Here is a 130,011-nt window from a genome sequence, read left to right as displayed (position 1 = left end):
ACCGTGTCAGACCTACAGTCTCCCAACCGCACATACTGAGGTCTATCTGTCAAGTAGTCCACTATCCAATCCACCATGTGAGAGTCTACTCCCATCTCCGTTAGTTTGTGCCTTAAGATCTTGGGCTGGATGGTGTTAAAGGCACTAGAGAAGTCAAGGAATGTAATCCTCACAGCACAACTGACCCCCTCTAGGTGAGAATCAATACTCATGCCACACAGATGGAGTCGATATTCATGCTACACAGACGGAATATAGGTGTTGCTCCTCCACCCTGAGGTTGGCCTCAAGTGGAGGCCATGCAACAACATGTTAGAAAGGCAATGGGAATGTAGAGGAGCCTGCATTGGCAGCACTGAGTACAGGTTCTCGGAGAAGTGTTGACTCACCTGGAAAGAGTGTTTGGGGGCCTGAATAGGGGTGAGGGAGGAGGTGAATGGGCAGGTGAAGCAGGGATAAGTGGCAGGAGGGAGATTAGTGGGGAGGGATGAATGGACAAGGAAATCATGGAGGGAGCGATCCCTGCGGAAGTGGGGTGGGGTGGGGTGGGAGAGGAGGTAAAGATGTGTTTGGATCCCTTTGGAGATGGCAGATGTTTGATGGCAGTGGATGGGAGTTCTCCAGAGCTGCTGAGGTCAGTGATGGCGTCAGAGATATCAGTGATGGTCTTGAGAGGGGTCCCCTTCTAGGGGTAGATAAGAGAAGATGTCGAAGAGTTGCAGTTTGGCCTCAGTAAGGTAGAGCTTGATCCACCACCTCCAGCTGCACCCCCTTTGTCTGCGGGTTCGATGGTAAGATTGGGTTTGGTTTAGAGAGAGTGGAGGGCTATGCATTTAGAGGAGGTAAAGTCTGAGGAGGCATAAGGAATGCTGAAGCTGAGCCAGTTGATGTCCTGTAGTCAATTAGAGAAGAAATGTTTGTTTATTTTTTCACTGAAGGAATTTCAACTTTCTTTTGATGGGATATGACAACCCCTTTACAACATCCAGTGCTTTCTTTGTAACAATGTTTAGCATGAGTGATGAGACACCACAGGACAGTCTCATGCTTTTGGAGTCGTGGCTGGAATCCTAAAAGTATAATGTCTGTAATTATCGTTTCCATGATGCTGAGGTGTGTTCATACCTTCAGCAGAAACAAATGTGTCGTAAACCATAAGCTGATTTTTAAAAAAATGTGCCTACAGCATCGATGTACAGCATATTGTGATCCTTGAGCCTGGAAATAAATGACCAAACTAGATTATTTCTCCAGTTTTGGTATAGATTTTAAATATTAAAATTTGGAAGAATTAAATGAAGTAGACTCAGCGTAAATTTGTTCAGTTTTCCTTTGTGACTTTATCTGCTTCCCTTGATTCGGCTGCGTAGGTTTGGTCTCAGGTTCCCACAGTGAATATGTGCAAGCTCATTGGATAACAAGGTTGCACAAGTCTCATCTGTTGAATATTTGCATTTTATTATTATCCATTCAACCCCAGCTGGAACCTTGCTATATAAATACTTCAGTCTTCATTTTGCAAGGATTTTGAAGCTCAGAATTCTGAGTTGGTGCTTGTTATGTTCTGGCTTCTCCTTCAGCTCTGATGTCAGAAGACCAGGTGCACACATTATATGAAGTCTTATTTTGTGACTGGCACTGACATTTCTGCCCTTATGAACTCCTCTTTGCTTTTCCTTCCCCCTCATTTTCACTCGATGAATGGTAGCTTTTCACCATCATGGGAACATTGCAAGGAAGACAACGTTCAACTCCCTGTCGACATTTTGGGACAAAAATGTTCTTATTGCAGGTACCACCTATATTGATGAATTTTCTTTACTGAGGAAATTTTTATCTACTGCTGTTATTATTCACAAAGTTACTTATTTTGCTTTGGCTCTGTACGTCAAATACACATGCATTTGCATTCACCCATAAATCCAATTTGGGCAAAAGATAGTGCTGAGATTTGCACTCAACTCCATAAGTTTTATTGTGCGGCAACTGAGCTATCTCAGCCAGCAGTCAATTTAATAGAGTTTAACTGTCACCAGAAGGGTCTGCTGATTTTCAAAACTCTTGCTATTAGACCTTAGAAAGAAAGCAAGAATGATAGTTATAAGAACACTGCAATGGAATAATGTCCATCATTACATACATCACAGTTGATGGAAATAATGCAAAAGTCTTTCTTGAAATATTCAGAGGTGAGAGCTGGAAAGCAGATCCATTTCTGGATTTCATTCTCTTTCACTTTCTATTTTTAAAGCCCTACCCTGTTCCCTGATGTTGATTACTATAGTGTGCCCATCAGAGATAGTCTCTTAAGTCTCTCAAGAGTGGGACTCAAAATCTGACAAACAGATGAATCTGGCAAGTCATCACCACCTTATCTGAGTTAGTAGTAAATTCACAGATCTGAGAATGTTCAAAATCTGTCCATAAATTTCTTGCCATGAACCAATAAATGTGTTTGTGCTACATACGGAGCTTGACACATTGTAATTGTAGGATACAAAACTAAGGATGAGATCAAGTAAATGTGTTTGTCTGATTCGAATATCAAAAAAAATACAAGGCAATATTACATATTTCTGAAACTGATAAAATGAATCACTTAGAAGACCCAGGAGTACTTTATCACAAGGTATTTTCAGTTATTCTGATCTGCTAATGACTTTTGCTATTGAATAGTCTCACCATTTCCCAACCAGAAATTACCTGCATTGGCTGTTACAGAGCGAATTCAGGAGAGCTGTACAGCTGCACTACAGACGGTTACAGTTGTAAACAGAGAGTGAAGGGCATCATCTCTACAAGCATCAGGTAGAAGGTCTCCAGATTTGAGCATTTGTCAGACCTGTGTAGCATCTTGCTTTGCCCTTAAATTCAGTTGGTGCATTTCTGACACCTCCCTCCCCTTTCTCAATCTCTCTGTCTCCATTTCTGGGGACAAACTGTTGACTAATATCTTTTATAAACCTACCACTTTCAAAGGCTATCTTACCTATAGATCCTCCAACGCTGTCTCCTGTAAAAATGCTAATCCCTTTTCTCAATTCCTTCGTCTCCGCCACGTCTGTTCCCAGGATGAGGTTTTCCTATCCAGGACATCAAAGCTGTCCACCTCCTTCAAAGAAAGGTGTTTCCCGTCCTCCACCATTGATGCTGCCCTCATCTGCATCTCCTCTATTTCCCAGACATCCACCCTCACCCATCTTCCCACTGCCTTAACAGTGACAGAGTTCCTCTTGTCCTTACCTACCACCCCATGAGCCTCCACACCTAGCACATCATTCTCCACAACTTCCAGCATCTCCAAAGATGTAAGCACAACTTTACCTCCCTTCCACTCTCCACTTACTGCAGGGATAGCTCCCTTCATGATTCCCTCGTCCATTTGTCTGTCCCCACTAATCTCCCACCCAGCACTTAACCCTGCAAGCAGCCAAAATGCTACACCTGCCCATTCACCGCCTCCCTCACCTCCATTCAGGGCCCAAAGAAGTCCTTCCAGGTGAGGCAACACTTCACATGTCAATCTGCTTGGATCACCTATCTGGTGCTCCCATTGCAACCTCCTCTACATTGATGAGAAGCGTGGCATGAATATCTATTTCTCCTTCCAGTATAATAAGTTCCCTCCCCCTCTCCTCACCACATACCTCTTCTCACCTGTCTATCATCTCCCCATGGTGCCCCTCCTCCTTCCCTATCCCCTATGGTGCATTCTGTTCTATCAGATTCCTTCCTCTCCAGCTCTTTACCTTTTCCACCTGCCTGGATTCACCTATCTCTTTCTAGCTATCCTCCTTCCACTCCCCTCCCCAACTTTTCATTCTGACATCTTCCCCCTTCCTTTCCAATCCTGAAACAGGGTCTTGGCCCAAATCATTGAGTGCTTGTTCATTTCCATGGATGCTGCCTGAGCTGTTGAGTTACTCCAGCATTTTGTGTGTGTTGCTACTGTTTATATAGCATCTGATGCAAAGACCTTTAGACATTCATTGCCATTTGTGTTGCAAGATGTAGTGCATGTGGGATGGTGGAAAAGGCGAGAGGCAGGTGAAGCTGAGGCCAACAGAAAGATATGACAACTTCATATGAATAACTGTATTTGGGTGTTGCTGGCAGATGGACTTGGAATGTTCTACCCACTTTATTTACATGCCCTTCTTTTATCCGTGTCTCTGGTTGACCTAACACCTGACCTACCCAAGCACCACCTACAATATTGTGGTGGCAAACAGCAGTTTCCATATGTTGGTCAATTGGCAGCCTCCTTTGATTCAGAGGTTTCTGGGTTCAACTTCCATTTCAGATCAGGTTGAAAATATCAAATCATTTAAACATATCCCTAATAATTTTTGTTCTTTGAATCATATGTGATTGCTCCAATTTATGTTTAACATTTAATTTTTTTAAGAAGGATTCCATTTTCTTGTTTGTGGGATTCTTTAGCTCAGCCAGTTTGATGACTTCACATCTGCAAGATGACAAGTATCCACTGGAATCAGAAAAAGGCAAGTTCCCATCACACAGATTGTTAGATTATTGTGTGAGTTTTTTACTGTGTTAGCAGGAAACATCATCACTTCAAATACTCTGAACTTAAACCAGTCCTGGCAATGATAGAGCAGTTCCAGAGGTTTTCAGAGCAGTGGTCTGATGCAACTATAGGCAGGGTGGTAAGGTTGTCAAGACTTTGCCAGCTTTCCGCAGCTGGTGGATGTGGCAGACTGACCTCTACCTTGCTGAAGCCAGGTGGCAACTCTCAGACACCACCTCATACCTACTCCTTGGAAAGGACCCCACTCCGGGCCATCTGAAAACTGTCTCCAACACCATCACTGACCTCATCAACTCTGGAGAACTCCCATCCCCTGCAACCAAACTCATAGTTTCTTTACTTGCTTTCACCTCCTACCCAAGATCCACAAACTGGACTGTACGGGTAGGCCCATGTCTCTGCCTGCTCCTGCCCCGCTGAACTTGTGTCGTCATAATTTGACTCCATTCCATCCCCCTTGGTTCAGTCCCTTCACACCTACATCCACAACACTTCTCATGGTCTCAATCTCCTCATTAACTTTAAATTCCCAGGCCCTGGCCATCTCATTTTCACCATGGATGTCCAGTCCCTATACACTTCAATCTCACATCAAAACGTCCTTAAAACTTTCTGCTTCTTTCTCAATGAAAGAACCAACCAGTTCCCTTCCACCACCACCTTGCCCTGTTTGGCAGAACTGGTCCTCACCATCAGCAATCTCTCCTTCAGCTCCTCCCAAGTCTTCCAGACTTGAGGGGTAGTCATGGACACCTGCACAGTCCTCAGCTATGCCTGCCTTTTCGTTGGCTACATGGGACAGACCATGTTCCAAGCTTTCCCCAGTGATGCTCCCCAAATCTCCTCTGCTACACTGATGACTACATTGGTGCTGCTTCACGCACCCATGTTGAGTCTCTCAATTTCATCAACTTTGCCTCCAAGTTCCACCCTGCCCTTGAATTCACTTGATCGATTTTTAACAACTTCCTCCCCTTTGATGATCTTTCCTCTTCCTCCACCTTTGGAGACAAACTGTTTGCTGTTTATTCTTTTCCATAGATGCTGCCTGACCTGCTGAGTTCCTCCAGCATGTTGTGTGTGTTGCTTTGGACTTGCAGCATCTGCAGAATTATTTGTGTTTATGGTAGATGTCTTTATCGCAATTTAATAATTTGCTCTCAGTCCCAATCCCTCCCTTCCTTTCTCCACCTTGTCTACATAGTTGAAATGTTTAATTCACACAGAAAAAGTCAGAGCTGAATATGCAGCAATTTCAATCATTTTGAGGTCTTCCAACATCCACCATTTTTTTTAGAATAAACTTGTGTTTCTTGCATGCAAAGTAAAGCAACAGTATCATTTAAAATGATGTAAATGTGATAGTACATAAGTATGAATGTATCTCTGTATTTATAAGTATGTATCTGCATATCACACTGAAGAAACCAGTCACAGATAGGGTACTCGCTTCGCAGAATACCCACACTCAATCAACTCTCTGTTGCATGCCTCTGTAATTCTGAATCCCACTCCACATCTGACCTGTCTATCTATGGCCTCCCCCACTGCCGTTATGAAGCCTAACATAAACAAGAAAACAATATCTTATTTTCTCTCGAGGTACTTCACACCCCTCTAGAATGAACGTTGAATTTTCCAGCTTCAAGTAAACTCAACTCTCATCACTTCCCCTTTTTTTGTTAATGGTCAGTACTCATGCTTTTTATCACATGATTGCCTTAACCCACCTCCAAGTGTAAATTCATTTTTCCTCCTACACCTCCCCCCCCCCCCCCACCCGGCACCTTCTTCTGATCATCCCTCCCTTTCATGGCTCCACCGATCTGCCTCTTTCTATATGCTGGCTATCTTCCCCCCAGTCTACATACTCAGGGTTTCAGCTTGAAACATTCACTGTCTCTTTGCCTCTACAGATGCTGCTTCACTTGTTGACCTGGCCTCGAAGTTTGTTTTTCTTTTGCTCCAGATTCCAGCATCTGCTGTCTTTTGTGTCTCCAAACAGACTTTTGTCTTAACACCCCACTCCTCTGTACAGTGCTGCTTGGAAAGCCATTCTCCTTCCAATCTCTGCCCAGTTCTCGTTGCCTCAAATCATTAACTGCTTTCTCTTTCTGCGTATGTTGCGTGACTGGTTGAGTTCTTACAGCGTTTCTGTTTTTGCTTCAGATTCTAGCAGCTGCAGTTTTATTTGTTTGCTGGAGGTATGGATTCCTTCAGAATGTTTTAAGTTTAAGGATGTAGAGTGGGTGGCCAGCACCCTTTCCCCAGGGCAGCAATGGCTAAAATGAGAGGACATAATTTAAGGCAATTAGAGGAGGGATGTCAGAGGGAAGTTTTTTTTGCACAGAGGTGGTAGGTGTGTAGAACACACTGCCAATGGGAGTGGTGGAGGCAGATACATTAGGAATATTTAAAAGACTTTTAGGTAGCTACATGGATGGAAGAAAAATTGAGGGCTATGTAGAAGAGAAGCATTTTGGTGTAGGTTTAAATGGTTGGCACAATATTCTGGGCTGTAGGGTACTGTAGTGTTCTATGTTCTGTTTCTTGAACTGAGTCAAGTTTGAAGCAGGTTTGGTTTAGCATATTTACTCAGACAGCATGCTTTCCAATTGGCTCAAAGGATGAGAATTATTGTCCTGAGTGTTGTAACAAAAAGTTTGCTGTTGGGTGATTAGACAAAGAACTGAACATTGTTGCAGCCATCAATCTGCTTCACACTTTAAATTGACATGAACTCTAAAATACCCTTTTCTCTGACTTGCCCTTCCAGTTTTTTTTCTGCAGCTGTGTTGAAATTTCAAAGTCTTCTGTCAATCAACTCTACTAACGTCAGGGGTACCTGGAGTCTAACACACTTGTTCAGCTACCATCCTATACCAATTCACAGTATGACACAGATTATTCCCTAGTATCTCAACAGGTAAAAGCATGTTTTGTTAATTTTGCTTGGTGCAGGAATTGTCCTTTTAAAATCTCCTGCCCCGGTTTATGAGAATAGAGAATTGTTACCGATCTGAGATTCTTTGTTTAAATTTAGCAATTCAGTTGCTGAATGATTTGTCCTTTTACCATACAGCAGTGTGTAACTATAGAATTGGACAAATTAAATATTTTTATAATTTCTGGCTTTCTGGTTTCATCCATTTTTATGTGTCTTTCAAGCCTGTATCTCTTATTCTGTTCAGATCCGTAACAATTCTCCAGGAAACCAGCCGAAACTCATTACATTTTGCAAAGAAGAATCCCTCCTCCCCTCCCACTCCTCTCCCTTTCTCCTTCGGTAAGTAGAAAAAACCATAAAGCTGTTCAAATACAGACACGTTCCAACAATGTAACAGCTGTTTGAAATGGACATGTGAAAGAATGCTTCGTGTATTAATGAATGCAGAAACTGGATCATTAATTTGCAGCTTTATGACAGAACATTAATTTGCAGATTTATGGGAGGATATGATCCTGACAGCAAGTAAACCTTCCTCTCTCCATAGGATACATATGTACACACACATAGGCACACGCCATCCCAGGGATCAATCAGGCGAACCTTTGCTGCACTCCCTCCATCACGATATATCCTCACTTAGGTAAGGAGGACAGAACTGTACACAGTTTACCATGAGACGTCCAACAGGGCCCTTTGTGAATTACATTTGGTATCTTGCACTCAAAATCCTTTTGGTCAATGTATCATCGCCGTTCTTTTGCTTGTTGAATCTGCATGTCAACTTTCTTTGATGTGTCCATAAAACAATTTCTGGACATAAACACTTCTCAATATCACACCATTTAAAAATATATCATCCTTTTTTAATGAAAGTGCATGGCTTCTCAGGTTTCCACATTGTATTCCATTTGGCCAGTTCTCCTCCATTCACCTGAGCCTTTCTTCCATATCGACAAGCTTTTGTGCTATTTTGCTGTCTTTCTGCTTATTCCATACATTGAGGGGCCCTCTGCACAACATGGGAATTCTCTGCAAGCTGCTCAACACCTTCCACCATTCACACAGCATGCTTAAACTAACGGAGTTATTTATCTGTGACCTACTCCTTCCATGCGTGTTTTAGCAGTGACACCATTATCTGATCTTCATCAATAACTTCACAAGCTAAGGTGAGGCAAAGACTGAATCACCTATAACCTCTCCCTCCCTCTCCCCCCCCCCCCCCCGGAACCTCTGCCTGCTCTCTCTTTCCGCACCCCCTGTCTCAATCTATCTCTCTTTCTCTGACTCAATCTCTCCACCCCCCCTCCAGTAGTTATTAGTAGGTATAAGATCAGAGTTTTCCTCCTCCTAGGTGGGCTGCCATCCAAGGCGGACGAGCCCCAGCTGCCCAAAGCAACTTGTTTTGATGCGCCAGTGGTCCACCTTTGCCCCTTCTCTTGTCAGTAGAAACAGTTCCACCGGGCCAAGTAGCTAAGCCACATGTGAAGGTCGAGAGTTGGACTTGGTTGTCAGAGGCTGTTAGAGATGGACGCCAGTTGAGGCACATTATAGGTAGTGGGAGCTTATCCCCTCTACCACCCCCAGCTATGACAACCTTAGGAACCAGCAGTTATTATATACCAGAAAAGTGCAATTGTTTAGTATGTTATCCCACAAAAATAATCATGGTTATAATGAAAATCACTGGTATCATTCAGCAGCTGAGGTGGCATCTATTGAATGAGCATACATTCTGGAGTTGCAGTTTTTAGCTTTTCTAGTACTGACTGAAAAGCATTACTAAATGTTTAAACAGCAAAGAAAACTACAAATATGACTATAGCCTAAGGAATGAAATGTATTCTGCTCAGCCTGCGTGTTGGGACATTCTTTGCCCTGTGCTCACATGAGATGCAGCTTGCTGGCATCTCCTACTGTGCTGAGTTTGATTGACCGAAAGTTGTGGGAAGGATATCTGCTGTAGATCAAAAATTTTGGAAAATGACACAGAAGGTTTCCTAGGAACATTTAATTGTATTATTTTGAAAAATATATGTATCCTTCAATTGTTTTGAATTCCTTTACTTTAGAAAAGCAAGTTTTCCAAGAAGCAGTTGAAAAATATTTGTGTGATTTGTTTCAGTTGTGGGTTTTATTGGCAATTTGTATTCTCTTTTATGTTTCCTCATAACAATTTGGTACATTTTTCTCATGGAAGACTGATTTCAGATTTATTGTTTTAGGTAATGAGTAAAATGTCAGTCCTGAGCTTGGTGCCAGAAAAGTTGAGTCCAAACTGTGACAATTAAGAAGGATTTTAAAGAAATGGAAGAAATGAGAAAAGAGAATAGCAATATCCCCGGTCCACTCATCCCTCCCCACTGATCGCCTTTCCAGCACTTTCCCCTGTAAGCAGGTCAAGGGTTACACCTACCCCTACACCTTCTCCCTCACCACCATTCAGGGCCCCAAACAAATCCTTCCAGTTGAGGCAACATTTCACCTGCAAGACCATTAGAGTCATCTGCTATATTCAGTGATCCTGGTACAGCCTCCTCTATATTACTAGGACCCAATGTAGATTGGGAATTGCTTTGTCAAGCACCTTTGTTTCATCCGCCACTGGAGGTGGAATTTCCCGTTGGCAATCCATTTCAATATGACTTGCCATTTCCATTCTGACATGCCAATCCATAGCCTCCTCCATTGCCACCATGAGGCTATGCTGAAGTTGAACACCTCATATTCTGTATGGGTAGCCTCCAACCTGATGGCATGAATATCAAATTCTATAACCTCTGATAATTTTCCCTCCTCCCACTTCTCTCTTCTTCCATTTCCCCATTCTAGTTCTCTTCTCACCCTTTCTCTTCTCCTCACCCGTCCATCTCCAACCTCTGGCTCCTCCTCCTTACCTTTCTCCCATAGGCCGCAGTACTCTCCTATTAGATTCCTTCTTCAGCTCTTCCACCTATCAGCTCCCAGCTTCTCATTTCACCCTTCTCCCCCCACCTGGTTTCACCCTTTGGCTGCCAGCTTGTGCACCTTCCTTTCCCCCACCTTCTTATCCTGGCCTCTTCCCACTCCCTTTCCAGTCCTGATGAAGGGTCTCAGCCCAAAACGTTGATTGTTTGTTCCTCTCCATGGATATGGATGCTGCCTGACCTGCTGAGTTCCTCCAGCATTTTGTGTGGCTCAAGGTTTGCAGCATCTGCAGGATCTCCTGTTAATAAGAACTGGAAGTTGTTTGTTCGTTGGTGTTCCTATTTTTTCCTTTAATTTTCTTGAGATTTGCACATTATCCTGGTCTGCTGGTTGAGTGGTTTCCTGTGTCCCTGTGAATACTGACACTGGGAGATGCAGTAAGAGTTCTCAAGGACTTGTGGTTTGAGTGTAACAGGGAACTGCGAATGCTAAGTATTGTTGACAGTAGAACTGCACCTGGAGCAACAATTGCAATAAATTAGAGTGGAGCACGACGTGTGATTTCAAGTCTCACCTGCAAGGATAGTTTGGGTCTTTGGACAATGGTGTGAGAAGAAAGTGAATGTGTAGTTTTTAGCTGCTACGATTGCATGGAAAAGCGCCAGAAGGCGGCAGCTGCAACTCTCATTCAGTCCATGATAAACACTGATTAATTGCTGATGGCTGACCTTCGTGCACATAGCCACTGAAAGCCAAGTAGAACAGGCAAAAATTATCACATTAATTTTAAAAAGGATCGTGTCTATTTTCATACACATTGAAGCTTTCCTGAGAATCTGTAGGTCAAAATCCAATTGCAATGCTAGTCAGCTGTCACTTTAAACTTTGAGTATCTGTCCTTTTAACAGTGATTTGCAGGTTTCAAGCTCCATGTTTGTTGGCCATCAGCGGGAAGCTTTGTGTTAGTTGAGTAGCGGGAGAGCTGTTCTCTTTTGTGTCTCGACACTCCCTGCTGAACATTACAGGATACATGGCAGAAAATGGAGAAAGATCATTATAATGTACACCAACTGCAAGATGTTGTAACAGATATGGAAGAAGCCTGATGGAATATTCCAACATGTGCCACTCCAGGAAAGGAACTGGAGTCATGCTCAAGGTATTGTACAATTAATATGGGCCTTTCTAAGATCTTCTGCATATGCTTCACAATTGAACACACAGCTATATAAATCACAGCATAATTAAATTTTCAAATTTAAAGCAGCACTGTAGTACAGCCTAACTTTATGACACAATAATTTAATGATGATTATGATGGATTATAGCTTGGGCTTGATGCTTACTTTAGTGCACTCCTTAAAATTACAGAAATTAAAATATACTTTCCTGCTTACATAATATGGAGCCACCTAATAAAATGGAACAATGGCACAAGACACTAAATTGTAAGGAATCCCTTCCCACCGTGGTAAACTTTCCTAAAATAGCAAGGAGGTGATAAGCACCATTGGAATCACAATGCTCCACGCACTTAATATACTTCGATGAGTTACGCTCATTTCCACACAAACATAAGCAAAAATACAACAGTATTCGGTCATTTCATATGTACCGCATTGGAAGTGACTTAAGAACCCAACATGTTAACATCATTAACTTTAATTGAAAAGTTCAATCAATGATGTTGGAATCTCATAATTAGAATATTAAAATGTGTTTTGGCTAGCTGGCAGAAAACGGAAGTTGGAATAAAGGGTGATCAGTTGGGACAGCAGGATGCTACAAGGATCAGTGCTGGGGCCTCATTTATTTACAATCTATAAGATAGGTAGGATATATAATAGGTAGGAAAGTCTTTTCAAGGAGGATACAAAGACACTGATGGAATATTACAAAGAAAATGCAGGAAACCCTCAGCAGATGTGGCAAAAGATACGGAGTTAACCTTCCAGATCCTTCAACAGAACCAAGGAAGATAGAAAATATGCTGGATGTGGAAGATTTGGTTTGCAAAGGAAATGCCTTTGATAAAAGGATGGCAGGGTTACCTTGGGACCGAGGTGTAAATGAGGTCCTTTAAGTCTATGTGTTAATGGGGGTAGTTTAAGAGTGGGAGTCTGAATGAAGGGAAATAACAGTTATACAATGAGAGAAATTAGAAAGTGAGATCACAGCAGTGGAACATTAAAGTGCTGAAATGCAGATCATCAGGACGTGCTCAGCACAGATCAGGCTGTGTTAATGGGGATACAACTAAGCCAGAATCACAGTAGTTGTTAAAGAGAATTGGAGCACTTGGAACTGAGGTCAATATACTAACGTGGATTGGTTAATGGACTGAAAACAGTGGGGTAAGTAGTTCATTTTCAAGAGGCCATATCATGGTTCTGATGAGTGAACCAAGTGTGATACATCCACATCTGCTGATGATACAAAAGTAAGTTACAGTGTATGTTGTGAGAAGGGTTCTAATAGGCATCAGAAGTGTGCAGAGAGGCATGTGAATGGGGGAAGTTAGGATAAATGAAATATAATGTTGACTATTGAGAGATCATTCAGTTTTGCAAAAGAAATAACAAAGTAGAAGGGTCCTTATATGGTGAAAGATCAAAATATCGTTGGTGTTGACATCATCAAAAGTTGTTATATGTGTGCAGCAAGTAATTAGGAAGGGAAACAGGTATGTTCACCTTCGTTGTAAGAAAATTTGTGTTCAGTGATGAAGGTGTAATTATATTGGTCTGGTTGGTGCTGGGTCTGAAATATTTTGTACAAGGCTTTTCTTTCTACTTGAGGAAGTTCTATACTTTCGTTAGATGGTGTGCAACAAAAGTTCATCAAACTGATTCCCGAGATTAAGAAATGGAGATAGTCCAATGAGGAAAGATTAAGTATACTGGATCCATACTGTGTGGAGTTTAGAAGGAGAGATCTCATTAAAACATTCAAAGTTCACACAGGCCTTGACAGGGCAGATGATAGATGGTATTTCGCCTGGCTGAATGTCCAGAAACTGGGGATACAGTCTCAGAATAAGTGATTGGCCATTCAGGACAAAAAAAAGGAGAATGTTTTCCACCCAGAGAGTACGAAGTATTTCAAATTCTCTGTCATGAGGGTTGTGAAGGCTCATTTGCTGAATATTTTCAGATAATTGAGGTGTGCTGAGATAAAAGTCTATCTTATTGAACGTTGGAACTGCCTCAAAAGGCTGAAAGTCCTTCTTTCATTTCCTATGGTTTGACATTATATCAATGCCATGGTATGTGACTAACTTCTCATTCAACACAGATCAATGTTTTAAAATGCAGCTGAGTAAATTGGTGTAATCCTTTTATAAGTTCAGAAGTTCATTGTTTTGTACTTTTTAAAAACCGTAGCTAAAATATTTCATGAGGCTCATCTGCTTTAACATTAATTTTACATGATTATTAAATTCATGAGTTAAGCTGACATGCAGTCTGGGGTTGTAAGCCCCTCGATCTACATTCGAGTTGAACCTGTATCGCTGGTTCAGTGACTGGAATTTGCATCTCCAGCTGCTCAGATGAGACATTGACTTCATTCTCAGAAGGATTCAGGGTGGTATTGAAATAGCAGTCTCATGATGGACAGAAGGACCATGAGATGATGATGTAATCACTTCAAAAAAACATTCTTTTGACCCTCTTGACGGTAAAACGATGGAGGACTTAGCCTTTCAGTGTTTTAGTTATTAAGACATTTTCTTGTCCTCTGCTAAGTGTTCCAGGGGATACTAAGATTTATCCTTTATCCTTTCCAGTGGCCTTTTCCTAATCTGCAAACTTTAATTTTGTTCCTACCTGGGCCTGGGAGTATGGTTGGCAAGACTGGCATCTATTACCCAGCATTAGTTATCCAGAAAAGATGCTGGAGGATGCCTCGAAACTGTTTAATTGAGCAGTTCCTTCCTTGGCTACTTAAGGACAACCATATAACGAAATCCAAAGAGAACTGCAAATGTAAAAAAAATATATCTAAGATTCTTCATCGATTTGTGCCATTAGAGCTGTTTCTTTTCCCACAGATACAGCCTGGCCTGATGACTATATCCAGTGTTTTCTGTTTAAGAGTTAACCATATTGACATAGGACGATAATCACGTCTAGACCAAACCGGGCAAAGACAGCAAATTTCCTTATCTAAGTGACATTAGTTTTTAATCAGTTGACCAGCTCAACAACCACTTTATAGTCTTTTCAATTACACTCAGTGATCATCGTGTGTATGTTCATGGTATTTTGCTGCTGTAGCCCATCCACTTCAAGGTTTGACATGTAGAGTGTTCAGAGATTCCCTTCATACACCACTGTTGTAATGTGTGGTTATTTGAGTTACTGTCACCATCCTCCTCTGACCACTGTCATTAATGAGGCATTTTTGCCCATAGAACTGCCGCTCACTGGATGTGTTTTTGATTTTTTGCACCAGTCTCTAGAGATTTGTTCATCAATATCCCAGGAGATCAGCAGTTTCTGGGATATCCAGACCATAAGACATAGGAGCAGAATTAGGTCAACTGGCCCATTGAGTCTGCTCCGCCATTCAATCATGGCTGATCCTTTTTTATTCCCTCCTCAACCCCAGTTCCCGGCCTTCTCCTCGGAATCTTTTGTGCAATGTCCAATCAAGAACCTATCAATCTCTGGCTTAAATATACCCAATGACCTGGCTTCCATAGCTGCATGTGGCAACAAATTCCACAAATTCACCACCCTTTGGTTAAAGAAATTTCTTTGCATCTCTATTTTGAAAGGGGCCCCTCTATCCTGAGGCTGTGCCCTTTTGTACTAGACTCCCCCACCATGGGAAACATCCTTTCCACATCTAACCTGTCTTGGCCTTTCAACATTCGAAAGGTTTCGATAAGATCCCCCCTCATCCTTCTGAATTCCAGTGAGTACAGACCCAGAGCCATCAAACATTCTTCGTATTATAACCCTTTCATTCCCGGAATCATCCTTGTGAACCTCGTCTAGACCCTCTCCAATGCCAGTGCATGTTTTCCAAGATGAGGGGCCAAAAACTGTTCACAATACTCAAGGTGAGGCCTCACCAGTGCCTTATAAAGCCTCAGCATCACATCCTTGCTCTTGTATTCTAGACCTCTTGAAATGAATGCTATCACAACATTTGCCCTCCACCAGCAAGTTAACCTTTAGAGTGTTCTGCACAAGGCCTCCCAAGTCCCTTTGCCTCTCAGAGTTTTGGAATTTTCTACTACCAAAGTGCATGACCATCTATTTTCCAACTTTGTATTTCATTTGCCACTTACCTGCCCATTCACCTAATCTGTCTATATCCTTCTGCATCCCACCTGTTTCCTCAACACTACCTGCTACTCCACCAATCTTCATATCAAACTTGGCAACAAAGCCATCTATTCCATCATCTAAATCATTTATATATAAAAAGTGGTCCCAACACTGACCCCTGTGGAGCACCACTAGTCACTGGCAATCAACCAGAAAAGGATCCTTTTATTCCCACTTGCTTCCTCCTAACAATCAGCCAATGCACAAACCATTTTGTAACTTTCCGGTAATACCACGGGCTCTTAACCTGGTAAGCAGCCTTGTGTGTGGCACCTTGTCAAAGGCCTTCTGAAAGTCCAAATATACAACTTCCACTGCATCCCCTTTATCTATTCTACTTGTAATCTCCTCAAAGAATTCCAACAGGTTTGACAAGTAAGATTTTCCCTGAAGGAAACCATGCTGACTTTGTACTACCTTGTCCTGTGTCACCAAGAACTCCATCACCTCATCCTTAACAATTGACTCTAACATCTTCCCATTCACTGAGGTCAGGCTAACTGGTCTATAATTTCCTTTCTGCTACCTTCCTCCTTTTTTAAAGAGTGGAGTGACATTTGCAATTTTCCAGTCCTCTGGCACCATGCCAGACTCCAATTTTTTTGAAAGTTCATTTCTAATGCCACCACAATCTCTAACGCTACCTCTTTCAGAAACCTAGGGTGCAGTTCATCTGGTCCAGGTGACTTACGTACCTTTAGGTCTTTGAACTTTTTTAGCTTCTCTCTTGTAACAGTAACTGCATCCACTTCTCTTCCTTCTCACACTACAACATCAGGCATACCGCCATTGTCTTCTGCATCGTCTAGCACCAGCTATCATTACATGCTCAAAGTCAACTAGATCACATTTCTTCCTCATTCTGCTATTTGGTCTGAATAACAACTGAACGTATTGACCATGTCTGCATGATTTTATGTATTGGGTCGCTGCCACATGATTGGCTGATTAGATGTTTGCATTAAAGAGGTGTATAGGTATACCTAATGAAATGGCCACTGAGTGTATGTCTTTATTTGATTTTGAGATTTCCTTTGAAATTTCAATATAATTAATGGATGAGCATGGTAAAAGGTCATTGCAAATGGAGGCCAAAAGTGAGGGAGTTTAGATTTTGAAAATCTTGAAAGGTTTTTCTACATACTAGCAACACAAGGTTTGGGAGGCAGAGTGGAAACAATACTAGAAAATAAAAAGGGGCAGCCTTTCCTGTGATGGTGACAATAGGGGTAGTGAGGTTAATGAAAGTACTGGAGTGACAAGTCCAAGGCCTGTCTTTGAATAAGGAGGCATTGAAATCAGGAAAGAGCAGGGTAAGTTAGAATAGAACTTGCAATCAACTAAGATAAGGAACTATTCGGATGCAGAGGGAGGAAACTGGTGATGGTATCTCAATTAGAAAAAGTTTATGATATGTGGTGGCTGATAGAGAATCAGGATGTTTATCAAGATGCAAGAGGAGTGAAGCAAGATGAGATGCTTGAAAGGAGAAGAAAGTGTTAGAGCGGTAGACGGTGATATCGGGCGTAATATTCCACATGGCATTCTTCATGGAAGGTAGGGTCAGTTGATGAGGCTTTTTTTTAGTGAAAAGGTGTCAGAAATGAACACTGCACTTCAAAACAATTAATTGCATGAAATATTTTAATGTGATACTGTAAAAAGATGAGCTTTAAAATTATCCACACTTTGAATGTGGAGAAGCTTCCAAGTTTGGCCAAGGAAAAAGGAACCAACAGAGATTGCCAATCACATGGTCTCAATCTGATCCGGGTATCCCAAATATTAAGATGCTAGAAATCTGAAATAAGAACAGAAAATGCTGGAAATGCTTAGCATATCTGTTAACTTTCCAGGTCAATGGCATTTCCACAGAACTGAACGATGAGAGACTGCTGTCTTGAAATACTGACATTTTCTTCAAACAAGCCGTATCTATTTAATATGTTTTCCAGTGTCAGTAATATAGTTTACATGAATTTAGAAAGATCACATTTGGTGGGCACTTCACACATACATGCATTATACATGTACAAGCAAATGCATGTGTCCTTAATACCTCTATGGATTAAGAGGGTGGATTTCCAACCGTAACCCTGCTGACCCCTTCCCCGGTTTGATTTCAAGTTAATCATAACTTTTCAGTATAAATCTGAAACTAAACCAAGAAAGGAGCACTTTGGTTGTAGAATGAGAATCCTCGTATGAATTAAATGATTTCATAACTTTGAAAACCAATGTGTACACTTTCTATGAGTCATGCTATCACTAAGCAAGTTCTACATGCAATCTGTGTCTGATGAGAAATCTTCACATTCCTTGGTTATTTCAGTCAGGGCTAACAATTGCTCCTCTTTTCAAAGATACACAAGAGGAAATTGCTCCACAAACTCGTGTTTTCATAGTTGCTCTACAGGTATGTCTGTAGAGGACCAGTATATACTGTATTTGTGGCACATGATGAACATGGGATCATGAATAATATGGCAACAGTTGAATAGAAAGGTAAGCAGGCAAGAGTTAATAGGACATGAAGGTTTGAAAGGCCGTCTGGCTGCAGAGTGAAGTGGTCCTGTCACACAGCACTTTCTCCCCCTCTCTGTTCAGTCTGGGTTTTATTTAGTAGCAGGCATGTTGTCCCTGCAGTGAATTAGATCAGAAGCATTAGCTTGCAGAATATATGCCAATGAGCTAATGATTCTGACACATTGACAATACCAGCCTAACAGAAAAGTACCCACACAGCAAATCCTGTTTTTATATCTCATTATTTTAATGGCGAAATGTTTGTCAGAAAGAAACGACTTATTTTCTGTCGATCCAGTCTACAGTATCAGGAGTTATCCAGGTCCAGTCCTCAGGGCTTCAGACAACTAACAAAACACATCTTATTTCTGCTCCAATAGTTCCCTGTTATGCCTTTCAGATACAGGAAAAGTAGTGAAAGCATAAACCAGTTGAATGTGGCAGTGTCGTCTGCCATTCATTGCTTATGAAGGGCCACGTGACATGACTTCATTTTCGAGCAAAACTAAAGAGTACCTGCAAAAATGGGAACAACAATTTTAAAAAGTTACAAAAAGGTACATCACACTTGCAAATTCATAAAAATGTCAAATAGAGAAAGATCCGCTATGAAAATATATACTTAGAAGGGCTTTGAAAAAGAGGAAATTGTTGAAATTGCTTTGTTGAAGAGCAAAAATTAGGGTTACATATCACCAAAAGTGTTGCTGGTTAAACAATCTGCTCTGGGTTAGCAGAACACTTGAGTCTCCCTTGGTTGGTCTATATGTGGTACTGAACTATAACATCATTAAAAATAAATGTGTAAAGTTAAACCTGCCAGTCATTAATAGAAGTGCATCTTTTCTTCAAGATATCCAAAAGGAACCTATCACAATGTTACCAGAAAAAATTAAACTGGTTAGATGAGTTTTGCATTTTACTCTAAGGGTTCCAGTTTGGAGTGCCCTATCTTCAATAGGAGGCTGCCCACGGCTCTGGTCATGTTAGGAAAAAACCACGGTGTTCTCTCCTATCTATGACTAGACAGATCTTCGTCAAAACTCCTGAAAGATGTTGTGTGATTCCCCCACCACCCTCCCAGCCCCGAAGTCCCATCCGTTTAAGCGATGGAGGCTGGTTTTAGTTAGCATTAGCTTGCCTCAATGGATGCTAACTCACAGAATTGGGCGCAGTGGAGGTTAACTGAGACAGGAAGCTATGTAGTTAACACCGACTGGTCACCATAATGAGATGCAGCATGTGTTTTTTTGAATCCTGCACCAGGTCAAGTGAGTGTGGATTAAATGTGTGTTGCATTTCCATGGTACATTTTCCACTTTTCTTCAGTTTGGTCCCTAAGTGTTAGAATGTTAAAAAGATGCAAGATGTTGTTCCAATAATTTTTACTGGAAAAATGTAGATTTCTGTAAGTAAGCGCCCTTGTAGAAGTTTGTATGAACTGAGAGTTCAACAGTATTCTCACTAACAGAGACTATCATATAAAACTAGAGTATAGTGTTGCTAATTTGTTCAAATATTTAAAACCAGCCAAGAAGAGTTATACACACAAAATGCCGAAGGAGCTCAGCAGATTAGGCAGCATCTATGGAAACGAATAAGCAGTCAACGTTTTGGGCCGAGACCCTGCATCAAGACTGGAAAGGAAGGGAGGTGGGTGGAGACGATGCCAGAATAAAAAGGTGGGCGGAGGAGAATGAGGACAAGCTAGAAAGTGGTAGGTGAAGCCAGGTAGATTGCGGAGCTGGGGGGGTGGAAATGAAATGAGAACCTGGGAGGTGTTAGTTGGAAAAGGCAGATGACTGGAAAAGAAGGAATCTGCTAGGAGAGGAGAGTGGATCATAGGAGAATTGGAAGGATGAAGGGCTCCAGGGAGAGGTGACAGGAGGTGAGAAGAAGAGGTGAAAAGCTGGAGTGGGGAATTGAAGAAAACGGAAGGGGGGAGGGGAATGACCAGAAATCGATGTTCATGCCATCAGGTTGTGTTTTGTCCTGAACCCAACATATTTCAGTGTCTTTGCAGCATCTGTTTCAAAAGGGTATCTGTTGTCATAAGGACCGCAGCTTGAGACCTTCAAACAATTGACCGATATTCCATAAAAGTACTTGTAATTCCACCAGTATCTTATGCTTTGGGGTTTTTTTTTGCCAGAGGATGGATGCAAGAGGGTGTGCAAACAGCACCAATGTGGTCAGTAAGGATCTACTAAATGTTCCTAAAATACAAGTAGGATTATCTTTCCTTTTCCAAATTATATTAAAGTAATCGTGATTGTCAACTGAAAGGATGCAGTAAGGGAAATTAAAATAAATTTCAAGATTATGTTGAAATCATGATGAGTAACCACATTGGTATTCTGACACAGAGTCTGACAATCCCAATTAACATTTAGGTTCAATATTACATGGACATCCCTCTCCCATTGTAAGTGCACCACTAGTGTTATGGGTCATTTGAGGTCTTTTTGGATGTAAATAGAGAGATTTGTTCCTTCTTCCTTGTTAAAATATATGTAATCTAGCAATTGAAATGTATTTTGGATGTAAATGGTTATTGGATATATTCTGGACATTAATATTTAAGTGTTATTGATTCTTCTTGCTCATCCCCTTGTTATGAGTGATGGACAGACCTGATGGAAATGGGGTGCATAGTTAACCATTGCCCCCCCCCCCCCCGAGAACCACGAACTATTACTGTTGCTATGCTGCTCATGAGAGAGAGAGATAAAGCCCAGACAAGAACATCTGCTACAGATAAGAGGGGGAGAGAGACTGCTGATTTACTGTATTTTGACTCTTCCTGGATTATTTACCTTCCACTACAAGGACTTTACTTTGCTCATTAACATTCCTCAGGAGATAGCAGAAGTGGCCTGATTTGATGGACACGGTCATTCAGAGATGATGGATAGCTGAGACCCCGTGAGTGGGGATAAAAGACAGGTCTGGAGAGACATCCTTCAGACACACCAGTGGACACTGATTGAATGTTGGGAACCCACAGAAAGGTGGGGGCTTCGGAGACCGAACCAGGAGATCGGTCAGTAAAGCTCACAGTGTTACAGCAGGGCCGGTGGGGACTTGTGTGTGTGTCCACTCATGCCAGAGTGACGAGTCCACCACAGAAGAACGGTCTAGCTGAAGACCAGAGGGGTCATAACTGAATGACCACAACGATATGACGGATTAAGAAAGCCACAAAAAGGTTTGCCTGCCGCAGCTGTTGCATCTCTCTCTCTCTCTCTCTCTCCAACGATTTCAACACAACAACCATAACTACCTCAGCATTTATGAACTGAACTCTATACTTTCCTATGACAATTCATTTACCCCTAGACATCGATAGAGCTTGTTTATTATTGCTTATTATTATTCCTACACTTTTAGGTTTATTACTGCTAACTTGTTTTATATGTATATTTGTATTTTTGATATTGTATTGTGTAGTTTACTAATAAACACCTTTAGTTTTGGTACCACCAGACTCCAACAGATTCTTCTTTCTCTGCTGGTCTGACACCCAGTTACGGGGTACATAACACCCTGAAAAGTATTTGAGTCAGAACAGTTCAAACCTTGGAGGTTTCTCTGTCTAAGTCAACCTCCTCTCCATTGACTGAATCAGGATAAACTCAAGGGAAGTCTCTGAAGAGAAGAGAATGAGTACACATTGGCCAAGTATTTAGAAATTCATAATAATTGCATAGTATGCAGAGGAGTGAGCTAGATATGGATTTATGTTAAAGATTAATCTTAAGTTAAACTGATATCTATCTCTTTTTTCATGTTCTGTTCAAACATAGTTTGTTTCAACTTTCTGATCTTAACCAATACATTTAACAAATATGAAATATGACACATTCTCATTTTGTCTGAGTCTGAGCTTCAGCCTGATTTAATGCTTTAGGCTGTGTATCTAAGGATGGGTGTGTTAGCTGTGTCTGTTCTGATTTGAATGTTGTACTGGCGATAATTGTCAATAATTGACAAGAAGCAGAGAAGTAAAGCTTTCATTATTAAAAGGAGTGGTATAGGATGATATTGTAAAGGAAGTGCTTATGTGTGGATGTGAAGTTGTTCAATCATTTTGAATCAGCATTACTCCAGCCAACTGAACTGTGTATTCCAATCTTTTTCTTCCATTGATCATGGGGTATGCTGCGATAGGACTGTTTGGATGTTGACAACACTTCCAAATAGTTAATACACAGGCACTAATTGCACAAAGATTGAGTGGATCACACAGGACTGGGTGGATTTCAGTTATGGCCATCGGACTGTTGTTGGTGATGGCAAATAAGCAAGGAGGACAATGTGCTAAAATCACAATGGAAGGCACAGATTAAAGGGTCTGTTATGTTGACGTTGATGTTTCGATCACCTGACTGAAAGGTAGCACCAGCTTTGTACCCCACTTGTATGGGCTCATTGCAAAATCATGTTAGAAGCTGTCTTTTTATCTGGCATTGGATGACACTGAAGTGAATTGTTCTGCTACTGAAGTCAGGAACAGGTTACAAACTGCAGTATGAAAGAAAGTTTCAAAATAGAGGAAATCGTGTAAACGGAGGACAGTTATTTTGAAAATCAAGGTTGCCCAATCCTAACACTTGGTTTTCATGAAATTATTCCAATGTGGAAACATTAAGGGAAGAAACTGTTGGCAAATCTTTCATGATGACAATTGTGCGTCACCTAATTTTCATCCCTCGAGCCTTCTATTATGTGTAGAAGGGAGCATTGCTGCAGGGTAGTTGATTTCCCAGAGGGATGTGTTCAATTAACAGCTTTAATCTGACATCCAAACTCCTTTGAGCAGTTTCTCAGCCAGGGTTGTGACATTTTCATTGCTCCGTGTACTTGGGTGGACAAACCAATGGGTTCTATCCTACTGCCTCCATGGTGCAAGCCTTCCCCTGGGCAGACCCGGAAGCCCATCTTCCAGCCTGAGCAGAGGCAAGGCAGTAGAAGAAACTCCGACAATTACCTTGACAGAGGGAAGGAAATGTATCTCATCAAAATTAAAAATTCTCCGTATAATATATATTTTGAAAAGATATGCAGAACTGTTTGCCCCAATGATGGATCTCAGTTGACAGGTACACAAAGTGACACATCTTTCACTGCAGATATAAAAAGCAAACAGCTACTGGAAGTCTCAAAGCATAACATTTAACTTAATGCACAAGTATACAAAGCTACATATAGACCAACCAAATTGCATTACTGATATTTAGTAAAATATAATATTATATTGCAAAATCCAACAGGGCACAATTTCAGTCAAAATCACCATTTCTAGTATGCCCCATTCTGCAAATGCAAGATGACACAAGACAACTGGAGAAGAAATACAAATCAAATTAAGTACCAATGTATTGTTCCGGGTCATAACATTTCCTTAACCATAAACACATTACTTTTTTATTAATATTTATTGTCAGCCATACCTGTAGCATTTTATGTCCCTTTGTCCCAGCATTCAGGAACTTCCTTTCAAAATAAATTAATATTTTTAAAGAGTATTCAAAACAATGAATAGCTTGATGTAAATTTTAGAATTTAAACTGTTTATGTATCCCTCTGTATCATTCTAGTCACACTTTCTGTTAAACTATCAATGTATAAGCAGATTAGTGTCTGAGAAACATTTGGAGAAATATCCAAATTAATGCATTATAAGTCAGGAACGAATCTAACAGGTTTACATTTTTAAAAAATTACAATATTACTACCTGTTAGTGCTTAGATTTGTTCATTCTAGAACATAAATAAACTTTTTTTTAAACTATCCAAATAGTTCCAGTGAGACTGGACAAGATACGCATTTAGTCAGTTTCAAACAACATAACAGATGGGTCTTCCCATCCTTCTCCTCTACTCTGGATCTCTGCCATCACATCTGGGGTGATACAGCGAAGTCATTTCCAGTCCTTAAAAGCACTGAACACGATGATTCCTTTAGTGCCCACTTTGTACCTCAGGCTGTTCTTGTTTTGTGTGTGGAGAAATATTGTTGATGTTTTCTCACAGTGTGAGGATAGTGTTATGACTGAGCAGAGTTTCTTGTGGAGATTGTGAAAGTGAGGTGATATAGTCAAGCACATGGCATTCTGGGAGTTGTAGCTGGTTTACTCACGACTTGCCACACCGAATTCAATAATAATACTGCCCATAAGAATGGACTTGCACTGGCACCAGGTATATCAAATTGCAACCAACTCTTGTTTTATTATAGAAACGTAGCCAAGTGACTTGCAACATGTTTCAAGCAAAGAGTGGGTTTTTGGAAGTAGATGTGCAAATTGATGCTGCAGTGAGTTGATTTTCAATGCCACTCCATTTTTTTTTTTGTTGGCTCCTTGTTTCTGCCTTCTCATTTTGCTTTTGTTGTGATCCTCCACCCCGAGTTTTAGAGTGTCTGTTTTCCTGTTGGGGTAGCTGTCTCACTTACAGGTGAAGACTTCAGTCCTCTCGCTGCACGTGTTGCACTTAACGAAGCAGCACCAGTGGAACTTGCAGTTGCATTGCCACACTTTGGTATACTGGTGGGTGTTGTAACCTCGGCCGCAGCACATCAGATCACAGCCATCCGCGTGATGGGAGGTGCGATTACATAACCGTCCCTGGGTGCCCACGCTCCCTGTTGTACTGTCCTCCTCACAGTAGTTTGGTGATCGCTCTATATAAACTAGATCTGTGTCCATTGGCTTTCGATAGGTCCTGGGCTTCTTGATTTTAAGAAAGGTGGGCTGGCGTAACCTGCTGGCCCTTACTGCTTCGACATGAACAGCCTCACCGTACTTTTCTTTCAAGACATATCCGATTTCTCGGAATTTGGGAAGAGTTGTCCAACATGTCTTGGTTGTACATGAGCCAGAGACACCATGACACTTGCATTCCAACTTCATTCTTTCTTCCAGAATCTATTAGTCAAAGAATAACAACTATTAGGGATGAATTCATTGCATTTTGTCCCTGTTCAAAGACATAACCTTGGTTTTGGGCTCTTTCAGATTGAAGCTAATTTGGAGGGATTGCAAATGGGTAACTATTCTTCACTGAAGAGGAAACACCTGTATCATATTGTTTGCTTTTAGTGTTATAGAAAAGTGACACATCTGTCAAAATAAGTGAGAACAATAAGTGGGGACTTGGGAGTGAGTCATAACTTGAAGTAGCAATTAAGAGGAAGACAGTATTGCAAGGTAGGAGCAATTTGAAAAGTGAGCTTCGTTGGGAGTGAGTTTTATTTCAGCCAATAAAAAGCAGGGACGTGTAAGCAGAGTGGACATTGTTGGAATGGCTAGTGTTGGAGACAGTCAGTGTAGGAGTGGAGAGCTTTAGTTCAATAAGCTTGGGTGAGGACAGGCGGAGGCTCTAAGTAAGTTTCTATTAAGTTTTTTTCCCCCTCTTTGTCTTTTAGTTAGTGTGCTGAGAATGGGTCCAGGGTTAGTGGTATGTTCTTTGTGTGAGATGTGGGAACTCTGGGAGACCTCCAGTCCCCTTGAGAACTACATCTGCATGAAGTACAGGTCCTTCAGAGAAAATGTCAAGGAACTAGGGGGCTGCAGCTCGATGAAGAGGTGGTAGACAGAAGCTACCAAGAGATAGTCATCCTAAAGTTGCAGGAAGCAGATACCTGGGCAACTGTCAGGAGAGGGAAAGGGAATGGGCAGCCAGTGTAGAGTACCCCTATGGCCATTCCCCTCAATAATAAGTATACTGCTTTGGATACCGTTGGTGGGGTGGGAGTAACCTGCCAGGGAGAAGCTTGCAACAACTGGGTTTCTGGTACTGTATCTGTCTCTGTGGTTCAGAAGGGAAGGAGGGAGAAGAGGACTGCAGTATTGACAGGTGATTCCATTGTTAGGGGAGCAGACAGAAGATTTAGTAAACGTGAAAAAGACACCTGCATGGTATTTTGTCTTCCAGGTGCCAGGGTCAGGAATGTCTCGGATCAGATCCACAGCATTTTAAAGGGGTAGTGTGAGCAGCCAGAGGTTGTGGTACACATTGGTATCAATGACATAGGTAGGGAAAGGGAAGAGGTCCTGAAGAGAGAATACAGGGAGAAAGCTGAGGGTAGTAATCTCTAGACTGCTGCCTTTCCACACGCCTGTCGGCGTAAGAATAGGATGATTTAGCAGATGAATGTGTGGCTGAGGAATTGGGACGGGGGCAGGGTTTCAGATTTCTAGATCATTGGGATCTCTTCTGGAGAAGATCTGACCTGTAGAAAAAGGATGGGTTACAACCTCAACCCAAGTGGGACTAATATCCATAGAGGAAGGTTTGCTACAGCTGTTGAAGTGTTTAAACTAATTTGCCAGGGGTGTGGGAAGCAGACTGATAGAGCTGAGGATGGGGCAGTTCAAAGATTAATTTATTATCAAAGTATACAACTCTAATGTTCTTCATTTCTCCTGGTAGGTATGAAACTAAGAAAGAAAAGAAAGGCAGCTTCATCACCGACACCCCCCCCCCCAAAACATGAATAAAAATAGAACAGGCACATCAACCCCAAATCCCCCCTCCCGCACAAAAATAACAAACGAAACAGATCGGGCACATCAACCCCCAAATCCATCTTCCTGCACAAAAAAAAGATGAACAAAAGGGATCAGGCACATCAACCTCCAAATCCCCTCCCCCCACAAAAAAACAAGACGATCAGGTGAAAAAACACAGAATATAAAAGTTATAAGACTGAAAAATAGAGTCTATAGTCCAATATGCAAGTGGATGCAGTATGTAGTGAGACTGTGAGGAAGGACAGGCAGATGATAGGGTAAAATTACAGTCAGTGTGGGGTAAATTTAGGTGTAACATGGGGGCAAAATTGAATTAAGGTGTATTTCAATGCACACAGAATACAGAATAAGGTAGATGATCTTGTAGCTCTGTTAGAGATTGGCAGGTATGACCTTGTGAGCATTACTTCATTGGGGCTGAAAGAAAATCATAGTTGGGTGCTGAACATTGAAGGATACACATTGTATCAAATGGACAGGCAAGCAGGCAAATGGGATGGGGAGCTCTGTTGGTAAAAAACTGTAATGAAATCCTTTGAAAGAGGTGACATAAGATCAGAAGATGTAGAATCCTTGAGAAACTGCAAGGGTAAAAAAAAAACAAATCCCAATGGGAGTTATAAACAGGCCTCCAAACAGTAGACAAGATGTGGGATGCAAATTACAATGGGAGGTAGAAAAGGCATGTAAAAAGGGCAATGTTATGATAATATCGGAATCAGTAATAGGGATTTGATTATGCAGGTAGATTGTGAAAATTGAGTGGATGCCAAGAGAAGGAATTTGTAGAATACCCACAAGATGGTTTTTAGAGCAGCTTATGATTGGGCCCACTAGGGGAAAAGCAATTCTGAATTGAGTGTTGTGTAATAAACCAGATTTGATTAGTAAGCTTAAGGTAAAGGAACCCTTAGGAGATAGTGATCATAATATGATAGAATTCACCCTGCAATTTGAGAGGAGAAGATAAAGACAGATGTATCAGTTTTACAGTGGAATAAAGGGAATTTTAGAAGCATGGGAGAAGAGCTGGCTGAAGTTGATTGGAAGGGTGTACTAGCAGGGATGACGGCAGAACAGGAACGGCTGGAGTTTCTGCGGGCAATTTGGAAGGTGAAAGGTAGATACATCACAATCAAGAACTATTCTAAAGGGAGGATGAGGCAACTGTGGCTGACAAGGGAAGTCAAAAGAGCATAAAATGAAAAGAAGGGCATACAATAAATACAAGAGACTTTACGGATGCTGTAGATCCAGAGCAACACACACAAAATGCTGGAGGAAATCAGCAGGTCAGACAGCATCTATGGAAATGACAAAGGTTCTGAGCTTGAAGTGCTGACTGTTTATTTATTTCCATTTAATCTGTGTGTGTTGATAGGGCATATAATATAGCAAAAATTAGTGGGAAGTTTTTAAAAACCAACAGAAAGCAGCAAAAAAAAAAGGGATAAGGAGAGAAAAAGATGAAATATGAAGCTGATCTAGCTGATACAACAAAAGAGGATACCGAATGTTTTTGTTAGATCTAAAAGGAGTGAAAGAGAGACAAGAGTGGTTATCGGACAACTGGAAAATGAAGCTGGAGAGGTAGTAATGGGGGACAAAGAAATGTCGGAGGAACTTATGAAGTATTTATGGCCAGTCTTCACTGTGAAAAACACTAGCATTATGCAGGAAATTTGAGAGTGTCGGGGTTAGAAGTGAATGTAGTTGCTATTACTAAGAAGAAGGTGCCTGGAAAACTGAAAGGTCTGAAGATAGACAAGTCACCTGGACCACATAGACTCCACCCCAGGGTCTGATAGAGGTAGCTGAAGAGATTGTGGAGGCATTAGTAATGATCTTTCAAGAATCACTAGAGTCTAGAATGGTTTTGGAAGATTGGAAAATTGCAAATGTCACTCCATTCTTTAAGAAGGGAGGGAGGCAGAAGAAAGGAAATTATAGACCTGTTAGCCTGACTTCAGTGGTTGGGAAGATGTTGGAGTCCATTATTAAGGATAAAGGTATTAGGATATTTGGAGGCACATAACAAACTTGGCCAAAGTCAGCATGGGAAAATCTTGCCTGAAAAATCAGTTGCAATTGTTTGAAGAAATAACAGGCAGGATAGACAAAGGAGAGTCAGTGGATGTTGTTTACTTTGATTTTCAGAAGGCCTTTGACAAGGTACCGCATATGAAGCTGCTTAACTAGCATAGAATCCATGGTATTACAGTTAGATACTAGCATAGATCTATGTGCTGGTGGTGTAGTGGCATCTCCACCTGAACTTCAGGGTGAGACGTCCCAGGTTCGAATCCCACTGGCTCCTTGCACAAGTTCCACCCATACTGGGTTGAGCATCAAGCTAGAATATAAGAGCAAGGACGTAGTGCTGGGGCTTTATGAGGCATTAATCAGACACAGTTAGACTATTGTGATCCCTTATCCAAGATGAGATGTGCTGGCACCAGAGAGGGTCCAGAGGAGGTTCATGAGAATGATTCCAGAAATGAAAGGGTTTACATATGAGAAGCATTTGATGGCTCTGGGCCTGAACTCACTGGAGTTTAGGAAAATGAGGGAGGATTTCATTGAAACCTATTGAAAGGCCTGGATAGAGTGGACGTGGAGAGGATGCTTTTTTTCTATGGTGGGGGAATCTAGAACCAGAAGACACAGCCTCAGAATAGCGGGATGTTCATTCAAAACAAAGATGGTATCTTTAGCCAGAGGGTAGTGAATCTGTGGAATTCACTGCCACAGAAGGCTGTGGAGGCTAACCCATTAAGGCATTAAAGGTTACATGGATGACAATAGAATGGGATTGAAAGGGATAATAAATCAGCCACAGTTGAATGACAGAGCAGACTCGATTGGCAGTATGGCTTGATTCTGCTCCTATGTTATATGGTCTTACGGTCTTACAATTAGGTATAATTTTTTTGTAAACACTGTTTTATAAACTTAGTTTATTCCAACAAAGAGTTCTATATGTTTTTCCAAAAAAGGTAAAAGAAGAATATCTGAACAGTTTTACTTTGGACCCTGAAACTGTCCTTTTATTTCAGATTCTGACAATTCTGAATCTTCCATTATTATTTATTATCAGCTAGTTGTATGTTGAAGCCATATTAATTCTAATGCCAATTCCAATCACGGCACTAGCTGAGAGTACATTTTTTTTTTTTCTACTTGTTCTCAATTCCTTTGACATGACACAGCAATGTTGTGCTTTATTTTTATCCCTCTCTCCAACCCCGTTCTGCTTTGCTCTACTCTTTACATGCTCATATGATCTGATAAACTATACAGTGAATATAAAAATAATTCATGTACTTTGGGGAAAAAAAAAGTCATTTCAAATGTCCTTGGAAGTCTTCAGCTCTTTATGTTGTGGTACTTGTGCACTAGATTTGACTAGATTTACATTCTGGGGAAACAGTGCTGGTACACCTGTTGCTAAATTACATCCATCGATCCCTCAACAGTGCCAAGGATCTTTGAAGAAACTGAATAGGAGATCCTGCCCATGGGACCCCAACTTCAGAATCGGAATCCAGTTTAACATCACCAGCATACATCATGAAATGTGTTGACTTTATGGCAGCAGTACAATGAAATACATGATAAATAAATATAGAGGAAAAAACTGAGTTACATTAAGTATATATATACATGTCTATAAATAGTTCAGTTAAAATAAGTAGTGCAAAAAATAACAGAAATAAAAAAGGATTGAGGTAATGTTCATGTGTTCAATGTCCATTTAGAAATTGGATGGTAGAGAGGTAGAAGCTGTTCCAGAATCAATTCAAATTTACCCATATGTTAGTGAGGTGTCTTCAAAATTAATTTACATGTTTTGATATGTTTCCAAAAGATATGTTACAGTCATATATCAATGTGTTATTTGAGATTCAGCTTTTAATCTTTGAATTAATGGGTTTAAGCTCCTGCTACCAGAACTATATGGTGAACATGCTTGAGCATCAAAATATAAAATAAACAAACTCCCTAAATCATCATCTGATGAATTGTGTGATGCTGACACTAATCCTTCAAAATACAGGTACTGTATGTTTGACATACTTTACGGTCAACAAGAATTTTGTTAAGGATTTCATAAATGCACATTGAGATCACAGTAAGGGCTAGTAAACTGACTAATGTATGGAGTTAAATGTTTTAATCAGAGCAGCCTCCTTTGTCTCATGCCCTAAGATGGGCCTTTAATACAATTCTGCTGATAGTCAGAATGTAACTTTCTATTCCTTTTCTTCTGTTGTCGGTATGGAATGTAAGATGCAGAGGAATGTGAGGGTTTTTTTTCTGTTGACTGTATGGAATGCAAGATGCATCCTGAGGAATGTGAACGTTTTATTCCTGCTCTCTCTGTTCATATAATTCCATGTAACAATCAGTTCTTCAATCCACTTGTTTCTTTGCCAGGAACGAAGAACCCCTGCCTAGCCAAACAGGCATCCTATCACTTGAATAAGAAGCTCATTATGGTACCTATCAGTTATACAGCAAGCAGCCAAACAGAATGAATCCCACCCCAAATAAATACAATGGTTGTGTACCCACTGTAAAATTATACATGACCACTCTGTAATGGGTGTGTAAAAGCTCTATATTTAGCACTGTAAGTACTAAGTGGGATTATTCATACTTGAGTACACTTTGCTGACATGGCAAAGTTTAAACAAACATCTGTGCTTCAGTCAATTGTAATTATAAAATTATGTCACAGAACATTTCTCCTGTAACCAGTATTGATATTTGGAAAGTTTGATTTTGAAAGGTTAAATGGTTTGGCTCCTTGCTCTGACATGTATTGCATTCAGGCCAGAATTAACTTTATAAAATGACCCTTAATACATACTCACCAACCAGCTGACAACAGCATGATCAGCCAAACCAAAATTGTACAAGCCAAATTCTTTTCAATGGTACTAAACTCATCCCAATTTCTACTTCTGTGGCTATTGGTGAGCATAGCCACAGCCACAGTACAGGCTGCCAGGCAGTGACAGGTCTGCAGGCTTCTGTCTGAGTTCATGCAACTTTGTATGAAGTATTTTCGGACCAGCACGCCTTCTACTGAAGTTCTGTTTTTGCACGAGTCTCTTCTGCGCATGTGTAAGATTTACATATTCCTCTTTCTTCTGCACCCCACTGTGGTTTTTCCATTTTTATTTCCCTCACACACACAACAGTGAGATTTGCCCCTCTCTACAGGCATTAACCAGGGCCTAATCTATGTCTGCACCGCACACTCTGCACAGGCAGAAAGCTCTAGTTATATTGCTGATAACTGTTGAAGCTAGGCTGAAACCTGAATGGCAGCTTGGTTAAGTGGCAGCATTCACGCCTCAGTGTTCAGAGGAGTGTGCATTCAAGCTCAGTCCCTACCCTGGGCAGCTGATCCACTGTGGCCGAGTTCTCTCCAGGTTTCCATATGTCAGTGAGGAGTCCTCAGAATTACTTTACCATGCTTTGATATGTTTTTAAAAGATATGATACAGTCATATATCAATGCGTTATTGGAGATTCAGCTTTTAATCTTTTGAGTTCACAGGTTTAAAATCCTGCTACCACAACTATATGGTGAACAGGCGTGAGCATCAAAATGAATTCAGCTTAGGCAGCTTGCCCGCACGTCACAAGCAAGTCTGTCAAATGACAACTGCATAATTAAATTTCCAGGCGATTATGTGCTGCTGGTGAAGGTTGAGGGACAGATATTTGCTCCACAATGGGAAGAGTTCTGCTAGTTAAACATCATGTGACCTTTTATAATGAGCTCAGCAGGCAGCGCCCCATAAAACTGCCAATCTCGTTTTATTTCTGACAATCCGCAACCATCAGCTTTGTAACTTGAGAAATAAAAAATCAAAATACTGTAGATACTGGAAATCTGAAATTAAAGCATAAAATGCAGGATATATGTAGGATATCAGAAGACACCTACGGAGTGAAATTGAACTTATGAAAAATAATCAACCTGAAAATTTAACTATTTCTCTCTCCACAGATTCTGCCAGACCTGCAATCTCTCCAGTATTTACTCACTTAATTTGTGATCTCTTCACCCCCAATGGTTGATGTCTCTTAAAAAATAAAAAATTCTTAGTTCTGCTGTTTCCTTTCAGTGGAAAATACAGTAACTTACTTAGATGTGTTGGGAGTTGACTGTTCCCTTCTGAATTGTACATAAGTTGCATAAATTGAATTGGCTCCAGGTGTTCTGTGTTCCTCATCTTGAAATATTTAACTTTTTAATATTTTATATCTGCCATTGTCAGGCAAGTGGTCAAATCCAACATAGATTCAAACTCCCATTTCTCAAGTACTGTGCAAAAGTTTTGGGCACATACTAAGACTCTTGCACAGTATTGTAGTAATTTTATGCCTTGCATTGTACTGATGCTGCAAAAAAAACCAAACTTCATGACACTTGAGAGTGATGATAAACCTGATTCTGATATGGGTGGGAATGGGGTAGGGAGTCGTGATTGGGAAAAGGGTGAGAGGGGAGCGAACAGGAAGCACTAGAGAGACATTCTGTAATGATCAATAAACCAATTGTTTGGGAATCAAATGACATTTCCTGGTGTCTCATAGCTGGGTGTGTCTGTCTGCACCAGCCCCAACCTCTCCATCCCCCACACCTGACACTCCTCCCGCAGCAACCCACCCACGCCATTCCAAATATCCTTTGCTTCCGCCAGATTTACGAACTCACTCTCTGCTCCATGTTGATAAATACAGTACTGTACAAAGGTCTTAGACACATATATATAGCTAGGGTGCCTAAGACTTTTGCACAGTACTGTATTTATCAACATGGAGCGGAGAGTGAGTTTGTACAATATTGTACACATGATATAAACTAAGCAAAACTCGTCCAGGTGTTCTTAAATACAGCAAAAACAAGAAGCTGGAGGAACTTAGCAGGGCAGGCAGTGTCTGTGGAGGAACATGGACAGTCAATGCTTCAGGTCAAGACCCTTAACCTGGAGGCAGAACTCACAGTACAGGAGCTGTGGAGAGGGATATCCTCGTCTCTGCAAGGAAAAGGTCAGTACATCAAGACACAGACACCATCCATGCCAGTGGGTTTGATGGTGAGTTTGGGATTGGTGCAGTGCGTGGTGAGCTACAAATTCAGAGGGGGCGTGGTTGGAGTGGAGAAGACAAGACAGTTAATGTCATGTTGGCAGATGGAAACAAAAAGGTCAAGAGGCAAAAGGACAGAAGGAGGTGTCCACTTGGAATATAGTGTTCAGTCTGGTCACCCCAGTATAGGAAGGATGTGGAAGTTTTAGAGACGGTACAGAGGAGATTCACCAGGATGCTACCTGGACTGGAGAGTATGTCTTATGAGAATAAGGTGAGCAAGCGCAGGCTTTTCTCTCTGGAGTGAAGGAGCATGAGAGGTGACTTGATAGCAGTGTACAAGATGATAAGGGGCATAGATCAAGTGGACAGCGCACGATATTTTCCCAGGGCAGAAGTGGCTAATTACTTTTAAGGTGATTTGGAGAAAAGTATAGGAGGGATGTCAGAGGTAAAATTTTTAGAACATAGAATAGTACAGCACAGTACAGGCCCTTTGGCCCGCAAAGTTGTGCTGACTCTAAAACCCTGCCTCCCATATAACCCCCCACCTTAAATTCCTCCATATACCATTTACACAGAGAATGGTGTGTGCATGGAACACCCTGCCAGGGGTGCTGATAGAGGCAGATAGATTAGGGACATTTAAGAGACTCTTAGACAGGCATTTGGATGAAGGAAAAATTGAGGGCTAAGTGGGAGGGAAGGGTTAGATTGATCTTGGAGTAAGCTGAAAGGTCAATGCTACTTCTTGGACCGAGGGGCCTGTATTATGTCGTAATGTTCAGCACCTGTTGTCTCTTGTGTCCTGAAGTTCTCAAGTGTCATTCTGACCTCAACATTTCTATAGATGTGAATGAAGTTCAGCTGCTTCACCAAAGCAAAGTTTAAAGATGACTGTGATATCGGGTTTAAAGTTGTTACACAAGGTTAAAAGGGCTTTGAAATTTACTTATCCCATAAGAAATTAGAGTGCTTAAGATAAACAGACTGAAAAGAGAAGATTGCAAACCCAATGACAAGTACAAAATACACACACACACAAAATAGTATATTTATGTTCATCACACAGATTAACATTGAAGGCCCCCCCTTCTGTTCCTGATGTATAGTTACCTTTCTCCCCGCCTCATTGTTATGCAGATTCATCAGCCTTCTGGCATTTTTTTTGATCTCCCTTGCATCCACAAATTTCCTTGAGAACTCGATTCCATATTTGATGTCTGCAGAGCAGCCTCCCCATTTCCAGCCCTCTTCCTGGTTGTAGTAGCCCTGTTTCTCCCGGTCACAGCCACAGTTGCTCAGGTTCCCTTGACTGCAGGCAGCAGTCACTGCATGAGCCACGCCAGCCGCGGTGATGGCGTAAGTGAATGCCGCTTCTCGGCTACCTGCAGGCACAGAAGGGCAACCAGTGTGTTAACATGTACATACAAGATTTTTTCCAAACAAACCTATTTCTTGAAAATCTTTTACAGCCTCAGTGAAACAGTGCTTAAATCACAAATAATCAATTAAGCATAGAATGACAATTGTGTTCTCAGAGAGCCATTCACTGAATTCATGAAGTAGACCACCTAAAATCTGTGTGTGTGTGTGTGTGTCTCTCCCTCTCTCTCCCTCCCTCCCTCCTCCCCCTCCCTCTCCTCTCTCTCTCCCCCTCCCCTCTCTCTCTCCCCCTCTCTCTCTCTCCCTCCTCCCCCTCTCTCCCTCTCTCTCCTCCCCCTCTCTCCCTCCCCTCTCTCTCTCCCCCTCCCCTCTCTCTCTCCCCTCCCCTCTCTCTCTCTCCCCCCTCTCTCCCTCCCTCCCTCCCCTCTCTCTCTCCCCCTCCCCTCTCTCTCTCCCCCTCTCTCTCCCTCCTCCCCCTCTCTCCCTCTCTCTCTCTCTCTTACACCCTCATCATCAGATATCAAGAAAAAAAAACTTTTGATCATCTATTTATTTAAATGGAAACAGACAGGTAGTATGAACAATTGAGGTTCAGATAATTAACTTATTTTATAATAGCTGTATAAATATGTTAGGAAAAAGATAGATAAATAGCAAGAAAAAGGATCTAGTGCATTCCCGACATATATGACAAATGAACTTCTTTTGGGCTTCCTGCTCTCCCACCTTGTTTACAATTGAATTCCAGTTCTTCCTTAGAGTAAGACCTTCATCTTTGTTAAAATTCTTTTCCTGTAGTTTTATTTCAATGGCTTTCTTTACCAGATGATTCCAAAATCCTTTGGCACAGCACAGTAGTTTTGTGCCATCAAAGTCAATCCCGTGGCCACTGCGAATGCAGTGTACTGCTACAGCTGATCTCTCTGGGTAACCCAAATGGATACACCTGTTGTGCTCCTTGATGCGGGTTTCCACCGTGCGTCCCGTCTCACCGATATACGCTCTAATTAAGAACTGGAATTTGATTGTAAACAAGGTGGGAGAGTGTAAACCTGACTGGACGAGGACTAACCAATCAGGAGGGATAGACTATGGGGGTATAAATACCACTGGACTAGACATGTCCAGGCATCATCCCTGATGAAGATGGCAGAGTTTGTCATCAAAACGTCTGTTATAATTGATACCTGTACCTAGCTGGAAGCCCGAGAAGAGTTTATTCAAAATAGCAAGAAATTCTAGAATAAATATACATCAAGGTCTGTTGGGATGAGATCACAGAGGGTTATGTTTAATGGCAGAATGATTTTGTTCTGTTTCTAAGCCAAAGATGGAGATATTGGTTCATTTGATCAAGTAGCTAAATCTTAAAGAGGGGAGGTTGGTAAATAGGTGGGGTACTGAGGGAACTTCAGAGGTTGGGATTTAACATGGAAAATTCCAAAATATTTGTATTTACAACTCTTTGATCATGACTGATAATGTCAGTCATGTTTAGGTGGCCTCTCCTGGTTGGCAGTCCACTGTTAATGATCAGAGCGGAAAAGTGCAGGTGCTGAATGGGGCATATCCGTGGGAAGAGGAATGAAGTTGATGTTTTGTGTCATACTGGGAAAAGGTGAGAAACAGATTGTGTTTTAAGTTGCATGTGGTGAAGAGCTAGGGAGGGTGCAGGGAACATCCCCAAGATGCTGGACATTACAGGTAACAATTGCCTTAAAAACTGAACAGTTGGTGATTAAAAAGAAAATTGTTTGAAAAAATATAATCACTTGTGGAAGGAGAGAGACAGTGTTGTTACCTGAACTGTTAAACTCATTATTAAGTCCAAATGGTTGAAATACAGTGCTGCTAGAAAGTTTGTGAACCCTGTCGAATTTTCTTTATTTCTGCATAAATATGACCTAAAATGTGTTCAGATCTTCAGATAAGTCTGAAAACTAGGTAAAGATAACCCAAATTAAGTACGTAATACAAAAACATTATACTTGTTCATTGACTTATTAAGAAAAATTATCCCATATTATGTGTATTTGCTGGAAAAAATATGACAACCTTTGCTTTCAGTAACTGGTGTGACTCCTTTAAGCAGTAAGAACTTCAACCAAACATTTCCGGTAACTGTTGATCAGTCCAGCACATTGGCTTGGAGGAATTTTAGGCCATTCCTACTTACAAAACTGCTTCAACTCTGGAATGTTGGTGGACTTCTTTGCATGAACTGCTTGCGTCAGGTCCTTCCACAACATTTCTATAGGATTAAGGTCAGGACTTTGACTTGGCCATTCCAAAACATGAATTTTCTTATTTTTAAACCATTTACTCTTGTCTTTTGGATCATTGTCTTGTTGCATTATCCAGCTTCTATTAAGCTTTAAGTGATGGACTGCTACCCTGACATTCTCCTGTAAAACATCTTGATACGATTTTGGATTCATTGTTCCCTCAACGATTGCAAGCTGTCCAGGCCCTGAGGCAGCCAGGCAGCCCCAAACCATGATGCTCCTTCCACCTTGCTTCACAGTTTGCATGAGGCTTTGCTGTTCGTGTTCAGTGCCCTTTTCCCTCCAAACACAGCAATGTGCATTTCTGCCAAAAAGGTCAACTTTTGTCTCATCTGCCCTCAGATTGTTGTCCCAGAAGTGTTGTAGAACATCTAGGAGGTCTTTTGCAAACCTGAGACATGCAGCAAGGTTTTGTTTGGAGAGCAGTGCTTTCCTCCTTGGTGTCCTTCCATGAACACCGTTCTTGTTCAGTGTTTTCTTATAGTGGACATGTGAACAGAGACCACAGCAAGTTCTAGAGATTTTTGCTGTTCTTTTACACCTCCTACAGCATTGCACTTTGTGCTCTTGGTGTGATCTTTCTAGGACGTCTACTCCGAGGGAGAGTAGCAACAGTACTGAATTTCCTCCATATGTAAACAATTTCTCTTACTGTGGACTGATGAGCACTCAGGTCTTTAGAAATGCTTTTGTAGACTTTTCCAGCTTCATGCAACTCTGCAATTCTTCTTCTAGGGTCCTCTATGTTGTTTTGATCGAGGCATGGCGCACATAAACAGATCTTTCTTGAGACGAGCAGGCTCTGTCAGTAACCTTGTGTGCCTTTCTTATCGGGCAGGGCACCTCTACAACCCAACTCTACAACCAATCTCATCTCATTGATCGGAACACCTGACTCCAAATAGCTTTTGTAGAAGGCATTACCCCAGAGGTTCACATACTTTTTCCAACAAATACATGTAATATTGGATCATTTTTCTCAATAAATAAATGAACAAGTACAATGTTTTTGTGCTATTTATTTAACTGGGTTCTCTTTAACTAGTTTAAGGACAGCCATAAAGATCTGATCACATTTAAGTTCATATTTATGCAGAAATAGAGAAAATGCTACAGGGTTAACAAACTTTCTAGCACCGCTGTAGATGAGAGGTATGTTGGATATTGCTGAAACAATGGACAAGGTCGAAAACCGAAGTCAGATTGGCAGGGGAACAGAGAATGAAAGTGAATGGTGACTGGAAGCTCAGAGTCACCCTCCTCCACTTTGACAGTTTCTAGTTTTCTGATCTCAAGTACCTCTTCACTACAGATATCTAAACCCTCTATACCTTTCTACCTCAGGATAGGTGAACTATAGGCCTACTGACTCCCACAGCCATGTCAGTCATTCCTCTTCCCACTCTAATTCCTAAAGGAATTCCACTCTGTTCTCCCAGTTTCTCTGCCTTTCTGCTCTGATGACTTTCTACAGTTTATAACATTTCTTTCTTTTTGCTTAACTGGTTTTCCTTCCACCAGAATTGTATAGGCTCTGAGAAGTTCTCCGCCAATTTACATGGCTCGACTTGGGCACAGAGAGCACAAAACTAGACTTGCAGAAGATGATCCTGACTGTATCTTCACCTAGGGGCACCAATTCAAGAAAAGCTTTCAATATGTCTGAGTTACACAAGGTCTGAATAAAAGGAGAATTCTCACAAGAACAGACAAATACCAGCTATGAGATAATGTTTACTATCCCGCTGATATCCAGACTTCATTGTGAGAATACTAATTACATTCAACTGTTGGGGAATCCTGGCCAGGCTGCAGAAAAGGCTAGTCATCATAAAACATGCCCACATTTTTATGTTTGTACAAAAAAAATCCTCCTCTTTGTGCAGATAATTCTAGCATGGCATCAAATATCCTGAATTCACAATTTCAAATCATCAGGAAAACATCAGATTTCCGCTTGGATTTAAATGTTGTCTCCAGCAGTTTAGCAGATTTAAGCTTGTAAAAAAGTGCCCATCTTGCTCCATCACATCCACCAAAGCCAGTTCAAAAAAACTATCATTATAAATAGTGAAATGAGTCAGGAGCATCTTTCTTTAACAATAAAGAAAGTAGGCAACAAAAACGTAAATGCTAGAAACATTCAGTAGGCCCCAGAGTACCAATGGAAGAGCAAATGGAACTTCCTAGTACTGGCACCTCATCTTGTGAAAATGCCCTTTACTATTTCGTCCATAATTATTTGTCACAGCTGCTGAGTATTTTTAGCATTTTCAGTTTTGGATTTACACCACTGCAGTTCTTTTCCATTTTGTAAATAAAATGGGAATCTATTCATTAATAGGCCAATTATTCTGGTTGTGCTTTCACTTCATGAAGGATGTTGAAATTATCAATGGTGAATTTGTAAAAGATCCCAGAGTTTTAGTCGAGTTACATTCAAAATGTCAAACAACTGCACAGCAACAATCAACCATGTCAATGACGTGGGTTCATTTCAGGAATTTCATGGTCAGACTGTACTGACCAAACTGTAACCAGGCCACGTGCAGAAAACTTTGTTCATCTCTAGTCTGGTGGGTAAATTAATGGAAAGTATTCTTAGAGATGGTATATATAATTATCTGGATAGACAGGGTCTGATTAGGAGCAGTCAACATGGATTTGTGCGTGGAAGGTCATGTTTGACAAATCTTATTGAATTTTTTGAAGAGGTTACTAGGAAAGTTGACGAGGGTAAAGCAGTGGATGTTGTCTATATGGACTTCAGTAAGGCCTTTGACAAGGTTCCACACGGAAGGTTAGTTAGGACGGTTCAATTGTTTTGGTATTAATATTGAAATAGTGAAATGGATTCAACAGTGGCTGGATAGGAGATGCCAGAGAGTAGTGATGGACAACCGTTTGTCAGGTTGGAGGCCGGTGACTAGTGGTGTGCCTCAGGGATCTGTACTGGGTCCAATGTTGTTTGTTATATACATTAATGATCTGGATGATGGGGTGGTAAATTGGATTAGTAAGTATGCAGATGATAGGTGGTGTGGATAATGAAGTAGGTTTTCAAAGCTTGCAAAGAGATTTAGGCCAGTTAGAAGAGTGGGCTGAAAGATGGCAGATGGAGTTTAATGCTGATAAGTGTGAGGTGCTACATTTTGGTAGGAATAATCAAAATAGGACATACATGGTAAATGGTAGGGCATTGAGGAATGCAGTAGAACAGAGTGATGGTGCATAGTTCCCTGAAGGTGGAATCTCATGTGGATAGGGTGGTGAAGAAAGCTTTTGGTATGCTGGCCTTTATGAATCAGAGCATTCATAAAGTATAGGAGTTGCAATGTAATGTTAAAATTGTACAAGGCATTGGTGAGGCCAAATTTGCGGTATTGTGTACAGTTCTGGTCACCAAATTATAGGAAAGATGTCAACAAAGTAGAGAGAGTACAGAGAAGATTTACTAGAATGTTACCTGGGATTCAGCACCTAAGTTACAGAGAAAGGTTGAACAAGTTAGGACTTTATTCTTTGGAGCGAAGAAGGTTGAAGGGGGACTTGATAGAGGTATTTAAAATTATGAGGGGGATAGAGTTGACGTGGACAGGCTTTTTCCCATTGAGAGTAGGGGAGATTCAAACAAGACGACATGTGTTGAGAGTTAGTGGGCAAAAGCTTAAGGGTAACACGAGGAGGAATTTCTTTACTCAGAGAGTGGTAGCTGTGTGGAACAAGCTTCCAGTAGAAGTGGTAGAGGCAGGTTTTGTCATTAAAAAAAAATTGGATAGGTATATGGACAGGAAAGGAATGGAGAGTTATGGGCTGAGTGCAGGTCGGTGGGACTAGGTGAGAGTAAGCGTTCGGCACGGACTAGAAGGGCTGAGATGGCCTGTTTCCCTGCTGTAATTGTTATATGTTATATGGTTTATAGCAAATATTCAAGTAGAAGAGTTGGTTCACGAGGCTGCTCTGTGGTTTTAAAGATCAATTTATGAGGAATGACAGATAAAATATGGCCTTTCAGTCCAGAGAAAATGTTCCTACAGGATGATTATATGGGGATATATGTGGTAGTTTCTGGAATGGAAAAGATAAGTCTGGCAATGTTATTTTAAAGTAAATCATTAGAGGAAATCGAGGAACTATAAGTTCAAATCAATAACAGTATATTTAAAGCAGATATTAGTTAGGATGTTCTTTCACACAAGTGATTAAGGATTGAAAAATATCCTCTGATATAATGGTAAAGATGAATCTCTGAAATTATTTGAATGATTGGTGTAAAACACTGGTACTTAGGACTGATTGAGTGATTGATAATAGCCTATTTGCCTTTTCTTGTCATGATCAATCTTTTCTCATTATCAGTATTTTTGAATATGGCTTCAAAAGACAAGGTCCACTGCCTTCAGTAGACAAATTCCTTGTAGAATGCACTTGTCTCACTCAATTGAAGGACCAATAGTTTAAGGACATTGATGCAGGAAATCAATTAGCAAAACACTCCTTCAGAGACAACAGCTAGTCAGATGTAGCCCACTGGTTTTGATCTTTCAATGTTTAGTTGTAGAGACTTTCTCCTCATACGGGCCAGTGGTCTGAATCACTAACTCTGCTTATCTCTCTCGAGATGCTGTCTGACCTTCTAAAAAATTTCAGCCTTTTCTTTTTTATTCTGTTTATTCAGCATTGGGCACTGGAAAAACAACCAGCCAATATTCTCTGTCCTTTCTTTAATGCCACAACACTCCACTGTTTCTTGGTGATGAGAGCAAGGAATTGGAGTAAAAGTGTGTTGAATCAAATCAGAAGTTTGATAGCCACTTCTTCCGTTTTACTGGGCTTCTGAACAAATGCTAAGAAGGGTCAGGAATACACATTTTAATATGTATGCCCATGAGTAATCATTGTTCCTTTACTGCTGTCGGCCCTTTTATTTCATGTGACTAATGGCTGGCTAGTGTTGCAACAGGGTTTGGGGGCAAAGGTTCCGGTATGAGACTGAAAGAAAGAAAGCAACTGTAAGAATGCCAGCTGGCTCTGTACGCTGTTTCACAGTGAGCTATGTGATTCAATTGAGAGGGTACACAATGGAACAAATAAAGTGCCTGAGCCACTGGATTTCCAGGCAGGTTATCGGTCTAGGGAATGTACACTGCTATCTTGCTTAATACTCAAGATGAATCTTTGGGGAAAAAATTATGAATGGAATTAGCATTGAACAGCATGATGAAATGTCTTTTAAAATATATATATATATATAAAATGTGTGTTTGGACTAGAGACTAAACAGGGTATCAGCGCAGAGAGCAGAAAGAAGAGTTTGCAATGTACTCTGAATTAGCTACCACAGACCAACTAGAGTAGGTGCAAGCAAAGCTGTTATTGCCTCTCATTTGGTTACAAGTGGAGAGAGGTTGTATCATTCTGCAATGATCTCAACTGGGACTTTAGAGATGATTTTAGATGCATGACAAGCTTAGTCCATTCATAGAAATGAAACAGTTGAACTACTGGTTTTTCACTTGCCACCCAGACCAGCGAGGATCGTTTAATTAGATTGTTAGCAGGCAATTGCAATTTTGAAGATCTGTAGCATTCAGACATTAAATTATTTAGTGGAATTCTGGAGCCATGTGACAGAGTTAACTCTAGAAGACATTTAAAGATCCAAAGCCAAGCTACAACACTGGTCGGCCGACAGAAAGAAGAATGTGTGGTGAAGCACAAGACAAAAGACAGAAGAGGAAAAGAAAGGCCAAGGTTGTTTAGACATTGCACGTAGCAGAGACAGTAATATGAATAACTCAGTAAGAATGTCATACAACTGGAAAAGAGTCTATGAAATATGGACTGAACAATCATTTGTACAAACAGTACACAGAGAAGAGAATAACAAAACTCTATGTATCAGGTGAGCTATGCAAGGATAGACTAGCTCAACTAGGTAATGTGGTGCCAATCCAAATCGATTCTGTGGAAGGAGCATCCATTAGATATATCTACACCAATGGCATGTCAGTTCATTTCTGGAGCTGTGCATAATGTCCCCTTTATCCAAGATACTGCATTAAAATGCTGTTCATGTGCAAAAGAACTGTGCTGAGGGAGGATGTCTGAGGGTGATGAACCCATAGCTTTAGAGAGATACACCACATGGAATCAGGTTCTGACTGGTCTAGTAGGAATACATTGACCAGTTTTTGGGACCTGTGCATTGATGGTAAAACCACTGGTCTTCCTTTTAAAAAGGAGATGGCGAGCTGCTTTCCTGAACAGCTGCAGTCCACATCATCAGGCCATTGCTGGAAACGCCAGCATTTGTTCTCATTGCCCTATAGTTCTACGCTGAGAAGCAGTTAAGAATTGACCACATTCATGGATCAAGTGGATAACAATGATAGAGTACTTTCCTGAAGGACATTCGTAAACCAGATACAGCCGAATGGATGGATAAAGGAACTGCATGCTATCATGGAGATCACTTCAGCCACTCAACTAACAGATGCATCTCTAGATGTTTTTGAAGAATCAGAGAAAGCAGAAGGCAAATACCATATACACCCTGACTAGACTCAGCAAGTAGTCCACCCACCAAATTGTGTTCTAGAGGCTCTATAAAGAATGTAAAGCCAAGTTGAAGAAATTAACTAAGAGACGGTATCCCCAGAAGATACGCCTATCCTTTGGTATCTAGCTTGGTGTATGGCAAGCTAAGATTTGATGATTTGATGTCTTTAGCTAAGAGCTATAGGCATCAAGAGATGTTAACAAAGAACAGATGAGGACCTGATAGAAGATGCTTTGTTAAGACTAACTCAGGCAAAAACACTTGCTCTGCATAGGTTCTGGCACACAGAACCTAGTGATAGTTCATTTCTACATACATTTCAAAAGATACCATGGAGAAGAGTACTATCTAGAGTCAGCACAGAATCAAAGGAATTTCAGTAAACTGTACTTGAAGGTCTCAGTGGGTAAAGGCCTTAGCAGGTGACATCAGTTTTCAGAGCAGTAACAGTGACAATGCAAAGATAGGTCACGAATGGAAGCTGAAAACCCTGATGAGCTGATGTGGCTAGAGATGAAGAAAGGTTGGGTGAAAGAAAGTTGCAGTTCATGGGTCATCAGAAATGATCAAGCCAAAGTCAAGTCAATGAGAGGGATATACACCCCAAAGGAAGTGACAGCATTATTACGTTTTCTGGAATTTATCAGCTAATATTTACAAGTCTCTGCCCAGCAAAGTGAGATGCCAGAGCATCTCAGAGAACTGACCAAAAAGGATGTTGTTTAGTGTACCCATTCTAAAATGTTAAATGCTTTCTCTTTCTATGGATGCACGTGGGTGACTTAAGTTCTTCCAGCATTTCTGTTTTTATTTAGGATGTAGAAAAGTGTTACTTCGAGACCCTCAAGCCAATGGCCAAATGGACCAAAGGCACAGTGATAGCAGAACCTGAGTTGTTGCAAGCTTTGCTGATAAAAAAGGATCTGATAATGCAAAAAATGAGAGGGTCTTGGAGATGTGATCTTGCAGAAAGGCCAGGTCAATAGCACATCCATGCACAGACAGACTCATATTACACACAAAAAGAAGCTATTTCCTTTGATCTTTAGAATGGTGAGAGGATGCAGTCATACAACTTATTTGGTATTGTCCAGGTAAAATCATAGGTGTAGCCAACTATCTTAGCTGAACCTATCTCAAAGGCAAGAAACACAGACGATACAGAGCTTGGGACAGTCAATGTGATGAGTCTAGTTCTATTCATTCTAGCCACTGCTAGAAAGAAATGAGGGTGCTGCCAGGTATGATGACACCTAGAAATGGGTGATTTAGACACACTGAACAGAGATGAAGTGTGAGGTTGAACCTGTTCTGAGAGCATACATCCAAGTGAGTGAAGATCTTGGTAATTGAAGGCAACCTGATTTTCAGGGGTAAAAGATAATTCACCCCAGGTTATACTGCAAGAACATAATGCAAAGTTTTTGCTCCCGCATTTGGTAGTGAATGGTTGCGATGGGTTAAAAGGTACTGCTTATCCTATGGGTTTGCTGCAACAGTTGTCTAAAGTGACTCTTTTTACCCTGTGAGCCAGGTTACCAGATTGAACTGGACATTTTGTTCTTGCTTCCCTAATCTGATATCAGAAACTCTAGGGTTGTGAATTGAGAACATTACAAAAATAGACATGACCAGTCTCAGGTATCTTTATGTCTAATCTCAGAAATCATTAACAATACTCTGCCTTTGAATCTTAATATCCAAATCATTCAGTTAAATTGCCTTGAGCAACTCACTTTTCTAATCAGGGCTGGATTTAGCCTTTTCTTATCGTATATCCATCTGGATATTTACAGTCAAGATTGTGGTCAGTTAGTATATAAAATAATTCTGTCCAACGTACGGTCTGATATTTGTTCTTTATCCAATGTACAATTTGCATATTTTTGCAACACCTGTGGAATGTTGCATCTCTGCCCTGCCCCACTATTATCCAAATGCGTAGTCAGCACACAAGCATGCTCATACATACATGGGCAAGCAACCTTCTGGAGTCCACACCTGATATGATTAACCATTTTTTTGTTTATTTTTAACATCATGATCTATTGTAAAAATAGAACATTGCAAAAAGTGGACCTATTATGATTATGATTAAAGTGGCCTGCTGTTGAAATGCTTCTAATTTCCATAGGACTGTTTTCCTAAGTTCATATGGATTTTTAACCATTACAAAGTAATGGTTGAGCTAAAGAATAGCATTGCTGACTTTAATATATGACTGTATAAATTAAGTAATGTTCAATGATCCTGTTTCCATAATTCCACTATAACCTGATTTAGAAGCCAGTCGGGAGTTGGAGAATGACTCCAACTGATGTAAATGGGGTAGTTTCAACCCTGTACCTTTTATTGCTCCAGGTTCACATATAAAGTTACACAAAATTTTCAGCAAATGGTGCTTCTACACTCCACTCTACTAAAGTGTTCCTGATCTACAGCATTTGATGCTGTGAACAGACACAATAATTATTCTATTTTTCTCACCTACCATTCAAAAGTCACCAGACTGCAGGAAACATACAGAGCAAATGCATTGCCAATATCCCGCTTCCCCTAACTGAAGAACATTCTTCATTCCAGCCCACTGTGAATATTTTCTGAAAAATGCCTAGAGTAGCCAGCTGGTGGTGTTGTGGCATTAGCTCCAGACTTCAAAGTGAGTGGTCCTCAGGCTCAACTTGCACACTTTCCACCTGTGCTGGGTTGAGCGCCAAGCGAGCAACTCGGCCTCGTTAAAAAAAAATATTAAAGAAACAACAAGGTTGCCACCCAATGCACGACAAGGCATGGAGAGGAATAACACAGAGTAGTCATTAATACCAACGTGCAGTTCAGAGGCGCATTGGCATGAACACTTCTCAGTTCACCGACCAGACCCTTTCAGCAGAATGCGCAACACTTCAATCACGTACAAACACAATTTCTCAAAAAAAGCAAACAAAATTTAAGGATGATAATCCGGCAAGTTGAAAATTCCATGGGCTCCACCAGTATTGAATTGACATATTTCACAGAAATCCTCATTTCTAAAAAAAATTTCTCCTGGTACATATTATTTAGGGTATGTGCGCATATCCTTCTATTGGTTTATCTACGTTCACAACTTCCATCAGTACAGTTTACTTTCATGTGCTCAGAAATAGAAGCTAAATATTGAAAAACAAATATATTAAGCCTACCAAAGAGATTGGAAAACTATGGTTTAATATCTAATCCAAAAGCCTAGCATTCTCAGCAATGTAGGCCTACGTCAGGCTTGGATTGAAGCATTAACCTAGATTATGGAGACAGTGGAATCAAAATGAACTTTGCAATCTCTTGACTCCAACCAAGCAAGGGACAATTAACCGTTCACACATTTCAAAAAGAATGTCAGATGATTTTTTTTTCCCCCCACTATGAAATTGGAGTCAATTTCAAAAAGTAATAAATTAAGACTGAATACCTTATTTTAAAAGATCATCTTACAAAATGGGGCTTTCTGTACCATTACCCTCCTTGGGAGGAAGGTTTTGAAAATTATGATGTTGTTAAAGGACTTGTCTCTTCAGGTATTGAGTGAAGTCAGTCATTCCTGTGAAACAACATTCTCTGATGGGAGAGTTCCTTGGTGTTGTTATGGTAACATGTTCAGTATTAGACAGGAATGACAGCAAAGAGATCAAATCTGATGTGACTGAATTGACTAGACAATAGAATCTTACATTAATTTAGTGGAGAGCGAGACTGTTCTCAGCAGAATTCTTGTAAACTCAACTAAATTTGTGCCAATCCCATGTTATGATTGGCTCTCTCCTAAATGCTCATTCCAATGCAATTAAAATTACCACAATGCCCTAAGGGGATTGGCTGCCACTATAATATTTTCAGCCTAACTTGAATTTGCTAAGTGCTGAAAGACACAATTTTCATTTTGTTGAATGTGTTATAGTCCTTAACACTGCAGAAGTGTTGTTATATGACAACAAAGTACTTACGTGTGAATTTGAAATTATCTAGATAATTCACAGATGATGCAAGGATGCAGTCAGAGCTGAGGGGCGGTGGTTAGCCTTGTGAGGCACAGCTCACCCAGGTAATGAACAGGTTCCATTTTTACAGATGTCCATTACTCAATTTTGTTTATGTCAGAAAATACACCAACATCACTTGATATGGCAACTGTACCTTCATAGTATTGCGATAAATGGCATCAAAAGCACATGAGACTGATAAGAAAGCATAATAACTAAATGTGGAGAGAGCAAACTAGCTCTGCTCTTTGTATGAACAAACACATGTACCTGCATTGGAATTTTTAATTTAATAATGTTATGGGCGCTTTTTCTTCCTTAAAGGTGTCTATAATTTGGCTGTGCTTAATACAGGAGAGGACTGTACTCCTTAATAGAGATAACCCTCAAGTACTAAAACAGCTACTTCCTTACATGTAGCACACTTCTGTTTTAGGAAATAAAACATTGTAAGGCTTCATTGGTGCATAATCAAGCAATAATTGACAAGGGCAATTTGGGATTTTTAGGTCACGTTATCAAAAGGGTTGTTTTTAAAGTATTTCAAATGACAAAATTTGAGTTATTGAGGAGTATGTTCAACAGCTTGGGAACATATTGCAGCAGTTACATGTTCAGTCATTGAGAATTAGAATCAGAATTAAAGGGGAGAAGTATAACTTGAACACATTAGTTAATAGGGAGTTAGTGTAGGTCATCAAGTACAGGACTCATGGATGAAGTGGAGAGTTCCAATGAATGCAATTTAGGTAAAACCCAATGAAGGAGGCCAGGCAGTTAGAATCACAGGGTCCAGACCTAACAGATATGAATGGTAAAATGAGATATTTATGCTTTAGTCCTGGCCCTCAAATCTCCTATGTAATATGTAAACTAGACGGACAGAAGTGATCTGATCAGGAAGTGATCATTCTCAGAGATGATTATAGCTTGTAGATTTCCAGCAGGGGAGATGGAAGTGTTCATAGCAACTGTAAACAACAGCCTAAATAGTAGCTGTAACTCCAGTGGAGTTATTACAATGCAGTCAAATATTCAAGCTCTGACCTCTTATTACCACCTTTTCCTTTTCTTAAACTGCTTTGTATTCACTCCTTTAGTGTAAGTATTTTCTTTTCATACAATGCTGTGTCAATTCTCCCTTCTTATTTGGGATTTGGATTACTATTACTTTTGCAAGATTTAGAACATAGAACATTACAGCACAGTACAGGCCCATTGCCCAAAGATGTTGTGCCAACCCTTTAACCTTCTCCAAGATCAATCTTAAGTTTCCCTCCCATTTAAACCTCCATTTTTTTTCATCCATGTGTCTGTCTAAGAGCCTCTGAAATGTCCCTAATGCATCTGCCTCCATCACCACTTATGGCAGCGTGTTCCACACACCTACCACTCTCTGTGATATACCCAGATACTTTCCCCCAAACAAGTAGTTTCTATGTGGAACATAATTAAAAATATGCAAATCTTTCACTGTAACATCATATAATTCTGGAATGTAAATACAAGCAACAGATAACTGATAACATTGCCCAATTGTATATTATTCACTTCTTTGAAAAGCACATTGAACTTTTATTTCCAAGAGCTACACCGAATGATCAAAATGTTTTAAAAATTCATATTTCTTTTTATGCATGGAGTAAAGAAAGGAAAATGTACAAAGCAGGTGTTAAGTTGACAAATCAATTATACCACAGTTATTTTGTAAACCTGTAGACTCCATAACAGAAAAAGAAATTAAGTTAATTGCTTTGGCTGATTAGGAGTAATCAGAGTTAATTGGTAGAGGACATGTCACGTACAAATAATTTAACTGAATATTATGAGAATTTCACAATGTAGATATAAAGATAATTGATGCCAATAAATTGGTAAAATGTTATGAAAATTACAAGTTTCAAAGTGATGGGTATAAAAGCAATGGTAAAAAAGCAAACAGCAGCAGAAAATGGAAATGTCACAGAGCTTTGTAAAGTCCCAATGTTGTCATGGACTTAAGCTTTGCCTTCATTGACACCTACTGTGTCAAGATAAACCGGAGAGTACAGATCTTTCATATGTTCAAAAATTACTTTCAATCACCCCCCCCCCCACCCACACACACACCCAATCATTTCTATATTTAAGGCATAAATTTTAGATTTTTTTTGGAGATACCTCCAATGAAGGCATTCCTTATGCCAGTAACTCGTTCTGATTACACTGGACAACAAAGGGTTTGCTTCCTGAATACTTTTGGGTGTATCTTATGGATTTTGACCTGCTGATCATGAAAATCACCATGAAATTACCCTATCATGCATCATTTATTTAAAATGGCCTATATTTGTTATTTCAATTCATAATTCAAGTCAAAATAACTGCTGCCAAGGAAGACATTTTTGTTGGTCCACAAATCAAACCAGTCATCAATGACAGGCAATTCAAAGAACTTCTAGTGGGACAGGAGAAAATCACATGGAAGGCGTTCAAGGATGTTGTTGAAAATTTTCTTGGCAACTACAGAGCACCAAACTACGTGCAGCTGGTTGACAACATGCTTCAAGCATACAAAACCATAAAGTGCACCACGTCACCAAAGATTAATTTTCTGCATTCCCATTTAGAATTCTTCCCTGCAAATCTTGGGTGCTGTCAGTGATGAGTATGGCAAAAGGTTTCACCAGGACATTGCAGTCATAGAGAAATAGTATCAGGGCAACTGGAATCCATTAATACTGGTTGATTATTGTTGGAAACTTAAGCGAGAAGCCTCAGACACTGAGTACACATGAAAACCATCAACAAAACATTTTTAGCTGAGTTGAACTATTCCAAAGTATCTGCACCATAATGCAATTAAACACATTATATTCAATAAAAGTTAATTTCTTGTTTCTCCAAATCCCTACATGATGCAAGTAGTCTGACACTATATTTGTGTTCAGCTCCAAGTGGTCTACCATAAACAAAAAAAATTCTGAGGAAGCAGCACTTTCAAAAAACTTTGTTGTCCAGTGCAATATGAGTGTTTTAATATGACACGTGGAAGTTGATAGAGATCGTACCTGTTAAAAGCTGCATAGATTCTCACTGATAGGAATGACAGATCAATCTCCTATGATTAGTTGAGGGAAGGGCACTGGCAGCACTCCCTAGTTTTCCATAGAATTTTATATATTTTCCTGAATATCCTTGATGTGCTCCAGGCGCTAAATTTTCTGTGAATGAGTATAGAGTAAACTGGCAATATTTTGGACAGAATGAAATGAGTGCATTCTTTTTCACTAAAGTGTTTTACAGAAATTATGTTTGGCCAATGATGAACCAATATCTCATTGAATCAGATTATATTTATTACCACTAATCCTATGTCATGAAATTTGACGTTTTGTGGTAGCAGTACAGTGCAAGGTGTAAAAAAAATTACTGCAAATTTAGATAGAGCGCAAAAGAGGAATTGTGAGGTCGCATTCATGGACCATTCAGTAATCTGATGACATTACGTGTGAGTCTTCAGGCTCACGTAGCTCCTCCCTGATAGTAGTAATAAGAATTAAACAAAAACTGTCCAACTTTCAGCATCAAATAAAGTACAGTGGTCACTTTAGAGGTGCCATGAGTGAAATAGATGAACAAAATGAGAATGAGTATGGTGCTAACTGTGTCAACAATATGAACAAGTGTAATAAAAAAATGTATTCATTTAAATTGCCTGTTCAGATGTGAGGTGGCTAAGTTCATCTGCAGGGGCTGGTATTTTTACAAATGCAAGCACCAATTTGGTTCTAAATTTCAATTGTGAGGCATAAGTGCACACTTTCGCACAACTTACACTACTCAGCACATCAGGCAGTACAACAGAGCAGTTGGGAGATGCAAGTTCATTTTCAGCGTTTAACTGGCAAATGTGCCAAAATGAGCCACAGTGACTCATATAAAGGGTGGTAATGTGTTGGAGGGTCTGTTGCAGTATCGCTGTGACTTGCTCTAATCCCAGTTTAACAACAGCCAATATGACAGCCCTCTGCCCTTGCAATTCTGAGCCTCCACTTCACACACATTGGATGCTGCGTGGCAGTTGGGTGTTCTGGAAAAGAGTGGGCTCCAGGCTCAATATTCATTCTCCATCTTTCTGGAAACTTCACACATACCTCTGTTGGCCAGCTATCATGTCAAGTATTTCACTCTGCATGTTCCGCAGACTTGCTCTGAAATGCCCTTTGAGTCCTCTGAAGAACTGGGGCAGAACAATTGAACTGACTGAATTTCTTACATTCTTCACATATATGAGGAGCAAAAATCTTTACGTTATGTCTCCGTCTGAATGTGCAACATGCAAATGATAGCAATTTGTAATAAGTAGTGTGTACAGTAAGATATACAACAGAGCACTCAATGTAGCATTGAAGTACAAATGTGTCAGTGTGAATTAATCAGTCTGATGACCTGGAAGAAGCTGTCCCGGAGTTGGTCCTGGCTTTAACACTGTGGTACTGTTTCCCAGATGGTAGCAGCTGGAACAATTTGTGGTTGGGGTGACTTGGGACCCCAATGATCCTTCGGGCCCTTTTTACACACCTGTCGCTGTAAATGTTCGGAATAGTGCAGACGTTCACATCCACAAATGCTCTGGACTGTCCGCACCACTCTCTGCAGAGTCCTGCAATTGAGGGAAGTACAGTTCCCACACCAGGCAGTGATGCAGCCAATCAGGATGCTCTCAATAATGTCTCTGTAGAAAGTTCTTAGGATTTGGGACTCATGCCAAAGATCTTCAACTGTCTGAGGTGAAAGAGGCGCTGTTGTGCTTTTCTCACCACACAGCTGATATGTACAGAGCAGGTGAGATCCTCAGCGATGTGTATACCGAGGAACTTCAAGCTGTTCACCCTCTCAACCCCAGATCCATTGATGTCAGTAGGGGTGAGCCTGTCTCCATTTCTCCTGTAGTCCACAGCCAGCTCATTCCCGACAACTCACCACTTGCAGATTCTGTGTCATCTGTGTTGTGGCTGCATGTGACAAAGTGGCCTCTTCCATCTCACTTCTTTACTTCTCAGCTGGCCAGATATGGGGGAGAGGGGGGACAGATATTGGAGAGGAACTGAAATCACAGGAGCTTGTTATGCGGAAGGGGAAGGTGGAGAAGTTAAGGATTGTAGGGTTTTTATACCTGTAACTTCTGGAAAAAATAAAGGAGAGATTGTAGGACGGATATGATCTACAGGCCAAACATAGCCTGTAGTTACAAAGCTCCATTAATATCAATATCCAATAGACTCTCTGCCTTCAGGGGTAGTGGGGTGCAGGAAGCAGACCAGACCCTACTCCACCTCCACCTACCCAAGACCGATTGACTCGGTGTGCTGGGGAATGGAGCATGCTGTGCAGTGCAAGACTGTTGTGATGGCAGTGTGTGGAATGGGCAAAGTAAAATCCTAAGTTAAATCAAAACTAAATCTTGCAGTGGTGACAACTGTGCATGGGTGCGGTGGGATGTATGAACGCTACAAATGAATCGTGTTTGTTAGGGACTGTTGGTGGTGAAGTAACGGACATCCTATTCAGTGAGCGGCGTGTACATCTGTCCAACAGTCTGGGGGAGAATGAGACTGCAGGTCATTCATTCGTGTGGACTGGATGACGTTTTCACCTTTACTGGCATTTACTTCTCCTACTGATGCTGGGTTGTGTTCCTAGATAGTTTGCTGCCTCTGTGAGAGTAGAAGACACCTTATCTCATTTCCATCCCATCCACATGTGTTTTGAGTTCCAACTCTCGGAAACAAGAGGGTCTCCGACTACCATGGACAGCCATCACCATCTGCAACGCTGTCTGATGGTGAAAGATTTCCATTACCATTTGTTGTCAAAAACTACCTTCCTTTCAACTTTGCAAGTGTGGATTGAATTATTGCTGGGAAGCTACAACCAGTGCTGGTATCTACTGAGCTTTGGAGAATCATGAGCATAAAGAATACCATGAGATGGCCAAAACCTGTAGTCACTCTAGTTGTGATAATGAGATCCTAGCACAAACATCCTATACAAACTTAAATGGTTCAAAGAAATGTGGGCTAATCCCTCACTGACCAACTTTCTCCAATTAATTGATCGGATAACAAAGATGGTTAGAAGCTGAAATGCGAAAGAGGGATGTAGGTGGTTTATTTTTTCAGAATAGTACACACTTGAATTTAAATTTCAGCTTCACGTCTAGAATAATTTTAGGTAGCCAAGTTCTTTTTGGATCAAAGGGCTCTAATAGTTTATTCATAACATAATAGATTCCCAGCAGTGAGCAGCAAGCTAGAATATGATCAAATTAAACAGATATATGTTTATATTTACCGTATGTACTTTGCTGTATAGCATCATAATAATTATCCAAATGTTGGTAAATTTAATAAAGGTATTTAGACATTCTTAATTTGAAGTTCTAATATGTGTCAGTGTGATACAGGCTGGAATTTGCATTATAATTAAAGAGGCCTTGAAGTGAGTTACAAGACCAGATAGATAGATAGATACTTTATTCATCCCCATGGGGAAATTCAACATTTTTTCCAATGTCCCATACACTTATTGTAGCAAAACTAATTACATACAATACTTAACTCAGTAAAAATATGATATGCATCTAAAATCACCCTCTCAAAAAGCATTAATAATAGCTTTTAAAAAGTTCTTAAGTAGTTTACTTAAATACATTGAGTCCTAACCCCGGCACTTTAACATATCTTACTCCTGGCGGTTGAATTGTAAAGCCGAATGGCATTGGGGAGTATTGATCTCTTCATCCTGTCTGAGGAGCATTGCATCGATAGCAACCTGTCGCTGAAACTGCTTCTCTGTCTCTGGATGGTGCTATGTAGAGGATGTTCAGGGTTTTCCATAATTGACCGTAGCCTACTCAGCGCCCTTCACTCTGCTACCGATGTTATACTCTCCAGTACTTTGCCCACGACAGAGCCCGCCTTCCTTACCAGCTTATTAAGACGTGAGGCGTCCCTCTTCTTAATGCTGCCTCCCCAACACGCCACCACAAAGAAGAGGGCGCTCTCCACAACTGACCTATAGAACATCTTCAGCATCTCACTACAAACATTGAATGACGCCAACCTTCTAAGGAAGTACAGTCGACTCTGTGCCTTCCTGCACAAGGCATCTGTGTTGGCAGTCCAGTCTAGCTTCTCGTCTAACTGTACTCCCAGATACTTGTAGGTCTTAACCTGCTCCACACATTCTCCATTAATGATCACTGGCTCCATATGAGGCCATATCAAAATTACAGCCCAGAGAGTATTTAATCTATCACATCTGTGCTGGTGTGAGCTTTAAAACCAATGGTACCCTTAAATCTGGAGCTATTTTCTGCGAACCCATTGACCTTTTTCTCTTAGACTTTTTCTTTTGAAATACCTTGTTCAATTTCATTTGAATTATATCTACGTTTCTACCTCAGTAGCAAATGATAAAGATGCAAGTAGTCCTCTTGCTGTCTATGGCACTTATAATTAATTCACCAAATGTTTCCACTTACTCATTCTGACTCTTTCAAAGCTTTCAATTTCTCAGTTGCATCCTCTCAAGAACCAGCTGCCTTTACTGCATCACTTTAGGTACAATCAGAGAAAGATGACATCTTATCACATGAATAGATAGAAACTAAATGAAATTCTCAGCAGTTCTTAGAAATAGAAAAAATAGAGATTAAAAATCAGATAACTGGTCCTTCTTCGGAATATTAGATGCATTAGAACATAGGCGAAACAGCAAAAGGCCATTCATCCCTTTATGCCTTCTCTATTATTCAGTTAGATCAGAGCTAAACTTTTAACTCCCTTTCATTTTTTTTATACTTAATTCCTACGTCTTGTTTCCATTAAATCTAAAACTCTACCATTCTTCATCATTAAAGGGATTTCAGAGCAAGTGTTTTGATTCAGATGCCTTTAATAATGTATTAATCCCTGAGGAGATTCCACAGGTTCGAAGGTTCATTTATTATCAAAGTATAGAACTTGGAAATTCTTCTTCTCCAGATAGCCATGAAACCAAGAAAGAAAAGAAGAGCAGCACAATCATCAACCCCCAAATCCCCCCTCACCGCATTAAAAAAAACAAAAAAACTAACAGGCATATCGACACCAAATCCCCATCTCCCCTCTCCCCCCACACAAAACAACTGAGAAAGTTCAGGCGAGAAACACAAAATGCAAAAAACCTTAAGACTGAAAAAAAAGTCCATAGGCCAAGTCCACATCCAAAACGCAGAAATCCTGGGCTATGTTCTCCTTCTCCATAACAGAGTGCTTTCAGCAGTGATAAAAGGCAGTCTCCCCTTTCCATAGCAGAGCGATCTCAGCAGTGATAAACAGGCAGTCTCCCCTGCCAGAAATACTGCAAAGCCATGGGTGTAGCAGAAATTGTGGAAAACAGAGATAATGAAAGCTCAGGTAGTCATGTTTAAAAAATCTACAGATAATGGAATTATTCTTATGAATTGGAGAGTAGCAAATATGTTGTTACTATTTAAGAAAAGCCCTGCTCTTACTTCTCTCTCCCATGTTAAGTTTAAAAAAGAGCCATCTACAGAAGTTTTAATGCCTTTGTGAACCTGTCGGGCTACATCTCTCAGGGTGGCACAGTGCCGGAGCAAATGATACTGCTGCCTGCCAGCCCCAATGACCCCGGCTTGATACTGATCTCTGGTGCAATTTACCCAGTCTCCCCGTGCTGGTGCCCCTGATATTATCCGTTCCTCTTGGATCCTTATGATGAGCTGCTTCGTTAGTAATTTAGCGCCTGCAAATTTCCTCTAGTTTAAATGTGTGGTAATCGAATCAGGGAAGTTGATGGGTATGCAAGTGAGATTCAGTTACTCCATTAGAGATACCCAGAGATAAACTAATGTTATTTGAACTTTTACACCATTAAAATAAAGGTTCACCCAAGTTAACACGAGGAAATCTGCAGATGCTGGAAATTCAAACAACACACACAAAATGCTGGTGGAACGCAGCAGGCCAGGCAGCATCTACAGAGAGAAGCACTATCGACGTTTTGGGCTGAGACCCTTCGTCAGGACTAACTGAAAAGAAAGATGGTAAGAGATTTGAAAGAACTGAAAGGAAAGATAGTTTCACCAGAGAAAGCAGGATCTCCCAGTGGCCACACATTTTAATTCCACGTCCCATTCCCATTCTGATATGTCTATCCATGGCCTCCTCTACTGTCAAGATGAAGTAAACACTCAGGTTGGAGGAACAACACCTTATATACCGGCTGGGTAGCTTCCAACCTGATGGCATGAACATTGACTTCTCTAACTTCCGTTAATGCCCCTCCTCCCCTTCTTACCCCAACCCTGACATATTTAGTTGTTTGGGTTTTTTTCTCTCTCTGCCCATCACCCTACCTGTTCTCCATCTCCCTCTGGTGCTCCCCTCCCCCTTTCTTTCTCCCTAGGCCTCCCGTCCCATGATCCTTTCCCTTCTCCAGCTCTGTATCCCTTTTGCCAATCACCTTTCTGGCTCTCAGCTTCACCCCACACACTCCGGTCTTCTCCTATCATATCGCATTTCCCCCTCTCCCTCCTACCTTCAAATCTCTTACTATCTTTCCTTTCAGTTAGTCTTGACGAAGGGTCTCGGCCCAAAACGTCAACAGTGCTTCTCCTTATAGATGCTGCCTGGCCTGCTGTGTTCCACCAGCATTTTGTGTGTGTGTTGTTCACCCAAGTTAGGCTGTTGTGGGTTTTAGTCCTACTACATATTTACATACATACCTTAGCAAAGCTGAGCACTTTAAAAAACTAAACATTTTTTCTTATTTATACATAAACTCCTGGTGAGACTAAGCCATAGGGCAGTGTTTCCCAACCTGGGGTCCACAGAACTCTCAGTTAATGGCAGGAGGCCACGACATATAAAAGGTTGGGAACCCTGCTTTAGGCAAGTAGCTTGCTGTAGGTCTCTATATACGTTATAATAACTGCACATCAAAAGTAATCCATCGATTGTAAACGCTTTGTGATATCAGCTGTGCAAACATGCCCAAACTGTATGTATCTTGGTGTCCAGTAAAATGCTAGAGCTTCTGTCAGTATTCGTATATAAATGGTGTTTCTGAAAATGTACAGTCGATGAGAATTTCATGCTTCACCACTATCTCTCAGCCAAGAGATCTTCATCCTCTACCCACCAATCTTCTCATACACTCAGTCTCCAGCATTGTTGCTGTCAACAACGTGATCCCAGGTTAAACACAGCTTCTTGCATCTCTTCTGGTCAGCTCCATCCTGGGCACCAGCCTCCATAGCATCCAAGACATCTTCAAGGAGCGATGCGTCAGAAAGGCAGCATCCATTATTTAGGGGCCCACATCACCCAGGACATGCCCTCTTCTCATTGTTACCATCAGGAAGGAAGTACAGAATCCTGAAGGCACACACACAGCGATTCAGGAACAGCTTCTTCCCCTCTGCCATCTGATTCCTAAATGGACATTGAACCCATGAACACTACCTCACTTTTTTATATATCATTTGTTTTGCACTCTTTTTTAATCTAACTGTTTAAAATACATATATACTTACTGTAATTGATGTACCTATTTATCTCTTCCCTCCTATACATTGTACTGCCACTTCTAAGTTTACAGATTTCACAAAATATGCTGGTGATAATAAACCTGATTCTGACCCTGATCTTTTTATGATCGGAGCAGAATAACGTGCAACTTAATTTTGCACATGTGCATTTTGCACAAGTCAGTTATCTGTATGCACAGGTAACTGGGGAATACAGCAGGATTGAATTGCAGAGTTCCGGAAGTATGTGGGGGAAAGATAACCTAAATGCTATTAAAAGGGCAATCACTGACATAAAATTAGAGATTAGAATTGATTTATTATTGTTATATGTATCAAGGTACAAATAAAAAGCTTGCCTTGCATGCAATTCATACATACAGATCAATTCATTACACATAGTACAGAGGTTTACAGGGTAAAAGAATAACAGGATGCAGAATAAAGGCTAATAGCTACAGAGAAAGTGCAGTACAAGTGCATAAGAAGGTGCAAAGTCCTCAGGAGCAAGATTGTGAGGACAAGAGCCCATTTGTTCTAATAGAGAACCAATCAATAGTTCTGTAACAGCAGGATAGATGCTATCGCTGAGCCTATTGCAGTCTTTTCTATCTTCCGCCCAATGGGAGAAGGGAGCGTGTCCAGGCTGGGGTGGGGTCTTTAATTATGCTGGCTGCTTTACTGACATTGTAAGAAATACAGACAGAGTCCATGGAGTGCAAGCTGGATTTTGTGACGTGCTGAGATGCGTCCACAGCTCTCTGCAGTTTCTTGTGGTCTTGGCAGAGCAGTTGCCATACCAAGCTGTGATGGAACTGGATAGGATGTTTCCAGTGGTGAATCAATAAAAACTGGTGAGGGTCGATGGGGGACATGCCAAATTTCTTTAGCTTCCTGGGGATGTAGACACAGTGAGCTTTCTTATAGAAAGAATAGAAATGGACGGTGTTTCCATTAAATAATATGAAAGGAATCATTTGAAATAAAGGGAAGTATGTCCAATTTTGTAAAATGACTGGAGATGCAGGTAGCATAAGGGGAAATTCAGAGGGTGTAAAAGGGTTGTAATCCAAAGAGAAGCAGCACGTATATTATATAAGAAGAGGAACAAAATCAATTAAAATGGAAAAATAAGTAGTTCGGACAAATCAAGAAAAGTATGATCTCTGATATCATCACTGATTACAGAAACAGGAAGAAAGTGAGAGGGAAATGTTAATCAGGTTTTTAGTTTTAATATTTACAGATACAACTGATAATTGAAACCGAAGCAAAGTTTACATTCAAAAAGAGAAAATAACAAAATGCACTTGTGGGAATATGGAGTAACAAACAACACACTGGAGAAATTCAGCAAGTCAAGCAGCATTTACAGTAACGCTAGAAAGTTTGTGAACCCTGTAGAATTTTCTCTATTTCTGTGTAAATATGACCTAAAATGTGATCAGATCTTCACATAAGTCTTGAAACTAAAGAGAACCCAACTAAGTAAATAACACAAAAAACATTATACTTGTTCTTTTATTTATTGTGAAAAATGATAAAATATTACATGTATTTATTGGAAACTTTGCTTTCAGTAACTGGTGTGACCCCCTTGTATAGCAATAACTTCAACCAAACGTTTCCAGTAACTGTTGATCAGTCCAGCACATTAGCTTGGAGGAATTTTAGGCCATTCCTCCTTACAAAACTGCTTCAACTCTGGGATGTTTGTGGGCTTCCTTGCATGAACTGCTTGCTTCTGGTCCTTCCACAACATTTCTACAGGATTAAGGTAAGAACTTTGACTCAGCTATTCCAAAACATGAATTTTCTTCTTTTTAAACCATTTTGTTGTTGATTTACTCTTGTCTTTTGGATCATTGTCTTGTTGCATTCTCCAACTTCTATTAAGCTTCAGGTAAGGTCTGTGACCCTGACATTCTCCTCTGAAATGTCTTGATACTATTTAGAATTCATTGTTCCCTCAATGATTGCAAGCTGTCCAGGCCCTGAGGCAGCAAAGCAGTCCCAAACCATGATGCTCCTTCCACCATGCTTCACAATTGGGATGAAGTTTTGGTGGTGGTGTGCAATGCCCTTTTCCCTCCAAACATAGCAAGGTGCATTTCTGCCAAAAAGTTCAACTTTTGTCTCATCTGCCCTCAGATCATTGTCCCAGAAGTGTTGTAGGACATCCAGGTAGTCTTTTGCAGACTTGAGACATGCAGCAAGGTTTTGTTTGCAGAGCAGTAGTTTCCTCCGTGGTGTATTTCCATAAACACCATTCTTGTTCAGTATTTTTCTTATAGTAGACACATGAACAGAGAGTTTAGCAAGTTCTAGAGATTTCTAAAGGTCTTTTGCTGTTACCCTTGGATTTTTTTTCAATTCCTTCAGCACTGCACGTTGTGCTCTTGCTGTGATCTTTGCAGGACATCTACAAGGGACAGTAGCAACAATACTGAATTTCCTCCATTTGTAGACAATTTCTCTTACTGTGGACTGATGAACACTCAGCTCTTTAGAAATGCTTTTGTAGCCTTTTCTAGCTTCATACATTTCTACAATTCTTCTTCTAAGGTCCTCTGAAAGTTGTTTTGATCAAGGCATGGTGAACATCTTTCTCGAGAAGAGCAGGCTCTGTCAGTAACCTGACTTTGTGTGTCTTTTTTATAGGGCAGGGCACCTCTATAACCCACACGTCCAATCTCATCTCATTGATTCAGAACACCTGACTCCAAACAGCTTTTGTAGAAGGCATTACCCCAGAGGTTCACATACTTTTTCCAACAAATACATGTAAATTGGATCATTTTTCTCAATAAACAAATTAACAAGTATATTGTTTTTGTGTTATTTAATTGGGTTCTCTTCATCTAGTCTTAGGACTTACATGAAAATCTGATCACATTTTAGGTCATATTCATGCAGAAATGGAGAAAATTTGACAGAGTTCATAAACTTTCTAGCACCACTGTATAGAATCATCAACATATTGGATCAAATCGTTACATCAGGACTGAGTGGAGAGGGTACAGAACCAGTAGAAAGGGGGAGGAGAGAGGAGTGAGACAGGAGCTTGAGGTCGTTCAATCTACCAATAGTATATTGTTTGGTGCTTTACATTCAAGAAATGTTTTAAATAATATTTACAAAAAGAATTTTACAATAATAAAATGGCAAGTGAACATCACTACCAGTGGATATATTTAGGATTAACTATAGAACTATATATTACCAGACATTTATTAAAAGTATGGTTTATTTGAAAAAAGAATTGTGGTATTAATTGTCAAAAACTTGTTCATTCATTTGTTACGTGACATGTCGTATGGCGTGGTAATGACCAATCTTTCTATGACCATGATTGTTCTTGGCAAATTTTTTTTGCATAAGTAGATTGCCATTGCCTTCTTCTGGGCAGTGTCTTTACAAGACAGATAACCCCAGCCATTATCAATAGTCTTTAGAGATTGTCTGCCTGACAACAGTTGCATAACCAGGACTTCTGATATGTACCGGTTGCTGATTAGATCATCCACCACCTGCTCACATGACATTGGGTGGGGTGGGGGTGGCTAAGCAGGTACTACACCTTGCCCACGGGTGACCTGCAGGCTAGTGGAGGGAAGGAGCACCTTACACCTCCTTTGGTAGAAATGTATCTCCACCCCACCATCTCCAAAAGCTAGTAAGTTTAGTAAAAAAAAAAGTAGACATTCTCAAAATTAGTAGACATCTTTATAGGAAAGATGTCAACAAAATAGAGAGAGTACAGAGAAGATTTACTAAAATGTTACCTGAGTTTCAGCACCTAAGTTACAGGGAAAGATTGAACAAGTTAGGTCTTTATTCTTTGGAGCGTAGAAGGTTGAGCGGGAACTTGATAGAGGTATTTAAAATTATGAGGGGGATAGATAGAGTTGATGTGGATAGGCTTTTTCCATTGAGAGTAGGGGAGATTCAAACAAGAGGACATGAGTTGACAGTTAGGGGGCAAAAGTTTAAGGGTAACACGAGGGGGAATTTCTTTACTCAGAATGGTAGCTGTGTGGAACAAGCTTCCAGCAGAAGTGATAGGGGCAGGTTCGGTATTGTCATTTAAAGTAAAATTGGATAGGTATATGGACAGGAAAGGAATGGAGGGTTATGGGCTGCGTACGGGTCAGTGGGACTAGATGAGAGTAAGCGTTCGGCACAGACTAGAAGGGCCGAGATGGCCTGTTTCCGTGCTGAAATTGTTATATGTTATATATGGTTATAAAAGCAAAGCCAAGTGATTCCAAACGAAAAAAATTTCTTAATGAAGTAACAAAAAATCTGGATGTGTGAAAAATGTAAACATTTGGATTTTAATAATCATATCGGTATTATACCTCACTGAAAACTGGACAAAATCGGCGCTTGTGTAATTGCTGGTAGCATACCAAAACAGATTGAAAATTGGTCTGAGTAAAAGCGAACAGAGTGTATATGTAAATGGGAAGTGATCTGGTCAGAGAGGTGTGATAAGTGGAGCCCCACAGTGCTCAGTGCTATAACTTGTATTTCTGTAATTTATTAGTAACCTGCAAGCAAATATGTCTCAAAATGTACAGATAACTAAAATAGCAAATGTAATCACTACCGTAGATGGCAGAGTTTGGAAAGAAAACTATTTTGTTTAAAGAAATGGGCAGACATTTGGAAATGTTAATTTGAACTAGAAAGGTAAAATGAACTTGGATATTAAGAAACTGCAGAATGGTTACATCATTAGTGGAAAATACTAATTAAGGTAGGAAAATAACCTTAGATTCATAATAAATCTCTGAATAGATCGTCAATATCTGGCAGGTGGCAAAACAACGTAAAAGATGTTGGGTTGCGAAAGTAAATATACTGCATGTAAGTGAAAGTTATGAATGCACAATTATATGGAGCATTGGTCAGGTCCAACTGAAAGAAACGTGTGCAAATTTTGAACTTACTCCACAGATGAAATTTAGCTGAGCTGCAAAATAAAGCTACTAAGATAATAAGGGGCTTGAGGAATAAAACATAGACTTAGAGATACATGATAATTTTAGGTTGAATGGAGATAATCGAGGGACTATAATATTACTTAGGTATTCAAACAAACTAAGGCCTGTAAAAATAAAAGAACAGTCAGGGCTGCTTGTATCGGAAGAGCCAGCTGAACAAAGAAATTAGCTTAAGCCTAACAGCCTTATATTCAGATTATATTTAATGGAATATTAATTACTACAGCGTGGTTACTTATTAGAACAGTTGAGCGAAATCGCAAAGCAAAGAAGGCTAGATATGCTCAAGACAGAAATGTGAAGTGTAAACACATGGCAACAGCTAGGTGGAGCTATGTCTTTCAGCCGTACACCGTCACTTACTTTACAACAGGAAGAAACTACTGCAAGGCAGGCATCAGGATACTGAGACTGTGCAGTATGGAAGTTACGAAAGATTAGATTAAGGATCTTAACAATGTGTCATTGGCAATGCCGCTTCAGGATATTCCATAGAAGATAATGGAAGGATGAGAGGTTACCACCCAGCTAACAAAGCTAAAGCCCATACTTGAGAAACAGGATTGCATCCCATGGAATCTAATGAAATCATGGAGGTGTTTGGGCAAAATAAAAAGTCCTCAAAATAGAGGATAAAAGGGAGACCAGAAATCACAAAGACCCAGGAATATATTAGGCAAAAAGAGACAGACAGGGCAGTAAGGAAGGAGCAAACAGAAGTCCACCAGAGCTAGTGGGGAAGTGAGGACCAACTGGCCTCATTTATTATTGTTGGAAGTTTATTGATTGAGAGTAACTGAGGATAACAGAAAGGTTATATTTCATGCTTAATGTAGAATAAGATATGGGTGTTCAGAGCATAACTGAAGTTGTCAAATGTAATAAGTATAATTGTTAGCCATTTTCCTTTTCGTGCAGATGATTTCCCTCTTCCTAGCGGGCATTTTGAGCAATCTGGTTAATTCTGCACATTATAGAAATAGTAGACATTTAATTGTCTACAGCTCCTAGCACTTTATACAGAAATACTAGCTCTGTGATAATCAGAAGAGAAAAGAAGTCTCATGAACAAACATGCCGTGTGACTCCCCTGCAGTTACTCTGTGCTTCACTGCTACAGAGAAGCAGAAAATGAAAATAGCCTATCCAACCTGCTCTGCAAGTCAATACAGTTAGCACTGGTCATCCAAATCCAGTACCTTGTTTTTACATGCTCCACATATGCCTCGATCCCTTGAGCCCGAAGAACAATATCTAACTGCTTCTTAAATACATTTAATGATTTGGCTTCCAGTGCTTTCAGCAATGTTGGCATGCACAGAATATGACAGGAAATAGCCTGCCTTCCATTATAACTGTGTCAGCCATAGTGTGTTTAATTACCATTCAAGCTCACAAGAGAAAGGTATCTGAAAAATTATGAGAACCTGCTGGCTCCCTTACCAAAGTACTGGCATTGTGAAGCATGGCTACAGATATCGGGTGTCACTCAATGGTACTGATACAGCAATGACAACAGCTGGTAGCTCCAAGCAGATCTTGAAGGTCAATTACCTCATAATGCAATAACACATAAACAGCCATCAGTCAACAGTTCTATCAAGTCTGTGCCAATAATTTCTCCACGTTTGCTGCTTTTGTCCCGCAGGAGAGGAAGATTAAAAAAAAAATCAGCTTCAGATGCTTTTATTTAAAGAGGCTCTTGCATTAGGACATAACACATGCAAAAATGCTGGAAGAACACAGCAAGTCCGGCAGCATCTATGATAAGGAATAAACAGTTGAGGTTTCGCGCTGAGACCCTTCATCGGATCCAATGGAAGCAAAGTCACTGGGTACATTTAGTGCAGAGCTTGATAGGTTCTTGATTAGTAAGGGTGTCAAAGGTTACAGGAGAATGGGGTTGAGAGGGAAAATATGTCAGGCATAATCGAATGGTGGAGCAGACTCAATGGGCTAAGTGGCCTCGTTCTGCTCCAATGTCCTTTGATCTTTTCATTCTGGTTCCAGCACGAGTCTTTTCCATGGCCCTGGAAGAATATAAACTGGTATAATCCATGTGTATTCACTCCTGTAACTGGCAAGCTGTTTAACCAGTTCCTTATCTGTCTTTTTAATGGGCATGCTAACTAATTAATTACTTTTGTTACAATTGTATTTTAAACATTAAATCCTTATAGAGAGGAGGAAGACAAGGAAATTTGGTCAAAGCAATGAATTGCTTGAGCTTTTTACAGTGGAGTGCTGGGCTGCGAGTTCTGTTGTTCCATAGCCAATGATTCTGACCTTAGCCACATGGCTAGGAAACTGCTGACAGGGAGCCAGAGCTTCTTGAAATGAATGGAGAAGCAGTCAGCAAAATTGTACAACATTTCTGGTAACATCAAAGCATTAGAAATGCCTACTCGGCTTGACTATTTGCAGAGACAACAGAGATAATTTATAATAATTTTTGAAAATAGCAGTAATCTGTCCAGAAGCTCAAAACCACTCATTCTAAGGGCTTAAGCTTCAGAAGGGCCTTCAGTACTGGAGAATGTATAGGGAAATGGTAGGAAGGTAGTTCATTACTCTGCAATGTAAGAACCATATTATATCACATTCCATTGTGGAGAAGCGTGGTCCCAATATTTTGAAGAATTGAATGTCAGAGAAAGCCTGGACTGAGTTCTGCCAGCACGGACAACCGTCTACAAATCACCACCTGCTGTCAGCCTTCTCCTGGTTTAGATGTAACTGGCCTTTCCTGTGGGCTCAAGGCATCCCGGACTCCAGCAACAACCACCCCAGTGATGGCAGAGCCTCAGACTGCAACAAAGGAACTCCACTAAGACCTTACTGTCAGTTTTGACAACCAAAAAGGTCTTCTCCTCGTTTTTTTTGTCTCTCATACATTCAGAAACATTCAAAAATTATTAAAATGAAATAATTTAAAAATATCAACTAAATTTAAAAATAAAAATAATAATTTAAAAATATAAACTGAAAGTTGGTCCACAAACTAACTCCCCAGCATGACACGTAGAATCTTAGAGGCTAGAGCTGAATTTTAATTTCACCAGGAATTCAGCATTGCAGTCCATTGACGTATACGACACCAACCAATAACAGGCAAATCTGAAATTTCTGTCTGTGACTGTGTGCTTGTTGCTATTACAGAACCACCGATCAGGGTTCAATTCCTGTAGCTGTCTGTAAGGAGTTTGCATGCTTTCCCTATCACCGCCTGGGATTCCTCCAGGTGCTCTGGTTTCCTCCCACATTCCAAAGATGTACAGGTTAGGATTAGTAAATTGTGGCTGTGCTACACTGGTACCAGAAGCGACACTTGTGGGCTGTCCCGAGCACATATTTAGACCACGTCAGTCGTTGATGCAAAGCCTGTTACACCTAAAATACTTGCCATTTTTGCCTGAAAGGCCACTGCCCAGAAGCATCAACCCTGATTTGCTGAGTATTTGCAGAATTCTCAGAACCACGTTGGCCTACAACTAACACGCTGAATGCATTTGCTGTATTTATTATTAGTTTTCCTGATAGCATTGACCAAATGTTAGTTTCTGTTTCAGGTACCATGAACTAAAATAATATCACTCCTAAGACACTTACAAGAAGGCATATAAAAAAAAGCAAACTGTTGGGATAGATGGAGAGAAACTATCTTTTAGTGGACAGAACTTAAAAGTAGGACTAAGGTGTTGAATAAAAGAGGATTCCCACCCCGTCACCCCAAAAAGCAGTGAAGGCAATTTCAGTTGCAGAATTAAAGGGAGAAGTAGATAGATTTCAATAAGGTAAGTGCATTGGAGACAGGGAACCAATGGTAACAAATGCATTCAGCATGAAGTTAAAGTCAAGACCACCCCTTATCTAATTGGATACCAGTAAAGCATCAAGGTAATGTTATTGTGTCGCACAGACTAACAGCAATTTGTATTTTTCTATTATCTCTGGCATTGTACAAGCAGCCTAGGTGCTTCAAAGGTGTATAATCTGATAAAACTGTCACAAAAATAAAGAAAGAAAAAATGGGACTGGTGACTATAAGGTGTATTTTAAGAGGTGAGAGAATTAAGTGGAAAATTAGACATTAGAACTGTAAAAAAGAAATGAAGAATTTTAGGGCTGTGTTAGGTTTTAGTGATGAGAATGAGCGAGACTCCAAAGAGATTTGATTCTGAGGATGAAAAATTGGTGGACTAGGAGCCCATACTGGTCAGAATGGAAGGTGATGGTGCAAGTTAGAATGTGGGCAGCAGAAATTTATTTAAATTTATGAACATTTGAAAGTACGGAGATAGGGAAGTATGCTGCCAATTATTATTGTGCATAGCTGTCAAGGGGCAACCATCTTTACAAGGCTCCTCAGATAGGCCGAACATTGAAAACTCTTAGTTAAACAGCTGGGTCATCTGAGATGCTGTGACTACAAGCACCCAGCACCAAGCAGGAATGGAAGTAATCTGGCCACGAACGTGTTCACTGTTACAGATGTAAGCACCATAATCCTCACTTCTTAGCAACACAAAGGTTCACACGACATTTTCTTCATTAAGAATTATAATCTGCATGAAAGTGATTTTGACATCCACAAGGAGCAGTTCACCTTTACACCCCTCAGTTTCTATCTAGTGGGAAACAAGGCAAAAAGAGGTAAACTTAAAAATATTAGTATTGTTCATTGACAGGAAATGCTCAGGACACTGGCTTCTATAAGCACTGGACACATTGTGATGAAGTTAATGCTTCTTCATTTCTTTAAGTGACGCTAAATGAAAGATGCAAGGGTGTATTGTAAACATAAGTGTTCCTAACAGTATGTTTGCCGATAAATCAGAGGTGTGCATGTAAAATTATCAGTGGTAGAGCACTTACGCTTTTGAATCAGAAAGCCATTACTGTACATCAAGCCTTGCATGCAACACTTGAGATGGCCCCAGTGCTGTGATGAGCGAAATCTGCACTATGGTACTGTGTGTTTGAGCAAGCCACCGCAGGGGGGTTCAGAAAAGATCACATGACAGCTTTTAGATATATATAGTATCTTGTTCAAGATCCATCTCCTTATTTATTCATTTCCCAGGATTCAGGTGTCACTAGTAAGGTATCACTGATTGCCTTGAGAAGGTGGCAATAAGATGCCTTCAAACTGAGGCCACATCAGAGTTAACTTTGTCAAAGGAGTTTGGAGTCACACTTGAACCAGACCAGATGATGACGGCAGACTTCCTCCCTTGAAGTGAAACAATCTTAGGGCTTTTGTGATGCTTATTGGTAAGATTCATTGTTCTCCTTCCAGATTCCAGATCACTAACTGGATTTAATCCAGTGGTGAGATGTGAGGTCAGGTCTTTGTCTAGGTCTCTAATTTACTAGCTCAGTAACTGCTACATCACCATCCTACTCAAGCGCTAAGAATGTGAATCAAGTAATGCTGTCATTCATCATTGCTATTTGAAGAAACTTATTGCGCTGGTTATTCTTGATTACAACAGTGACTACGTCAAAAATGCTTCAATGACTGTGAAGCATTTAGGCAGATGACTGATGCAATAGGTCTATTTATATAGATCTATTTATTCATTTAGAGATACAGCACAGTAATGTCCCTTCTAATATGAAGGAAATTTATATTAGGCAAGAAATGGTGTTGGATAGACTGTTGAGTCTGAAGGCTGATAAGTCCCCGGGACCTGATGGTCTGCATCCCAGGGTACTTGAAGAGGTGGCTCTAGAAATCGTGGATGCATTGGTAATCATTTTCCAATGTTCTGTAGATTCAGGAACAGTTCCTGCTGATTGGAGGGTGGCTAATGTTGTCCCACTTTTCAAGAAAGGAGGGAGAGAGAAAACAGGGAATTATAGACCAGTTAGCCTGACGTCAGTGGTGGGAAAGATGCTGGAGTCAATTATAAAAGAGGAAATTACGACGCATTTGGATAGCAGTAGAAGGATCAGTCCGAGTCAGCGTGGATTTATGAAGGGAAAATCATGCTTGACTAATCTTCTGGAGTTTTTTGAGGATGTAACAATGAAAATGGACAAGGGAGAGCCAGTGGATGTAGTGTACCTGGACTTCCAGAAAACTTTTGATGAAGTCCCACATAGGAGATTAGTGGGCAAAATTAGGGCACATGGTATTGGGGGCAGAGTACTGACATGGATTGAAAATTGGCTGGCTGACAGGAAACAAAGAGTAGCGATTAACGAGTCCCTTTCGGAACGGCAGGCTGTGACCAGTGGGGTACTGCAAGGTTCGGTGCTGGGACCGCAGCTGTTTACAATATACATTAATGATTTAGATGAAGGGATTAAAAGTAACATTAGCAAATTTGCCGATGACACAAAGCTGGGTGGCAGTGTGAAATGTCAGGAGGATGTTATGAGAATGCAGGGTGACTTGGACAGGTTGGGTGAGTGGGCAAATGTATGGCAGTTGCAGTTTAACGTGGATAAATGTGAGGTTATCCACTTTGGTGGCAAGAACAGGAAGGCAGATTACTATCTAAATGGAGTCAAGTTAGGAAAAGGGAAAGTACAATTAGATCTAGGTGTTCTTGTACATCAGTCAATGAAAGCAAGCATGCAGGTACAGCAGGCAGTGAAGAAAGCTAATGGCATGCTGGCCTTTATAACAAGAGGAATTGAGTATAGGAGTAAAGAGGTCCTTCTGCAGCTGTACAGGGCCCTGGTGAGACCCCACCTGGAGTATAGTGTGCAGTTTTGGTCTCCAAATTTGAGGAAGGACATTCTTGCTATTGAGGGAGTGCAGCGTAGGTTCACAAGGTTAATTCCCGGAATGGCGGGACTGTCATATGTTGAAAGATTGGAGCGACTAGGCTTGTATACACTGGAATTTAGAAGGACAAGAGGGGATCTGATTGAAACATTTAAGATTATTAGGGGATTGGACACACTGGAGGCAGGAAACATGTTCCCGCTGATGGGTGAGTCCAGAACTAGAGGCCACAGTTTAAGAATAAGGGGTAGGTCATTTAGAACAGAGATGTGGAAAAACTTTTTCACCCAGAGAGTGGTGGATATGTGGAATGCTCTGCCCCGGAATGCAGTGGAGGCCAAGTCTCTGGATGCATTCAAGAGAGAGTTAGATAGAGCTCTTATAGATAGCGGGGTCAAGGGATATGGGGAGAGGGCAGGAACGAGGTACTGATTGTGTATGATCAGCCATGATCACAGTGAATGGCGGTGCTGGCTAGAAGGGCCAAATGGCCTACTCCTGCACCTAATATCTATTGTCTATTGTCTTCTGGGCCTTGGACCTAGCACCACCCAATTACACCCATGTGACCAGTGGAATGTGGGAGGAAACCGGAGCACCCGGAGGAAACCCACGTGGTGATGGGGAGAACATACAAACTCCTTTTACTCAGTGGCAGTATTAAACCCAGGTCACTGGTGCTGTAAAGTATTACCCTCCCGTGCTGCCCTTGCAACTTCATTCTTTACCCCAATACAAAATTCTCAAGATCAACCAGAAACTTGTATTGCCATTGACAAAAACCTCAATGTGGTATAAAAATTACAACATCAATCAGCACTTCAGAAACACAGGAACCCCATGGACATTTAGCAAGGTGTTAATGAATGAAAAAGATTTTTTTTTAAACTCTTGGGAATGGGAGAAAATTGGAAAAATTTGGAAAAACCACTAGATGTCACTGGTTCATTCATGAGCAGACTGGACCCTCGGGATGTGGTTATCTTTGGGAATATTGAGCGATGTGACCCAGGACCACTTCATGAGAGGTTATAGGCGGGCTTCATTGTTGAAAGAGTCATGATGTGACTGAAATTTACAAACATGTTAAATAGTAAAGCTGTTTGATTTATCTGTTGCTAAGGAAACTGGAATTAATGTGTTCGATACAATAATGTTTCAGAAAACGTTTGGTTTCTGTGTCACTGGGCTTTTGATTAAATTAGTGTGTGATGACGCTTTTCAGCACTCCATTAATTCAGTGTTAGTCACAATTTTTTAAATGCTAGGGGTCACCAACCCAAGCAGCTTTTATCACGAGGACCTCTCTCAGTACTTCCACACGCTGCATTATCCAGTCAGGTTTGTCTGCAGTTTTCAATATTGTAAGTTTTTGAGTGAAGGCCAAGTGTCTCTCCCCTGCAACAGAGTAAAGAAATTGAGAGCAAACTCCAAAACCAGTGGTTTGAATAGATGGCTTTCTGTAAGGTTGTAACGGGCGTCCTTTCCTCGCTTGCTGGGTGATTTCATTGCCTGGTTTCCTCTGGCAGTAGAGCAAGAGGGAGAGGAGCAGAGCTGATATCACCTCTGGCAGTTTCCAATGAGCCAATGAGCTGGCCACACAAGCCGCACAGCAAACCCTGCAAAAGGTCCTAGCCCAAGCTGCGGGAGGGGTGGGGGAGGGGGGGGGGGACGACGACAGTGCAGCTGCAGCAGCCAGTGACTCATGAGACCCATTATGAGTGCTGCGACCATAATTATTTAGCCTCACTGATAATCTTGTTCTCACTCTCCCTCTCTGACACATACACGTATTGGCATTAGTTTATTATTGTCATATTTGCCCGGCTTGTTCCTTCTGCTCCCGGTGGTGTGCCTCTTGACAGCCAAGCCTTCACAGGTGGCTCAGTTCCAAAGCCCAGCACAATCGTTTCTACTGACAGGACAAGAGGCAAAAGAGGGTTACTAGCTCCTTAAGACAAGTGGCTTGAGGCCTCACCTTGAGCATTGTGAACAGTTTCGGGCTCCTCATCTCTGAAGAGTTGTGCTGGCACAGGACAGGGTCCAGAGGAGGGTCAACAAGGACGATTCCAGGAAGGAAAGGGTTATCATACAAGAAACATTTGATCGCTATGTAATCGCTGGAATTCAGAACGATGAGAGGGGATCTCATTGAAACCTTTCGAATGTTGAAAGGCCTAGACAAAGTAGATATGGCAGAGTCTAGGACAAGAGGGCATAGCCTCTTGAGATAGAGGGGCGCCCTTTCAAAACAGAGATGCGGAGAAATTTCTTTAGCCAAAGGGTGGTGGATTTTTGGAACTTGTTGCCATGTGCAGCCATGGAGGCCACGTCGCTGGGTGTACTTAAGCTGGAAATTGATAGGTTCTTGATTGGACATGGCATCAAAGGATACAGAGAGAAGGCTGAGAACTGGGGTTGAGGAGGAGAAAAAAAAAGGATCGGCCATGACTGAATGACAGAGCAGACTCGATGGGCCAGGTGGCCTAATTCTGCTCCTATGTCTTATGGTCTTATGGTCTTCAGGCAGATGGGACTTGTTAGCTGTGACTGGCAACTCCTCTAGGAGAAGGAAAACACTGACCTCAAACCTCCACTGCGTTGCAGTTATACCCACTCACAGCGAATGCTTCCAGAGTAAAATCCTGAGGAAAAGTTCAGTGCTGGAATCCCTGTGTTGAGTTCTACACTGACTGGCAACCCATGGGACGCTGCTGGTACCAAACTGTATCAGACTCTGCCGTTCCTTTGGATTTATCATCTGTGTGGTGAGGGGAAGCCTGCTACATGGGCAACAGCTTGCTCTCCATATCGTACTGCCCTGGTTTGCATATCACGTGGACAGCTGGAATGCAACATCTGTGGTCGATCCCAACCGACGGAGGGCCTCTCACATTTACCAAGATAGAGTGAAAAGCTTGTCTTGCATATTGTTCATATAAATCAAATCATTATCAGTGCCTTGAGCTAGAACAAGTTATAACAATAACAATGCAGAATATAGTGTAAAAGCTACAGGAAAAATTAAGTGCAGGTAAACAATAAAGTGCAAGATTATAACGAGAACGAACTGTTACAGTTATGGATGAGAGTGCAAGCTGACAATAAGATGGAAGGCTATAATGAGGTAGGTTATGCAAAGAGTTCATCTTATCATACAAAAGGTCCATTCAACTGATAGCAGTGGGAAAGAAGCTGTCCTTGAGCCTGGTGGTATGTGCCTTCAGGCTTTTGTATCTTCTGCTCAATGGCAGAGGGGAGAAGAGGGAGTGTCCAGGTGGGTGGGAACTTTGATTACTGCTGGCTGCTCACATACATTCTCACTTGACGAGCAAAGGAACCAGCATAACGATTACTCAATTGAAATGTTAGGACTTTGAATTTAACATGGCACAATGATGTTGTAACCCTTATGATTGAGGGAAGGGTAGGACCGGAAGTTTGACATTTCAGATGTGACCCAATCAAGGAAAACATACAGTGGCACTCAGCAAGGACATCCTGGAGGGTTTATCCAATGAGTCATTTTGGGTAGAGTTCAGGACTAAGAATGGTGCAGTAATATGATACACTTATACTCCCAATAGCAAGTGGGAGACAAAGGAACAAATATGTAGGCAGCTAAGGAAATATACAAAACCAACAGGGTAGCTGTAGTGGGTGACTTTAAGATCGCCAGTACTGACCTCAACTCCCTGAATGCCAAATACTTCGATGGGACACAATTTGTTAGGTGCATCCTGAAGAGGTTCTTCACACTGTATGTAGATAGCCCACCCTGGAAAGGCGCCATTCCGGACCTTTCTTGGGAAATGAACTTGGCCAGGTGATCAGCGTTTCAGCCGTAGAACATCTTGGGAACAGTGATCGCAACCAATTTTTCAAATAGTTGTGGATAAGACTGGACGTCAGGGTAAGAGCCAAACTAGGGGAAGGCTACTTACAACAGTATTCAGCAAGAGACAGAACAGGGGTTACTGAGTGAATCCAGGTCTGATATGTGGGAGTCACTTAAAGGTCAGATTTCAGGACCAACATTCTTGTGAGGAAGAGATACAAGGATGGCGAGATTTCTGAACCTTGGATTGAGGGATGTTGCAGATTTAGTCAAAAAGAAAAAGGAAACACACACAAGGTTTAGGAAGCTGAAATTGGACAGGCTCTAGGAGGAATATAAAGAAGGTAGGAGGAATCAGGAGTGCTAAAAAGGAGCATGGAATGTCCTTGGTGATTTGGATTAAAGAGAATCCCAAGGCCTTTTAAATCTACATTAAAAACTGATAGGAGAGAGGAGAACCACTCAAGGACACAGTGGGAAATTATGCATGGAATCAGAACAATTGGGCAAATTACTAAACAACGACTTAACCCTTTTCTCGTCTGTTCTTTAATATTTGTCAGGGGAAGTGAATTGCATTGGGACAGGGTCAGATCAGGGGCTCTATCCTGCAGCCAACGGAGGCTTGCTTCCATTTCTATCACCTATAAATCATTAGGGCGAGCATTCCTCTTGGAAAGTGAATTCTGTTTCTCCTTCCACAGACACTGCCTGACCAGCTGAGTGTTTCCAGTATTTTCTGGTTTTATTTCCCTGCAATGTTTTTTCAATAATATTAAATAAATCCACACAAGCTCAGCCAAGTGATTCATTAATAAGTATTAGAGGCAACATTTATAATCTATATAATATATTGCTAATTTGGTACTAAATCCACAGAGGTTGCTGTGCCAAGTGGAAATTCCCAGCAGAGAAGGGAAATGCAGAAATTTTTATCCAGTATTTCAGCCGGACGGCCCACTGCCTGCCTGGAGAACACATGGTAATTATGTGCAGAGTACAAAGCTCTTCTTGGAAAGAAGCCACAGCCCATCAAATCTCTCCCAGTTTACTGTAGGGAGTAATCTAGTCTCACTCAAGTTCAATTATCATTCAACCATTCGTGAATACAGTCAAATGAAACAGCATTCCTCAGGGGCCAAGATGGAAAACACCGTACCAACATTCATACCTAGCACATATAGCACATACAGTATAAGATAGCAGTAATCATACATTCACACAAAAAGTTCCTGAGTAACATGTCCTGTAAATAGATGGTGCATGGGTGCTATTAGCAAGAACAAACAGTGCTGAGAAATGTATGTATGCAGCTTGTCTTTCACACAGCGAACACTGGAGAACAGCACCGATGGGAGGGGCTGGTGCCCAACCCAGCATGGACACCGTGCTACATCACCTCTAGTGTCTTCTCTCCCAGACCTCTCAAAAGGCCCACCCATGGCTTGAGGCCTAGTCCTTGTTACAACTGAGGCCACAAATCTCCCCTGCCATCTGTTTCACCAATAAGAAGGGAAAAGGACTTGCAGTATTTTGCATTTTCAATGCCCAACAGGGTCTTTTGATTGCAAGAGAAATGGACAAGACAATCACTTGCTGTAAGACTGCACACCATCTTCACGCACTGACTCTGATGTCTTTCTGTGGCAAGCAGTAACACGGTTCACACCAATTCCAGCTCCTACAGCTCTCTGCCAATGGGCAGCTCACTGATGGGGTAGATATACAGTAGTTGAATTTCTTAATGTCCGGTATTGTCTTGCGATTGTAAAAAAGACAAAAACACCTTTGGTTGACCCCGGAGAAACAGCTGCATCTGAACATGCCACCATCTCCCCTGCCCTTTCCCTATATGTAGCCCTGCAAATCGTCAACATTTCCCATACCATTAACTATCATCACTCATCTTAAACAGTCTCCAATATACTTCACTTCCACCCCCCCCCCCCCCAAGTGCTGGTGGAACCCTGACTGCAAAAAAATACAGAACACCAAAACAGCATTGACTCCCAAACACAAAGTGCACTGCAGATGCTGCGGTCAAATCAAGACGTACAAAAAAGCTGGATGAACTCAGCAGGTCGGGCAGCATCCGTTGAAAGAAGCAGTCAACGTTTCGGGTTGAGACCCTTCATCAGGACACAAAAGTCCTGACGAAGGGTCCAGACCCGAAACGTTGACTGCTTCTTTCAACGGATGCTGCCCGACCTGCTGAGTTCATCCAGCTTTTTTGTAAGCATTGACTCCCACTTCAGCGAGGAATTCTGTGCTGTTTATCCATGCAACTGAAACGATGCCAGCCAAATTGCTTCCTTCTTTAATTTGCTGCAGTAGAATCATAGCATCGTAGAGCATGGAAAGAGGCCATTCAGTTCAACTCAGCTGCACTGACCAGTGGGCACATTCCACATTAATCCCACTACCCTGTACCCGCTCCGCTTAGGCAGTTCTAGAGATTGACTAGACACTTTGTAAATGGTGTCAATGGCTCTCTTAGGCAGTGCATTCTGGGTACTCACCACTTTGTGGGTGAAGGTTGTCCCCCTCAAAATCCCTCTGAAATGTTTCCCTCTTGATCTAATCCTTTGACCCCTAGTTTTATACACCCCTGAAATGGGGAATTTTTCCTGCAGTTTACGTTTTTATACTCCGCATAATTTTAAATCTAACTCAGTCAAAATTTCTATACCTGGTAACCCCCCCCCCCCCCCAACCCCCACCCAGTAGCTGCTCCATTCTTTCCTCACAGCTGATCTATGCCACCCCAAGCAGAATCCCCGTTCTCATTTCCAGTTCTGTCACACCCTTCCTTTGGCATCATGGACCAGAACTGCACACAGTACACCAGCTGAGGTCTGACCAAGGTTTTATAAAGTTGGAACATTACCTCCCTAGTTCTGTATTCAGTGCCCCAAAAAATGAAAACCCGTATCCCATGTCTTCCTAACCACATTATCTGCACATTTTACTGCCTTCAATGACCTATTCTTGTACTCCAAGACATGTTGTCACTCTCCAATTAGTCCCAGTCATTCCAAGTGATCATAAATTCCTTGTGTTCCTCAATATGCCATAAACCCCTGCCATTCATCGTGCATGTGTGAGCCTCATTAGACCTTCCAAAATGTACATTTATCGCATTTATTTGGATTAAACTCCATCTGCCATTCTCTTAACCATTTCTCCAACACGTTGATATCTCTCTGCAACCTTAGACTACCTTCCACATTATCAACTCTGCCAAACTTTGTTTCATCCATGAACCTGCCTCTGACATTCATGTCCAAGTCATTCATATATATTACAACCAGCAAGGCTCCCAGCACCAGTGCTTGTGTAACAAATCAAAGGTAGCCAATTGCAAAAACTACCCTCTACAATCTCCTATTGCCAAGACAATTTTGGATTCAGTTTGCTAATTTACCCCAGATCACGCAGTTCCTCGTCTTTAGAACCAGTCTCCGATGTGACACCTTGACAATGTTCACGTAAATCATGCCCAACCTTAATCAATGCACTTCATTGTCTCTGCAAAGAACTCAATCAAGTTGGTCAGACAGGATCTGCTCTTAACAAAGACATGTTGTCACTTTCCAATTAGCCCCAGTCTTTCCAAGTCATGATAAATCCACTTTAAGGATTTTTTTCCTATACCTTCCCTGTCACTGATATTTGGCTCACTGATCTATAGTTATCCCATTTTCCCCTGTTGCCTTTTCTGAAATGGGGGACACCTCTGCTGTCATCCAGTCATGTTGTTCAGTCCTGCCACTGTCGGGCTATACCAGCACACTCACCGTCTAATTCAAATAGTTCAATGGCATCACCCAAAGAATGCTGCTCAAATGTAAACACAGGTTTGTGCTGGGATAGAGCTTTAACCAACAATTACAGTTAATGTGACATGAACATTGTACTGTAGTTACCAGAGAGAACTGAGTTAAATGCAGTCGATTTCCTTCCAGGTACAAATCCAAACAGAACCATTTGGGTATATTAAGCTTTTGGAGCTGGAATGTCCACTATTTCCATTCTGTGGTGAAGCATAGCACCCACGTGGCACCGAGACACGCTGAGGGTTAGAGTCTACATTCACTTTCCATGCTCTGCAGAGTCGCCTGAGTTCTGGCAGTACAATAGTGGTGACTGCAAAGCAGAATCTCACTTGGTTAGGGTAATTCAGCCACGGTCAAACAAACTGCTCACAGCTGCCAGTACTTCATCCCATATGAAATGTGGTTACTTGAAACAAGCAGCAGTTAAATCAGCACAGGCCAAAGCAAGGGCCAGGGCTCTCGCTGGTCTAAACTACTCAGTGCTACGCTGCACATTGCAAAAAACAAACGGCAGAATGGGATTAGACATTCTCACTACTATCCTGCACCGAGATCTGACAATATAAATGGGGATTGTCGCCGATATCATGCTCCAAATTATATCACCATGACCTATGCTGAAAATCAACGTGGAATATTTTCAAATAACTAGAAATTAGAAAATTAACGTGCATATGTTCCGTTAACTTACAGGACCATCATGAACAGTGAGCAGGGTGCAAATGGTTTTGGGACACCAATCAATGAAGTAATGACTCATATTTATGCTATTACATGACTGATTTAGCTCTATTATTTCTGCATATTGTTTGTAAACTGAGCATTCTCCTTCCGGGTGCTGTTAAAGAACATTCCAAGGCAGCCAAAACAAAACACTAACAAGGCAGTGGAATTTCCAGAGAAATAGAATCAAAAGAAGGGGAACTGTACTAACACTGTCTCAGGCCCTGATAGAGCTGTTCGAACACTGTCTCAGGCCCTGATGAAACCATGCTGTGGGATGCGGGTTTCAATATTATAAAATGATTAGAGAAGTTAAAAAGGTGGATAGGATAAATTCACCGATGTTCTCACTTGTAGTGGGCGTCTCAGTAGCGTAACGGTTAACACAACACTATTACAGCTCAGGGCATTCTAGAGTTCTGAGTTCAATTCCAGCGCCATTCCGTAAGGAGTCTTCCCTGTGGAATGTGTGGGTTTTCCCCAGATGCTCTGATTCCCTCCCACAGTCCAAAGACATAATGGGTAGGTTAACTGGTCATCGGAAATTGTCCCACAATTAGGTTAGGGTTCATCGGGGTTGAGGGGTTGCTAGGGAAGCATGGTTGGGAGGGCCAGAGGGGCCTACTTCACTCTGTATCACTAAATAAATTAATAAAATAAATAAACCCAGAGCTGATAATTGTAAGGCAGCCATTAGTAAACCGGTAAGGATTTCAAGAAAAATGTCCTTTATCCAAAGAATGTTAAGTGCATGACTCACTATGCCAAGGGGTAATTGGGCTGAATCATATTACAGGAAGAAGAAACAATATGGATGAGATAAAGAAAGGTAAGAGAGAACTGTGGAATACAAATACCGACTTAAACTAAATAGGGTGAATGGCCTCTGCAATACTTTGTAACAGTGGAATATATCATTTGAATTTTCTAATATCATAAACATTCAAGGAAAGTGACCCTTTAAGTCAGTCTGAGCATGCCCCTTTAGAATGTGTGGTTGAGTTCTCAAAACACAGTTGGAGATTAGTGCCTGCTGGCCAGCCAATTAGACCACTGGAATAAATTATCTACACCTATGGGAAAATACTGTCACAGCCCTGAACAAACCAATGAATCGATGGGCATGAAAGGTCTGAAGTGTTTAAAACCGGTTTTACCACATTTATTTCAAGCAAGATTACCTTGGCTTGCTTTAAATCTAACAAGGAAGTAGAAATTTGAAACAATGCCTTGCAATGTGCAAACTGACTGGCTCCACTCCCAGGGAAACTTTGATCTTGTTCAGGCTTCAGTGCTCCAGACCAGAAAGACCATCGGTGGTGCACCACACTGTATCAATATATTTGCAACCCACCCCTTCCCTCTCAGACTTTCTTGCCCTGTTCTGGGTAAATACATCACCTACACCCCGCTAAATTTCCACCCCCACTTCTTATCATAATAAATAACCATGGATCTTACAGCTGCCCTGCTATGAAACAGGATTGAAAACAGTCTCCAGATAAGGAGCCCCCACCTTTCCAGTACAACATCTTTTGAGCTTTTGCTGGGCATCCAGGATTAGACCAGCTGCTTGAACCTAGTTTCTGGCTTGTTTCCTTCTCCCTTCACTACTCTAACCCCACTCTTCAGTTGGTGATAGCATACATCAGGTTTCAAAGGGGGAACCAGACAAAAGTTACTGGAATAAGAATGAATCAATGTCACTTTCACCTCGACACAGTTTGATGTGAAGCTAAAAAAACAACAGGAGACAAAAGAGCCTTTTAACACACTGGATCTCAGCACTGCCACTCTGCCACACTGATTTAAAGCCACTGTCATAATTTTTGCCACAGTAAATCTAAAGTATCGTATTAAATTCTGTAGGTAACATTGAAATCCTTTTCAGAGACCATTTCTCTGCACACTCAATTCACTTGCTAAAAATGGGTGTTCACATTTTGAGAGGACAAAAGTATTCTGAATTTTGTAATGTCAGAGTAAACTGTGCCAATACATTCAAATTAACCACAAATTAGAGGTATGCACCTCTGGAAAGATTCATTGGGATCGATACCCAGGTAAATGGGATGAATGTGTTCCTGCAGCATTTCTGTCTGTCACTAAAATGTAAAGAAGGCTGATGAAGGTGGGATTTAAATAAAGGTGCAATTTAACATTTGGGACCAGCTGCAAAGAGAGTTAGGCATTTGTGCATGCTACTGGCATTCATGACTCACCTTCCTGCAACCATTCATCAAAGCCCTCTGTGACAAAGAGAAAAATCCTGCTGAGAGCCTTCTTAAACAGGTTGGATTAATCTGACCCAGAGCAACAGTTACTAAAACGCCCACAATTCTGAAATACGGTGGATTCCATTTAATTGGATCATCGGTTAATCTGGGCAACCACTTATTTGAGGCAACTTTTAAAGAGCAAGGATGTGATGCTGAGGCTTTATAAGGCACTGGTGAGGCCTCACCTTGAGTATTGTGAACAGCTTTGTGCTCCTCATCTTTGAAAAGATGTGCTGGCATTGGAGAGGGTCCAGAGGAGGTTCACAAGGATGATTCCAGGAATGAAAGGGTTATCATACAAAGAACATTTGATGGCTCTGGGTCTGTTCTCGCTGGAATTCAGAAGGATGAGAGGGGATCTCATTGAAACCCTTCAAATGCTGAAAGGCCTAGAGAGAGTAGATGTGGAAAGGACGTTTCCCACGGTGGGAGAGTCTAGGACAAGGGAGCATAGTCTCAGGATGGAGGGGCACCCTTTCAAAACAGCAATGCGGAAAAATTTCTTCAGCCAAAGGGTGGTGAATTGGTGGAATTTGTTGCCACATGCAGCTGTGGAGGCCAGGTCATTGGGTGTATTTAAGGCAGAGATTGATTCTTGATAGGTTCTTGATTGGACATGGCATCAAAGGTTATGGGGAGAAGGATGGGAACTGGGGTTGAGGAAGAGATAGAAAAAAAGCGATCAGTCATGATTGAATGGCGGAGCAGACTCAATGGGCCAGATAGCCTAATTCTGCTCCTATGTCTTATGGTCTTATGGTCTAAAAATTAATCAAGAAAATAGCCAGCATTCCCTTTGTTTATTTGGGACACTATACCACTAAACTGGGACTGAAGACTATTGCCAAGCAGTTTCTAACTAGCATCAGCCATGTGCATTTGTGTGTCCATTAGACACTACAGCATGCTTAGAGAAAACTGTTTTAAAATAATGACAATTGGTAGTATTTTTGTTAAAAAATCAGTGATTTTTGTCACCGTTAATTGGCAAAAATTAAGCATTAAGACCATTCAGAACTGTTTTGCTCACTACAGTTTCAAGCATTAGGGTTTGGAGATGCCAGAAACAGCCATGAGTGAAAGTGAAACAATCTCACTGCTTCAACAAGTTAGAAACTACAAAGAATTTTAAGGTATCAACAATAATCTTGAATGTTACGATGAAAATGAAGATTTGCAGGCTGCAATTATCAAAAGCATTGTTTGAAGGCAGTCCGTTATCTGCTCTAGATGTCTATGTGTATTTTATTCATTTACAGTCAATCAAAAGAACACGGCAACGTACAATCAGTGAATTCTATTAAGAACTAATACACAGTTTTATATTACTGTTTGGGAGTGTTCTAGGTTGTTTGGTATTTCATTTAAGTACACGGTTTGTTAATCACTTAAATGGTAGTTTGGCTTTTTTTATATACCTTTTTAACTATTTCCATGAAACTTGAGCTAATTGAGGCAGATGCTTAATTGAGCCAAAATGTATTGATCCCATAGTGCCCCAATTAACCAGAATCCACTATAGAACCCCTTGAAAGAGTAAACTGAATTGAGGGTATCTACACACAGAGCAAATAGTCACAAAGAGAGACTGAGAAAGATATTTTAATACAAGAACCATTTTCACACAGGGAATGGCTCAGCAGGAGACAAGTGGATATTTTAAAAAGTAAGAATAAATATGTGTTAGTTTATAGAATTGAAAGCATTCAAAGCAAAACCAAGTGACATATATGATGACAAGGTTGCTGTCCCAGATGAGCTCAATGTCTCTTATGGTCACTTTGAACTCATGAACTCCCACAGCCCCTGGAACACTGTGATTTCTGTTTCTGAGGCCAATGTGAGAGCATCCTTCGGGAGGGTGAACCGATAGAAAGCATCTGACCCAGACAGTGTACCTAGCTCAGTACTGAAGCCCTGTGCTAATCAACTGGCTGGAGTGTTTACAGACATTGTTATTCTCTTACTTCAGTACCCACCTGCTTCAAGCAGACTTCAATTATACCGGTGCCCAAGAAGAACGTGATAACCTGCCTCAATAACTACTGTCCAGTAGCACTTACATCCACTGTGATGAAGTGCTTTGAGAGGTTGGTGATGAAGCATATCAGCTCCTGTCTGAGGAGTGACTTGGATCTGCTCCAATTTGCCTACTGTTACAACAAGTCAACATCAGATGCCATTTCATTGGTTCTCAACTCACCCCCGGAATAGCTGGACAGTGAAGATGCATACATCAGGATGTTCTTCATTGACTACAGCTCAGCATTCAATAATACAATCCCCTTAAAATTAATCAGTAAGCTCTAAAATGTAGGCCTCAATTCTTCCTTGTGCAACTGGATCCTCAATTTTCTCACTTGCAGACCTCAGTCAGTTCGAATTGGCAACAACATCTTCTCCAGCACAGGTGCACCACAAGCTGCGTGCTTAGCCCTCTGCTCTACTCACTTTATACTTATGACCGTGAGGTTCAGTACAGCTCCAACACTATATCTAAGTTTGCCGATGACAGCACTATTGGCCGAATCAAATGTGGTGATGAACCAATATGTAGGAGGGAGATTGAATGGTGCCACAAGAACCTCTCACTCAATGTCAGCAAAACCAATTATTGACTACAGGAGGAAGAACCTGGAGGTCCATGAGTCAGTCTGGGATTGGGGGTGAGAGGGTAAGTAACTTTAAATTCCTCTTCTTTCTTAGAAGTTTACACAGATTTGCTATGTCATCTAAAACTTTGACACATATCTAAATGCACAGTGGAGGGTATCCTGACTGGTTACATCACAGCGTGGTATTGAAACAGCAAAGCCCAAGAACAGAAAAGCCTACAAAAAGTCCATCATCAGTAAAGCCCTCCCCACTACTGAGTACATCTACAAGGAGCGTTGCCAAAAGAAAGCAGCATCCATCATCAAGGACCTCCACCATACAGGCCATGCTCTCATCTCACTGCTGCCTACAGGATGGAACTACAGGAGCCCAAGGTTCCACACTACCAGGTTCAGGAGCAATCATTTACCCTTCTACCAAAGTTCCTGAACCAGTCTGGATAACTTCACTCAACTCAACACTGTACTGATTTGGCAACTTAAAAAAATTGACTCACTTTCAAGGACTCTGCACTCATATTCTCAATAGTATTCATTTATTAATTTATTTATGGGGGGGTTGTATTTGCACAGGCTGTCTTCTTTTGCACATTGACAGTCTGTCTTTGTGTGTTGTTTTTCATTGATTCTATTGCATTTCTTTGTTCCTGTGAATGCCTGCAAGAAAATGAGTCTCAGAGCAGTATATGGTGTCATATACCTACTTTGATAATAAATTTGCTTTGAACTTTGGTCCACTTCACAGCCAGTCACCTGCAGTACCACAAGGCTATATTGTGTCCAACCCCTTCGGGGAGCTCTGAAAGCACTAATGAAAACAACAGCTTTTGTTAGAGTTTGTTTGCTGACCTTACGTTTTATGCAGCTCACATTTATCAAAGAATATTGCCTCAGAGCACTTCACAAAGCAGTGGCAGTGGGTGGGTGGGGGAGAGACCAAAGGTTTAAGACCATAGACCATAATACATAGGCACAGAACTGGGCAATTCGGCCCATCAAGTTTGCTCCAGCATTCCATTATAAAAAAATGATTTATTTATTTTCCCTCTCAACACCTGCATCAATTCTGTCCAAGTTAGAAACTCAATCGTAGTCACCTCTTGTGGGTTTTATCCATAGTTTAACTTTATGATTTCAATTATACTTTTGTCAGAGCACCCTAAACAGAGAAAATAGATCAGTATTCCTGAGCGAAGGTACATCGTGCAGAAAAACTTGAGGATTTTGTGCAGGTTGTTGTATGTTAGGCAACACAATGCTTACAATACTCTTGGCCATAATATATTGTGACATTCCTCAAAACCAGTACAGAGCCTTCGACCTCACCCATTATTCCGCCACTTCAAAGTGCAACTAAGTAGCGAACACTGGATCGTTTAACGATGGCTGGATAATCCATTCAGGCAGGACATCATCCCTCATGTCAAAGAGACTCCATGTTTTTCTATAATTGCTTTCATTTATTGTAGAGACCATCGATAAGTTTAGATTGTCGCAATAATTAGCATGTTGCAATGATAGAACTGCATCATAATAATTTATAGTGGTAATTGGGGTTTCAATCCACATTATGTCATAATGCCCTGATGTAGGAATCTGTATTGTGCTCAAAGTTGAGTTTCCATACTAATATCACGGTTGAAGGATACATTCGACCTAGGACAGGGAGGATGTCAGACATGTGATTGGCACAGGATGACTTGTGCAACAACAGACAGAAAGGTTGGAGTGAATACCATGCAGAATATTGATAGGATCTGCTCACAGAAAGAGCAGCATCTAATTGTCAGTAATCGACGAGTTAAGGATGATCCCTTTTTAATCGACACTGAAACAAGTCTCGACATTCAGTGTTTCAGTGTGAGCAACCGTTGCTGCTGAGGAGCCATGAATGATCAAGACATGCATTGCACACCAGTTAGCATTACTGTGTGTGTCCCATATGCAAAGAGGACTCGGAACGATTTTCCAGAATTCTGAAATCCGCACAAAAAGAGATCCTGTTTAGCAAGCAAGTACGGTTATTCTGTATTGTGCTTAAAGGCATATGTACCATACCAAAGAATATCTAGACCACCTATTTTATTATAATGCTGAATACATTACTATTTTGCAGTTTTCTGTAAGGTATTGTATATTCAGTACAGCACTGCAGTACCTGCACAATCCTGTACTAATCCTGTTGTTCGTGCAGAGATAGCACCATTGGATATAATATGTAACAATCTATTGCCCCACAAAAGGCACAAGAGGTAAAAAGATAATGCTGCAATCTCTCTCAGTATTTATTTTCCGCATTATAGTACAGAACAAAACTTGAGTTTAACCCAATACTTATTTAATAGTGTGCCCACGTTCTGCTGACACTTGGCAGCTTCATTTGTAAACACACTGTGAGCTTATAGTCGTGAAACAGACCCTTCAGCCCAGCTGGCCGATACTAACCAAGACAGCCATCCAAATTGCTGGAGGAACTCATCAGGCCAGGTATCATCTATGGAAAGGTGTAAACAGTCAACAGTTCGAGAGTCCTGATGGAGGGTCTGGGGCTCGAAAAGTCGACCATTTGCTCTTTTCCATAGATGCTGCCTGGCCTGCTGAGTTCCTCCAGCAATTTGTAGCTTTGGATTTCCAGCGTCTACAGATTTTCTCATGGTTAAGACGCCCATCCAAGCTAGTCTTACTTGTCAGTGTTCAGCCAGTACCTGTTTCTCTGAAAGCTAATTTCATATACAGGCACCATGGGAGGGTAGCAGTTAGCGCGACACTCTCACAGCTCAGGGCATTCCGGAGTTCAGAGTTCAACTTCGAGGCCGTTCTGTAAGGAGTCTCAGCGCGTTCTCCCTGTGGGTTTTCTCTGGGACCTCCAGTTTCCTCTCACAGTCCAAAGATGAACCAGGTAGGTTAATTGGCCATTGTATACTGTCTGATATTAGATTAGGGTTAATCGGGTTTGTTGGGGGTTACAAGGGCAGTGTGGCTCGAAGGGCCTACTCCATGTTGTATTTCTCAATAAATAAACAAACATACCACCCTCTGTGTAAAAACATCAAGTTCCAACTTAATATTTCCCCAGCTCTGGGGAAAAGACTGAGTGCATTCACGCTATCTATGCCTCTCATGATTTTACACAGTTCTTTCTATATGATCACCTCTCAGCCCCCTGCACTCCAAGGGAAAAGTCCTAGCCTGTCCACTCTTTCCCTATTACTCAGTCCTTTGAGTCCCAGCAACATACTTGTAAATCTTTTTTTGCATTCTTTCCAGTTTAGTAATCTTTCCTATACCAAGGTGATTAAAACTCAACACAATATTCCAATTGCTTATCAGCATCTTGTATAAATGCAACATAACCCTCCTAACTTCTATACTTCATGTCCTGACTGATGAAGGCCAGTGTGCTGGAAGCCTTCTTCAACACCTTGTCTAACTGTGACTTCACTTTCAGGGAACCCTGTGTATCTGAACTCCAAGGTCCCTGTGTTCTACAGCACTTCTCACAACTGTTACTGTGCAAGTCCCACCTTGACCAGACTTTACAAAATGCAACACCTCACATTTATCTGAATTGAACTCCTTTTGCTGCTTTTCACCTCAATTACCTAGCTGATCAATACCCCCCAATAATTTTTAAAATAATCTTCATTGTTCACTATTCCACCTACTTTAGTGTCATCTGCAAACTTACTGACCATGTCTTGTATATTCTCATCCAAACCAGATACAAATGCATTCCTCAGCCGCTGTTTGAAAGTAAACACTGTGGACAAATACCAAACCTCCGCACCATCATAGGTTTATCTCCAGAACATTGTCCATTTTTCACCCACTCTACTGCTCAGCTACCACTGAAATCCTTATCCAGGCTTTTGATTAGGCTGCATGTGACAATTCCACCCGGTTCCTACACTGCTTCTTTTTGAGCGATAATGGAGCTTTTTAGCACAAAAATGGTGGGTCCTTCAGCCCACTACATCCATGCTGACACTTTGCCTATCTACACATCCCGAATGGCTGCATTATGTCCATATCCTTCTCTGTCTTGCCAATTTAACTGTCTGTCTGAATGTCTCTTGAATATAGTCACTGTATCTTACTCCATCCCCTCCTCAAGCTGTGCTTTCAAGACCACTGTGTACAAGACTGTCCCTTCAAATCCTCCTTCCTGTCACTTTAAACTACTTTATGCTGTCTTATCTTTGATATCCCTTTCATGGAAAAAAGATTCTGACCATCTATATCTATGTTGCTTCTAATTTTATATGACTTCTATCAGGTCACTCCTCAGTTTCCTTTACTCCAGCCCTCCTCCAGCCCAGGCAAAATCCTCGCGAATTCCCTCTACATTCTCTACAGCATAACCACATCCTTCCTATAGTGCAGTGACCACATTTGCACACAACTCCCCAGTACTAGGCCAACCAGCATTTTGAAAAGTTTCAATATAACCTCCCAACTTTTATATTTTACGTGCCTGCTTATGAGAGTAAGCATGCATTCTTCACCAGCCTATCTTGCTGTGTTGCCACATTCCGAGAACTGCTGACTTGAATCTCAAAGATGATTTGTTTTATCATTATTCCTTGGTGCCCCAGCACTTACTGCATTATGTTCTACCCTGATATGACTTCACAAAATGCATCACTTCTCACCTTGTCAGGATGATGCTCCATCTACCAATGCTCCAACCAAACTTTCTATCGGATCCACATCCTGCTATAGTCTTAGATAACCTTTCTCGCTAAACTAGAACTAGGGGCCATTAGCCGAAAATAGGGGATCAGATATTCAGACTGAAATGAGGGGAAGTTTCTTCACTCAGGAGTGCTGAATGCTGTAATCTTAGTAGTAGTGAATATACAGAGCTCCCCTGATTAGAACACAACCTCTGGAGAGCTGTGTATATCATTTCATATTATCTGCAAAGTTAATAATTGGACCTCCTATGTTCACATCATAAGCAATGATCCCAGCAATAATCCCTGCAGTACACTGATCACAGAGTCCTGATTCAAAAAGAATCCTTCCTCTACCTCCCACTGCCAAGCCAATATTAGAATCAATTAGCAATCTCACCCTGGCTCCCATATGCCTTAACCTTCTTGACCAGCTTACCATTTGGAACCTGTCACTTCTATACCATCCTCTACCCTCCACTAACTTGTCATTTGTAATTTTCCTCCCCATGTTACAGATCACCAAGGTCACTCCCTCCTCATCCCCGGGCACACTGATCTACATTGATTCCTAATTAACCAAAAGTTCAGTTCAAAAATAGACACAAAATGCTGGAGGAAATCAGCAGGCCAGGCAGCATCAATGGAAAAGAGTAAACAGTCAACGGTTCAAGAGTTGTAATGAAGGGTCTCGACCCGAAACGTCAACTGTTTACTTTTTTCCATAGATGCTGCCTGACCTGTTGAATTCCTCCTGCACTTTGTGTGTATTGCTTTGATTTCCAGCATCTGCAAGTTTTCTCTTGTCAGTTAAAAAATTTTCATCTTTCTTTTCAAATTATTCCAATGACCTGACCCGCATGCTGTCACTATAACTTGTCCCAGCCTTGCAAGACTCCAAGATATCTATTATCTTTCATTTCACACCGCTTAATTGCTCCACCACTGGTGGCCATGATTTCAGCTCCCTGAGCCCTAGACTCAAGAAATCCCTTCCTAATGTTCCACTTCCCTATCTTCTCTCTTTTAAGGCATTCCACAAAATCTACTACTTTGACCAGTATCATTTGAATATTTCTTTAATTAATTAATTAATTTATTAATATTTCCTGATATTGAGTTTCATTTGATAATTCTCCTGTCTTGCTGTTATTTTCACTTACAAATGTGTTAGGGTTTCTTGTATACTGTTATAATTAACAATAATTTGGGAGTTTACAATACAAGAAATGTTGGTACCCTAAATTTGGTAGGAAGATAAAAGATAAAATGCAATGATCTTGCAATGTTATACACACACACTAACACACACAAGCACACACACACACACAAACACACACACATGCACACACACACACACAAACACAAACAACACAAACACACATGCGCGCGCACACACACACAAACACAAACACACACGCGCGCGTGCGCGCGCACACACACACACACACAGTTGATGTTGATCTCCTTTCGATCTGCAACTTTCAAGTGCTAATGAGGTTAGGAACAGGAATTTTCATTGGATTGTGTTAATAGCTGAGTATTTGTTAAACAAGAAGCTGTGTGGCTGGTGTGCTGAGAAAATAAGTCCAAACCATAGCCGTGAGTTTAGTGATGCATTTCTCTTGTTGGTCCTGGCATAAAGCTTTACAGAGACAGTATTTTCCAAGCTGCAGCATTTAAAATGGTTACTAAGCCTTCAAACTGCTGCAAATGCATTATTTGCGGGTTAACTGCAGGTCAATTGTTGATGGTTCACCCAGTTAACCATCACGAATTGCTAGGCTTCACTCACACCATAAGCAATCCAGTAGAGTGACTGATAGCTTTGCCACACAGTGCAATAATTAAATGTTTTAATATTTGGCCATCCAGCCCCTCAGATATACAGTATTTTGTTATTCATGGTTGACCTTATACTGCAAGAATCTTTATGTTCCTGTTTCCATATCCCTCCATTCCTTTAATATCCAAAATCTCCATCTTGAATAGACTCACCCACAGAATATACACACAGCTTTCTCCTCTTGACAATTACTACCTTCAGGTGAAGAAATTTCTCCTCATTTCGGTTCTGACAGTTGATCCCTTATTTTCAGACTATAATCCCTAGTTCTAGATATCTGAGCAATATCACCCTGCATCTTCCTGTAAGAATTGTGTATCCTTCATGTTGCTAAAACCAGTTCACCTCTCGTTCTTCAGTCTGATTACACCAAGGACAATCACCCATCCCAGGAATTTAAGTAGGTCAAAACAATCTGACAATCAGGAGCTGTTGAATTCATAAACGAAGGGCTGACCTGACAATCCCAGTTCAGGCTGTAGTCTATTGAACAAGTAAATTACAAGAGGATAATTTACTAGAAAAGGCAACCAAGTATCAGGAAATTAAAACTATTGATTTTGATCCCAGGTACAAATAAGAACATAAGCAACATGAGCAGAAATAGGCCAGTCTTCCACTTGAGCCTGATCTGTCATTAGATAAGATCGTAGCTTGGCCTCCATTTTCACACTTTCTCCCCAGTATTGATCCTTCACCACTAACTCCAGCATCCTGGCCAACAACAGTCTGAACTGAGACTGCTTTTTAATATTTTTACACTGTTATGAATATCCAACATTGCCCTAACCCTCTGCAGCATCACCTGAAATCTCCCTTTCCTCACTCATTTGCTGCTGAGAACTTTAGCCAGCCCTTAAGTATTTTTTGGTTGACTGTAAAGTGCACACCTGGACTGCCTCCTTTTTCCACTCTTCATAAGTCTGAGAACATACAAAACCCTAGTATCCTATTATCCTAGATCATATGATGCTCTGCTCCCCGTCACTCCTTTGCTCACTGATATGCACTGGCTCCCAGAGTTACTCCTTGTTACTTTTTTGAATCATGGAATTGTTACAGCATTGCTAATCATTCCCTAACTTCTGTTTTATGATGCCATTTATATGAGAATTTATGCACAGCCTTAGAACATTCAATGAAAGTTTCTAATATTCTGTACTCCATACACTATAATTAATATATTTGTGGTACTGCAATACTTGATTGCAAAATTGATTCTGTACATCATTATTAAGTTAGACGTTATAGTGTTTCATACAGTATAAATTCAGTAAGTTTGTATGGAATTATTGTAAACAGTAGAATATTTTATGGTTGGCGCAACCAAGTAGATGCATATAAAAACTGAAAGCACCGTTATGAAATTTTGGGTCATGGAATGGATCTACATGAATATAAATCCCTTTAAGCAGATGAAGGTAAATCACCATAGCCATAAGAGAGGGAGCAGGGGAAAACTCCAAGCCAGGCTAAAAAGTCAAGGCATGAAACTTCCTTTACCCAGCATCTTAATAGCAAATGTACAGTTACTGGACAATGAGATTTGAGGACCTAAGGGCAAGACTACTGTATTGGAGGGAAATGAGGAATTGCTGCATTCTCTGCTTCACGGAGACATGACTCACTCCGGACAAGCCTGGTACGTTGGTAAGACCCACAGAATAGACCGGACTGCTGATTCACAGAAGGCATAAGGTAGGCAGTCTGTGTTTCTTGATAAACTCTTTCTGGTGCTCCCATACAGAGGTCTCGTGCTCTTACTCCCCCAACCTGAAACTTCTCACGATTAAATGCCAACCATTCCACTTACCAAGAGAGCTCTCCTTTGTGATCCTGACCGCAGTTGACACACCACCAAAGACAAATGTAAAACAGCCACTTGAAGTATTGAGTGCTGCGATCAGCAAACAAGAAACATCCTACCAATGCTTTTCAAATTGTCGGAGACTTCAATCAGGCTCATTTGAAGAAATCTCTGCCCGCCTATTATCAACATATTACCTGCAGCACCAGGGGTCCCATCACACTCTAACACTGCTATACTACAATTAGGAATGCCTATTGTTCAATGCCTAGACTGTACTTTGGGAAATCTGATCACTTGACTATCCTCCTCCTACCCACATACAGACAGAGGATAAAGAGCAAGGCTCTAGAGGTAAGGATAACGAAGAGATAAGGATAACAAAGCAGTAAGGATAACTAAGAGGTGGTCATGGGTGGTAAAGGAGCAGCTGCAGGATTGCTTCAAGTCCGTAGACTGGGCTGTGTTCAGGTACTCACGAGAGGATCCAAACAAATACACCACAGTTATCATGGACTTCATAAAAACAGTTGTAGATGAGTGTGTCCCCACAAAATCATTCAGTTTTCCCCAACCAGAAGCTTTGGATGAACCGCAAGATCCGCTACCTGCTGAAAGCCAGATCAGTGAGGTCCAAGTATGACCTCTGGAAGGACATCCCATGTGCAAAATAGCAATTCTGAACCAAACTTGAATCACTGAATGATGCTTGAGAGCTGTGGCAGGGTTTGACTGTTATCATCTCCTACAAAGTGAAACCCAGTAAAATGGGTGACAACAAGGTTTCACTCCCAGATGAGCTCAGTGTCTTTTGTGCTGACTTCGACCTTCAAAATATGGAGGCACCTTCATGATCTCCCATAGCCCCCCAATGACCCTGTGATTTCAGTTGCTGAGGCTGACATTAGGGCATCCTTCAGGAGGGTGAACCCATGGAAAACAACTGGCCCGGACGGGGCTGAGTATGGAAAATCTGTGCTGATCAATGGCTGAGTGCTCAACTACATTGTTAGCCTCTTACTTCAGCAGTCTGAGGTACCCACCTGCTTCAAGCAGGCTTCAATTATACCGGTGCCTAAGAAGAACGTGATAACCTGCCTTAATGACTATCATCCAGTTGCATTTACATCCACTGTGAGGAAATGTTTTGAGAGCTTGGTGATGAAATATATCAACTCCTGCCTGAGATGTGATTGGCATCTTGTCCAATTTGGCTACTGTCACAACTGGGCAACAGCAGATACCATTTCACTGGCTCTTCACTCAGTCCTGAAACATCTGGAGAGCAAAGTTGCATACATCAGGATGCTCTTCGTTGACTGCAGCTTGGCAATCAATACTATCATCTCCTCAAAGCTAATCAATAAGCTTCAAGTCCTTGGCCACAATAGCTCCTTATGCAACTGGATCCTCAATTTTCTCACTTACAGACCCCAATCAGTTCAGATTGGCAACAACATCTCCTCCAGAATTTCTATCAGCACAGCTGCACCACAAGGTTTAGCCCCCTGTTTGATACTTATGACTGTGGGGCTAAGCACATCTCCAATGCTAAGTCATTGACTGAATAAAAGGCAGTGATGAATCAAAATATAGGAGGGAGATTGAAAACCTGGCTGAGTGGTGATATGACAACAACCTCTCACTCAATGTCAGCATGAGTAAGTATTGACTTCAGGAGGAGGAAACCAGAGGTCCATGAGCCAGTCCACATTGGGGATTCAGAGGTGGAGAGGATCAGCAACTTTAAGTTATCATTTCAGAGGATCTGCCCTCAGTCCTGCATGTGAGTGCCATCGCGGCAGCATCTTTTCTTTCTTCTAAGTTGGTGACGATTCAGCATATCATCTAAAACTTTTGACAAACTTCTACAGAAGTGTGGTGGAGAGCATTTCAACTGGCTGCATGATGGCCTGGTATGGAAACACCAATGTTCTTGAATGTAAAATGCTACAGAAAGTATGGGGATATGGCCCAGTCCCATCACAGGTTAAACTTGCCCCACCATTGAGCACATCTACATGGAGCACTGTCGCAGGAAAGCTGCATCTATCATCAAGGACCCCCATCTTCCAGGCTGTGCTCTCTTCTCACTGCTGCTATCAGGAAGGAGTTACAGGAGCCTCTGAACCCACACCAGGTTCAGTTATTCCCCTTCAACCATCAGGCTCTTGAACAGGAGGGGATAACTTTACTCAACTTCACTCACTCCCATCATTGAACTGTTCCCACAACCTATGGACTTACTTTCAAGGACTCTTCAGCTCGTGTTCTTGATATTCATTGCTTATTTATTTATGATTGTTATTATTACTATTATTGTTTTTTTTCCTTTTTGTATTTGCACAGCTTGCCTTTTGCGTATTGGTTGTTTGGTCATCGTGCTGGGAGCAGTCTTTCATTGATTCCATTATGTTTCTTGTATTTACTGTGAGTGTCTGTAAGAAAATGAATTTCAGGGTTGTATATGGTTACATGTATATATCTTGATAACAATCTACTTTGGGGAAGCAGGATGGCGTAGTGGTTAGCACAACGCCTTACAGTACCAGTGACCCAGGATCAATTCCCGCCAGAGTCTGTAGGGAGTTTGTATGTTCTCCCCGTGACTGTGTGGGTTTCCTCTGGGTGCTCTGGTTTCCTCCCACAATCCAAAAGTATACCAGTTGGTAGATTAATTGGTCATTAAAATTGTTTCGTGATTAGGCGAGGGTTAAATCAGGGGTTTCTGGCAGTGTGGCTCAAAGGGCCAGAAGGGCCTATTCCACACTCTATCTCAATAAATAAATAATCACTTTGATCTGTGAATTTAATGTTTTGGAGTTCCATACAGAATTGTACAGTTTATTAGCACTTTGTAGCATGCAGCATAGGTAGAGTGTAAGTGGGATAAAGACTATGTACATGAATTTTACAAGTAGAGAATTAGAGTCCTTTTAAGTGTAAATGTTTAGTACAGTTATACTGTACAGTTCAATAATCTGGATTACAGGCACACTGGAGTTTGGCAGTGGGAATTCAATAAATTAATTAGGATAATTTTAAGTAAATTCTAAATGGCACAGTTCATTATGATTCATATTATAAAGTAGGATATGTGGTCTTTTTGGTATCAGTGCAACATTCAAAACTTGAAGCCCCCAGCACTAATTCCAGTGTAAGTCTCCTTTTGTGTCTTTTCTAACCAGAAAAAGATCCATTTACACCCACTCTGTTTCCCATTGGCCAGCCAATCTTCTATTCACTCCAACCTGTTACCTCCTAGACCGTGACATTTTACTTATCAGCCATCTATGTTCAGCACATCTACCAGTTCCCCTTTATCTACTGTACATTAATTCTTCAAAGGACTCGAACACATTCATTAAATCTGATATCCATTTCACAAAACCATGTTGACTTTACCTGATTAGCTTTTTTCAGGGTTTGTAGTTTCAGTAACGACCTAACATTTTCTTATGATGAATGTTAAGCCAACTGTCCTATAGTTTTCTACTTTCAATCTCCCTCAGTGTTAGAATGCCACTTGGATTGTAATTACTGTGCTGGAAAAACAGTCATCTATTTACTATAGTGTTTATTTTATGCATCACATTACATTATATACATAATGTGGAGTAAATAAAATCTTTTTTGAAAAAGGATTTATGAAAAAGGACTGAGTTTCTGCAGATCTTGTTACCAAAGGTTTGTGTATGAACTGTATGCATTAAATAGCTTGGAGTGGTTTTTATAACCAAACAAAAGCACATGTCACACTGATTACTAAAAGTGTTTGAGCCCTGGCACTAATAGATTAAATAAGACTTTGATACATCGTGGAATTGTTTACAAGGTGATTTTCATGCCTTGACACAAACCCTTATAAAGAGATTGTATTTCAAAAGGCTACACGTGTATTTAGTGGAAATAAAGAAAGCTCATTTAAATTGATATCCATCCACAGAATCAAAAGACCGTCTAATAATCTTCAGTGACAACTAATTGATTCTGAGCAGTGCCTTACAGAAACAAGGCTTAGTGGCTTTGAAGATGCTGATGAAGTTAAACAAATAGAAGCAAAATAACATGCTGCATTTAAATGTTGTCGATATCTAATTAACAGTAGCATTCCCATATGTTTGTTTTATATTGCCAGCTTTGTATTTTCTTTAATAATGTTGTTACTGAAATCAATTGAGTTACATCATGCATATATCAGATCACAAGTTTATAGCTCTTTATTAATCTTTAACTGCTTGTTACAGTGGCTACCTTATAGTTGACTTTACAAACTAACGCAATCACTATCAAAAGCAGTGATTTACTATGAACATTCAAGATCCTTAGGGATCTACGTAGCTTTTGGTTAAGGCACTGAATTGCTTGATTGATTATGTTTAACTTGTTTCTGGACAACTACTGAGGGTGGCACAGTAGCCTTTATAATGCCAGTGATCCGGATTCAAACCCGCTGCTGACTATAAGGAGTTTGTACATTCTCCCCGTGACCGTGTGGGTTTCCTCCAGATTCTCTGGTTTCCCCCACATTCCAAACACGTAGGGGTTAGGGTCAGTAAGTTGTGGGCACACTATGTTAGCACCAGAATCATGACATCACTAGCAGGCTGACCCCAGCACAACTTCAGACTGCATTGGTCATTGACATAAAACCTATTCCAGTCTGTTTCGATATACATGTGATAAATAGAGCTAATCTATTCTTTAGCTATTAACTAATAGCCAAAGCACACTGAATGCATGCAATATGAATTCTAAGCAACCAAATGACTAATAAGTTGTAGGAAGTGGGACCGCAATATAGCTTAGATAAATATTTCCATTCCTACCTCCATTCCCTTCTGATCTAGTTAACTTCTTTCTGTGAAGTTGAGTGAAAGTTATCCTGTGGTAATGAACTGGAGTGAATTTGTTACGTTTTTAAAAGTCTTTTTCTCCTTATAAGCCAAATAACAAGCAACAAACCTTTCCCTTTCAGATTATGGTTCTTCAAAAAGTCTTCATCTGGACTTTGTGTTGGGATATTTGTCACATAGCATTCTTCAAAATTCTCTGACCAATTCAATTATATTGACCTCAGGATCCACTTAGGCTAGTTCACCATAGGGATTTCCTGAGCAGTCAAAGATCAGTGTAATAAGGAATGAAGCACCCACACCACTTGTCAGCAGTGCAAGGGACAAATAATTAATATTTAAGAAATTCTAACTTTATTATAGTTATTAAATCTAAAACGTTGACACATTCCTCCACTCTCCATTGATGCTGTTTAACCTGTTTTCCATGATTTTTCTGTCTGATTTTCTGATCTCCTCCATGAACAATAGAGTGATTATGATTTACATCATGTCCAATAATACAAATAAAGTTCAGAGTTTATGCTAAAGTGGTTGCTTTGAGATGACTGGCTCTGTGAGGACTGAATAAAGCAGCAGAAAAGGCTTTCTGCACTTTCACAGGATACTTCAGTCGCAGCTTTAAGGGGATTTGGCATCATCTCTGCATCAGCTAAATGTGCTGGAATACAGAGAAAGGAAAGCAAAACAGAGACACAGAAATTCTTGGCTAACTTTGTTTTAGGTAGTAAGAGCGACTGAGTGCTTCATCTGCTGCCTTTATGAATAAGTGAAGTAACCAAAGGCTCAGTGTCAGTGATACAAAGTACTAGAGATTCTGTTTGCCCTCTGATGGCATGTGATGAATTACTGCAACTGAAAGGAAGGGAATGACTTTTGCATTTTGCCCTATGAACTGTTACATTGTTTTTGTGCCTCTATTAAAAAAAAACCAACAAGATATACATCTTATCTAGATATTGTTAGGAACAAATCTGCAAGTGCATTAGTAACACATGCTGACGACATTAATGGGAAAGTGAGGTTAAAACTCTCCAAATGACATCCTTACACTGCTGGTAATCAACCAGTTCACTTTTTCTTCCTCCTTCCCTTCAGTACCATTAATAGACTTGTGACATCTGTGACATATTAAGTTAATGTGGCCTAAGAGGAAACTGCAACTAACATAATATGTTAATTTTTATATGGTAAACATTTCATTTAAGAAGGGGAAAAAAACCATGATTAGTACTGAGAAGCATCCAGAAAATAACTTGAAATTATAATGCTTTTTTAAATGTTCCCAAAGCATTTATTGCTGATGGGGTTATTCTGAGTAGTAGTTGCTAATGCAAGACAGAAAACAAAACAGCTGATCTGGCTAGACCAAGCTCCCACAAATGTGATAATAAGCAGATATTTCATTTTCATGATTATTTTTTAAAGGATACATTGTTAGTCTGTACAATAGTGATAACTCCTTGATTTTCAAAAACATGTCATGGGATAGGTCATACCTTCTTGACCAAGCAAATTGGTCATAGTTTAGGATCACATCTAAAAGAAACCACCTCAGATTACACACTGTGTATTTCAGATTTGGTTTTTTGTGTGCAAATATGCTACCTTTCTACATTTTCCTTCCACCTTTAGGGATGGTGAAACTACTTAACTTTTGAAAGTTAATAAGTAAGCATCAGTATTTAATATTGTTTAAAGAACAATTGTCCCAGCACCACCCTATATCTACTGATGAAAATGAGTGGAAATAGCACAGCTACAATTCTCAGTAGGGAGCAATTATTTTAAATTGATTGCAGAGAGTATCTTGTGGCAAATATTCAAGTGTCTGACTTTATATTTATTCCTTTAAAACAGATGAAGCAAACATTTTGCACTCATTAGCACCAGTTTCTCAGGATTCATGACCCTAACTAATCTACTGGTTAGATCATTTTCCATAGAGTTGCCTAATACAGAAGTTGTATCTGATATCTGACTTTTAAACTTATTATTGTTTTTTTTTGTAAATGGTTACGTAGTCCGAAGCCCTGCTCTACAGAGGCACCAAAAACAGATCTAATTCACATCAATGGTCTCTGCTGGCATGAGCCATAGCTGCTCGCGTGAATTGGACAAAAGGAAGCAGCAAGCTACAGTTGCAAATCTGCCTGTTCATGGTACTCTGCAACTCATCAATATACAGCCAGCAACGTCTAATAGTCAGACAGAGTCCAACAGTGAGGGTATTCTATTGTATTCAATCATTCTTTCTTTGGGGCACTCCCATTTTCGTGGATGTTTGCGAAGAAAAATAATCTCAGGATGTATATTGTATACATTTCTCTGACATTAGATCTACCTTTAAGGCCTATTGTAGATATGGTGTATTCAAAATGACAGGGAATTGTTTGTACCCCAACTTCCATTAGACATTCCTCAATTTTATGTTGCCATTGTTCAAACTTCAAAATTAAAGTATCAAGGAAATAATGGATACAAGACTGACATCACAAATTTGAACAGGAAGCCAATTTATAATCCTTACCCATCTCTCACTATTAACAAAATTGTTATGGAGTATTTCAGTTGTTGTAGCAGTTCAACATTTTTGATAAGTTTAGTATATTCTTTGTTTCATTGAGTGTTATTCAATTAAAATTACAAAAGATTTACTCAAACAACTAGTAAAATGTACAGGAAATATTCACTGAATTAGAATTGGTTGACCCAAATCACCAACCATAATGACTTCTCTGGGCCACATGCACAGCTCATCCCTTAATGGCCCTCTACAATCTTGAGATGGTGATGAGTTTGAATAGTGACTAGGCTTTGGGCAATGTTGCATGGAGATTGTACCTAGTCTGAGACAGACTTTGACAGAAGGGTTATGCTTTCTCTCAAATTTGTCATTAAATGTACATCTCTGATGCTGAAATATTTAAAAACTATTAAATTTGAAGTAAATTTTATTTGGAAGTATTTTCAGAAGTTAACACGTTACAACAATTAATTAAAAATATAAAACAACATAAAAATAATTCAATTCATAATTTGCACTTGACTCATCATTTGAAAGCTGAGAAATCCTATTGAAATCATTGGGATCCTCTACCAAGTATGATCTGGTGCAAGATCTGAATGGTGATTCCCCGGTACAATCCGAACAAGACTGGCCTTTACTGTTGGGTTCCACAGGCTGTCCAGTAACAGAGCTCAGTGAAAGACTTAGCCCCTGGAATTTAACAATAAATCTCATATTCAACTCGGATGCACAAATTCAAGATTTCTTCTGTTTAAGTGGCTAAATTCCAGCAGTTCCTTTTGGAACTGTTGGCCACAGCCAATTAAAACCCATTGTCTTAACACCACTATTTGTGTGACAGACTGAAAGATTGTTTTTTTCCAGACACACTTTGTTGCTTCACCTCAGTGCTTCTGTTACAAGTTAGTCCATCAAAGTAAGATCAGTCATTAGAAATACCTTTGTTGTTACTTTCACTCATGCTAAGCAACTACACATCACAGTAGAAAAATTCACAGTTTGGAAACAGACCCTTCAGCCCATTGAGACTGCACCAATAACCAAGCATGGGAAAACAGCAAACTGTACCAAATTAGGACATTGTTGTTGGTACAACAGAGTATAGCTATGAAGTCCTGATGAAGGGTCTTGGCCTGAAACATCGACTCCTTTCTCCTCTTCATAGATGCTGCCTGACCCGCTGAGTTCCTCCAGCTTTTTGTGTGTGTTAGAGTATAGTGTCAAGTGAAAGATCCACAAGGTTAAGAGCTTTGCTCTGGGTTCTCAGGATAGTTATTTTTCTACATTTCAAAGGCTTTCTATTTCTTCACTACAATTGATAAAATAAGTTCATAATCTATTGCAAAGATTTGCTGGCTGGTGGCGTAGTGGCATCAGCGCTGGACTTTGGGGCAGAAGGTCCCGAGTTCAAATCCAGCCGGCTCCCGTGCACGCTTTCCATTGAGCTAGCAACTCAACCTCGTAAAAAAAGAAATTACCTGCTACGGAAACTTCAACAGCAAAAAAGTTGATGGCCTATGTTCTCTCGTGAGTTGAAAGGCAATTTCTCTCTCTCTCTTTTCTTTCTATTGCAAAGATAGCAAATAGCTCCCAGTAATTCAGGCAAGTGTTGCATGTGCGTGTGCACTTGGAATATTATTTACAACCAACATTATGGGATTGGGGTTTGAAATAAATATTTCTTTATTGATTCATTAAGATATTATTTAAATGTAATTGTGTGAAAGCTGCTGAGGTCCGAGAGATTAATATATGATGATTTATCTTCAAGATCTTGTTAATGATGATTGTTGGATCATAATCATTTTAGAAGCTAGAGATCCAAGGGCCAGTCTCCTTTGGGGATCAGAGGTGGAGAGGGTCAGTAACTTTCAATTCCTGAACACTTATTACCCTGCAACCATCAGGCTTTTGAACCAGCATAGGTAACTTCACTCACCTCAACGATGAACTGAACCAGTGTGGATAACTCCACTTCCTAACCCTAACCTCAGCACTGAACTGACTTCACAAGTTATAAACTCGCTTTCAAGGACTCTATGACTCATGTTCTCAGTTTGTTTGTTTGTTTATTTATTTATTTTCTCTGTTTGTCTTCTTTTGCAGATTGGTTGCTTGTCAATCTTTGTTTATGTATAGTTTTTCATAAAATTTATAGAATGTCTATTTTTCTATAAATGCCAGCAAGAAAATGAATCTTGAGGTAGTATATGGTGACATATATGCACTTTGATAATAAATTTACTGTGACTTTGATTGAGAGTCATTGAGTAAAGAGCACTGAGACAAGTCTTTCACTCAATCTGTCCATGCGTTTGGCCCAGATTGCTCTGAAGCTTTCTATCCATGTACCTTCCCCTAGCAGTTCATTCAATGCCACCACCCTCATGTGAAAATGGTGCACTTCAGATCCCTTTAAACCCTTCCCTTCTCATCTTAAACCTATGCCCTCAAATTTTAAAATTCTCTATCTTGAGAAAAAGTCTGTGACCACATGACCCTCATGATTTTATATACCTCTACAATATCACCCGTCAGCCTCCTCTACTCCAAGGGAAAGGCATTGTCCAATCCTTACAACTCAAATTCTCCACTTTCATGAACAGCCTTGTGAACCTCTTCTGCACCCTTTGCAGCTTAATTTCATCCTTCCTATAGCCAGTCAACCAGAACTGCAGACAATACTCCAAGTGCAGTTTTGCTAACAACTTGTACAGTTGTAACATAACATCTCAAATCCTTCATTCAATTCCATGACCAAAGATTGCAACTGAGTGAAACACCTTCTTCACCATCTTCTGAATCGACACTTTCAGGTGAAGTCATTTGGGCCCACGTGCGGCTTGCCTGGATAACATGCAGAATTTCTGTTTTACAAACGTGTTACAATGATCAGTACCAATTGGTCAAATCCAATGAATTTGACATTGCTTGGTTACAAAACACCAAACATTTCATGATTAGCAAGGGGGTGGGGGTGGAGTTGTTGGTTGGCAGTTACAAGAAATGTAACTGAAACAACCAGATCCGTATGTGTATAAATATTGTGATAATGACCAGGGACAACAAGCTGAAAGCTGAATATTCTGTAATTCATCTCCAACTCCCTAAGACCATCTACAAGGGATAATTCCGGATTGTAAAATAATACTGTCCATTTCCCTGGATAAATGCGGCTGCAAAAATACTGAGGAAACGTGATGGAGAGGAATAAAGATTCGACCTTTTGGGCCGAGACCCTTCCTCGAGACTGGAAAGGAAGAGAGAAGTCAGAATAGGAAGGTGGGGGAGAGGAAAGAATACAAGCTGGAAGGCGATAGGCTTCTTCCCCCGTCCATTCCAGTCCTGATGAAGGTTCTCAGCCCAAAACACCCACACTTTATTTTTCTCCATAGATACCACCCTACCTAGTGAGCTCTTCCAGTACTTAGTATGTGGTACTCTGGATACAGCATGCGCAGAATCTCCTATTCACCAGGAAGCATGACACTGCTCCGTACAAACCACCCTGCTTGATTACCACCCGCTCCATCATCTTAAACAAACCTCATTCCTTACACCACTAGCTGCTGTACATAGTCTCTGCATGAAGCATCACCACCAGCTGGCAAATCTTCTTCAACATCACCTCTAAAACTAGAATCTTCATTTCACAGAACGTGTAGAGCGACACGCTAGCTGCTACACCATCCAGCCTAGTTTTTAAGGTACTGATTGAGCCGCAGTCCTGTAGCTGCTATCATTCAGCGGCCTCTCTGGAATGATTCAAGGAGGATGCTCGTCGCCAGCCAGGGATGGGCAACAGGTGCTGGCTTTGACAAATACGCACACTTTGCAGGGAAGAATAAAAGGACAATTGTGCTTTTCTTTTGAACGTGATAATTACCTATCCTATCTTTAAACAAATTTCACATATAAAAACAGCGTTGTGTAATCCGGTGCCGAGCCTCTGTATATTCAGCAGGTGCCTCATATTTTGTAACCGGAAATTGCAATTTTACTCCAAATAGTTACTGCGTAAATTATTAACAGTGTTGCGAGTCATCTGTCTGCATCTCCGCTTTTGTAAATCATCGAACTCCGCGGTTGTAAATGTATTGATTAACTCTGCTAACACAAAATCGGTCTGATTGATAGGCAATACTTTGAGACGGAAGCCGACAATATCACATCCATCAGAGTGGTAACACATTCCTCTCCTCCAACGGAAACAATACCCCTTTGTTTTAGAAGGCGTGTGCTGCAATTACAGGAGCCGCCGGAGCAATACTTGAGTTGCCAGTTAATATTGTCAGCATAATTTTCAAATCTACTTTCGGCATTATCCAAGTTCCAAACGGCAGTATTTTGAGACAATTAATAACAGCAATGAGAAGTGCAAGACAAATTGTTTACAACTATTCGGACTTTAACTGGGTATAGGGTGAACAATTAGAAAAGGCACGTGTTAAAACAAAATGACCCCAAGGGCAAGAATGCAAAACCTGCTCACTCTAAGGTAACAGCAGTAAGTTACTGAAGACAGGGACAACACTGGCCCCCACTCGCTCAGATAACAGAAGCTTACATCGCCATTGAGGGTTGCCGTATAATGATTTTAGTCTGTCTTACTCACCCACTCTTAGTTCCTGTCCGAAGACGGTTTTCTCTCCGAGAGCCGAGCAGTTCCAGCGGCCGTACCTGAACTGATATTGGCACTCGTTGATTCCCATCTGCGCCCCTTCCCCGATCACGATGATGGCATCCGGACGGCTCTGACAGATCGCCCGCTGCCGGGGCGCCAGTCCTGGGATCTTGTTGCAAATGATATTCGCTCCCAAGGCGACAACTGAGGACAACGCTCTAAAATAGAACAGCGACAGAGAACAATAAAATCAAATCACAACATAAAAGCAAATCGTCAGATCTATAAGGTGACTGTATGAGTTGGTGAGCTCTCTGTGCAAAACCACATCTGCAAGTGTTTCCAAATCAATAAACTTGGTTGAATTGGCACCCGTCCACTTTCTGCCCAGAACAGAAGTCACTACATTGCACTGGGCGGAAAGCCGCCACAAGGTCTGCAGTCATGTAATCCTTTCCCTGTTTAACACGGAACTACAAAATGAAGGGGTTAAACCAGCGAGCACGTCCTACTACGTAGAGATTTCCATTCTCTCCCCTCTCGCGAAACTCCTGTCCTTTGCGATCCCCCTGCGAGAAAAATAAACAACCACAGATTTTCTGAAGCACCCGGCTGAATAATGTATAATTAGCCGAGAGAGGGAGGGAGGGAGGGAATGTGTACATGTGGATTAATTTTAAACGGATGAAATTCAGAAGGGGAAGGAGGGGAAAGAATTAATATAACACAGAGCCAAAGTAATACGCACTTTGCCCTACCTAGATCAGAAAGCAGGGCTGAGCGAAACGCTCCCCAGATAACGAGCGCAATGTGCTTTTCTCTTTTCCTCCCTATTCTGGCATAAAGTAAATGCCAATTTGATAGATATATTTAAACATTTAAGGGGGAGGAGAGAAATTACCAGCTCACTAACTGGCGGTGTGAGCGGTATGACTGTAGCAAGTATCAGCCGTTGCAACAAGTAAAGTGCAGAGTAACGCAAAGGTATGATCAGACGTCTGATGAAGACCCGAAAAAGAGAGGAAAAAAATGCAAAGCATTCTTTCTTGCAAGTGTTAGAATTTACAGGCGAAACGACAAAGTGGCACAGCTACCGCGTAAACTGACTTTAAGATTTTCGAGGATTTGTTTTAAATGCTTGTTCTGACTTACAGGTAACTTCCGCTGGTGAGGATAAGGAACATCTGCGGGTAATAGACTGACAGGAGCACACTGCGGGACAAAAAGATGATCATGGTCGCTCTCTGCTTCAGTTCCTGCGCGTGCTGCTGATTTTATTATAATGAAAATGCTAGATTCTATATGTGAGCTTCTTCTTTGTGAAATTCCCCGGCAATCAGTCTTGTCCAGTGTCTTGCCGCTAGATTGGCGTTTTTGCCTCTCTTTCATGACGGAGCAGTGGTTTGCAGTTGTTGGGAGTTGCTGTTCAAATGGTTGAGTGTTTTGTGAGAGTTCATCAACTCTCAGGAGACCGCCTGTTGCAATTGGGCAGACAAGCTAATCCCAGCCGCTGTAATCCGCCCACTCCCTTTCAAATCACAATGGGGCAAAAATGACAATGAAAATCGCCCTGATCTGCTTATAGACAGCCAGATAAATCCTACAACCATCTTATTCACTTTCCAAAGGGGAAAAAACGGCAAATGGGCTTTACAACTCAGCGCAACAAAAATCGAATTGATCACACTTAAGGTGTCGGGTGGGGGGAGGGGGAGATTTCCCCCGGGTTCGGAGAAGCAGAATATCTGTAGCATTGTCTGTTACTCTAAGTGAAAAAATATCATTATTTTTATTATTATTATATTATTATCTGAATAGATGCATTGATTTAAATATGTCTCAGAAGCAACACTTTGCCTTAAGGCTGAACGATGCTCTTTGTTGTTGTTTAGGGTCTTAGATGATGTGACACACAATGTGAGAGTGAGAAATAGCACAGGACCTTACCAATGCAGTGGTCATGAATTGACACGGATTGCCAATCATTGGGGCGCAGGTGACAGATCACAGGTATTAAGCAGAGTTGGACGATGCCAATGGTCCGACACAATATCATAGCATTTTAAAATGTCGAGTGGATTAGTAATGAAGACCCTCCTTGGACGTCAGTCGTAAATTCTGACCGGAGGGAGAGTCTTTGAAATATAATTACCTTCTGGACCTTTGATCTGAAAAGAATTTGTTTGAACCATTTTGCCTATTGCAGGTTGTAGGTAAAAGAGTGGAAAAATGTCCGTTATGTTCTAAAGGCAGAGAGCACCATGGAATTATACACCATGGTCAAGTACCGCATCGCAGATTATTCAGAAAGGTGTTCCTCGTGGTGGTTCCCAAGAAACAGGGTGTCGAGAACGCATGGGGAGGGGGTGGTGGTAGTTCGGAAACAGAATTCCCTGTTCGAAAGAAACATCAAACGCACTCTCTTGATGAAGGACGGAGAGGGGAAATTATAAACGGCGTGGGTTTTTAGAATACTTTTAATCTCCTAATTTGAAAGCAGACATTTGCTTAATGAGGAAAGGATGAGTCATATGAACGGTGGACACAAGAGCATGAGAAATAGTGGTAGAAACAGGTTCTGGAGCCCCGAGCGTCAGCCACGCCATTCCATGGGCATACGGCTAATCTAATTTTGGCTTAAATTTTACTGCCTGTTCCCCGAAATGTTCCACTGCCCATACAAACCAAACACTGGGATACCCGGCCTGAAGCATACACATTTCATGTCTTTGGACCATTAGCCCACGTCGGACAAATTGCTCAGAATCCCAATACCAGAGAGTTGTGAGACACTGACACGTCTACTCTGAGGCTAATTAAAAAGTTTAATTTTCCGAAAAAATAATTTCGAACTGAAATTTCCTAGGGTGTTGTAAACTTATATTCTAAGAGGTCATTCCACACCAATAGTTGTCCCAGATCTGTTTCATGGGCAAAGTAGACTTTACAAAATTCGTGAGAAAATGAAATATTGTCTTTTGGTGTCCGCCCAGCGGCCATGCTGAAGTAGCAATACTCCCTTGCAAGTAATTTTGCTGTTAGACCTTCCGGGGTGGCGAACTACACACAAACTGGATTTAACCGGGCAGCCTAGTTTTCTAGGTATCATGTCACTGTACATACTTTAAACATCACCATGATCTAACATAGAAGGGGGTGGAGAAAGACATCTACATACGTGCTCAATCGCACATGTGCAGAGCTCTGTAGTGAGCAAAATAAAACTTTAAGCCCTTCACCTGCTCTCAGATCGGCTCTGACATCTAACTCCCCTAATGGTGGCCGAAGCTGAGGACCTGTACGAGTTAAGTGACGCTGGATAATTCCCGACAGAGGACCTAACGGGCTGAAATAGATCAAATTGTCTTCTAACACGTGGTATTTTTGAACTGAAACTGTAATTAATGGAGAGTGAAGTTGCCAGTGGTAACAGTGCACCTGCGAATTGTGATTAGATTTCCCGAACATAATCTTCGCACCAGTGTTAAAACTTGTTCTTGAGCTCCCACGTGCTGCTTGCGGCGAGCCCGTGCACAAGCGCGGCGTGGACGGGCCCATCAGAGACAGACAAAACTGTAAACACGAGACGTGGTGGTCTCATAACATATATAGCATGAAGGGAGCAGCTTTATAAATCCCAACCACCGCCCCTCCATGAATATGCATCCTTTATTCTCTTATCGGGCTTCTGGCTATTGAGACGCTTTGCTTTTTAATCAGCATTTGGGGCGGTATTAACCAGAATGTGTTTACATTCCTCTCCAGCCCTGTTCCACCTTGAGCGTAGAGCGCCGGTAAGCGGCTGTATATTTGTTTTAAACAGAAGTACTTTAAACACAATATTTTAACAGAGAAAAAATGTGTGTAATCTCTTCGCACAAACACAAGCAATGTTTATATTTTTACGATCAGTGCTTTCGAATATTACTGGCAAACCGCGTTTATTAAGAAAGGCCACGTGCTGTATCCTTTACAACAGTGCATGAAAAACAGGCTTGGTGCAATAACCTTCCGCCACAGGTCCTTCATGAAGTACACTTCGCTGGGATGCTCCCACAGCACGTACCCCTGCACTTTGTGTTCCAGTCGGCAACCCCTTGAAGCGAGTCTGTCTGGAGCAGTGGGTTTATAGGTAAGGAGTAAGAGATACAGAGGGAAATATACTTATGTCAGAATGCTGTTTCCGGATTAACATTCGACATTTGCTCCACAGACCTTGGTGAACAAACTTCAGCTTCTCTGTCTGAACACACCACTGTGCAACTGGGTGTTGGAATTCCTAACCCGTAGTCCGGTTGCACAGCCGTTTTCCCTCCAGGTCATCGTCAACACAGGTACCTCCCAGGGCTGTGGGCTGAGCCCCTTTCTGTACACTGGGCTCACACATGGATGCAAGGCCAACGACCCAGTAAGGACATTGTCAAGTGTGCCGTTGAGACAATGATGATGAGATTGCCTAGAGAGGAGGTGGAAGAGCAGGAAGCCTCGTGCCATGCAAATGACCTCTTTCTCGATGTCAACAAGGCAAAGGAGACTTCAGGAGTACTGCACGCTCAAATCCCTTTCTATATGGACAGCATAGCAGGGGAAGCAATGAGGAGCTTCAAGCTCCTGGGAGTGTGCATCACATGCAACCTCTGGTGGTCCCAGAACATCCGCCACAGTCAAGAGAGCTCTCCAACGCCTCTGCTTTCTGAGGAGGTTGAGAAGGTCTGGACTATGAACATCTATACTCATGATATTGTACAGTAGAGATCATCCTAACATGCTGCATCACTGCATGGTACAGGAACTGTACTGTGACAGACAAGAAGGCTTTACAACGGTAGTCAAACCCACCCAAAACATCACCAGCACTAGCCAACCTGCCATCAAGGACGTATATACAGAAAGGTGCCAGAAAAAGGCCAGCAATATTATGAAAGATCCAACCCACTGTGCTCATGGACTGTTTCTCCCACTCCCATCAGAGAGGAGGCTACGTAACATCTATGCCAGGGCCATCAGACTCAGAAACAGTTACTTTCCCCAAGCAGCAAGGGTGATCAACATCTCCAGCCACTGACCCAACCCTCCACACACCCCACCACTACTGCCTTATGATTTTCTGTCAGTCACCTTATGTACAGACACTCATGTACCTAGCGACACTTTATGTACATATGATCAATGTATATAAGCCATCTTATGTATTTATATTTACTGTGTCTTTTTACTATTGTATTCGTTGGCTTAGTGTGTTTTTAATATGTTGCTTCGGATCCGGAGTAACTATGATTTCATTCTCCTTTATGCTTGTGTACTGGGAATTACATAAACAATCTTGAATAAATAAGTTTTTTTTTCAACAAGAGCTTAATTGGAGTTTGGAATGCACTGAGAGGGTAGTGGAAGCAGAGGCTGTCACAATACCAACACTTGAATAGCCAAGGCACAGAATGCTACTGACCAAGTGGGATTAGTAGACACAGGTACTTGATGATCTACATGGAGCTAGAAGGCCAAAGGGCCTGTTTCTGTGCTGTGTGACTTTCGGGCTCAGCCTGCCCAAAACAAAGTCGTGTGCTTTTTCATTGAGTTGATGGCCTTCCAATAATAGTTGGCGGCCATCTCCATGCCTCCATGGGGACCACTCTTACAGCGCCAAGTCAATGGGTGCTAAGGAACTGTAGGTGATGATCTGGCAAGGATAGCCACTTCCTACCAATTCCTCAGAAACATCTGCAGTGGTATAGGCATTTCATGTACTTCAGAAGAATCATACTAGGATGTAACTCAACTCTATCCAAGCTATATTTTGGTCCAGAAGGAACAAAATCCAAAGTTAGTGACCAATTTCTTTGCTAAATGTTGACTACAAGATCGTGTCCACATGAGTAACCAACAGGTTCAGCGCTGCCCTGAGGCAAACCATCCACTCTAGCCTGTGATGAACAGCACCTTACAGTGGGATCTCTGAAATCCTTTTGGCTATTCATGGATATAAATACAAAGGAGGCTGCCAGAAAATTATATGCTTCCCTCATGCCTCTGGACCACAAGAGGGCATTTGAGAGAATATTCCCACGCAAGTACACGAAGAGCTCCCTCTCCCTGTCTCATCTTTGAGTCCTTTGGACGATATCCCAGTCATCAGAAGTAGTCAGGTTAACATCACTCTATTCCAGGCTGCCGTCATTGTGTTCTCTGTTCGTTTTTTTAGGTTTTTGACATTTCTGGCAGCATCAGAATTCATCCTCAACTCCAATAGCTCAAGATGATGGTAGTGAGCACCTTCTGGGAATGTGGCCATTAGATCACAGTTAGACATCTTGCTGGAGAGTATTTCAGGGAGCAATTAAAAGTGCAACAAATCGCTACATGGCTGGACTCACACAGAGATTTAACTAAGTAAGGGCAGCAGATCCAAATTTCTCATCCTGAACATATTAGTGAACCAATGGCCTTTTTACAATGACTAGATAATTGTGGCTACTTTTATTGTATCAAGTTAATATTTAATTTTAAATTAGTGAATTCATCTTATTTAAAATGCTACAGTTGTCATTGGTGCCATTTGAGCTTACGGCTCTCCATTGTTAGTCCAGGCCTCTGAGCTGCCTGTGTGGTAATTTAACTATTATACCAGTCACTGACCAGTACTCAGTCCACAAGCTTAGAAGCTTAGCTGACCATTTCAGTCTGATGCTGGGAACTAGTGTAGACCAATGCAAGAGTGAAGTCATGCTCCTGGACAGTCAGACCAACCGATACTTTGTACCCATCACTATTATCTTATGGCCTAAAGGTGCTGGGTATAGAAACTCAGGGGCCACTTTATTAGGTATTTCCTGTACCTAATAAAGTGGCCACTGAGAGATTGTTCATGATCTTCTGCTGCTGTAGCCCATCCGCTTCAAAGTTCAAGATGTTTGTGCATTCAGGAGATGCTCTTCTGCACACCATCACTGTAAAGTGTGGTTATTTGAGTTATTGTCACCTTCCTGTCAGCTTGAATCAGTCTGGTCACTCTCCTCTGATCTCTTTAATTAACAAGGTGTTTTTGGCAGCACAAACTGCACTCACTAGAGTTTTTTTTTTGTTTTTCATGCCATTCTCGAGACTGTTGTGCATGAAAATTCCAGGCCATCAGCAGTTCCTGTGATACTCAGACCACCCCATCTGCACTAATGATCTTTCCACGCTCAAAATGACTTAGATCACCTTTATTCCCTACTTTGATGTTTGGTCTGAAGAACAACTTGACTATGACTGCATGTTTTTATGCATTAAGTTGGCTGATTAGATATTTGCATTAACAAGGTGTACAGTTGTACCTAAAAAAAAAGTGGCCACTGAGTGTAGTTCAGTGTTCCAAAGGCTGAACCAAAAATTAGTAGGAAATTAGTTGGGAAGCGGCCTGGCTGAGGGAAGTGCCTGGTTTTAAAAGTGCTAGTCTTTGGCTCAAGAGTCTTTGGCGAGGAGGCTGAGGGAGGAGACTACACCAGGCACAATTGGAGAGGGTGAAGACATGACCGCTAAGCTGATTCAGTGTGCTACGTGCATGATGTGGGAGGTCAGGGACACTGATGGTGCCCCCAGCTGCTACAGCTGTGGAAAGTGTGTCCAGGTTCAGCTTCTGAAGGAGCATGTTGCAGCACTGAAGAAAGAACTGGATGACCTCAGGTTTATCCGCGAAAACGAGAGGTTTCTGGACAGGACCTACAGTGAGGTCGTTACACCGAGGATACCGGAAGAGCGAAAGGGGGCGACGATGAAGAAGGAAAGGATGCTTGAAGTATCGGAGACCCCAGGGGATGTACCTCTCGTAAACAGGTTCACCTGCTTGGAAGCTGTCAGGACTGAAGATACTGCCAGTCTGAGAGGCGGACAGGTCTGCGAGCTGAAAATTGGTGCAGAAGCAGAGCCGAGGAGTCAGACATCAGGAAGAGCCGTGGTAGTAGGGGACTCCATAGTAAGAGGTACGGAAAGGGGTTTCTGCGGCAACAGGCGAGATTTAAGGATGGTGTGTTGCCTCCCTGGTGCTAGGATCCAGGACATCATGGACCGATTGCAGGGAATCCTCAAGGGTGAAGGTGAACAGCCGGAAGTGGTAGTGCATGTCGGCACAAATGACATCGGGAAGTAGAGGAAGGACATTCTGCAGCGGGACTTCAGAGAACTTGGAAGAAGGCTGAAAAGCAGGACTTCCAGGGTGGTTATCTCTGGTTTGCTTCCAGTTCCTCGTGCTGGAGAGGGCAGGAACAGGGAGATAATGGATCTGAATGTGTGGCTGAGGAACTGGTGCAGGAAGCAAGGATTTACATTCTTGGACCACTGGGATCTGTTTTGGGGTAGGGATGAATTGTACAAAAGGGACAGGTTGCACCTTAATAGGAGGGGGACCAGCATTCTGGCAGACAGGTTTGCCACTGCAACATGGATGTGTTTAAACTAAGCAGTGGGGGGGGGGGGGGGGGAGGAGATGAACTGGGAATGTAAGGATGGAGTTAAAGGGAAAGTGAAAATAAGAAAAATTAAAAAGGACAACAGAATCAATGGAGTAGAAAGCTCAAGAAGAGATCATACAGTATGGCCAAGTGAAATAGGAATTGCTATGAAAGGAGAGGGGAGTAATGAATTAAAAGTATTATATATGAATGCACGAAGTATAAGGAATAAAGTAGATGAGCTTGAGGCTCAGTTGGAAATTGGCAAGTACGATGTTGTGGGAATAACAGAGACATGGCTTCAAGCGGACAGGGCCTGGGAAATGAATATTCAAGGATATACATCTTATCGAAAGGACAGACTGACTGGCAGAGGGGGTGGGGTGGCTCTGTTGGTGAGGAATGATATTCAGTCCCTTGCGAGTCGGGACATAGAAACAGGGGATGTAGAGTCAGTATGGATAGAACTGAGAAATTCTAAGGGTAGAAAGACCCTAATGGGAGTTATCTACAGGCCCCCAAACAGCAGTCTGGATGTAGGGTGTAAGTTGAATGAAGAGTCAAAATTGGCATATCACAAAGGTAATGATACAGTTGTCATGGGGGATTTCAACATGCAGGTAGACTGGGAGAATCAGAATGGTACTGGACCCCAAGAAAGGGAGTTTGTGGAATGCCTCCGAGATAGATTCTTAGAACAGCTTGTACTGGAGCCTACCAGGGAGAAGGCAATTCTAGATTTAGTGTTGTGCAACGAACCGGATTTGATCAGGGATCTAGAGGTAAAGGAACCATTAGGAAGTAGTGACCATAATATGATATGTTTTAACCTACAATTTGAGAAGGAGAAGGGAAAATCGGATGTGTCAGTATTACAGTTGAACAAAGGGAACTATGGAGCTATGAGGGAGGAGCTGGCCAAAGTTCAATGGAACAATACCCCAGCAGGGAAGATAGTGGAACAACAATAACAGGTATTTCTGGGAATAATGCAGAAGGTGCAGGATTGGTTCATTCCAAAGAGGAAGAAAGATCCTAAGGGGAGTAAGGAGCAACCATGGCTGACGAGGGAAGTAAAGGGCAGTATAGAAATAAAAGAGAAGTATAACATAGCAAAGATGAGTGGGAAACTGGAGGACTGGGAAGCTTTTAAAGAGCAACAGAAGATAACAAAAAAGGCAATACACCAAGAAAAAATGAGGTACGAAGATAAACTAGCCAAGAATATAAAGGAGGCTAGTAAAAGCTTCTTTAGGTATGTGAATAGCAAAAAAATAGTTAAGACCAAAATTGGGCCATTGAAGACAGAAACGGGTGAATTTATTATGGGGAACAAGGAAATGGCAGATGAGTTGAACAGGTACTTTGGATCTGTCTTCACTAGGGAAGACACAAACAATCTCCCAGATGTAATAGTGGCCAAAGGAACTAGGGTAAAGGATGAACTGAAGGAAATTTATATTAGGCAAGAAATGGTGTTGGATAGACTGTTGAGTCTGAAGGCTGATAAGTCCCCGGGACCTGATGGTCTGCATCCCAGGGTACTTGAAGAGGTGGCTCTAGAAATCATGGACGCATTGGTAATCATTTTCCAATGTTCTATAGATTCAGGAACAGTTCCTGCTGATTGGAGGGTGGCTAATGTCCCACTTTTTAAGAAAGGAGGGAGAGAGAAAACAGGGAATTATAGACCGGTTAGCCTGACGTCAGTGGTGGGAAAGATGCTGGAGTCAATTATAAAAGAGGAAATTACGACACATTTAGATAACAGTAGAAGGATCAGTCCGAGTCAGCATGGATTTATGAAGGGAAAATCATGCTTGACTAATCTTCTGGAGTTTTTTGAGGATGTAACAATGAAAATGGACAAGGGAGAGCCAGTGGATGTAGTGTACCTGGACTTCCAGAAAGCTTTTGATAAAGTCCCACATAGGAGATTAGTGGGCAAAATTAGGGCACATGGTATTGGGGGCAGAGTACTGACATGGATTGAAAATTGGCTGGCTGACAGGAAACAAAGAGTAGCGATTAACGGGTCCCTTTCGGAATGGCAGGCTGTGACCAGTGGGGTACTGCAAGGTTCGGTGCTGGGACCGTAGCTGTTTACAATATACATTAATGATTTAGATGAAGGGATTAAAAGTAACATTAGCAAATTTGCCGATGACACAAAGCTGGGTGGCAGTGTGAAAAGTCAGGAGGATATTATGAGAATGCAGGGTGACTTGGACAGGTTAGGTGAGTGGGCAAATGTATGGCAGATGCAGTTTAACGTGGATAAATGTGAGGTTATCCACTTTGGTGGCAAGAACAGGAAGGCAGATTACTATCTAAATGGAGTCAAGTTAGGAAAAGGGGAAGTACAATGAGATCTAGGTGTTCTTGTACATCAGTCAATGAAAGCAAGCATGCAGGTACAGCAGGCAGTGAAGAAAGCTAATGGCATGCTGGCCTTTATAACAAGAGGAATTGAGTATAGGAGTAAAGAGGTCCTTCTGCAGCTGTACAGGGCCCTGGTGAGACCCCACCTGGAGTATTGTGTGCAGTTTTGGTCTCCAAATTTGAGGAAGGACATTCTTGCTATTGAGGGAGTGCAGCGTAGGTTCACAAGGTTAATTCCTGGAATGGCAGGACTGTCATATGTTGAAAGATTAGAGTGACTGGGCTTGTGTACACTGGAATTTAGAAGGATGATAGGGGATCTGATTGAAATATATAAGATTATTAAGGGATTGGACATGCTGGAGGCAGGAAGCATGTTCCCGCTGATGGGTGAGTCTAGAACTAGAGGCCACAGTTTAAGAATAAGGGGTAAGCCATTTAGAACAGAGATGCGGAAAAACTTTTTCACCCAGAGAGTGGTGGATATGTGGAATGCTCTGCCCCAGAAGGCAGTGGAGGCCAAGTCTCTGGGTGCATTCAAGAGAGAGTTAGATAGAGCTCTTATAGATAGCGGGATCAAGGGATATGGGGAGAGGGCAGGAACGGGGTACTGATTGTGTATGATCAGCCATGATCACAGTGAATGGCGGTGCTGGCTAGAAGGGCCAAAAGGCCTACTCCTGCACCTACTGTCTATTGTCTATTGTTGTGATTGGAGCTTTCTCTCACCATAATTCTCGAGAACTTGAAGATAAGGTGCAACATATTTGCAGAGTTTCTCTAGGTCACATAAGTCTGGCTGATTCCCCACAATACCACTGCCATAAATTAAAGGAACCACCTTCCATTTGGGCTGAAGATTCACAGAGGCATCATGCATGAAGCTCCAACTAAATGAAGAATAATGACTCAAATGCCAACCTTTGTACACGTGGCTGCTTTGAGCCTGCTATACCATCTCAGCATCTACAGGTTTACCCAACCTCCTCTCTTGGAAGGTTGTATCTGACTTCATTAACCAAACTGTCACAACCATCCTAGCATGCTGGATCTCTACCTTCTCGCACTTCCAACTCCTCCTTTGGGCAACTGTCAGCTCAGAATATGCAATGTCTTGAAGGAAGGGAAGAACATTAATCTGCTTGGTCCTTTATCCAACCAGATGACTGACACCATTCTGTAGAACATCTCATTGCTGGTGAATAGATTTAATAATCACAACTCTCAAGAAGGGTAGTACCCATCTCACACAGGCGCCCCACTTATATGATGCTCTTAACCATACATTGGACACATAAATTCTGTTCTATGGTTCATACTTATGGTAAAGCTGTTAAAGTAATTTCTATTTCTTACTGATGAAACAAAAAGCTCTGTACATTTATGAATGTGTTTTCAAATTGTTCAATTGTGGTGCATATTGGCATTGTTGAATCCCAGGTGGTTGGTTACCAAATATTATACCTTAAACTCAAGAGCCTTTCATTCATTAGACTCATTGCGGCGGAAAGGGCAATGGTTCTTGCCCGTATCTATGAACTAAAGGTGAGCGATTCCACTTCAGAAAGTTGTTATCGGACTTCAGAACCATTTCTACAAACTGTTTGTTGATCGGAAATAACTGTTGGCACAATACGCCGTTCAGTTTGCAAAAATCAAAAGTACAACTGAATTATAAAGAAATTAATCATGATTTACTCATTTTCTGATCTTTCGACAAATGTTTGGCAGACCCGCCAAATATTTTACAAAGGGAAATTGGTGGGGGGGGGGGGGTTGCGTAAAATGCAGATTTTACAATGGAGCAGAGCGCAAAAGAAAATAGAAATTTGGCTGTGAATTTGGTAGTTCCTTACGAGTATGAAATAACGAAATCAGTCAGTAATTTACAACTGGTATTTATCACAGGTCGGAGTTTTTAAACTTTGCAGTCAGCCCACAACATTGATTCGGGTTCTGAGGCCACCGAAAGCCATATTTGCAATTAAGTACCTGAACAATACCAGATGCAGAAATACATTTGTCGGCTATTTTTAGCGCACCCATGAGAACGAATTTCAGATGGAACTACTCCCTCAACCGACCATTAAAGGAATATATAATCAGCGCGCGATTCACAGTTCATTCTTGTTATTAGAAAGCCCTGGAATAGTAAAGTGCAATTTCTGGGCTTGCTCGCTCTGAGGTGGGACATAAACCAGAACCTAACGGATTTCGCAGGGTTTGGGCAGAAGTACGTTGTGGAATCGTATCCAAGTATTTTGATTGCTACTGGTAGAAAATGGTTAGCAAGTCCTCTAGGATTTCACACTTCATCATTTTTAAAACTGAAATTACCTTGCTGTTTGTGAATGAACGACATTCTGATTAGGACGGGCAGTGCCCAAAGAGCATCGCTGACTGATAAGAGACAGCGCGCTTTATCTACAACGATTGGAAGCACACCTGTAGTAATATTTTGTCAATCCAATTGCTGTTTTAATCCGCATCATTCAGCTAATCTCACATCAATTGCAGAATCAGTGCTTTTGAGCCACGTTACTTTGAACTAGCAAATTTTAAGCAATGCTTTTTTATTTAAAGAGCAATGGCAAGGCATTATCAAACTAATCTGGCTGTTTTAGAAGGACTAGTTCAAGTGGAAACGTCGCTCAACGAACGTTTAAATTAAACTGAAATCTAGATGTAAAGTATATGTTGGTTATGAACCGTCTGCTAAAACCGACACGATGCTGGAGACTTTCTGGCAAATATCACATCATCTGTGTTAAATGCTTCTGATGGTGACACAAAAGCTTCCGGGTGACAATCGGTTGTAAATAAATACACGTTTTGATGTGTTTTTTTTAAATTAAAGAACTGCCACGACGTGGGAAATTCGAAACGAAACAGAAATGCTCAAAACAGATTTTCATTCACCGTTCTGTGTTTTCAATTTCGTGTAAATCCCTCAAACTTTCTAAGCTATTTTTATACATCAATATTATAAATTGTTGCTTTTAAAATTTGGACGCTATTTCTTCACGTTCAAGTAGGAATTATCGATTTGATAGGTGTATTAAACTTTTTCTTCTATTAAGGAAAAAGTGTAATCTAATCATACTTCATAAATTAGCATATACTATACTCTTTGCATCATTCCAAGGACAGGAACGAAATTGAAGCATTGAAGTATCAGTTAATGGTGGGGTGAGAGGGGGGCGAAAAACTGCCATTTTAATGCAGATGCAGTTTGTCGGTGTAAAAGTGAAGTTCCAATTAATGAGCTGTAAGGAAAGCCTAAGTGGCTCAGTGAAGGTCATATACTGATATTGATGTACTTAATGCGCTGCTCAGATATTAATTTCCAGTTAGGTGTAACTAGAAAATCAAAGTATGGTGACGGATATTTGGGGTGCGTGACCGCTTGATGGCTATCTCAATTATTTATAAAAAAATGATCAGTTTATAAAGATATATTAGGCAGCTAATTCTGCATACATCCAATTAGATACCGTTTGCAAAACGTGAAGATCGTCCTCTCTTTAAAGGTCACTTTTCCGCTCAAGCTTAATCCTGGTAAAAGTATATGGAGCAGTCGGGGAAAGCCCCAACTTTACGGCTTAACGAGCTCACAATTTCAGAGGGCCGAATCATTGTGAACTAAACCCCCCTCTGAAACCTCCTATCCGGAAATCTTTCAAATATCCGCCAATAATATAGTTCGGCTCTGATACACAACCACACAATAAACAAATGCCAACCCATCCTTAAAAACTTCGGAGTAATCGTACCAGTCTCCCTGTTAAAACAAAACTCGGAAGAGCAGCATGCACACGGAAATGTCGCCTAAATTGTGTCATCCATTCCAATAAGTCGATGTCCCGCCTATCGATGTCGCTAGCCTTCTTTAAGAATCTCTTAGTGACCAATTTCCCATCGACTTGGATCGCGAGGAGTGGACAGAACGAAGACGTAGTCTCCTTTGCGCTAAAAGGCTACTCATAGCAAGGACTGGTTTTGCTAACAAGTAGTTTGTTGTATTTTATCCAGCTCAGGGGAGGGAAGTAACTTACTGTGGATCAGAGTGAACATGATCCTATATAATTTGGCGCAAGCGTTTATTTAAAAAATAACAATTCATCTAAATGTCAATCATTCTTTGAGGATATTTATCTGGGATTTCAACTGAAAATTGGCACGGTTCGGTCTCGAGCTTTAATCAGGACTATTTAACTGGATGCCTTAGGTGGTTTCGTTCTGGCACAGTATTTTCGTTTGTCTCGTTTTGATCTATGTTGCTAACCAATCTCCCCTTTTCATTCAATCCTTAAACTCAGAACGCATCCATGAAATTATCATACGCATCGACTGGCTTTTTATTTGAAGAAAAGATTTAGCCGACTCTCAAAAAAAAGTTGTGCTTCTTCATACAAAATCCCACAACTATGCAGCAGCCAAAAGTATTTGAGTTCACAGAGGATAACAGGTAGCAGCGCATTCTAACAAACCGGGACTGTTGGGTTAGTGCTGAGGAATGTGGAAATACAACTTAGCCTTGCAACTAATAAGGGCATAGAGGCAAAGAAGTTGCCAAATATTCATAAAAGCGCAACCCGTCTATTGGGAGGGGGGAACTGCCCATTAAATTGATCATCTGAAGACCCCTAATTTCGGATAGAAGGTGTCGTCTGCCTACAAATTCTGCAACTTCGACCTCTATTTCGATTAGTTGTCAGGTAATTTCAACACGTACGTATGATGGATAGCATCGGTGGTTCTGCCCAGTCCTGCAAACTCGCTATGCTTTGAATCTGACAGCTAAAGATTTCATATCAACTGATATTTTGATGTGTTAAGGTGAGATTCAATATAAATTAATGTCGTGACCGAAATTCTATATATAAATATAGGAACAAACTTGCGCCCCCCCATACACCCCACAAAATAAAAGATCCAGCAACACAATAATATAAACAGCTAGAACAGATTCCTTTTGTCATTCATGGCCAATCAACCATGCACCTATAACATGATGGTTAGTACAAATACAATATATTTCACCTCTCCACAACACCCCCTCCCCCCAGTATATGTTGGTTTCCTCCTTCCAACACGGAATGTTAGTTTCTGCACTTACCCTAACCTGACGTAGGTGAGACCCAGGGAGAGGAAGACAAACGGAATCCACCTTCGAAAGTTCCTGTGCATGTTCTAGAATCAGGGATTCGCCGAAGAACTCAAATTCTGCGATGTTATCGAATTTTAAACACAGACAAGCAGATTTACAAAACCCACAGGCAGGCTCATAACGAATTAACAACCCTGTTTCATCGGTCGGTCGAGACTCAGATCACTGCAGAATATGCTCCCTTGCGCAGTATCAATGATGGGACACTCATAATCTTCCAGTTCCATGTGGATCCTTTCCCCATTTATATTCAGCTCTAGGAAAGATGGGGAAAGGGACCGACTCCACATTCGACCAAAGAAGGACACCGGAGTGTTATTCCAGTCTGCGCGGGCATCGCATTGTATGTGTTGTTAACTTGTCCCGAATTCTCCACTGTTCGCCTACTTAATATCTTTCTTGAACAATTGGCCTGTCGTAGACGATCGCCCGTTGAAGTTGGTTTAAAATAGCTCGTAATTCGTTCACCTCAACCTCGGTCTGATGACATCCATTTACCTGCTGATATGGTTTGCTGCAGAGCGACACGATCGTCACAGAAGAGGGAGAAGAGGGAGATGCAGACAGAGAGATACGCCTCCAATAAATCAAGATAGCAAAACGATGTCTGAGCAAGCTGCTGCCCATAGCTCACGAAAACACGTGTTACTTTTGTTCAAAAAGCTCTTCGCTGCCAACTAAAAAGATAGAATGCGACAGGTTGCGCGCAATAAACACCATGCTATTGAAAGGGGCTTCTCATTAACACTCCCTTCTCTGTGACTCCGCTTTATCAAATGTGTTTATGAACACGTCCACGATTTCAAGTTGAACATAAAGTCTTTTCTTTCGTGTTCCTTTATCGAAAACAATCCTGACACAGATATTTCAGAGCAGCACGTATACCATTGTGGAAAATGTAGAGAGACACGTGTATTCTGAACTGGGATGTTTTGCAATTATTTCACTTTGAATGAGAGAATCTGAAAGTACAATAATTCCCAAAGATGAACAATAATTGCTATGTGTGCGAATACGCGAGAAGCACATTCTTACATTGTTGCTGGCGTTGTTCAACTTTTTTTTAAAAAAAACTTTTGTTTCAGCAAGATATAGAGTATTCTCAGCACGCTTTCTCCCGCAGTTCTAAACACAGAAGGTGGTAAGGAAATCCTGCAATAAATTTCCATCCGGGAGAAATGCCAACATTTGCATCTTTGCAGTTCTTTAACTCTATATTTTATTTACATTTGATTTATTCAGGGTGAGTGAGAATTTTGATATAGTAATTAAGTACAAAATAGACACATTCCCAATTGAATCATTCATTGCTTTGACTTTAGCTGCACTTGAATTTTCCCCATCCCACTCACCCACCCAACAAGAAGTCTTCACCTCGGAAAAGGAATGGAAAGGCCAACTACTTTGAAGGAAAATAATCACATTGCGATCAATGTTCTTTGAACAATATGGCAAAGTCTGCGCTAGTGACACCGAAGTGACGGAATGCTGTCATTTTTTTCTGAGAGCCGGACTTCCTCCGTGCTTGTGACGAGGCCGCTCTTATCGCCTGCCAGCTGTGATGGTGAAGGGTCCGTGTGCACGGCTCACAGCTCCCCTGAAGGCGCAATTCACCAGTGGCTTTAGCAGGACGGCGTCAGGCATTATGCACCCGGCTACCGTACATCACCTCATTAATCTAATGAAACATGTCAATCTGAATAGGATCCCCAACCCTTGGAGTTCGCAGTTACACACATCAACTGTAGTTAATCTCGAGCGTTGACATACAAATCGCTTCCAAACATGAGCAACATATAATTTCTACCTGGGAGTAAACTGCGCCGGTCATCCCAGTAAGATTTAAACAACAATTTATTATAGCAGGTTGAACATTGCAAGTGGAAGTAGATCAGGGACTGTGACATATTTTACTGTGTGTGTCTAGTGTGCAAGTAGTGAGTGATTTTAGTCTACTTGCTTTCCACACATCAGTTCCCTATTCAATATTTTACGTTATTTGTATCTGATCTTCCCAAATATCTAACAACAATTTAGCTGTTATGGTAAATTGTTGACCAGTTTGAACCTGCATGTTTCATATTTGAAACAAAAAGAAAATGATAGGCCGCAACCACTTTTTGTCCTCTTACTTGACACAGTTTCCACTTGTTCTCCAGTTTTACTCTGGTCGTGTTGGACCACCGCACTTTTCCCAGCCCCACCATCGCCGCTCCACCCAACACGTGACCTTTCTCCCATCACTGCGCCGTGCGAACCTTTTCACGTTTTTTCACCCCCATGCTTACATTTCCTTTCTCCGCCCATTGCAAGGGTGTCATCTCACTGCACCCTTCCCTTTGTCTACTGTCCTCCACCACTGACCCAAGCTGATTGCTGTTCCACACCACTGGACGTTGATATTCCAAACCCAATTCCTTCCGGTCCTCAAGTTTGGCTTTAAGTTCACCGTCCAAAATCAGTTTTCTCAAATCACGACTTTTCTTTTTCACACCCTAACCGATCTGTTGGCCCGCAGTTTTCGCTCAAGTTACTAATCTGTATACTTAAACTGAATTAAATATTTAGTAACCTTGTGTGTCCAAATATATTTCACCAACTGTTTGAAAGAATCAGGCCGCTCCCCTCGATTCCAATCAAAACTTACGTGGCAACGTGGGGTTTATTTTGCCCCATGCAAAGCAATCTTCTTTAACTGCGGACTGGGTTTTGATTATTGGATGCTACTCTCTCCTGTGCTAAGTGAACATTATTGCCGCCGCTTCCCTGATGAAATTTGAGTTTCGGGATAGATTTGACTGTAGGTCAATACTGCCATCTAGCAAACGGAGCGCTGCGCACTTCGCTGCCTTTAGCAATCTGCCATCGAACGCTTTTCAAGTAGATGATTTAAAACCTGTTGAGATTTACTGCAAGTAACTTGTGTTGACATGACTGTCGCAGAAGTTAGTAAGCCAGTGTGTTCCCTCGCAATCACTGAAGAAGGAAAAAGCAGGAACGTTTCAGTCGCCAATTCAATCTCATTAACTACCAAAGGTAACAGTGACTTCCAAATCCTTGCTTTATCATTTTTCATGGTGGACATTTTTTATACCCCCCACCCACCCCCACAACATTGTTGTCAGTAACTTCATTCTTCTTCAGCACTCAAGAGTAAACTAGCACATCTAGATACAAGCAACAACGGGGTTGATCACCCTGGTTTTATTGTCAAACACGTTCTTCATTTTTTATCAAACGCTACACTCACTTCATTAAACAAGTTAAGCAGTTTCATAAGTGAAAATTAAAACTGCAGCTGCTGGAAACCGAAAATAAAAACAAAAACAGAGAATTGCTGGGAATACTCAGGAGGTCAAGCTGCATCTGTGGGAAGAGAAACAGACTCAATGTTTCAGGCGGAAGTTCAGGTATTGTGAGTTTAGGTGGTAACTACAGGTATCGCCCTGGTGTTGTTACTTCATCATTTGAGGATGCTAAAATTAAACCGAAGATTATAATGCAATCCTAGATCAACTGGGCCAGTGGGCCATGTTATGGCTGGTAGAGTTTAATTCAGATACATGCAAGTTGCTTCATTTCAATAAGACAAATCAGGACAGGACTAACACAGGTTTAATAATTACAGTTTTTGTTCCCCAGCAAGGCCTTGAGGAATGCTGTAGAACAGAGTGAGCTGGAGATGCGGGTGCATAGTTCTTAGCAAATGGCTACATAGAAAAACAGGGTAATAAAGGTGGTGTTTCCCATGCTTACCTTCATAAGTAGGGCTTTGAGTACAGGAGTTGGAACGTCATGTTACAGCCATACAAAACCTTTGCAAGGCCATAATTGGAGTGCAGCTTACAGTTGATTGTCCTGCTCCAAGAAGGATATGCAAGAAGGTGCAAAAAAGATGTACGAGTTTGCTACTGGGACTGGATGGCCTGTATTACAAGGAGAAGTTGGATAATCTTGGATTTCTACGTCTCCCCCCACCAAACAAGTATAAAAGGGCAAGGGGTGACCTTATTGGGTGAACGGTTCAAAGACAGTGACAACTCTCTGACATTTACCTCAGGCTTGGAGAGGGATAGGAGCAGACAGGGGAGGGGGAATTATAATGCTATTAGGCAGGAATTTGGGAGCATAAAATGGATGAACTCGGAAATGCAAAACAGAAATGTGGAGGTTATTTAGGGAGCACTTGCAGAGGGTTCTGAAATGTCTCACTGAGGCGGTGAAGGGATAGTTGACAAGAAATATGGAGCATTTAGTCAAGGGAAAGAAAGAAGTATATTTGATGTTTAGCAAGCAAGGATCATGCAGGGTTCTAGAGTCTAGAGGGTGCTTTAAAATGGACAGGAGAGCTTGAAGGCATGAGAAGGCTTTGGCAAGTAGGATTAAGGAAACCCCCAAGGTGTTCTACATGTATGTGAAGAAAAGGCGGATGATGAGAGTAAAGGTGATCAGGGATAGAAGAGGAAATATGTGCCTGGAGTCAGAGGTGGTAGGGGAGGTCCTTAATAAATACTTTGCATCAGTATTCACTAGTGAGATGTATTTTGACATTTGTGAGGACAGCATAAATAAACTGATATGCTAGAACATGCCAACATTAAGAAAGAGGATGTGCTGGAACTTTTGAAAAACATTGGGATAGATAAGTCCCTGGGCCATACGGGACATATCACAGGTTAGTACAGGAAATGAGGGAAAAGATTGCTGTGCCTTTGGCAATGATCTTTGTTTCTTAACTGGCCACAGGAGTAGTATGAAATGATTGAAGGGTAGCAAATGTTTAAGAAAGGGAGTAGTGATACACCTAGGAATTATAGACTGTGAGTCTTAATTCAGTGGTGGGCAAATTATTGGAGAAGACCCTAAGAGAAATTTTTTAGGAGTATTTGGAGAAGCAAAGTCTGAATAGAGATAGTCCTCCTGGCTTTGTGAGGGGTCAGTCATGCCTCAAGAGCTTGAATGAATTCTTTAAGCACATTGATGAAGATAGAGCAGTGGATCTGGTGTTTATGTATTTTAATAAGGCGTTTGATAAGGTTCCCTATGGTAGGGTCATTCAGAAAGTCAGTGGGCATGGGATCCAGTGAAACTTGACTGTGTGGATTCAGAAGACAGAGGGTGGTTGTAGAACTAGCCTGGAGGTTGGTGACCAGTGGTGTTCCACTCGGATCTATTCTGGGACCCCTGCTCTTCGTGAGTTCTATAAATGACATGGATGAGGAAGTGGAAGAGTTAGTAAACTCTTCTATTGGGGTTCAGGTCCATAGATTGCTCAAAGTTGCAATGCAACTTGATAAAGTTGATAAGAAGCCATAGGATGAATTGTCCTTCATTTGTTGGGGGATTGACTTCAAGAGCCAAGAGGTAATGTTGCAGTTCTATAAAACCCTGGTCAGCTCATTATAGGAGTGATGTGGAAGCTTTAGAAAGGGTTACATGGTGCTGCCTGGATTAGAGAGCACATTTTATGAGGATAGGTTGAGTGAGTTAAGGAGGACAGGTGGTGACTTGATTGAGGTATACAAGATGATAAGAGGCATGGACTGAGTGGGTAGCCTAAGTCCTTCTCCCGGGCTGGAAATGACTAATATGAGGGAGCATAATTTTAAGGTGACTGGAAGAAAGTATAGGGGTGTCATGGTCCGGTCCGTGAAGTCCGCATTCCGGTTCACAGTCCAGTCCATCGTTCCTTATTCCAGGTTTTCCCTTGTTCTGTTGGGTGCTATAATTGAGGCACCTGATTCTCATTTTGGGCTGCCTCCATAAATAGCTCCTGGGTTTAGCTTTATTTGCTGGACTGTTCCCTTCACCTACCTCCTGAAGCCTTGCCTGTATTGCTGGCAAGTTCTTCTGCTGGAGCAAGACTGGAGCCTTGCTGTGTCTAGATAAGGAACTGTCTCTGTGTCCATGCCTTTGCTAGGTAGGTCTGGCTGTTTGCTGCTACTTTGTGTTGGGTATCATGTCTCTGTGTTCTGTGTATGAGTCCTGGCCCTATGTCCTGCTCCCTAGGCTGGGTCCTGACTCTGTGTTGAGCCCTGGCCCCAAGTCCTGTTCCTAAGGAGGGGTCCTGGCTCTGTGTTCCATGTCCCTGTGTTCCTGTCTCTCTCAAGACTGAGTCAAAGCTTTGGGTTCTTGTCCTGTCCATGTGCCTTGTCCTGTACAGGAGCTCCATGTCTAGTGCTGCAGCCAAGCCTCAAAGAACCCAAGCCCCTTCCTGTTCTCTCAAGACTGAGGCTCTGTGTTCAGGTGTCCCAAGATTGAGTCAAGGCTTTAGGTTCTTGTCCTGTCCATGTGCCTCCTCCTGTGCAGGAGTTCCCTACCTAGTCCTGTAGCCAAGCATTGAAGCACCTAAGCTCTGCCTAGTCCTGTAGCTAAGCCTCAATGAACCAAAGCCATATCCAGTCCTGTAGCCATGTCATATCCTTGCTTAGTTCTGGGGTCTGAGCCTGAGTCAAGACCCAGGTTCTGGGTCCTTGTCCAGTCTTGGCTTGGAGTTCAAGCCCAGGCTCCTAGTTCCCAGTTCCTTGTCCTGGTCCTGCTTTCCTAGCCAAAGTCCTAGACCAAGTCTGTGTCTTGTCCCTCACTCTAGTCCAGTTCCTAGTACTTCAGTGACTGTCTTGTATTTGGGTCTGCTTCCAGTGTCCCCTCTTATGACAATGGGTGATGTCAGAGGTATACAGTACTGTGCAAAAGTCTTAGTCACCCTAGCTTTTTATATACATACTGTTCTAGATGTTCATTTTTTTTCTTTCTGTATCAGTGTTTCAGTAGAAAAGAATACATTTTAGATTTCCAAACATTCATTTTCCAAGAATTAAATGTTAGACAATTTTTTTTGTACTTTGTTAAAGGAAGCTACATATCAAGTAATAGACCATTTTTAAAATAAAAGCTTGATTACTTTGTAGGTACATAGCCCAGTGCATGATTAAACAAAGATAACAAACAGGTGTTAATGATCAATGACAGAATGAGTTGAATGAACTAAACTGATTAAAAGTATCAGAAAACTGGTGCAGAAGGAATCAAACTGGATGACAGACAACTAAAAGGTGAGGGTGTGGCAGATGTTGCAGTTTAACCTTCAAATCCTCAATACTTACACCATGGCAAGAGTGAGCATATCAACAAGATGCAAGGTGGCCATCCTGCATTGGCAAGCTTTCTTGAAAGTAGAAACTTGGCTCAGGCAGGAGTTTCAAGATGTTCTGTCCAAGCTCTTTCAAAGTAGCACAAAAGAATGGGTAAGGTTGAGGATGAGAATTGCAGTGCTTGGCCATGGAAACTAAGGGCAGCAGATGTGAGATCCATCAGTCTGATGACCCATCTAAATTGGAAGATGTCCAGCACTGCATTCAGCTCTGAACTCTCAGAAACCACTGGAAACCAGGAACACCCCTCTACAATCTGTAGAAGTCTTCATGGGAGAGTTACTGCCAAAAAAGCCACTCCTCTGAAATGGAAACAATGCAAGGAGATTCACCTATGCACGAAAACACAAGGAATCAGGTGCTGAGCACTGGCAACAAGTAGTCTAGACTGATGAGTCAAAATTCAAAGTTTTTGGTTCAAACTGGCAGCAGTTCTTCCATGGAGCTGGAGAGCACTATGTGGGTGAGTGTCTGCAGTCAACAGTGAAGCACGGCAGAGGTTCTCTGCAGGTTTGGGGCTGCATTTCTGCAAATGGAGTTGGTGATCTGGTCAGAATTAATGGAATCCTCAAAGCTGTCAATCACAAGCAGATTCTCATCCAACTTTGCAGTACCATCAGGGAGGTGCCTGATCGGTCCCAACTACATTCTGCAGCAGGACAATCATCCCACATACGTGGTCGAGGTCATGAAGAAATATATCTTCAGAGAAAAGCAGAATAAGGAGTTCTGCAACAAGTCTGTCTGAGATTACCTGGAGAGACAGAAGCAAGTGAGACAGTCAAAGTCTTCTGAAGAAATGTGGCAAGTTCTCCAGGACATTTGGAACAACCTACCAGCTGATTTTTTAATAAAACTGCATAACGGTGTACCTAAGAGGATTAATGGAGTTTTAAAGGCACAGGGTGGTCACAACAAAGATTTGATTTTCTCTTTTTCTGTTTACTGCTCTTTATAGTAATTTTGTTATACTTAGAAGCTTTCTGTGTGTTTCCTTTACAGAGTAGTGAGTGCATGGAACACCCTGCCAGGGGTGGTGTAGAGGCAGATACATTAAGAGTATTTAAGAAATTCTTAAATAGGCATATGGGTGATAGTAAAATAGAAGGGAAAGGTTAGGTTGACCTTAATGTAGATTAAAAGATTGACACAGCATTGTGGATCAAGGGCGTGTACTATGGTGTAGCATTCTATATATCTTTATCAGATCATGAGGACCACAGATAGGTTGCATTGTCACAATTTTTCCCCTTGGATTGGGGAGTCTAAAACTAGAGGATGTATTCTTTAATGCAAGAAGGTAAATATTTAAAAGAGACCTAAAGGGAAAGTTTTTCACACAGCACATGGTGAATATATGGAATGAACTGCCAATGGAAATTGTAGAGATGTGCACAATTCCAAAATTGGACAGGTACTGTACATGGATAGGAAATGTTTAGAAGGATATGGGTCAAACCCAGGGAAGTGGGAATATCCCAGTTAGGCAACTTGGCTAGCACAAACAAGTTGGGTCAAAGGAGTTGATTCTGTGCTGTCCAGCTCTAGGACTCTAAATAGTGTCACTTAACCCATTGAGAGTCAGGGATATGGTTCACATCCTCGAAATAGAAATACACTGGAGTGATAGCTTAGGTAACCTGTTGTGTCATGTACTTTTCTAGTAAGGAAGCGGTCTGCTTTTATTTACACACCATTACTTCCCTCTCCTCACCTCCATTTCATTTCTCTTCAAATTATTTTCCTAAATCCTGCTATCTGAAATGTTTCTGGCTTAAACATTAAGCTGGAAATGAATTTTGCAGCCACCATTCAGTCCAAGTTTAGCTTGTTTGAAAGTTGAATTATTTTATAAAGTCTTTCAATAACATGCATCCTGTTTCAATTACTTTCCATTACTTTGTCTCATTCCTTCATTTTGCACTCTTCTATCATATTTCCTATTATACTATAATACTAGAGCTCTGTATATTATTTGTTCTTGGGATCTAGAAGGACTTTGAAAATATTACATCCTGATGGAGATGAGTGTTGGACTGCATCTGCCACCCAGAATGACTGCTTACAGGCTGCACATACCCACATTTACTTGGATTGGATCAATCTTGTTGGAGCCATATCAACAAGTCCAGCAAAATGGTTCAGTTGATGACTTGTGCAGGAGAGTAAAGGGGGTCCATCCCCAAAGGCTGCTGATAGAGGGCTTAGTTGAGGCTTGAGCTGTATCTTCTGCCAAAGAGGTCACTGAAGATTTTTAATGTAATTAAAATACTAAAATTGAAGAAATTGTCTTAATAGCAGCATTAAAATCAATGCAGCCTCAGATCCTACACCATGTCTTAATGCTGCAGAAATAAGAGGATACTGAGAAGAAAATCCTCAGTGGGGGGTTTAGTAGTGTGACAAACAAATTTAAATCTCTCCCATCAATCAGCAAGTTCTGGATACAGTTTACAGTGGATATTCTCATGTTTGAGCAGCTGATGCCTCTAGTTCTGTTCAGTACAGCCCATTTCTTAATACCAGGATCAATTTGTATACATGTTCAAAGTAAATATATTATCAAAGTACATATGTCACTATATACAACCCTGACATTCATTTTCTTACGGGCAATCACAGTAAATACAAGAAATACAATAGAACTACATGAAAGACTGAACCTAACAGGACAGGCAACAACCAATGTGCAAATACAAAAACAGAATAATAAAAATAATAATGAGAAAATAAAAAGCAATAAATATTGAGA

General features: G+C 41.2%; 1 protein-coding gene across 4 annotated transcripts; it reads right to left on the bottom strand.

Annotated features, from left to right (window-relative positions):
* Positions 1–18,502: 18,502 nt before the first annotated feature.
* LOC140734764 (protein Wnt-7b) lies at positions 18,503–122,810 on the bottom strand. 4 transcript variants are annotated; one of them, XR_012100609.1, is made up of 5 exons: positions 105,280–105,497; positions 104,119–104,345; positions 35,038–35,309; positions 23,728–25,203; positions 18,503–18,790 (listed from the first exon to the last, which is right to left on the bottom strand). XR_012100609.1 is itself a non-coding variant. In XM_073059229.1 (4 exons), exons 1-4 carry the CDS (start codon positions 122,782–122,784, stop codon positions 24,724–24,726), a joined length of 1,008 nt encoding a protein of 335 aa, XP_072915330.1. In that variant the 5' UTR covers positions 122,785–122,810; the 3' UTR covers positions 18,503–24,723. The 4 variants fall into 4 exon arrangements, 3 of the variants coding, with proteins under 3 accessions (XP_072915330.1, XP_072915329.1, XP_072915328.1); XM_073059229.1 differs by lacking the exon at positions 105,280–105,497 and adding an exon at positions 122,756–122,810 and having other exon boundaries at positions 18,503–25,203; XM_073059228.1 differs by lacking the exon at positions 105,280–105,497 and adding an exon at positions 120,058–121,152 and having other exon boundaries at positions 18,503–25,203.
* Positions 122,811–130,011: the final 7,201 nt, after the last annotated feature.

This window comes from Hemitrygon akajei, chromosome 10 (genome assembly GCF_048418815.1).
Source record: "Hemitrygon akajei chromosome 10, sHemAka1.3, whole genome shotgun sequence".
Classification (NCBI taxonomy): Eukaryota; Metazoa; Chordata; class Chondrichthyes; order Myliobatiformes; family Dasyatidae; genus Hemitrygon; species Hemitrygon akajei.
Note: the sequence above shows the minus strand (reverse complement) of the source record. Positions and strands in the feature narration are given on the sequence as shown.

What these genes read in the sequence shown, in the direction of transcription:
- LOC140734764 (XM_073059227.1), bottom strand. Translation starts at nt 105,362, where the DNA reads ATGATCATCTTTTTGTCCCGCAGTGTGCTCCTGTCAGTCTATTACCCG. An exon ending in CTCACCAGCGGAAGTTACCT is followed by an intron (nt 104,346 to 105,279) that starts GTAAGTCAGAAC and finishes GTTCTATTTTAG; the next exon opens with AGCGTTGTCCTCAGTTGTCG. An exon ending in ACAATGAGGCGGGGAGAAAG is followed by an intron (nt 25,204 to 35,037) that starts GTAACTATACAT and finishes TTTGACTAATAG; the next exon opens with ATTCTGGAAGAAAGAATGAA.